A 118041-nucleotide genomic window follows, 5' to 3' on the forward strand; every position below is an offset into this window, starting at 1 on the left:
TTGTAAACTAAATACCTTTTTGGTTTTTGGACTGTTGGTCGGACATAACAAGACATTTGAAGACATTTTGACATTTTAATGGTAAAAAAAAAAGAATCGATGAAACAAAAATAATCTCAGATGCAGCTCTAAACAAAATAAGTGCTATAGTATTAAAATTGGTTAATGCTTTCTCTATGTAATGAAAGTTTCTCCTTATTCTGTGCAACAGGAAACATAAACACAGCATCCCCTGCCTCTGTCTGCACACCTTCTCTACCTGAACATTTGGCCTTACAGCCTTTTTGGAGCCTCCCACCCACCGTACTTAGTTGCATTCCTTCCTCATCACGTGTCGTACCAGCCTCTCAACCCGGGTGTCCCTGCTCTGTCTCCTCACTGCACTTTACTTTTACTCCAACAGGGACGATGGCGTTCAGGAAGGCTCTGAAACGGACAGCGATCATCGGGTGGGGGCGGTCGCCACAGTTTTTGGCCTATCACAGCTGATCGAGTACAGGAAGACGCAGGTAAGCTGATGCACCTGTCAGTTTGTGTGCTGTTGGGGATCCTCCGCCAAGTGTTTGCTGTTGCATGTTTACATGTTGCAAGAATTGCAGTTTTGCGGAATTTGACTGAAGACAAATGTGTTTAGGCTTCATTGTCACTATTGTATATGCTGCTTCACATTTTTACATCCTGACAGATGTAAAATTAAAGGACAAACCTTGAATACGTCAGTTTTGGGCATGACAACAGTACAATATTGAGAATATTCTTTCTTTTGGCCTGAAACAAAACGACCAAGCAGGGTGGGACTGCCTTTCGAAGGGCATGTCCGTTCTAGATGTTGGAATGTGCTTGCTGTCGTATCCAAGGTATTTTTTCTTTTAGTTTTATTGGATGTTTTCCAGCTGTTGAGCAGGAGGCATCAGTTCACTTGCAAGCATGCCGGTACTCGATCTTGATAGGTTAATTAGTTTTCTTACTCAGCCTTAGATGAGAATTTATACACTTAATATAAAGCCATATTAGAATATAGTGTGGAACCAGTTTCTGGGAAGCCAGTGTAGACTCCAGGTCCCAGCCAAGAAAAACTATGGCCCATAACCCCCAGGAAAACAGCAAATAGTTGCTTTTACACTTTACAGTTTTGTTCAGACAATAAATGAGACCTAGCATGTTAATTAGTGAGCTCTAGAGGTGCTGGTAGGCAGACTTTAGTTAGTTTTACACAGAGCCATGCTAGCTGTTTCCAGTTTTTGTAGGCAAATGATGTCAAGTCAAGTTGACGGTTGCATTAGCAACACAGCTGTACATCACCTAGCTGCGAGCTTAATTCATTTGTTGTTAACGCCGAACATGCCACACCTCGTGTTAAAAAAACTGATTATTGTGCTTTTTAAAAAAAACGTTTACAGTGAATTAAGATTTTAGACGCATTTATTTAATTCATTTGAAACATGAATTTGTGTTATGACACTTAAATCCCCCAAACTCTCTCTCAATCCTAAAAAAAAAACAGTTCGCCGCTTGACAGTGTAAACACACACATACATTTGAGGAATGAAGACACCTTGAAAAGATGCCAGTTTGTTGTCTTAATGTCAAGCCTTAAAACTCAGCCAATGATCGTCTCACACACACACACACACACACACACACACACACACACATACACATACATGGCTTCATTTCAGACGGACAAGCAGCTGTGTGACCTCTGACCTGACGTAGGCCTATTTCAGGCATGCCACACAACTACATACCAGACTTTATGTGACTGTGCAACCTAATGTGAACTTTGTTTTGTGCCCTGGCGCGATAATGTCTTCTCTTGCCCATCGTCGTCCTCTCAACCAAGCATGGATTGGTAAGCAAGAAGTCGACCCTGATGAAATATAATTATTTTTCACAATAGTTTGTAATCATGCATGCCTCTAATCCCAGTAATTGCAATGCTGATGAGCTGAATGTCCGTCTTGTCTCCTTTACAAGGGCATATGGCTTGGATAGGTTTTCAAGATAGCGGCCGATTGGCTATTAGCATGGGCCTTGCTGTGCCATTCACTGACTTAACTTGATTACTGGGGGCACGCTGGCACTTAATTCTGTGGAGGTGTTTGTCTGTATGCATCATCAAAAATAGACAATGATTATATCATCGTCTCGCTTGTGGTTGCAGACCTAAATTACAAACGCCTGCTACTATTTGCAAGTCAAATGCCGCGTTTCCTTCAAAGCAGCTTGATGCAATCATTTAGCTTGAACTGCTAAATAGAAAAATTTATAAATATTTCATTAGCAATGAATCCCTCATATCAGAGCAGAGTTGTGTTTTTTGTTTCATCGTTGTGATTATTTCTTTAAATTCATTATTTTGCTAATCAAAGAATGGATACAAATAATGTTCTTTTATTTTGTGAGGTTTGCAAAGTTGAGCAGCATGTTGCATGATCGTAACCTTCAGCAAACTCTGCTTGCTGTGCTTTACTGGGCTTTTTTAGCAACACTTCACTTGGAAACGAAAGGTGAAAATGAGACATTGTGAGCGCATTATAATCTCCCTTTCACTACCAAGAACAGCTTGGATTTCAGCTTGGATGAAAATCTCATTCTTGGATTTGTTGAAAATGCATTCCAACTACATTTATGCTGTGATTACTTAAGCAAAAGTAGCAATACTATCAAGTAAAAATATTCTTCTACAAGTAAAAGTCCAGCATCCAAACTCGTACATAAGTAAAAGTTTGTAACAACTATCAGCAAAATATACTATAGTATCAAAACTATATTTATTTTAATAAGCTGGTCTTATTTCTAGAGCTAGACTGATAAGTTAGCTTATAGCACATACTATAATAATGGGAACCACCAAAGTAACAGTAGCTCAGCTGTCGCTATCTAACAAAGGCCAAAAAATTAAAATACAAAGAAAATCTTACAAAACGCACAAATGTACAGGGTTAGTTTGTTTTTGTTATCTATTAATGTAAAATAAGGTTTTTCAAACTCCGTAATTGTTAACTTGTAACTTAAAAAAATCAGCATCGGTCGGGCTATATTCAACTTTGTTAATCATAATCACAGTAATAGATGCACTTCTAGCCTTCTGTACATACATTATACTCTATCCATTTCAACAGAATAATGCATATGATAAGCACAGTACAGTAATCTCATTACACAGTCAAATCCATAATGTATTAAAGTGATTGCAAGTCATTATGCATTATATCACATTGAATATTATGACGTGATTATAATGCAAGAATAATGCGTGAACATATAACACTGGGGATGCTTGCAGTGTGCTGACAGTGTTTCAGAATAAACCTCAAGAAAAGTGTTGCTATTTTTGTATGACATTTGTAGCGTTTAACATAGAGTGTAAATAGAAATTAACATTGGAACTTGTAGGTTTGCACAATTTAGAGAATCTTTAGGTCGTGGAAAGTATTCTTCTCATTGTATGTGTGTTGCTGTGTGTACCTGTGTCACACCCAGGCTCGGTTAGCCCACGTGGCAGCAGAAGCAGAGCTGAGGGTTCCCTTTGCGGATGATTTCCCCGCTCGGCAGGCCCAGCTCGCGGCGCTGCAAAACACAGAGGAGTTTGATGTCCTGGTTGTCGGTGGAGGGGCCACGGGTGCAGGATGTGCCTTAGATGCTGTCACGCGCAGTGAGTAAGCCTATCTGCTTTCAAGTGCTTCACTCTCCTGGGATGTAACAGGTGTCGAGCTCTAAAAGTGTCCTTATTGCGTCCCCGACTGAAGGAGGAAGACGCCTTGTAGGCTGGTACGGGAGTTTATAATGGTCTCGCTTCAGTATGTCAGCTGTTATTCTGGCCACAAAGGCTTAAGTGTAATTTACTGTAAATACACCTAATGAACATATATCAGTGCTGTGGTAAGTTAACATACAGTAGATAAATAGTAGATATTTATGCAGCATTATAGGGCTGGGACGATATGCGTTTGTCCCGATTTATTTTTGATTGCATGGGTGTCGATTTGATTTGTATTGCGATTTTCTTTTCCTTTAACAAAAACAAAAGTTGAATAATACATTTCTAGAGAGGAATGTACATCACATGTCAGTCAGTCAGACATTTATTTACTTTGGGGGATGACATGCAGCAAAGGGCCGCAGGTTGGAGTCGAACCCTGGCCCACTGCATCTAGGAGTAAACCTCTATATATGGGTGCCCACTCTACCAACTGAGCTACCCGGGCACCAAGAATATATCCTTTTTATGACTGACCAATCCTAGCACTGAAAATGCAGATACACTATAAATCTAGGTTGCCTTGGTGAACAGTAGCAAGCTAACATGTCATTTTAAACTAGACACATGGATCGATTTTTGGATTATTAAAGCATGTTGTATTTTTTATATTTCTATTTTGTGTGTTTCAGGGTTAAAGACATAAATAGAGCCAGCTTTCTGCAGCATTTTCTCAGCTTTTAAGACATATTAGTATCAAACTGTACAGGTATATTCACTTCTTCTTTGTCATTTCTTCCCAGACCTCAAAACTGCTCTCGTAGAGAGAAGCGATTTCTCTTCGGGGACCAGCAGCCGGAGTACCAAGCTAATCCACGGTGGAGTCCGCTACCTCCAGAAGGCCATCATGCAGTTAGACTACGAACAGGTTCCTCTTCCTCCTCTTATTTTTAATTTCATCTTGTTTTGTTGCTCTTCTTTGTCATCACCCTACTTTTTCTTTTCTCGGAACAGTACATGATGGTGAAAGAGGCGCTCCACGAGCGAGCCAACCTCCTGGAGATTGCCCCTCACCTGTCTGCGCCGCTACCCATCATGCTTCCTGTTTACAAGTAAGTGTCAGGACTCGTACAATATAGAAAATGCACAAGATGTGCTAAAAATAGCACAATCCAGCAGGTGATAATTAGGATATTCTGTTAGCGTGATGCTTTTAAGTTAAGAAAGTTGTTATTTTGTATGGATGGAAAATTAACACCAGCTCCGGAACATTTGTTGAGGCCATTGATGACGTCAAATGAATCCAAGAATGCACTTCTATCCAACTATCTAACTTTAATCACTGTTTATTTCCAAGATGGTGGCAGTTGCCTTACTACTGGGCAGGGATCAAGATGTACGACTTGGTGGCTGGGATCCAGTGCCTGAAGAGCAGCTACATCCTCAGTAAGACCAAAGCCTTGGAGCTTTTCCCCATGTTGAAGAAGGACAAGCTGGTGGGAGCCATCGTCTACTATGACGGTAAGTCAAAGCTCCAAAGTGCTTCCTTTCATGCCCGCAGAGGCTTCTATGCCTTGGCTTTAAATTGGATATTTCCACATAGACACTGGTATGTGTGGACACTAATCTCAAAGGCACGCTTGGTTCGTTGGTTCATTACTCACCTTTTTATTTTCTGTAAACACGTACAGCAGCTGAGTCAGTCTTGTTGCCCTTTTCCACTGTTTTCCTTTGTACTTCCTTTCCAATGGTAATGAATTGTATAAAATAACACCATGATTTGAAACCTGAAAGTAAACAGGCTTCTGTGCCGAGTAACTGTTTACATCATGAGATGTAAACAACCCAACCTGTGGCTCTGGGCCCTTTAACGGGGCTATGTCCTGAGACATAGCGGAGGGGTTAGGAGATGATTAATGGGAAAGACGAGAATGGAATACATATTATTTCTTGTGGCTTTTCTGTAATTATTCTTTTTTCCCCCTGTGAAATCCATTTTTTGGCTTCTAAAACGTGATTAAATGTAACAATTTCAGAAGGGAAATTCACTTTGCTTTATTAAAGGTTTTAGTCTGGTAGCTCTAGTGCAAATGCAAATACGAAAAATTATTTTCTAGTTCTGGATCAATTGTAATATTGTAGAAATTGTGTAGAAACCGCACGATCGAGCCAAACAGAAGATTAAAATAGACCTCAGATGTTAATTTTGCCCCGTGGCCTTCACATGTCCACTGGTGCCGAACAAAACGTGTTGACAGGCTGGTTGGATGCCCTCTCTCCCCGCGGCAGGAAAAAGCTGCACGCTCTCTGGACGGGCGCGGAGGAGAACCAAACCTATTGACTACCAGCTCGTCATGTCGAATGCCAAACGGCCAGCTGTAACAATTCCAAATTGTACTATACAATTAATTGTACAAGAAATAATCGCGATTAACAATATAATCGTCTCTTTCAGTAAAATTTTATATATGTAAATATATGTACGACCTTTTTCATAGAAATACAGTTTTTAATGAATCCCAGGATAAATCTTTTGGTTCTATCCCTGTCATGTGACCCAGATGATGTAATAACACAAGTACACAGCCTATGAAGTTAGCCATGCTTAAAGAGGCTTTTATTGTTTCTTATTCATGGTATTCAACAGTTGGACAGCATTAAATATTCATCCAAATCTGTGCGATTAGTAGCAAAAATAAAAGGAAAGATGTTGCAAAATAAAAATACCTGCAGTTTTAGTAATGTGACTCCTGGTTAAATATTTGTTGTTTTTATGACAGAAGAATTCATCAAATTCAATGTTTTGGTCTCGTTAGCTATCTTGAGAGCTTAATTTACATGCTTTTATTAATGCTGTATAGATGCTACACACTAAATATGAACATTGTTTGTTGTGTGTGTATTTAATAATACCAAAACAATCAGGATTTTTACTCTTTAAATGTAAAATATAAGAGATAACTGGATTTGTGCAGGCTGGAAAAAGGGAAGAGCATTTTCTTGGTGTAAAGCAGCATATGTTTGATTTTTTCCACCCCCGCCGCCATCATCTGCTCTGAGGGGGGACAGGGCCGGGATGGTGGAGGGGTGGGCGTCTTTTCTCCAATTATGCCGCCTGGAACAATCATGCCGGTGACATTTGGAAATCTGACCTTCTCTCCCGGCGGTGTAGAGCGCAAAGGAGCGTCTTAGACGGTCGGCTGCCGCCAACTACAGCAGACGCTCTTATATTCTGCAGAAAATGTGGAGGCATAATGCTCTTATTTTGAATTGGCTGCATGGTATACTTGTTTATACGTCCTGGATGCTCAGGAAAATGAAACTACAGTATGTTAATGCTGCTCTAGGTACAACAGACATGTCGCTTCTGACAGTGCCTCACTGTCAGTGCTATCAAAACCACTAATAATGCACAGAAGCCTACAGACAAAACAGAGCATTTAGGGTCAGGGATGCAGGGATTGGTAAGTGTTTGATGGTAATAATATTAAAAGTATGAATATCACAACCTTTACCTTTTTAATTTACATTTGAGACAGAGAAATCTACAACATTTTCATGTAACTGAATGTCTGGTTCTATAGTAAAATGAGTTGTAGAGACTATGAGCCTCTGTGGTAAATATTTTGACGTTGATATGGCAACTTGCATCAACTGTGGTGAACTGTGCACCAAGAAATCCACAGGAAACAGTCAGTGATAATATACAGAGAAAAATCAGGGGAGCCATTGAATGCAGAAACATGAGAACACATAGATGACATAAAACTGTAAATACAATACAATAATAGGCCACTTACATTATCTATAAAGCATGTTAAGGATGTGATCCTCCTAACATAATGATGACATATTTAACAGAACAACAATATTTGTTATGTGGATGTGCAGAGACATAATCTGGAGATAGCCCACTGATTAATCCAATAATTAAGATAATATAGACTTTATTGATCCCACAATGGGGAAATTCACTTGTCACAGCAGCTCAATGCAGCACAACAAATAACAAAAATGCACATTAAATATGAATAGGATAGAAAAATACACAAGAAAAAAATAAGAAGAGAGTAATAACGGTAATATGTACACTATAAACACTTCTTGTATTTACAGGTTATATATATATATATATATATATATATATATATATATATATATATATATGTGTGTATATATATGTATATATATATGTGTATATATATGTATATGTGTGTATATATATGTATATGTGTATATATATATATATATATATATATATATCTATATATGTGTGTATATATGTATATGTGTGTATATATATGTATATGTGTGTATATATATATATATATGTATGTATGTATGTGTGTATATATATATATATATATATATATATATATGTATGTGTATATGTATATAGATGAAAAAGGCATATTGTACAGGTCATTATTTACATGTGGGGAGAATATATATACTGACATACAGATGCACAGGTCACAGTAAGATGTACAGAGTAATAAATAAATAACTATAAATAGTGCAGAATATTTTGAAGTGTTGGCTCATGTTATTGTGTTATCAGAGAGTACCAATAAAAAAATGAAAATACAATATACAAAACTATGTATTACAAGTGAGGTTAAGATGAAACAAACCTTTGTGCCAAAACAGCAGCTGATTTCATGATGTAAAACAGGGCTGGATTATGATTTTGATATACTGTAATTTCATCATCACCGGGACTTCTTGATTCATATTTATATATCTTTTTTGCATGGACATACTCAGCCTCTTTTAGCTTGCATTGTGTCACCGTCAGTTTACACATTGAAAGAGGCATCCGACTCTTAAATGTCAAATACATACAGTGTACATGACAAAAAGTGTATTACTAATTCTGCCTAAACCCTCCCCCTCTTTCTCCTTCAGGGCAGCACAATGACGCCCGTATGAACCTGGCCATCGCCCTCACTTCAGCCCGCTACGGCGCTGCCGTCGCCAACTACACCGAGGTGGTCCACCTGCTGAAGACAAACGACCCCCAGACCGGCAAGGAGAAAGTGTGCGGCGCTCGCTGCAGGGACGTCATCACAGGTGAGGCATGCAGGTTTCAAAGGCAGGGTTCCCCCCAGTGTACTGCAAGCCCCCACCAGGCCTAAGCCACTGGGGGAAAAAATGTGAATGTATTTTTACCTATTTTTACTTACTACTGTAGTTACAGAGGGGCAGCTCGGTTGGACATATTTTCAAATCTCCAGTTAGCTTTTAGCACTGACTTAATGTACAGCCCTATAAAACCTGTGTTATAGCTTTTTTAAATTCTCAATTTCGCGATTCCGTCCATGATTCTGTTATCACAGAAACTATTGGGCTCTACATGAATGCTGCTGTCAGTCTGTGACTGGCCCCAGGCGGGCCCTCATCAAAAAAAGACCCTTGCCACAGGGCCTAACAACTTTTCTGGGGGAAACCCTGAGGGGGCTTGTATAACATTTCCTGCTGTAGCTCTAACAGTCTATCTTTGTGGTGTTTTAATGTCAACTTTATATTGATTTAAAAGTTATGTGATATTGTCATATTGTAAGATGTAGAGGTCAGTGTGAGGTACAGTTTTGGAATAAAATCAGTCAAATCATTTGACCAAAATGTCTGTTTCAAGTTCTTTGTCTTAATTTAAATTAAAGTAGTAAAAGTCCTCACACTGTCCTCTGCCCTTACACTGTTGCTGTGCACAACAAGACTAACAGGCATCACATTATTCATGTACATATGTCAAAGCACAGTATGCAGATTCCACTTTTTACAATAATACAGCATTTTCTTCTCCATTTACTCAAGTTAACGTAGTTACTTTTACACTCCTTCCTCCCACTTTCTTTCATTCTCCAACCTGTATCAAAAACAACAACAAAGGCTGTTAAGTTATCTTCCGTCTTTTAAATACCGCGGCTGTTTCCCCGTCTTTCTTTCCCTCACAGGACGGGAGTTTGACGTGAAGGCCAAGTGTGTGATCAACGCCACCGGGCCGTTCACAGACTCCCTGAGGAAGATGGACAACCAGGACACCAAAAACATCTGCCAACCCAGCGCTGGTGTTCACATCGTCATCCCCGGTTACTACAGGTACCACATATCACACATTTCACACATACAGCCAAACACGCTCACAGTATATCCTTTTTAAAGGTTCATTTTTTATTTAAGTTGTATGTTTGTTTTTTTTGTATTTCAAAGGTATAAACTTGTATATATGTAATCCTGAGTGTTTTTTCATTCTTAAGTGTAAATACTAAACTATTATCTGACCTATACTTACACGCGCAGGACAATCTTTTCTGGTTAAAATACAGCAGAGCAATAGAGTGGTTTTAAAGTTCAGCGAAGCTTATTGAGCCAAACCCGAGGGAGCGCAAGCCCTTTGAACAGTGCCAGAAATGCCAACCACCTAATTCTCTTCCTCTCTTTCTCTCATCTTCCTCCTGCCGCTATCTGCGCCCTCTCCACCTTTTCTTCCTCCCCCATATCTGTGTTTCTCCATTTGTCTCTTATCTCCTCAATTTATCCTTCTCTTCTTCTCATTACCACATTTTTTTTTTGTAGCTTTTTTTTTCTCTTTCTTATCCTCTCCTCAACACTCCTTCCGCATACTTTGCCACAAACTTCAGACAGTAAAGAGACCAGATTAAACCTAATAACTATGCTATTACTCCGGCTACTTCTACTACTCGCACTTGTAATGATAATAATAATAATAATAATAATAATAATCCTACTTCCTGTATTTCCTGTCCCACAGCCCTGACAACATGGGTCTGCTCGATCCGGCGACAAGTGACGGACGTGTCATCTTCTTCCTGCCCTGGGAGAAGATGACCATCGCCGGGACGACCGACTCACCCACCAGCGTGACGGCCCACCCCGTCCCAGGGGAGGATGACATCAACTTCATCCTGAATGAAGTCCGCAACTACCTCAGCCCCGACGTAGAAGGTGAGGGTAGTCCTCCCTTTCCATGTTAACGGAGCATGCAGTTATGTATAGGCTTTTCTTTGATATTATTTTGTTGCTAAGTGCCCACTGCTTTGGTGTTCCTAGACTGCACTTCACAGGGTATGGATATGTGTCCAAATATGGAAAGTAAACACCAGGAAAGAAATGCTGAATGAGAGATTGCATAGAGTTACACAGGCTAGAGTGGAGCAGAGGCTGGACAGGAAGTGATGACAGGAAGTCAATGCAACAACAACTGCCGCAATATACATGAACACGCGAAAAAGGCTGCGACATATCGCAAAAGACAATCAGAGATTTATTGTGTTAGTTGAAAGAAAATATCAGTACTTTAAAATGTAACTGTCATTCATTTTTTTAGCGGTGCCTTTTATATTCAATTCAATGTTCAATTTGTTTAATTAAAGATTGTTGGTAATGATTTGTTTTAAATTTAACAAGCATATTGTTGTATTTTAGCAGAATACTGAAAGCAGCAGAAATACAGAACTGGGTACACTGTAATATCTGTTTATGTATCGCAAGTTATATCATTTTGGCCATATTCGACAACATTATCGCATTTTTCTCTGATATCGTGCAGCCCTAATGCTAAAACAAAAAATGCTTTTTCTTGCACCATATGTGTTTTTTAACCCAAGGCAGAGTATGTGGAACAGCGAGTCTAAAAGCAAACACAAACTGGAGTGAAATGAAGTTTATTTGTATAGCTTAATATCAACACATATCACAATGGACCAAAAACCACAGCAGACTAAACTCATCAGAAACAAAAGATTACCTGGAAGAGTTCCCAGATATGCATGACCCCATACTGGAAATGTGTCTTGTGTCGTCTGCAGTGCGCAGAGGAGACGTGTTGGCAGCGTGGAGCGGCATCCGTCCGCTGGTGACCGACCCCAACTCCAAAGACACTCAGTCCATCTGTAGAAACCACATCGTCAGCATCAGTGACAGCGGACTGGTCACCATCGCTGGTCAGTTTTTGGATTATTTTGTGACATTACTGCACAGATACTGCTGCATGTAAAGCTTAACTGTGTGGTTCTGGAAGTGAAAATCCCGTTCATTTTCTCCATAAGAATTTTGATTATTAGCCATAATGTCTAGATCTTCAGCAGTCACAGCAGCTGTATTGTATCTGTATTAAACAAATTATTGTTTAATACATTTTTTAATGTGTTTTTCCCCAAAAATTTAAATATGCCTAAAAATATACATTAACATGAATACAACCTATTATTAGAAAAGAAAAATGGGCCTATTCATAAAAAACAACAACATCAACAACATGGCCTGTAGGTAAGGGAGCCACTATAGCCATCCACAGATACAGTTAAGCTTGTGGATTCACTGTGCTTTCCACATGTATGTTTGACATTAAAACATGATATTTGAATATGTAAATAGAAGCTTAGTATTGTAGGGCACCATAAAAAGGTATGTATAAAGGCTTTAGGCCGCCTTACACGGCCCAGTTTATTATGCAATTTAATTTTATACAATATATGTAGTAGGGGGTTCCTGTTCGTCTCTCTTTCAGGTTAGGGGTCCTTGGCTTAAAAAATGTTGAAGACTCCTGATTTAAACCATCCGAGGTAGACTGACCAGGAGCTGGGCGGTTGTGAAACCAAAGTTTCTGCAGCTGTAGAAGCTAGAAGTCCGTATGAAATCAAGCTTGTTTTTTATTTCCAGTTTTATGGAGAAATACTACACTACCCACAAGTACAGTTTCTGTACACAGGCTTGTGCCTTTGCCTTTTTTTGCCGTTTTCAAAATGTTATTTTGCGCCCGGATCAAATGTTTAATGGTCCACGATTCCTCTCAGAGCTGGTTGGCTCGGCTCCAGGCTTAAAACTCTTTATATCAGCATTTATTGAAATGTCAATGGAGATATTGAACGGGGAAAATCACTTCCTAAACCAGAGCCGTTAAAAAAACTGTTGACATTGTTGAGCCCTATTAAGGCTGCATATTTTGTGTCCAGGTGGGAAGTGGACTACCTACAGATCGATGGCCGAAGAGACTCTGGACGCAGCCATCAAAGCCCACAGCCTCTCAGCAGAGCCCTGCAAGACCGTGGGCCTGATGCTGGAGGGAGCCAAAGGCTGGACGCCCACGCTCTACATCCGCCTGGTGCAGGACTACGGACTGGAGAATGAGGTAAGACTCATTTGCATGTTATAAACAGCATGCGGTCGCATTAGCGTGCAGACCTGTGTTTCCTAAAGTCATTTTAAGTAGTATAAATATTTCTCAGTTGCTATGAAGGCACAAATGTTTTCACTAGTTGAGTTAAACCTCAGTGGATAGAGCAAGAGAAGCACCGTTTTTCTAGTTAAGTAACATCAGATTGTCAAAGTAGAAAACAGCTTTATTTTAAGTTTCAGTCAGTCTTTTGGATAGTTTCAGTGCCTGTCCCTCTTTAAATCAACAACAGTTTGTTGTTTGTATGTCTGAACGTTCACCCTAAACTTTATTGTTTCATATCAAACCTTACCAGATTTTTAAATCCAACAGATATCTTATCCCTGCTTACAATAATGTCAAACCTGTTCTATAGTTACAACCTTCCCTTTTGCAAAGAACAAATAAATTCAAGTCATCTCGGGGCAATCTCCTAAATTTCATGGTCAAACCAGCCCTGACACGATAGCATCTTTACATACTTTTATTCATATGTTTCGCATCAATTTCTTCTTTACCTTTCAAGCTTATCAATAAACTAATTTGCATTTGTAAATTGATATTTCTTCTTTGAAGGAACAGTTCAACATTTTAGAAAATATGCTTACCGTAGTTGCTTTCTTTCCGAGAGTGAAGTGAGAAGATCTAAATTATCAAAGTAAAAAACAGCAGTGTATATATATTATATTGACCAATAACATCAAATCTGCCCAGCATTTCTATACAGTTTTCTGTGGGAATAGTGTGGATTACCAAATACTGTACGGTCCGCCAGCACAGGTTTAAAATATATGTCTCTGTACTTTTACTTAAGTGAAATTGTGAACTTTTACTTCTAACAGAGTAGTTTTACACTGTGTTTTTTCTACTTTTACTGAAGTAAATGTTTTGAATACTTCTTCCACCACAATAATTGTACCAAACTCAGTGTGGTGATAAGACTTCAGTATGCTAGTCTAGGACCACAAATTGTCATTTTTACATTTCTGTTAAAATGCAACATGTGAGGTGATTTTTAATGGTAAGAAATCAAAAAAACATATCTCCCCAAAATGTTGAACTATTTCTTAAAGCTCTGGCTCCAAGAACAGCTCGACTTATGTACTAAAACGCTTTCAGCATGGCGAGGCGTAGAAGAGAAGTAGACCTTTAACTACCTATGGATAAAAAACCAAGCTGTAAACGCTGACGCAGGCCCCTTCACTGTCCTCTTCTCCAGCAGCAGCGGAGCTGACATTAAAGCCGCCGCTGTAACAATGCTGACATTTCTAGGACACAAAAGACTGGACACGCGTCGAAATGCACTGTATTCTGCGATTTACCAATGGCATTAAGTAAGGGCACATTGATTTACATCAGCTACACGTCATATTTCCAATAATTAGGCTGTGCGTTTCATGAAACCCAATAGTACATGGTTTCATGAAGAAAAAGTACTCCTGCGCCGAGTGCCTACAGTACACTTACTCCTCATTAGAGGCATTCTGCACCGGCTCTGGTGATCTCTCCAATATTCCTAAAAGGTCACTGTTGATATTTGGACATGGTGTGCCCTTTCACATGATCGCCAAGCCAACGATCTGAATAGCAAATAGCCTTCTTGTGTTCTGTAAACATAAGACACCTCATTGACAAAGTGGCGCCAACACTTAGCGCTTAATTCGGAAGAGGTGAAATCGATCATGTGAAAACCAGGAGCTGTCACTGCCATCTACGCTGTTTAACCTGTGATTTTATATCGTGAGAGCAGCACAGTGAATAAAAATCACAATAACCCACAGCCAGGTCAAGGCCAAATAGCTCTGTCTTTGGATAAATACGCAGTTAGTAAAGGTTATACTGCAACCCATGTCACAATTTTTTTTATAATTTAGAGATGCACATACAGCAATTAAGTTTGAGTAAAAGCAGTCTGGCTAGTCCACACAGCATTCTGGGATGGGAGAGAAACATGCTCTGGTTTATGCTCTGGCATAATCACAATCGTCATGGGCCGTGCTAAGCACCGGACGGAGCCACGGTGCCTCTGCAAAATAGCCTCAGGAAGGAACTTGTTTTGGTGGAATGTGTACATTTAAAAGTAGTTTTAGTCGTGCAACAGAAAACTCAGATTGGACAGATAGTCTAGCTAGCTGTCTGGATTTACCCTGCAGAGATCTGAGGAGCAGTTAACTATAGTCCTCACAAATCCACCGGAGGTTAGAATTCTAACACAAAGAAAGACGAAGGTTATGGATATCCGCCCGAAAAGAGGGACATCTGGCGGAATTTCAGCGGCACCTGATCAATCCCGGAAGTGGAATGACGTGGATATAGACTAGAGTAACTGTTTCAGTTTAGTCGATCGGTGCAAATCTATCAATACTTTGAGTCCTTTTTAAAGCAAAAATGTCAAACGTTACTTAGTTCCAGCTTTCCAAAATGTTGTATGTGATATTGAAGTTAAATATGATTGGCTTTTGGACTATGGAATGAACTTGGAAACAAGCAATTTGAAGATTTCACAAAACTGTGAGGGACATTTTTCTCTCTTTTCCGACATTTTATCCACCAAATGACTAATACATTAATTGCGAAAATAATCGTTAGTTGCAGCCCTAGTTTACATTTGTACGCAGATATCGTCATGCATCTTGTCTCATGATCAATTCAGCTATATGATACCATATTATGTGAAATAGTGCCTCTGCTCTTTCTTCCTAAAGGTTAAAGTTTTGTTTCATAAAAAGTGTTTTCATTTTATTGATATTAGCGGAAAGAAAGCAGGCGAGAAACCCTGCTAATACTGTGTTTTTAAGAGCATATAATATGTTGGTTTTTATGGAAAAAATGGAGATTAAACCTTTTTTGCACATTGGTGGATAAGGAAAAAATTATCTTGTACAGTAAATATTGTATTTCTTAAGAACTATTTTAGATAATTGTAATGTTGTCTTGTATCTTTATCATTGACGATTGATTTATAGCAGTAAAAGTTGCAGAGTTCCTGTGTATTTTTGCTGTAGTACTATGAAGTAGTTTACTGAACTGACAACATAGAAGCCGCTGGTTGAAACTTACTGTACAGGGTTTTTTTCTGTGCGGGCGTTGCGAGTTGAATGCCTTTTTATTTTATTTTTAATATTATATTTATTCCTCTGTGCACAGGTCGCTCAGCACCTGGTCTCCACGTACGGAGGAAAGGCGTTCGACGTGGCCAAGATGGCTCAGGTCACCGGGCAAAGATGGCCAATCGTGGGGAAGAGATTGGTGTCTGAATTCCCCTACATCGAGGGCGAGGTAAAGTGGGATTTCATGCTTATTTTTTTGCCCCCAAAAGGCTCCCATACTCCAGCCTCATGTCAGTCTCCTTTCTCAGGTGCTGTATGCAATCAAGGAGTACGCCTGCACAGCCATTGACGTTATCGCCCGGCGAACACGCCTGGGCTTCTTGAACGTGCAGGCGGCTGATGAAGCCCTCCCACGCATCGTGCAGATCATGGGGAAAGAGCTGGACTGGAGCGAGGAGCGGAAGACGGTACGCTTCCACAACACATCGTTAAATGAGTGGGGGGAAAAGATCTGCCAAAATAGAAAGATGTAATGACACAAACTGAGGATTTAGTTTCAGTAGTATGTGTAATAGTCTTCCCTGCCCCAGAAAACCTGCTCTGTTTTACATAATGCTTTAATCCCTGGTGGGTTTCTAAAGTCCTGGCTCCTTTGTCGATCAGTACACAATAGAAAAGGTCCGCACCCTGTATCCCTTTAGAAGAGGAAGCTCTGTCTCTGTGTGTGTATGAAAGAGATGACGTGATATTGTTGAATGAAAACTGAACTCTCAGCTATTTTGAGCCGGTATAGTCACAGCACAGGGAAGCCACATGTCTTACACTGTAACGTTAACAAGACATCTGTATGGAGAATAGTTTATTCAAGATTTTAAAACAGTAATTGTGTATGCAGGGGGACAGGTTCAGTGGACGTATTTTATGTACTGTATGCTTTCCAGTCTTGTACAAAGTACTTGGAAGCAATACTTGAGGAAAAGTACAAGTATCTTACCAGAAAATGACTTTGGTAGAAGTTAAAGTCCCTTTTTAGAATATTACTTGAGTAGAAGTCTTAAAGTATCTGATATTTACTGTACTTAAGTATCAAAAGTAATGTTATGATATTAAATGTACTTAACTATTAGAAGTAAAAGTAAAAAATGTAAAACTTTGATTATGAACTTTATTGCGGCTTCCTTATAGTGTAGCATAATTCCACACTTTCTTAAACATCAAGTCTGTCATCAAGAAAGAGAAAAACAGAAATAGAATTGAATTTGTTTTGTAAGAAAGAATCTTTCACTCCAACGTACGAAAACATTTCTTGCAAGAAACGAGTAACGAAGATGCTGAGGGGAAATGTAGTGGAGTTAAAGTATACTTTTTCTTTAGGATATGTAGTGAAGTAAAAGTCAAAGTTTCCAAAGATATAAATAACAAAGTAAAGTACAGATACGTGAAAATTCTGCTTAAGCACAGTAACAAAGTATTTGGACTTTGTTAGACTACAACACTGATGCTTTCCTTAAAGAAGTATTTTTACACCAAACGTTGGGGGGGTTATGTTGGTGCTGCCATCTAACAACCGAAGTCTTGGTATATTTAATGTGGATGGATGGAGAAGAGATGGAGGGATGCAGTATCACTACAAGCTGTTTTCTGACTCCTCTTTTCTCTCTGCTGATGTGGAATCCAGGCCGAGCTGGACGCAGCCAGGAAGTTTTTGTACCTGGAGATGGGCTACAGGTCTCGCTCTGAACAGCTGACCAAGACATCTGAGATCAATCTGGACAACCAGGAAGTAGCCAGGTCATTATTACACTTCTCTCTCTTTTTAAAGGTGCTCTAGGCGATGTTGGGTGACGTTACTTCTTGTTGACGTTCAAAGTATTTTCAAACAAAATGGAGACTAGCTCACTCCTCCCTCCTCCTCATCCCGTCCCCTCCCCCTGCCTTCTGTGCTTCAGCGCACTAACCCCCCACCCCAAATCCTTCTTGTCCATTATTGGCTGAACGCTGGAACATGGTTTGTGTATATTTATATGGTCCAGGTTGGACCACTTTGTTTTTGTTGGCGTGTGTGGACCCTGGGCTGTCTACAGAGACCGCGGTTTTTTACAGTGTATTTAGGGGACCGGCAGCTCGCGGATAGTGAGGAGATGTTTGCTGTATGTGACAAAAAATGTTGTAGCCTAAAAAATGCGTGACATCGCTTAGAGTACCTTTAAAAAAAAAAAACATGGTAACGTTTGTGTTTTCTGATGAAATTTGAGTTTCTGTAGGTGAGCTGGTGATTACATCAGTCACCCCCAGTTTTTACTTTTTTTAAATCCAATGGATTGTTGTTTGTCATGATTCACCATCTCTAGGGAGCATTCCTTTTAAAAGAATATGATAATTAATTTTGTTTGTGCTGCACATACTCAGATGTGAACATATACATCCCAGTGCCCAAAAAGTGTCCTGGTGTTAACTTGAGTTGCGCGAAATGCACTGCTGTTCTCTTAAAAAAAGCCCTGTGACTCATGTTTTTAGTTGTATTTTGATTTGGTGCAAGTGTGTAGCCTGCTGTCATATTTTTCTGTATAGACTCAATGAAAGAAAACTTTAACGAGCTCAAGAATATGCTTATATTCATCATGACTTAAACTAAAAGGACTGTTATAGGCATTTGTTCCATTAAAATAGTTCTGTTTATCCTCATTATGAAGACAGACATCGATCACTGGTTACTATTAAGTCTAAGTTTTGTCAAAAGCTGTAGAATCAAATGTAAAGAAGTGATTAAAGTAAATACTTTGAAAACTCTAACACTCTAATATCTGTGTGACAGGTACAAGAAGCGTTTCCATAAGTTTGACAAAGAGAGCAAAGGATTCATCACGACTGTTGATGTCCAGCAAGTTTTAGAAGTGAGTTATCTTTTCTTCTTTCCTTTTTTTCTCTCTGTCCTGCCTCTCATCTTTACACACTTGTCTCCATTACACGTTACTGATCCCTGGTCCTGTTTTTCTGTCTCTGCAGAGCATCAATGTCCACATTGATGAAAATGCGCTCCATGAAATCCTTAATGAGGTGGACCTGAACAAGAACGGACAAGTGGAAATTGATGAATTCATGCAGGTATGCAACACGCAGCTCAGCGAGAATGCATCTGATAACACATCATTTCCCATATTTGTTCAGTCAGGAACACTCTCGTCATAGATGTAACCATTTATTCCAACAAAGGGAAATACAGTTATGCTTGGCGCTGATTGCTCTGCTCTTGATAATGCTCCCTGGACCAGCCAAGCCGCATGCTAAGCTGAGGCTGGGAGCACCATGCAGAAACCCCTCCTGGGTTAAAAAAGAGTGAGCCAAAGGAAAGACATTGAAAACCATGGTATACTTTGACTCATGTTAGGAGGGGGTGGAAAAAAAAGGGGGGAAGGGGGGGTTGAAAAGGAAGAGGGGGAGGGGGGAAAAAAAAGGAAAAAGGGGGGGTGGTAAAAAAAGGGAGGGGGGGGGAGAAAAAAAAAAGAAAAAGAGGGGAAAAAAAAAAAAGAAAGAGGTGAAGTAAAAAAAAAAAAGAAGAGAGGGTGTGATTTTTAAAAAAAAGAATTTTTAAAAAAAAAAGATGTGAAATTTATCTAGGAAGGTGGAGACTGGGTGAACTAGGAAGGTGGAGGCTGGGTGAGACTGTGTGAACTAGGAAGGTGGAGACTGGGTGAACTAGGAAGGTGGAGGCTGGGTGAGACTGGGTGAACTAGGAAGGTGGAGACTGTGTGAACTAGGAAGGTGGAGGCTGGGTGAACTAGGAAGGTGGAGGCTGGGTGAACTAGGAAGGTGGAGGCTGGGTGAGACTGGGTGAACTAGGAAGGTGGAGACTGGGTGAACTAGGAAGGTGGAGACTGGGTGAACTAGGAAGGTGGAGACTGGGTGAGACTGTGTGAACTAGGAAGGTGGAGACTGGGTGAACTAGGAAGGTGGAGGCTGGGTGAACTAGGAAGGTGGAGACTGTGTGAACTAGGAAGGTGGAGGCTGGGTGAACTAGGAAGGTGGAGACTGTGTGAACTAGGAAGGTGGAGGCTGGGTGAACTAGGAAGGTGGAGGCTGGGTGAACTAGGAAGGTGGAGGCTGGGTGAACTAGGAAGGTGGAGACTGGGGTGGTGGAGGCAAAGCGTTGCCAGCAGCAGCAGCAGTAGGGTTGGGTACCGACACCCGGTGCTAACACGACACCGGTGCCTTAACGACCGGTATCTATCGGACCGAATAACAACACAGATTTTGGTGCCACTTAAATACCTGCCTGCTCTATGATGCTCCGAAACAGAGGAGGCAACAGAAGCATCGCTGCATTGTCGTTTATACCAGCAATTTACTGGTGAAATAAGTTATTGTTAGAATTTATTGTTATTACATTTTTAATGAATCATTTATATTTGACCATATGGCCTTAGCGATAAACAAGTTGCAGTCGCTGACTGTTGTTTTGTGCTCCTTTCTTTTTAAATCTTTTTAATTTTTTAAAGCAACACTATGTAACTTTTAGCCCTACAGGTTGTCTCACTGAAACTACAGCTGCAGCTAAAAGTTACATAGTGTTGCTTTAAAGGTTTTTTAAAAGTATCGGTTCAGGCACCATTTAGGCACCGTATTAAAAGCATTGTTTTAGCATCGGTATCGGTAAAAATCCAAATGATACCCATCCCTAAGCAGCAGTGAGTAAAGCAGCGTCAGTGTAGCAGGGACCAGTGAGGAGGGAGTCCCATTTAAAGGACCGCCTTGATGTGAGAATGGCTCTGATTGGTGCGTGTCTGATAGGAATGATACTGCAATCAGCGGGCGTATGACTTCCGCTAAGCTTCATTTTCAGCAGATATTTCCCTTTTTACTGCTATACGCTGCAGTAAACTGTGACGCTCCGTGCATATTATCACAGTTCAAGTGAATTATACAGGAACAGTTTTTATCAAGTATCTTATTTTTTTTCACATTTTCTTTTAAAGCTTACTCGTGAAATGTGATATTACATTATCTCTAAAAAGTGATACTGTGTTGCTCCATCCTTTAACACTGCAGAGAATATCCAGCTACTCTTTCTAAATGAATCAGTCAGGGCAAAATAATCTAAAAATATATATAATTTGCACTCTGTTGAAAGTAAGTCCTAAAACCAAATTTTCTTTAAAAACAAGGGGAAATATGGAACCAATATGAATTAATTTGTTTCAAGAAAAAGCAGGTTGCTGCAGAAGAAGATAAAATAAAATCTAATTTGATTTTAGAAAAGCTTGAAACATGTTGATTTGTGCTGGAAATGGACAGTCATTCTTACTGCCCTGGAAAATTCTTTCACTTGTTATTGGAAAAAAGGATTGAAAATATTGAATTTAAAACCAACTGAAAATGCAAGTAAAAATGACGAGTGCACATAAGCACTGTGGTGTGATGAGAGGAGCCATTAATGCCTAACACCTCTGTCAGTATCAGCGGAACCAACAGGAAATAATATAAGGGGAATGCAAAAAATGTCCTTTCCATTTTTTTGTGTGTGGCCATATTCCTTTAATCCGTTTCAATCGCCTGCCTCGTTATGCTTCGGAAGACTGTTATGAAATTTGGCTTTTAATATACATGTTTCCTCCCTGAAATATATATCAGTACATCCAGTTGAAAGCAGGTATTTGTAGGTCTATACATCCTTATAGATACCTGTTTTATATTGTATACATTAATTTACAGTAGCAGGGAGAGCACATTTCTCTTGTTTGTCGTCTTGAGTATTATCAGCCAGATACAGACAACATATTCCTCCTTCTTTATGCTATAATGTCACCAACGCTGCAACACATATTACCCTATCGTTAAAAAAAGAGGCCGTTGTCCACCTGAGATGTGAGAACGATGAACTTCCTGCAAAACAGAAACAGGTGTGAAGTCCGACTAGATGGAGCTAATTAAAAAGGCTCTGTCAGTGACTTGTGTAATGAGGCCTGAAGTGTCCGTCCGCCGCTAAATAAATTACTTTCTCACTTGACAACGAAGTCCAGAAAAAGAGTCATTATAGGAGAGCTCGATGGCAGTCAGTGATTTAGTCGTCATTAGTGTGCCGGCGTCTCCGCTGGCCGAGGAGACGAGCCGATGGATAAATCTACCAAGAGTCAAAATATCTTTTAACTAGAAGCCTTTTCTGTCCCCCTCTGTGACAAGTAAAACAGGACAGAGTTGAGTATTTAATCATGCATGCCATGTATGTTATGATTCTGAATCTCTGTTTCTGCTTGTGTGGATGCCTGCCCTGCACGTGGACCACTTAGGGACAACAAACAGGTAGTGTACATGTTGGCACTGATGGGAAAACCAATACTGGAACCCTCGGGAGCCCTACAAGGCTGACGTGAAACTCATTATTAACCATAAAGTTACTTTATTAACTTTGGTGTCTGAAAGGGAAAAAATATGTGTTAAAGCTGCACTAGGAAACCTCATACATCGGTGACTGAAAGGATAAGTCTGGTGATATTATGTTTTCATTATTGTCAACAAATCCCATTTAAAGACCAAAATCATACCATTTATTTTATTCTTCTGTGCCATAGAGCACATAGAGATAAAAAACACATCAGTGAGCCACACTGTTGCATATAGTAGGCCATTAAAGTAAGCAAGAAAGAAAGCATACGTAAAACACGGACGTGCCGAAACACAAAAATACTGCTGAGAAATTTCTTCAAATGTATTAGTAGCAATCATGCATGGAGTAATTATTTTTTTCTTACAAATCAGAACACATTAAACAGAGGGTTGGATTAGTCAAGTATCTTAGCATTTAGGCTTTCACTAAACAGTACAAACACATTTGATATGATTCTAATTTGAAGGAGTCCTTAGTGGTTGTTTCTTTGTAACTTAGTGAGAGTTTGTACAGTCAGTTGTGGCAGTTTATGCACTACAAAGCATGGAGACTAGTGATTTAACAGTGTATTAATCTGCAGCTGAAAATTGTCCCCCAACAAATTCACTATTTGCTTATTGTTGTAATTACTGAGCCTTTATTCTTTTTTTTAGAAATGATTTATTCAGAGACCTAGCCAAAATGGCAGCATAAATACTACAAAATCAGACAACAAATAAAACATTGCTAAAAGCCCTAATGGTTTTAAAATACGGCTAAGAACAGAGACAATTAAAGGATTAGGTATGCTTTAAACAGCGCCCGAAACCTACAATTTTTGTTACTTTCCCAAACTAACAATCTTTTATTTATAACATGACTTATAAATATCAGTTTAACCGAGTGCAACACCATGACTGCCTTCAGGAAAGGGCCTCCTCCTGCCTGCTTACTGCCCACTGACCCCTCAATGACCTGATGGAAATCTTCAGTAAGGGTTAGTATAGGTTTGGGGCTTGTAACTCATTGTTGGTTTTGGTCTTAATGGAATGTGTTAACAATAAGAAAAATATAGAATAATATCTTCCTCATCCTTTTTAAAAACTCTAAAATAAAAACGCAGAAATTCTGAACACGCTGCGTAGACCACCTGCTGAAGAGTGAATCCTGCATGTTTAACCCTCGTGGTGTCTTCCCGTCCACCATCAACTTGTTGTCCTTCCGGGTCAAAAATGGAAATTAACTTCTTTTTTTTTTTTTTTTAAGGTTTTTCAACGCTTTTATAAATTCATGCTAAATACACCTAATTTATATAACATTATAGCTAATTTTTGAGTTTTAAAAAGCAGAAATTATGAATAACTTTGACTGGTTGATTGATCACAGACTGGTATATGTCAAAGTTTAGCCAGGATACTGTTTTGTAACATTTAAAAAAAAATATATATATATATATATTCAATGCTATAAAATTGAATAAAACACCCACAATTCAAAATGTAATGAATGTAATCATTAATGTTACCTGCTAAGATTGTTTTAACTCCTGCATCAGTGTTATTTTGGGGCAATTTGCTTAAAAGAAACCCATATTTCTGATATAAAAAACTTAGAAAATGGGTCAAATTGGACCCGAGGACAACACAAGGGTACAAATAGTCTCTCTTTAAAAGGAAGGCAGGAAGGAAGGAAGGAAGGAAGGAAGGAAGGAAGGAAGGGGATGCAGCTCTTTTTTGCAGAACCAGCCCCTCTTAAAATGGCTTCTTTTTCCACCTGGTGCAGCTTTAACACATAAACAAGACAGCCGGTGCCGGGTTTATGGTTCTACTTGTTGAAGTCTGGGATATGTGAAGGTGGCCGAGCGGTGATCTCGTTGTCCCGTACCGATAATTCTAATAGTTAACCTTTTCCCCCGCTGTTCTCTGCCGTTTCCTGTGCAGCTGATGAGCGCGGTGAAGAAAGGACAGGTGTCTGACAGCCGTCTGGCCATACTGATGAAAACGGCGGAGGAAACGTTGGAAAAAAGAGGGCCAGTGACGGTGGACCGAAGCGGGGGCGGAGTCTGAGTCCGAGGATGCCAAGAAGAACTAAATCTGCTACTGGTCCTTTAAAAGGTGGTGACGACGAAAGGGGCAAACGGTGCCATTTGAAAAACAATAATGCAATCAAGCACGCAGCGGGATGAATTTAGCCAAATCAAGAGTGTGTTTTTGAGTGGACTGGTACCTAATGATTGAGGCTTGTGTTTCCTGACCAGTTGATCCGTCTCTTTTTCTCAACATCTGGTGCCTCTGATGTTACGCAGCACATCTGTTTTATACTGTCTTTTGATATTTCAATCATTCACATTATCTTTGTAATTTCTCCAACGCTGCTTTTTCAACTTAATTTATTTTGTAACATTACCGACACTGATTGTTGGTAAGACGCTGTCCTCAATGCGATGCAGCTTTTTCACGTGGCAACTGAGCATTTGGTTCTGCTTTATTTTACGGGTCCATTATTAATTATCCTAATAATTCCCTGTAAGAAATATGTAACCTGCTACCAATTATCGGGAAAATTGAGACATATTTTGACAAGCATAGAGCTTAACATAAATGAAGAATAAAGTTTCCATTAATTAATGACTAATAATGAATATTTACTTGGCTTAAATGGACCCTGTTTTTCCTGTAATCAGTAAAATGGAGCCAATTATTTCCAGGAAACTTCCGAGAAGTAATTATGGACCCCTAAAATAAAGCCTTGGTGAGATTTTCAGTTGTTTCTGATCTTATGATGTAACGAGCACTAGTCAGGTAATATTTCATGATTCCTAAAGCACTCTGACATGTTTCTGAAGTACTTGGACTGATTTGGATTAAGTGTGGGACTAATCTGGCATCTTCTTGCCCACTGTGTTTTTCCATGTATTGCACTACTGACAACTACTGATAACTACTACGGATACTAAGGTTTACATTGCAAGGTTCCAGCTTTGGCGTTTTTAAACCTTTCTTTCCATCTACTGTATATTTTTATTATTTATTCTTTTTTCTCATGTTACTGCAGGCATTTATAGACAAATACAGTTAGATGTTTTAATATGTTGCATGAGATAATCTGGATTTTTTTATTTGCATGCTACCCTTTTACTCAATTTTTTATTTTTTTATTTTCACAAAATAAAAAAATAAGTTCATTCTTTTATTTCTTGTGGTGAAAGCAGAGAGAAAGTATATATTCCTGCTGACATCGTTTATGTGACACAAATGGGACATTTGTAATCCAGCGTTGATGTCATGTCAGAGCATGTTTGTGATTTTTAGGAAACGAAAAGTATATGTGCCTTGATGTGCCTAAGATATGACTCTCTTTTTCACAGCACACTCCATGTTAAACCAATACAGGAAATGATGTTAAAGAATGTAAAGATATTTAAATAATAGTTGTTATATAAAGAATAGTATTTAAACTGCATTGTATGTTTTTTGTTTAGAACAGAGGTCTTATTGGAAGGGGCATGCTGCCATGTTGGAGGGGTGAACCCGAGTCTAACCCGGGTTCTTTTTAGTGTGGTCATTGGACCTGCACAAGTCAATCGGGACAATAAGTGTTTAACAGGGCACAGGGATTGTTTACGTATTTGAGTAAGGCATATTTAGTTATGAATTCTGATGTTGCAGAGAAGAGCTTAAGATGAAACCAAGATTTTAGGGTTTTAGGAGCTTGAAAAAGATTGTTTAGTAGTAGAACTAAAGATTACATTCAGACTGACTTTAGCCTTCTGGCGAGAAAGTTAAACCTCGACTTGAAACCTAACACATTGAGTATTTATGCTCAAAATAGTTCCTTTTCCAGAGGTGTAAAATCCTGTCCTAAAGTATTGTGCAGTGTTTCATCTGAAAAGCCTTCAAACTCTTAGATCTGCTGCTCAAACTCACTTGCATTTAATTTCCATCTAAACGGCCGCTATTTAAGCTATCAAATAAGTAAAAAAAAAAAATTGTGCATTGTGTAGAAGCAATACCGGAGTTTTTGGCCCTGAATTGTATGCATCAGAACCAGTCTCAAAGCATGAAGAAAAGCCCGTACTCAGCACTTGTATTTGTGTTCACTCCTCTGAAACAACATTCACACCAAATAATAAATTATGGAATTTTAGGTGGTCAGCGAAAACAGAAAAATAGAAAACAGTTTGTTTTCATTCCTCCAACATGGCAATACGTCCATCCTCACTCTTCCTCTTTACAGACCTCCTGCAGACGGTTTTATATTGTGAAAGAAATGTGTGTGTGCTTCCTTATTGCCTTCATATTATGATTTATAATTGTATCACTTACATGAGATTTTCTATGGTCTTATTCATATGCAGTAAACAAGGTTTCCTCACTGGAACTGTTACTGAAGTGTGTGTGTGTGTGTTTGTATGTCTGTGTGTGAGGGGGGGGTCACTGGGGGGCTTTGGCTACAATACATCCACACTGAGGACCCTTCAAACTGCCGACTGCCAGTCAACAATATAGCTCATGGGCAGCACAGTGTTAAACCCCATCCTGATGTTTGATTGTCTCCTGTGGATGAAATTACAGCTTTATCTATGCTCAAAGAGAATCATATTCCATCTACTGTAAGAATGCTGTGAGCAGGTCTTCAGGTAAAAATAAACCCCAATTATGTATTTAAATGTATCTGGTTGCTTGCTGAGCTTTGTTCCGTTTTGTGTTTCTTGTGTGAGCATCATTCGTAGCTGGTGTCATACCAGCGGAGAGAGGGGATGTAACGGGACAGAAAAGATGTGATTATGACAAGGTCTTTTTCTTTATTATTTTTTTATTTTAAAATTGTGAAATTACTGAAAAAAATAAGCTTGGAATCAAGGGGATAAATAAACAGCTACTCAATGGACTTTGCAGTGAGATCTTTCTCTCAAATATGACTTAAATTTGACTTCAACTTAAACCTAATTTGAATATATCTTCTGTCTCACTGCTGACCTATATTGTTTAGAGTGCAAATCAAAAACAGCTACTCTGAACCAAACTAGTGAGGTAAGAGTTTATGATTGAAATATAATGATGCAGGTGGAGTCCAAAAGCAGTTAGTGTCCTATTATCTGTTGGGTGGGGTTGCGCCTGGTAAAAATAGCCTCACTCAGGTTGGTTTTCACAAGGATAGAAGTACACACACACACACACTAAACTCCATCAGTCTGCTTCCTGCAAACTGGGTGAAAAACAGCCTTTTTTCCCCCGAAAGGTCACAGTGAGATTTGAATGACAGCTTTAAGTCCTTGGCTCATATTACAATCTGCAGCGGAGGAGACGTCCGCAGTGTGCTGCCTTCCTGGGAAAGGCCGGGAGTATGGGGAAGCAATTAATTGTAATGAATAATGGGACAAATGTGGTTGGCATATGACCACTAATGCTCCTTTTCTTTCTCAGGAGGATTTAGGACAGTGATGCGTGCCCCGCTGAGGCGTCTGCCTGCACACTAATTGAAAAGTGTGAGGATGCTGGCACTGTCTCCCTCCATTTCTTGTTTTTATTCTTTCAAAGGGAATTCCTGATCCATTAAAATCTAATTTGAACTAATTACCAAATTACTCCAAACATCTGTACCCCCAGAGGAAATATTCAATTGGCAAATTTATTCATTATGTTCAGTTCCTATGTATTTCCTGTCATTGTTTTCTCCCTATACAATGCTGTTTTAAAAGCATGTTTGCATGTGAGGAAATACAATTTTTGGGAGTAAAAAATTAAAGAATTTAGCATGAAGGAATATCTAAATCAGCCTCAAAGTGTAACTTTGTTGTTTGATACAAGTCTTACTATCAAACCTTTAATTGGATGACAAATTCTGCAGTTCACAGTGACACAGGGTCAGATATTCCACTTGAAGTTTGCAGTGATTTTGAAAACTATCTAGATATTTTGGGGGAGCCAGAATTTAAAATGTATGTAATTTGTGTGGGGTTTGTTGGGGGGGCCCAGGGTCCATTTTAGCCTTTGAGAGGAGCAAAGAGTAACGAAATGCTTGGTGGCCCTGAGAAATCTCCACTTTATGGGGTGAAATAATAGCTCCCACCTTTTTGAACCTCCTCTGGTGGAACAAAAAGCCATTTTGCACAGTGTCCTGACATTTCCCTGGGTCATTCACAGGCTTCGTGTCTGTCCGAGTGTGCACAGGAAGCTCTTTGAGATGCATTTCAATGCACACCTGCCAATCAGCGCAAGCCACGAGAGAATCTTAGGTCCTCCAATCCAAGAAGAAGAGGAATATTAACATCCAAGATTCCTCTTGTCATGTAAAACTAGAGCCGTTTTGTCTCAAAATGTGTCCAACTGGTGCACATTTTATAATATATATTTTACATATTTTTGTACTCTGCATATTTGACTTCTTCATTTTGGTATTAAACCTCCAACTGGACTGCAGCTCGTAAAGGTTCAAACTCCCAACCAGTGTGGTCTTATTTATTGATACGTTTTTTTTGTTTTCCATATTTAAGAAGTGTTAAACTGCAGGAGAAGCTCTGAAGGATGTGCAGCTGGATAATTGTGCAAAGGCTAATATCCAACAAGTTGTAGCCACGTACCAGGATTGTAGCGGGTGACCACCAGCAGAATCTAATGTAATAATGATAGACAAGAAAGAAATAAGTCTGCAAATAATCACTCCCAACTGCAGCTGCACAAATGGATAGAGTAATAGAGTAGTGGGTCAAGCCTGAAAGGTATTTGTGCTCCTAACTTGTACAGGTTGAGAGGACAACTAAAAGCATCCTGTGATTTTGATCAGTGATATGAACAGAGTTAATCTTGAGTGTGTTAGTGAAGTTTGAGGTCCAGCACCAGAAGCTGGGTTTTGCTGCTCAATGTGTTCACCTAATTTGAAAGAAACTCGTATTTGTAGCCTAATTGTTTATCAAAAACATATTTTCAAACTATGGTATGCCTCTGTAAATAATCAAGACCGATGATGATGATGATGAATGAGAGGTATCTGATGATGACCCTCATGTGGCACTGACTCTCCAGACTCCGCCCCCCCCCCACCGGCCGACTTCAGACTGACCCGAAGACTCTGAGACCTCTGAACGTAGCAACTTGAGCGGATGAATTTATGGATTATGAATCATCTTCATAAAGGTGAATGGAGGACGTTATCAAGTCAGTCAGAGGCTGGACGGTAAGTCCCTTCTTATATACTGTCTATGGGAAGTCCCACACAGCAGTCTCCTTCCTTCGGGTTAGGCAATAATCATCCGGGGAACTGTCCACTCGCCGTAGCCGGATACACAAACACACACACGGTTCCTGTGTCCCGTTGCTAACTTACAGCTAGCTTATGCTAACGTCTGTACTGTTGCTACTTTGGCTGTTCGGGGGCGAATAAACAAACGACCCCGCGGTCACATTCACCGGAATGATGCTAGGAGAAAAGTAGGCATCGCTGTGAGAAGGAATATGGCGTTTGGTATCGGTTTTGTTTGTGTTTCTGCAAATAGACGGTTGCAGGTGGACTGGTGTTTACATGGTCCGTGGGAGCTGGAAGTCCGCAGGTTGGTCTTTGCCATTGTATTCATGAACATTTCCACATTCCAGTGCTAATGCAAACTATAAATATAACTATACATTACATAACCGTTGATTATCGTTGTATGCTTTTGACTTTGACTGTCAGCTGTGTGGCGGCTGCAGTGATTTTATGTGTCTCCTAGCTGCAGACCTGCAGCCTCAATGGATGTCATCTGGGAAGAAGAAGAGGAGCCTTGTAGAGACCAGCTGAAGGAACATCTTCTCTGAGCTGAAGCTCTGAGGTAGGACATGCTTTCTCTCCGGATTAACAGCTGCTGGCTGTAATGTTGACGGATTGAGTTGATTTGAAAGGGTCAGGTCACACAGAGTCCAGAATCTCAACAACATTGTCCACAGTAAGGATTCTAACATATATACCTGGAGGAACTGAGACACTGTTTGGAAATGTCCTCAAACTAAATGTTAATGAGAAAAGACCTGATGGCTCACATGCTTGTGTTGTTAGGTCAGTGGTTAAGTGTTTGCATGTTTGGTTGAATTCCTGCTTGTGGTAGAGATATTTCCAGTGGCAGAACTGTTACCTTCTGTATGTTAGAGCCAGGCTGTGTTGGGTTGTTTCTGCTGAAGAAGTCTAATCAGTCTATGTAGTGATGGAGCAGAGTGTAAACTGCTGTCCTCCCTGTGTTCCATCTTCTAAAACCCGCTGGTCGGGTGGCTGCCTCGGTGTTGAGAAGGTTGGAGTTTGAAGCCCTCGGCAGGTCTGCTGGCTTTGGAAGGAGTAAACACACAAAGCAGTGTGTGAAATGTTTGAGAGAACGTGTGCTGAAGCTGAATGTTGTGTCAGCTCATGACAACGACGGCAGCGTTAGTTTGAGAGTTGTCGGTAAGCTGTCAGAGAGGCGTGGTGTCGTGCTGGGTCTTGGTGGTGTAGTGCTGTTGTTGGTTCTCATCGATCTCTGACAACGTTTAGCCGGCTCCATCTTCTCCACTCAGATGGGTTTAGAGTTTGACGTTTTGTAGACAAAACACCGAAAATAATGCAGCCGAGTGTGAAAGTAGATTTATGTTCTTTCTGGTACTTGTAACCCCAACCTTCATCGCTTAATATTGTTCTCCTCCCGCCCTCAGCTTCACGCATCCCTGAACACACACGTTGCATTTTTTGTGTAAGTTCCACAGAATGGTTAGTGAAGGTTGACAGATTTTTTAAAACCCACACCACTTTGCTGGTTATTTGTCAGCCAACCACAAAACAGTTTGAGAATTGACCGGTGCAGATGACATCATTTGTGTGGTTTGGTCATCAAAACATTAAATACTGGATCATTAAATCAAACGCACCCTTCCAAGCGCTGTGTGTGTTTAGTAAGTAAAGAAGAGCGGTTCGCCCACCATTATTACGCCAGAGTTCCAGAATAGCGTAGCTTGTTGGACCTGCCGTCCGTGGTGTAGGAATAAACCGAAGATCAGGAAACATCACAACTTATTTATCAGTCATTTTATTTGGGAGATTTTTCCCGCAAAACGACCCACAGCACTGAATATCAGGCAGTCAGCTGTAGGAGAAGTAGACGTTAACCAGCAGTAACTAAACAGCTTTGGACAGGCGGTTCCTCCAGCATGGATTAAAACCCACAGGTCAACCACTGACCCTGGAACGATTTAGAAGCAGTTGATAAGAAAACTACCTGTTGTTTATGTCAGCAGATGTCTTTTCTTGTTGGAAGTGTGGCGGCGACGGGTTGTTGTATGTGGGTTTTGGCAGGCGGCTGCTGTTCCCACTTCCTGCGTGCCGGACTGAATCGTTTAGCGGTTACGGGTATCGGGGCCCTTTCCCCGGTTGCGGCCCTAATATTAATATGTATCACAGCTTTCGTTTGTTCCGGTCTTTGTGTCAGCTGGATTGACCTTAGGGTGCAGCTCAGACACTAAATGATGTTAACAAGACAGGGCCCGGTCCTCTGCTTGGGGGCTACAGTTCTCAGCACTAGTAGCTCTACCTTGTGTCTCGGTGTCTTTTATTCCTCCTTAAGGAAAAGAAATGGACCCAGATGTATTGAAGCAGAACAATCCAATAAACTCTTCTTTCTCTTGTTTTCTCCCCAGATGAGTGCAGAGTTTCCGGACCACAACGGAGAAGTTCCTTCACTCCATTCATGCCTTCTTCTCTCCGTACTCACTGTATAGTCACAGTATTGTATGTCATGAAATAATTTAATAAAAAAGTAAGTAGGCTAATAGTACGTATTATGTCAAAAAAAGCTCAGAAAAGTCATACATAATGTCAAAAAGTGTTATTACATAGTTATTACATTGTTATAAGATGTATTATGACCAAAATCTATCAAAAAGTAAAACAAAAAGTGTTATTACATAGTTATTACATTGTTATAACATGTATTAATGACAAAAAAATCTATCAAAAAGTTAAAAAAAATGTCAAAAAGTGTTATTACACAGTTGTACACAGTACATGCCATAAAAGTGGGTGTAAATTATTGTTTCGTCCATGAAAAAAAAATTCAAATTTTTTTTTCTGAATTTAGGATGTTCTCTTCCTTTGTCCTACTCTGGTCTCTCCCTTTCTCTGAGGTGTCCTACTCTTGTCTCTCCCTTTCTCTGCGGTGTCCTACTCTTCTCTGAGTTGTCCTACTCTTCTCTGAGTTGTCCTACTCTGGTCTTTCCCTTTCTCGGAGGTGTCCTACTCTTCTCTGAGTTGTCCTACTCTGGTCTCTCCCTTTCTCTGAGGTGTTCTACTCTTCTCTGAGTTGTCCTACTCTGGTCTTTCCCTTTCTCTGAGTTGTCCTACTCTGGTCTCTCCCTTTCTCTGAGGTGTCCTACTCTGGTCTCTCCCTTTCTCTAAGGTGTCCTACTCTGGTCTCTCCCTTTCTCTGAGGTGTCCTACTCTTGTCTCTCCCTTTCTCTGCGGTGTCCTACTCTTCTCTGAGTTGTCCTACTCTGGTCTCTCCCTTTTTCTGAGTTTTCCTACTCTGGTCTCTGCCTGTCCTTGTCTTAATACTCTCCTACTCTCTCCTTGCCTGCACTTCCTTTCCTAGCCTCTCTTTCCTATCTGGGGGGCCTATCTAAGTGCACATACGCTGATACCGAGCTGGTCTTGAACCCGTCACTGGCGCCTTTAGTGGCGAGGACAAACCAACCGCGCCACCAGCGCACGTACGCATGCAGCTGTTCTCCGGGTGTATTTGTCTTTGTCATTCTGTGTGTAAAGCTCAAAATAAATTGACTGTTCTTGTGTTGGAACCCATAACCTTTGTGTCTCTTAACCAGCGTTCCATCACTCTGAGCTATCAGATCTGATCACTAAGCTTATTGTTAGTTGTGTATTTGTCTTTGTCATTCTGGGTGTAAAACTCAAAATAAATTGTTTATTCCTGTATTGGAACCCATAACCTTTGTGTCTTCCAACCAGCATCTCATCACACCGAGCTATCAGAACTGTCAACAGTTGGCATGTGTTTAGTTGTGTATTTCACTACTTCATTTTGGGTGTTGGACCTTAAAATATAGTTTGCCATAAAGGAGTTGAACCCACAACCTTCTAAACATATCATGTGGGTATTATCATGCTGAGCTATCTATGATACTGGGACCTTTTGGGTTGGAGGTTGTATTTAACGTTCACATCACTGAGGTGAGAAATGAAAAAATGATTCTGACACAACCGGGATTCGATCCCTCAACCTCACATTATCACGTCACTGTCTTATCCTGGTGAGCTATTCCTCAGGTTGAACATTTTTTTCCGTTCTGTTATTTGTTCTTCACACTACCGGGGACAATCCTTGGACATCTTTAAACAGACAGGGGGGCCGGGGTGGGGATTTGATCTGATGCTAGATCAGATCCACTAGACGTGTCCATGTCAAAGGACGTGCCTGGTGGCCTGTCTTATATTGCCTCTGATTACCTTGTCACGCAGTGGTTGTGAGGTCCTTTGTTACCAGCCAAACAAGGCCTTTTCACTGGTAAAAAAACTTTGCCTCCACAGGATGGTTTCTTCAATACTTTATTTCAAATCCCACTGGTCCCTTCTGCACAGCAATACAAAAAAACATGACTAAAAAAAGACTAAAAAACACAACTCTCTTGCAACAGGTCACAGCCCCGACTTGTCTTTCTTGGTCCTCCTGTTTGTCTACCCACACACCTGTTTCCCGTCCACCTTTAACAACCACATCGTTAGATCCTGTGGCCAATCATGAGCTGTGGGGGGCAGTCACAGCTGCTCCCAGTCTAGGGGTAGATGCTAGATCAGATGCACTAGACGTGTCCATGTCAAAGGACGTGCCTGGTGGCCTGTCTTATATTGCCTCTGATTGGCTTGCCCTGTTATCCTTACCCTAAACCTCAGCACGTCAACACGTCTAGTGGATGTGATCTAGCATTTACCGGGAGGCATCAGCCTGTCTTGCTGAGCCACTTCTCTCTCTATAATGAACATTAAAAGCACCATGTAAGTGCCAATTCTGACCATGGGGTCAGAGCTTGGTAATAAGCAGCTGAATGCTGTGTGGGACAAAAGGATGTGTAGCTTCTTTTAGTCCCCCGGGGGCAATAAAGGTTTCATTCACTCATTAAGTCATTCATGTGCCCTCCCACTCCTGAAAGTTTTCATTATGAGAGACGTGCCTCTGATTTGGCCCGAACCTAACGACGGCAACACGTCTAGTGGATGTGATCTAGCATTTACCGGGAGGCATCAAATCACATCCACTAGATGTGTTGACGTCGTTAGGTTCGGGCCAAATCAGAGGCAATATAAGGCAGGCCACCAGGCACATCCTTTGACATGGACACATCTAGTGGATCTGATCTAGCATCAGCTGCTTATTACCAAGCTCTGACCCCATGGTCAGAATTGGCACTTACATGGTGCTTTTAATGTTCATTATAGAGAGAGAAGTGGCTCAGCAAGACAGGCTGATGCCTCCCGGTAAATGCTAGATCACATCCACTAGACGTGTTGACGTGCTGAGGTTTAGGGTAAGGATAACAGGGCAAGCCAATCAGAGGCAATATAAGACAGGCCACCAGGCACGTCCTTTGACATGGACACGTCTAGTGCATCTGATCTAGCATCTACCCCCTAGACTGGGAGCAGCGCCGTGCCGCCCCCCACAGCTCATGATTGGCCACAGGATCTAACGAGTGGTTGTTAAAGGTGGACGGGAAACGAGGTGTGTTGGTAGAACAGGAAGAGCCAAGAACAAGTCGGGGCTGTGACCTGTTGCAAGAGACGGTGTTTTTTAGTCTTTTTTAGTCATGTTTTTTGTATTGCTGTGCAGAAGGGACCAGTGGGATTTGAAATAAAGTATTGAAGAAACCATCCGTGTGGGCGCAAGTTTTTACCAGTGAAAAGGCGTTGTTTGCTGGTAACAAAGGACCTCACAACCACTGCGTGACAAGGTAATCAGAGGCAATAAAACGAGGCCACCAGGCATCCTGTTACATGGATACGTCTAGTGGATCTGATCTAGCATCAGATCAAATCCCCCACCCGCCCCCTGTCTGTTTAAAGATGTCCAAGGATTGTCCCGGCGAAGAACAAATAATAGAACGGGAAAAATGTCCAACCTGAGGAATAGCTCACCAGGATAAGACGGTGACGTGATAATGTGAGGTTCGGGATCTGCAGAGATCCCTTTTTCATATTCTTATTTTACCTCAGTGATGTGAACACGAAATACAACCTCCAACCCAAAAGGTCCCAGTATCATAGATAGTTCAGCATGATAATACCCACATGATATGTTTAGAAGGTTGTGGGTTCAACTCCTTTATGGCAAACTATATTTTAAGGTCCAACACCCAAAAGAAGTAGTGAAGTAACACAACTAAACACATGCCAACTGTTGACAGTTCAGATAGCTTCGGTGTATGATGATGCTGGTTGGAGGATACCAAGGTTATGGGTTCCAATACAGGAATAAACAATTTATTTTGTATTTTTTGATTATTAAACACCCAGAATGACACAAAAAAAACAACTAACCATGAGCTTGGTGATCATATGTGATAGCTCAGAGTGAGGGAGCTGGTTAAGAGACACAAAGGTTATGGGTACTAAGGGAAGGGCCAAAACAAGAAATCATTTTATTTGAGCTTTACACACAGAATGCCAAGACAAATACACCCGAGAACAGTTGTATACGCGTCGGCGCTGGGGGCGCGGTGGTTGGTTTGTCCTCGCCCACTCGCGCGCCAGTGACGGGTTCAAGACCAGCTCGGTATCAGCGTATGTGCACTTAGATAGGCCCCCCAGATAGGAAAGAGAGGCTAGGAAAGGAAGTGCAGGCAAGGAGAGAGTAGGAGAGTATTAAGACAAGGACAGGCAGAGACCAGAGTAGGAAAACTCAGAGAAAGGGAGAGACCAGAGTAGGACAACTCAGAGAAGAGTAGGACACCGCAGAGAAAGGGAGAGACAAGAGTAGGACACCTCAGAGAAGAGTAGGACACCTCAGAGAAAGGGAGAGACCAGAGTAGGACAACTCCGAGAAGAGTAGGACACCTCCGAGAAAGGGAGAGACCAGAGTAGGACAACTCAGAGAAAGGGAGAGACCAGAGTAGGACACCTCAGAGAAAGGGAGAGACCAGAGTAGGACACCTCAGAGAAGAGTAGGACACGTCCGAGAAAGGGAGAGACCAGAGTAGGACACGTCCGAGAAAGGGAGAGACCAGAGTAGGACACGTCCGAGAAAGGGAGAGACCAGAGTAGGACAACTCAGAGAAAGGGAGAGACCAGAGTAGGAAAACTCAGAGAAGAGTAGGACAACTCAGAGAAAGGGAGAGACCAGAGTAGGACAACTCAGAGAAAGGGAGAGACCAGAGTAGGACAACTCAGAGAAGAGTAGGACACCTCAGAGAAAGGGAGAGACCAGAGTAGGACACCTCAGAGAAAGGGAGAGACCAGAGTAGGACAACTCAGAGAAGAGTAGGACACCTCAGAGAAAGGGAGAGACCAGAGTAGGACACCTCAGAGAAAGGGAGAGACCAGAGTAGGACAAAGGAAGAGAACATCCTAATTTAAGAAAAAAAGTGATTTTTTTTTTTTGAATTTTTTTTCATGGACGAAAAAATAATTTACACCCACTTTTATGGCATGTACTGTGTACAACTGTGTAATAACACTTTTTGACATTTTTTTTAACTTTTTGATAGATTTTTGTCATAATACATGTTATAACAATGTAATAACTATGTAATAACACTTTTTGTGACTTTTTGATAGATTTTTGTCATAATACATCTTATAACAATGTAATAACTATGTAATAACACTTTTTGACATTATGTATGACTTTTCTGAGCTTTTTTTTGACATAATACGTACTATTAGCCTACTTACTTTTTTATTAAATTATTTCATGACATACAATACTGTGACTATACAGTGAGTACGAAGAGAAGAAGGCATGAATGGAGTGAAGGAACTTCTCCGTTGTGGTCCGGAAACTCTGCACTCATCTGGGGAGAAAACAAGAGAAAGAAGAGTTTATTGGATTGTTCTGCTTCAATACATCTGGGTCCATTTCTTTTCCTTAAGGAGGAATAAAAGTCACCGAGACACAAGGTAGAGCTACTAGTGCTGAGAACTGTAGCTCCCAAGCAGAGGACGGGCCCTGTCTTGTTAACATCATTTAGTGTCTGAGCTGCACCCTAAGGTGTGGTTTTCTGATGACCAAACCACACAAATGATGTCATCTGCACCAGGCAAGAACAAACTGTAAATATTTCCATTTTGAAAGTATTGTCAACATTCACAAACTATTCTGTGTTACTTATGCCATTTAAATAAAAATATTTTTCATACATGTTTCTAACTTCTTTCTACACCAAACAGGTGTTAAAAAATGTAACGTGTGTGTTCAGGGACGCATTAAGCTGAGGGCCGGAGGAGACCAATATGAGATGTGACGACAGCGCTACATCACCAGGCCTACCACACTCACAAGTCTTCTCCGACCTTAGCAACAACTCTAAAACACAAACAGGGGTCAATCATCCACTGTAGAAAGTTACTTTCAGTACGTCCAAAAATATTTAAATCCCTGAGTAAACTGATTTGCCATCAGTCTGTTTTATCCACATCCTAAAATGAGATAACTCTGCTCAACAATAACATATGTGCTGCCATTGGATAAATTCATATCCAATATGAGCGCAGTGATCTTTGTGCAGTGCGCTCACCGCCTTGTGCTGCAGCTCCTGGGTCAGCTGGTCGTCCACCTCTGGGCTCTTGTGGTCCTTGTGATCTGCTCGGAGTCACGCCGCTGACTCATCATCCTGGAGAAATATTAATAATGGAAATGAAGTCAGTAATATGGAAGAGTTTTAAAGCAACTACTAGTTCAATCATTTTGAGTGAACAAAATGATTGAACTAGTAGCACAATTGACGTGTGCACAATAAAAATGTTGGTGGGTGGTAGGTCATAAGTCTTTGGTGATTAGACCCCATCAACACGTCATCAGATTCCCATTGTGATGTCATCACATTTAAAAGGTGCAGTAAGCGATGCTGGCCAAAGATTGTTGATATTTGTACTCAACTGCCAAACAAATACAACCCTCCCGCGATTCACTGACAGATAACTACTGGCCGGCCGGCACATTCCCCCCGACGCGAAAATACATGCTATAATGAGAGCTGACAAACATTTACAAATTGACAGCAAGAATGTGATTGGCTGATAGAGATTGTGGCTTAACCTGGTTGGTTTAACCTAAAGAGTAAACACGCCCTAATCAGCTGATTATGAGAAGCAGGTGGAGAGGCAGAGGGAGGTGAAGAAGAATGGGTGAGTAACATAAGATAGTCTTCATTAGACGTGCACACTCCTGAATTTATACAAAATATATGCCGTGTGTACACTGAACTGCGGCAGTATATGTGCTCTGTTGGTGGTATTACAGACTTGGCTTTGGACACTAATGTCTGTTATGTCATTCTTTTAGAGTTACACGTTTGAAGCATGCTCCCATCCCTGTTACCTCCAAGTCAGAGGGTAGACTGTCAAACAGGAAGTGGAAGAACCCAATTTGATTGATAGAAAGCGGGACCCAGACTGTAGGCTACTAAGTGGGGTCAGAGTACAGAGGGGGTATTTAGTTCCCCAACTTTCATATTAATACAGCAGGCAGAATGTTTTACCATTGTTGTTTTGAATGGAAATATTGTATGACGTTATTAAAAGACAGCTTCTGAGACTTTTCTTAGAGGATTTAACCCACAACGACATGCTCTTCTAGGTTCAGAGGGTTGACTCTCACATTTTGAGACATGGGTTTAAACTATGTTGAACTATCACCATCATTATGAGGAGCTTTTGAATCTTGAGATGATGCATGAATTCCCATATTAACTTTCATAGAAATCCACGCTATAGATATCATAGATATGATATGAAGGATGAGTGAAATATCAAATCAAAAAAAACACTTGAGTCCAATATTTAGGTCCCTTTTGTGAATTATAACACTTCTGGTGTGACTCAAGGCTGCAGGGTCCCTTTCACATTGTCTAAAATGTCACATTACTGTACAGTACTTAGAGTAAAAGTGTGCACCAAACTACCATGTTGCTGTCCAGAACATTCAGAGAAAGAGCAGAGACACTATTTCCCAGCCTGCTCCTTAAACCCTCTTTCTCACCCATCACCACTTAATGACTTCTTTAAATGTCACCGTGGAGGGTGCTGTTATAAATACGTCGGATTAAAATCTCATTATCTCTGAATGAGGTCCTCCACCGGTTCCTTACACTCCCTTCAAAGAAAAGAATCGGACGGTGAAAGCAGCATTAAAGCAGAGGATGTACCCACAGCCAATCCATCTCGTACCCCTGACTTGTCAGAAAGTCCCTGGCAGCATCAGAGACGGTGACGAGCCCCGGGCAAGCTGTGGTATTTCAGTCTGCCGGCCGGCGAGGGGGCGACCTGCCCTTTCCTTCACCTCCCTGCTGAGGATTCCTCCACTCCTCCATCCTGCCTTTTGTTTTCCTCCTGAAAGAGGGAATGGAAGAAAAAGACTGAGGCTAAAAACAAAAGACACAGTACAGCAGAAACATATTTGACTTTCTGTCCCTGCAGGGTCTGCTGTGGCGGTCCTTCCTGTGATCTCTGACCCAGGAAGCCCTACAGCTGCAGCTCATGCTCACTGTGGGGTGAACGGTGACATTTTCCTCTGTTCAAATCAACCTGAAATGCATGCATTCCTTTTAAACAAATATGCACACCTCATCCACTTCTAACGCCATTGTTGTTTCCAGGGGAGACGTGTGCTCTTTCATTGTCAACATATGCAAATACAGCATATTCAATCAGTTAAAGATGATGGATATTATTTACATTATCTACATGTCTTCTTTTTTTTAAAGAGATATTGCTTTATCTTCTTCAACAGTATTTTTTGGTCTAAAAACAATCAAATATAAAAAAAAATATTTGATGTAAAAAAACACCAGAATCATCTTGCTAAATCCAGTGTTTAATGTGTGCACTTATAGTCTTCTGTGTGTGTGTGTGTGTGTGTGTGTGTGTGTGTGTGTGTGTGTGTGTGTGTGTGTGTGTGTGTGTGTTTTGTCTTGTGTTTTTCCTTAGCTTAGCATAACAACTGTAAACAGGAGAGCAGTTAATTAGAGGTGATGGTAGGGAGGGGTTGTTTCTGTTTACACTACACTCTTCTGCTAAAACTGTTGGCTCTCACTGATATTGTGCTTGATTTTCTACTTAACACTTAATCAAATCTGACATGTTACACATATGTTTAGTTTCATTGTGACTTACTCTTCCTCAGAATAGCATTATCTTCCATGTCCATCGCAATTAAACGTCCGTAAATCCGCAAAGATATCACAGGGGGAAAAGACGATCCTTAAAACTCTCGAACTTGCATTAAAATCATCACGTTTTTAAGTTGAAAGAAAAAGTATCCCAGTGTTGCTTGTCCGTAAATCCATGGCTACATGCAATAATGAACTACTAATAACTAATTCGGCATACTTTATAGGGTGCCAATCTTTCAAAAATGTGAACAATCATCGCAAAACGTGGCTCAAGTTGTAGCCCACAGCTGACTCGCTACCACAGCAACATTACACTTCCTGTTGACATCCCCGAAGGTCCCTAAATTCCGGGAACTGTAGTTCCCAAACCTTCAACATGTCAAACTATTCCTTCAAGAATTCAACCATCTGTACTTAGGACATTTTTGTATAACTCTATTTATATTTTTAATCTATTTGTTTATCTATTATTTATACTTATAGATAAATAATGATCGATATATTCTTGTAGCTTGCAGGACACAACGTTCGTCTGCTAGACTCTACCGCCCTCTGTTGGCCACATATCCACATATCCAAAGAATTTCTAATATAGACCGTAGACCGGCTTTGACATATCTAATGTCACATGTCAATAGTTGTTCATTTTTGCACAGATATTGCAGTTATATGACCCTAAAAATAACAGCTCAGGTTTTATAACTCACGCTGAGGACAGGAAAATTACTTTTCTGTCATAATTCCTTTCAATGTTAGTGGTTGTTTGTGGATCCTAATATCACCTACTGATGGAATTATCCACCTTATAAATATGTTGTAAATTCACTGAATAAATGCTTCAAATCTCAGTGTTTGTCCTCATTGAAATGTTATTCCAGAAAAATATCTCTTCGTATGTGCACACAGATATTGACTCAAAACCAATCAAGAATATTGTCTACCCGCACGTGCACACGGGCTATTGATTAACTGTATATGTTAATCATCCTGCATGTGCAGATGAAATGCTGAGTGTGCGCATGTGCTACTACCACAGCATTTCTTTCATTTGTTTTTATTGAAACTGGAGAATACAGAGTCAGACATTTCTAATCAGACACTTGATTCACAAACTTAATATTCAAGTTACCGCCATGTAATATGGAGCAACACGGATAATAAAACAAATGACATTTAAAAACAGATATTTTTCACATAATAATGGTGAAAAACTCTTGACGTCTTTGGAGTTTGATTATGACATTGGAGATGAGATAATATATTGTCATTTCCAGATTCCCTGGTTTCATTGTACATTCAAGAAAGAGCTGTCAGTGATAATATCCTCACCATGACCCAGACGTCCTATCATTGTGTGAGCAAACTGCTCCATCTTAAGGCCAAGATTTCTTCTACATCCCATTCATTTACCAAAAAGGGGGGCGAGATGCATTTGCTTCCTGTTGCAAATCAAACATGGCTGATCTTTGCAAGTCTACCGGGGTTGAGGGGGGCGAACATGACGTCTCATTCAAGAAGCATTGATTGTTGCAGTTTTAGGATTTCCTTATGTGTATAATAACTGTATGTTGAAAGACGTCAAGCAGCAGAGTAGGAGATATGCTTCTAGTCTCTTTCTGGCCATAATGTAAAGGATAATTCCAGTTTTTCATACTTTTTTACAACTTGAATTTTTGTGGCCAGAGATCTTGCAGCAACATTGTTAAACAGGATAAGATCCACTACGTAGACGTGTGGCATATAAAGAACGGAAGATGGATCTTTTGTGTTGTAGCCCCAATTTTTGTTTAATGTTAATAAATGTTGCCTCATTGCATCTGGATGTGATTCTAATTATACATTTACATCTGTATTTTATGTAATTTGCAAGTTCAACCAATATTGAAATTATATATATATATATATATATATATATATATATATATATATATATATATATATATATATATATATATATATATAGTGGCTTGATTTGCAGCTGTTGCATTCTGGTAACTATGCTAATAGGTGAATAATGTTTCTAAACAACTTCATTTCATGAGTTTCATGATCATTAGTCATATTTTTAAGACTTGTGATAACAATATAGAGTACACATAGAAACATATCTGATCACATTAATTAAATGGCAAAATTATGACTTGATTTTATCAAAACCTACTATACTTACTACTTACTTTGACCTATATACATATTCTAATTACTGTGCATATAATACACTATTTCTGATGTTACTGTACATCAAATTACTGATTAGGAGATGAAAAATACAGATGAGGGGAAGTTATATGTAGAAATTGCACATGTAAACACAAACACACACACACTCTTGCATTCATATCTTCAACAAGAAGTTGTCTCAGATTTGACACAGACCTTTTTTTGAATTAATTTGAGGCCGACATGCTGGCGAATATTTACAATCAGTCTTTGAAATCAGAGACACGACATTATAGAAATAAAGCATTTTTTGTACAACAGGAAATGAGTTTGGCTGCAGGTCAGAATGTGTCCTCTTGCACTGAACTGCTCTTGGGAAAAGCTCTAAAAAAAGCTGCAGTGGTGAAGTATGTCTTAATGCTGCCGTCTGCCACTAGAGAGCAGTAGTCATCCATTTCCTCCACAGTTTCAATTGCATGGAGTGCTACTTACTTTCTCCATATTTTACAATAAATCAGACTCTCAGTCAGGTCTATAAATTCTCCACTTTTGGTGATAATCCCACTGAAGTTCCTTGGGCGTCACCACTGACTCCAGCCGTCCTGCTCTGCACAGTAAGTTGAGTCTCACAACCAAACGTCCAAACTCAGACCCTAATGATGCTGATGGAGGAGGAGGCTCTGTGGAGCTGAAACAGAGAGAGGGAAGAGTGAGAGGGAGCTGTATTCAGAAACACATGAGTCATATACAGAGAGGTTCACATATATGAACATGACTCATACACCTCAGAGTGTGGGATATATTCACATGCACCGCCATGTGCCTTCATGCACTTTATATATATATAATGTCTGTTGCACTTTATACATAATGTCTGTTAGAGATTTATTCACTAATTAATGGCCTGTGCATTGATCCTCGACCTTTAAGACACACTCAGATGAAGTTCTCACTTCATTGAGTTCATGTTTTGGCTGAAAAAAAGATGTAATTCGGACTGTGGGGAGGATGAGGAGAAACTCCATGTTATCGTGGCACCCAGACATTAAATAAATCACATTTGGCACATCTTGTTTTGCTCGTGTTTCTCTGCCCTGAGGCACCATGTGTAAAAGCAAGACATTTTTAATGTATTCCGCCTCTAAATCTGACATCTTTCTTCTTTAACATGCATCCTCACCACACAGTTTAAGCATATATACCATTTTAATGTAATTGTTCATAATCCAATTTGACATTTAACCTTGTAAATTATTATAAACTCATGCTATGCAGCCAAACTTTATTCAAATTTTACTTGTACTCTGTTATAAAGAGAATAAGGTGATTTTTCCAATTTTACAGATACTTTGGGGGGGAAATATAAGGACATTAAAGGATTAATGATCTCCTGTGAAGTGCTGAAGTGATAAGAGGACTAATTGGACAGCAATATTTTTAATGAGTGATTCATCGTTTAACAATTGATAAACAAATCTCTACATAATCATATATATGGTTATTAAATCCAATATTCAGTGTGGGTACATTTCCACAGTCACGGTCTCACTGAAAGAACATATTTCCAAGATTGCTACCAAAATAAATCCACAATATTCAAATTAAGACTATGCACTATCAATGCAAGTAGAATCAATTTGCATCTGCAAACATATAACATCATGGACAATGGTCCTTCTCTTTGAGCTTCATGATTTAGGTGTGATCTGACCTTGGTTGTAAGGATTATAAAATACATTTTGATGTTAATGTTGCAGCTCCTCAGCACCTTCCATTCCCCACTCATTGATTTCTCATCATCTTAAGAGAACTGAGAGATTACTGTGAACACGAGTGCTGCAGTGGCAGCCGAGACTGACTGATCCGACTCGAGTTTATCGTCTCATGTTTGGAGACAGAGCTCCATCGGCAGACTGCATGCAAAGCAAACTAACAAGCTCTCTCTGTTTCCAGCCTGGTTGTTTTATATTTAGCCACAATGGCAGCGGCTCTGGTTGCTAGGAGATCTCGGATGCAACTACAAAGGCTCTCTACAGAGACTAAACAAAATACTCCTGGCAGCCAAGAATGATCATGCATTATAGAGAGGGGCTGCAACCAAACGAAAGCGATGGAGAAGAAAAGTTTGGAAAGATGGAAGAGTTTGTTAATGAAGTGTAGGGAGATAGAGATGAGTCACCCTGCTGCTGTGCAGGGCTCCATTGTGGTAGATGGGGGAGCTGCCGGCTGAAGCGTTGTAGTAGGGGGGAGCTGCTCGGACCAGCGGCCTCTTGCTTTTGTCTTTGCTGCTGTTGGAGTCGTTGTCCTTGATGATGTCATACTGCCGGCAGAAGAGGGCGATGACAGCTGGGGAGGGAGGTGACCCGAAACAACGTCAAAAACACATCAACAGTCAGCAAATACTCCCAGTATACTGTATCTGTCTACGCCAATGATGGAGCACTCAAGTCCTGGACTCGCACTCGAGTCCTGGACTCGCACTCGAGTCCGACTCTAGGACTCGGAAGTTGGATGAAGTTTATGACTACTTTTATGTGTAACAGGCAGTGATGAAGTACTCAAGTCCGACTCGAGACGCTATTTTCTGGACTCGTGACTCGACTCGGACTCAGGTAATGGTGACTCGACTCTGACTCTTCTTTGGTGACTCAGACTTGGACTCTGACTAACACTGGGGACTCGAGACTCAACTCGGACTCGACAGTTGGTGACTCGACTACAACGTTGGTCTACGCTACAACATTTTACTAACAAAACATATCAGACGTGCTCACAGACACACGTTAGACTTATCACGCCACGCATCGACTGTAAGTTAGGAAAAAGTGCTTTTAACTTTTACGCTCCTGACAGATGGGACTGGCTTCAGGATTCTCTCAAATTAGAACAACTGGTTTCCATTGGGACGTTCAAGATGATGCTTGAAAATGTGTTACACAGGGACTGCTCTTGATTTTAATTGCCCTCTTATTCGCCTACATCAGTGATTCTCATTTGTTTTTATTGTTTATATGTACTGTCATTTTTAGATTGTTCCTTCATTATTATTTTTTTTTTACATATTGTAATTTGGGTATTGTTTTATTGTCAGATTATTTTTATGATCATATTATTTGTACTGTAATTTTTGAGAATTGTTAATATTTCTTTTTATTTGTGCTGTCATCAGGGCATCATTGGAAAAGAGAGCTTGCTCTCAGTGGCCCTCCCGGAATAAAGAAAGGTTACAAATACAAATCCTTATCTACGCACGAGAAAACACATCCATACATTTAAAAGTCTTTTCATTTTATTTTGGGTAATCTGAAGGGGTGGGGGAAAAAAAATCTAAAAAGCCTAGTATCGCAATATTTTCCGTGGGAATACTGTATCGATACACAGACGCAGAGTATGGATCTATTATTATATACGTGTTGGTCAGTTCGTCTGCTTGATAATCTCATTTTGCAGCCATAAAAGTGAAGTGAGATGAACAAACAGGGAAATTTATCGTTTTAGATAAAACAGATGTTGACAAAGTTTCCTTTTGGGAACCTAATTTGAAATTGGGAAAATGTTGAAGTTGGAAAAAAGGTCGTGAGGCCTCTGGTGATTCCCACCCCTAGTAATCTGTGACGGCATTTCTCCCTGTTTTCAGAATATTTACAAACCAAACAATCTATTGATTAACGGAGAAAATAATCAGCAGATTAATCCATAATGAAAAATAATCATTCAAAATGAGCTCCAGCTCAAGCAACTGCAACAGTAAAACCTTGCTTTTACATTAATGCATGAGTCATAATAATCTAATGATAGAATATATAATAGTATAACAGTCACAGAGGACATTTTTATTCTTTTAACAATTTAACTACATTTTCCTGATTATTCTTACATACTTTTATTCAACATGTTTAATACTTTGCCCACACCTGCCCACAGCAGCAGCACAGTGGTGATAATGAGCAGCTCTCCTGTCTGTAAGTGAGGAGTCATGCCCAAGCCCTCCATCGCCGGTTCATCTAAAGAGAAATACAGAAAACAAAGTCACAAGATGAACATTTACATGTGTACAATGATGGCTTCATTAATCCCCAGAAGGGAAACTACTTTGGTCGCCAATGCACAAAAAAAGCGCCAAGCTAGCTGTTTCGCCCTATTTCCAGGCTTTATGCTACGCTAAGCTAACCAGCTGCTGGCTGTAGCTACAAACTGTACAGACACGAGAGTGGTATTGATCTCATCTAATCCTCAACGAGACAAGCAATCAGCGTTGAGCGATTACTTTTGTAAACTTTGTTGGCAAGGTTAAGCGTACAATTCTGTTTCTCAAATTAAGACGGGGAAAGGTGTAGGTCTTGGTGGTTTAACTTGCACATACAAATGTTTGTTTTATTTTGACTTTTTCCTTTTAAAAATGCACATTTTTAGTGATAAACTGCAAGCCATGGTGTTAGGAAATTGAAATAAGTAAGTTAAAGAGTACAATATATGTAATATATACGTGTGTGTGTGTGTGTGTGTGTGTGTGTGTGTGTGTGTGTGTGTGTGTGTGTGTTTTTACGGTGGTCCAGTACTCCGGCTGGATAATGGTCACTCCTCTCCAGAGTCCTGAAGTGGATGGCACGGCTAGGTTGGCTGTCACCATGTGGCCCAACAGACTGCACCTAAACACCCCCCCCCCCCAGAAAGGAGTGTTTCTTTAGGTGAAAGCATGAAGCACTCCTTGTATATTTAAGGAAGAGAGGTTGGACTTCTTTACAGCGGATCACGGGGTACATTCCCAGCTGACATTAATGGAGGACGACATTATGTAACAATGACAGGAAACTGGCCTGCGAGGGTATATTTAGCGAGTGAATGGTGCTTTGGTTTTTTGGCCGTGATCCTGAATGATCACTGGAGGACGAGCAGGACTGTAAATGCAGAAGCAGACTGGAAGCTTGGAAGACAAAAAAGAAAATATAGATTTCAGATAAAGACCCACTTAGGGACAGCTAACCGAGGAAAGTGAGAATCCATCCAAAACATGATTTGATTGTGAGTTTGCACTCAAACAGAACATTGAGATCGCAGCTGAGTTTGATAGCAGAAAATATTAAGTTTGACAATTATACAGTTAGAGAAATCCATCACAGAGGAACATTAAGATACACAAGAGGTCTAACTGTGCCTCCGCCTACACATTACAACCAAAGGATAGCCATTCTAGGAAAATTACTAACCATGGCAGAAGTGGGTGCAAAACAAAAGTTATCTACAACACTTCATCACAAAAAAAGTCCCTCAATTTCCAAAAATACTTTTTTTAATTGGAAAGTTGCAAGTTTAAGCTCTGCAAACCATCCTTGAGCAAAAAAGGCCCACAATGACAAGTCCTTCACCAAACTCCACAGAGAAATTCTCTTTTTTTACCGTCCTCTCATCTCCAATAAGGTCAGAGTTGAATGGTTCAAATCTCCAGCTCCTGGTGCTGGCTAGCCTTCAGTGCTTTGCTCAATGACACTTCTGCAGGACTCTGGCTTGCTGACGAGCACATTCTACGAGTTCTCCATCTGAAGGACAATTTGTATCAGTCTATTAAGTCTATAATGGATTATAAAAAGTTGAATAGAGTCATGATAATGGAGTCACATTAGAGTGTCCTCCATCAGAGAGTAGCTGTAGCTTGTGCTGCTGTTTGATTAAAAAAAAAAACAACAACTTTAATTACACACTGAGAGGAAGTTAATATGAATGTCCTTCTATGTGGTTTATCTGGTGGTTACAGCTGCACCGCAGACATCTGTAGAAAGCCTCTCATTGGCTGCAGCTGTCATGAATTTGTGGTTTTAACTTTTACACACTACAAAAGAATATCGACTCAAATCCATTTGCTGGCTTTTCCCAGAGCTTTCATTGATATATTGGTAGTTAATAGGGTAGCGAGAAGTCCAAGACTATTTATTAATGCCAACTTTTAGAATTTATAAACCATGAAGTTACATCTGAGAATTTAAAACTTATAAACCTGCTTCATGGTAATCTATCATCAACATATCAGGTATTTATTGTCAGATGTACCCTAATATTTTCTATTAGACGTCTATGTGTGTGTGTGTGTGTGTGTGTGTGTGTGTGTGTGTGTGTGTGTGTGTGTGTGTGTGTGTGTGTGTGTGTGTGTGCATGCGTGTGTGTGCAGCTCACCTGGACGCTGTAGTGTGTGTCCTCGTCCAGGTCCCACAGCACACACCAGCGGCTGGACGTGTTCACCTCTCGGATGGAGCGCTGCATCAGGCCGTCCTGCCTCTGGAGACGAGCAGAAACAAGGACATGTAATACCCTGCCTCTGGGAGACACGTTCAAACACAAAGACATGTCGTAAAAACCCCACTGCACCATCGTGCCTAATTTAACATTGTTATTTCACAATTTCCAGACGGACATAATAAAATCCCCCGCTGTTACAAGCAGCTTCACTTCACTCGTATAAATTCGGCTCAAACACCTACCTAACCCACTGGGGGGGAATTAGGTCTGCAGGCAAGGTTTGGAAGAAACAGAAGAAACACATGTACACAGGCAGAGATGCTACAAATATCACCATCCTGTAGTTCGCAGATAAACAGATTTTGACCTGGGGGAAATACATCTTTAAATAATCAGGTTCACTCAGAAGGATTTGGGCTTAGCTTAAATGCTTACTACTTACAGTAGGACTCTGGCAAAACAATGACACTGTATTCTCATTTAGACATCATACCATTAAGGGAAAACAGTGAGTCAAATCCACTTATTATCACCTTTCCAGTAAATAAGATCAGTAAAAAGTTGCTGATTTTACACATCCAGCAGTTACGTTTTCATTCATTTGGAGTTGTGCTTCAGTCCACTTCATGAATATAAGTCCAAGGTTCTTTCTCTTTAAGCTCTGTTTTGGGGAAACATTTGTCCTTTGGCAGGACGCTCAAGGCTCTCCAGATGTCTGAATCATCTGAGTGGTGTCCTCTGCTCCTCTGGCAGCTCTGGGATGGCCAGTGAGGAAGCTTTTATTGTCCCAAAGCACTAAAGAACCATCATATATAAAATATCCTTATGGAGGTTAAAAGTTAATCAATACCAGTGACTCAGCTGTAAGATTCTCTGATTCTCTGAGGATTAAAAGACTGTAAAGTCTCCTCGCTTCTGCTCTTTAAGAAGCGAACGCCCGGTAATATTTAAATTTCCGCCTCCGTTTCATTTGTATTTTTGTTCATAAATGCCACACTTTTTCTTTGCACTTCTGCCAGCTGAACCTGCGTCTTTAACATTCCCTTTAAAGTTTCTCCAGTGCCACGCAACATTAAATCAAACTGAAGGTTTTGCAGGGTCTTTAAATCCTGTGGCTGTACAAGTGATCGTGGCACTTTCCAAAAAGAAACAATCAGTATGGTGTGACATGAAAAAAACTAACTTTTAGCTGGGTTGGTTAGAGTTTAATTGAGACAAGCTGCCCCAGAGGCTTTTTAAAAGCTCGGTAAAATGTGTCTTCACTGAGGACTCTGACCCCGAAATCAGGGGAAGACAAAGTTTGGTTACAAAGCTATTTTTAGGTAAGGAAAGAAGTCAGCAGCTTAATGTATTCCAGCAGTGAAGTGCAGCAGATAAACAAACCTCTTTCTGTCACAGGCTGACAGTTTTCTTCTTGCAGCAGGTAAAGAAACACGCCTACAGTTCAAACACACCTATCTGCACCTGCAGCATGGATTTATTTGATCAAGGTCCACCCACATATACACATGAATCATCAATTAACCCTGTGATAGTTTGGGATTTATGAATCAGAATGAGGATTATTGTGCATCTCAGACACACAATCTCAAATTGGGTTCCTTCCTTTCTCGGGTTACTTGCGTGTATGAAAGTGCTGTTGCATAATGTGTGAATCTCAGCAGCCGGAGCTTCTGGGATATGTAACAACTTCAGATGAGTGAAGCAACTCGTTGTCTGAGCACATTCACTCGTCCTGCTTCTCCTTCACTAACAGAAGGCTCAGCTTGTTACTGAAAGGAAAGCGGATATGAAATAATCTCCTAAAGAAAGCTGGTATACACTGGTGGGATGTAACTAAGTACATTTACTCAAGTACTGTACTTACTGTAAGTACAAATGTTGAGTCTTTTTCTTTTCATGCCACTTTCTACTTCTACTCCGCTACATTTCACAGAGAAATATTTTACTTTTTACTCCGCTACATTCATCTGACATCTTTAGTTACTAGTTACTTTACAAATTAAGATGTTTGCACACAAAACACACGCACGTGTTAATAAAATAGGATGTTTTATTATAAATTAAACTAGCCGACAATATGACGGCCTACAAGTCCAGCTGAGATGATTAGACCATTAAACACACAACTGGTTGGATCCTTTACCTTTTCTACAATGGGAGTATTTTTCTACATTGAGAACTTTTACTTTTAATACTTTAAGTACATTTTCCTGATGATACTTACATACTTTTACTTAGTAACCTTTTCAATGCAGGGTTTTTACTTGTAACAGAGTATTTTACAGAGTGGTATTAGTACTTTACATAAGTCCACTAGCAGGTATATGTGTGTCCAAACCAAGCCTAAAGCCTGACATGGGATCATTGGTGCTTTTACACCATAAAAGCAGAAACAGTCCTGAAGACATGCATGATTGACTGCAGCTTTTTATATAACTGCATCCTGTGAAGTCTTTTGTACATTTCACCCTCAGCCAGAGCACCTTTTGATGACTAACAGAAGAAAAAAAGGAGCTCAGTAGATAAAACTGCATTCATATCCTCTACCTGCTCCAATCATCCCTATTAATATTAGAGTATGGTTCTTGCATAAGAGCTTTCTAAGGTCGTGGCAGGAGATGTTTTACATCCTCATCCTCTGTTATCTCGCAAATGCCAAGAGGCTGATGGATTCTGAGTCAGACGTGAGACGACTTTAAAAAAAACATAAAAACCACAAGAGTTGTCTGGCATGGCCGCCGCTGTGGATGCTCCTCCTGTGATACGAGTCCCGGCCAAATCATTTCCACTAATGGAGACAACTCCTTCTCACAGCTCAGCTAGTGTCGGATTGTCCTGTTGCCAAACTGTGGGTGGTAAAAACTGATTAGAATGAAGCAAGATGAGTTAGCAGCTTGGCTTCAAGAGGGAAACCAAATGAGGTGATATATGAGCAGAATGTGTCTAGAGATTCCTAACACGGTGTATTTGTACCGCAAGGGGGGGGGGGGGCTTCTGTAATGGAGCGAGTGTGAAAACACGGTAGTTTTGCAACTAACTTGAAAAAATAGTTTAATTTGAATAAAACACCCACATACTGAGTCAGCTGTGACACTTGAACACTATGTGCTGCTATTGAGATGAAAAGTTGAAATAGTAAGCTAAAGGCAACATGATGACAAGATGATGGTTGTAATAGCTGTTAGTAATGGATACATTGTGAGGAAATGTGTCTAAAAGTAATGGATTCATGGATAAAATAGACAAAGTGAAGGATATGCAGTGAAATAGCTGTACAAATCGTTTCAATCGAGAGATAAATAGACAGGTTTACAGTTTAAACAATGAGCTATTTGTAATTTGGTTCATATATTGCTTTTTGATATTTGAGTAAGTATCATATGTGAATAATGTGAAAAACCTAAATAAAAACTATGTTAAAGAAAAAATAAAATTAGTTGAAATAGTTAGCTGTAAGTATTAGACAGTTGAATTTGGTGGTGGATTAATTGTTCTAATCAAAGTGTTTTACGTAATTCATAGCGGCAATTACATCCAAAGTTAAGCTAAAAGCTATTGGTCTATTAGTCGGTTTCCACTTATTAACCACATTTCTATTACCAATATTTGTCTGTTGCTTCTTTGTCTTCTTTTGGCTGGAAACGTTTGTAATCAGATCTGTTTTTTAAAGTACCTGCATCAACCGGCAGCCAGCCTTGGCATTACAAGTTTATTATTTATGAGTGAGTTCCTCTGACATTTCCAAACTTTTAAAAGGAGACTAGAAGTTCCTGGCCCTGTGAATGATGCAGCGTTTTGAAAACCTCATTTGAAAAGAATGAAGTCCTCAAGAGATAAACAAAAAAATATATATACATAATTCATCTAAGGGAAAGCTGTCTTCCAGCCCTGCGCATGGCAGCGATCCAAGTTTTCTGAACGATTCATAATTAATACCCCTTCCATTTGTATCCCTGCTAAATTAACTGGCCGTCAACCAAATGAGAGTACAGAGAGGACAAAGGGTTCGATCAGGGCGAGTTTGACGTGATACAGATAGACTAATTATTTTCCAAGCTTTTTGAGGATTAGAGCAATTAAGAAAAATCAATCTTTCAGCTGAGCATATAGCAAATATTCTCACATACACACACACACACACACACAAAGAGTGATGATACTATTTTACTGTACCTGCTGCGAGATGGAATATCCAATGACAGTGTCTCCCTGAGGAACGTTCCAGGTCACCATGGCCGAGTGCGCCCTCAGCTGGGTCACCGATATGTTCACCGGGGCTGCTGGCACAGCTGTTGAAACACACACACACACACACACACACACACACACACACACACACACACACACACACACATTACTTCTTAGGGACGGTCAGTAACACACTTTAGATTCTACACGTCTAGTTTGCAGAGGCATTCGTGTCCTGCTGCAGCAAAGACAACTCAAACTCTGCTGCAGTTCCTAGAAATACACTACATGGCCGAAAAGTATGTGAACATGCCAACATTATACCCATATGCGCATTAATCTGCTGCTATAACAGCCCCCCCCCACCCCCCACTCCTCTGGTTCCAGGCTTTTCACCAAATGTTGATCTGCTAACAAGAAAGTGAATAAGCATACTGTATTTCCCAAAATGTCAAACTAACAATCCACAAAAGATTAAAGCTTCTTTGATTACAGCTGGTGTTCCCTGACTAATGTACAATTCTCCCTTAGTGCTTTCAGTGTGCTGAACACAGAAAACAAACCGCCACACTGATACTCCGTCATAACCCGGTGTGTTTTTGCCAGTGTTTCCATTCCTGTCCAAGGGTCCTTGAGCAAGGCACGTGTATTTGGTCTGGATTAAAGTGTCTGTTAAATGGCTGGAATGTAAATGTATGATCATGTGCAAAAGAAGAGATTCTCTCTCACACACACACACACACACACACACACACACACACACACACACACACACACACACACACACACTGTACTTACACACTTGAAGGCTCATACTAATGATCCTCTGGGGGCAGGTTAAAACTGATGGGAAATCTGAAGTGTTCAGCTAAGAGAGTGAGAGAGATTTTTTATATTGTTAAAAGCTATGACCTCCACTGAGAGGAGGGACACAGAAGGTAAATAACTATTAAATAATAAAGTATTACTGTACTTATTTATTTATTTTTACAGCTGGTAGTTAGGAGGGAAGAAGGGAAGTGAAAAAGAGAATAAATAAAGGGTTATAGAAACAGAGAAAAAGGCTGGAAGACAAATGTTTTCCTCAAAAGCTAAACAATCAGAAAGAAACAGTCTGAAAAAGAGAAAAATGAAGGGATACAGACAAAAAATGTGAGAAAAGAAAGACTGAAAAAAACACAAGCAAGAAAGAAAATGGAAGAAAAAGAAAGTGATAGACAAGGCAAAAAGACATGAAAACAAGAAGATGAAACATGAAAGAAAAACAAGAAAGAAAGAAAAGAGAGAAAGACAGACAGAAACAAGACAGAAGGAAACTCAAAAAAGAGACAAAGACTAAATGAGACAAAAAGACAGAAATAAACAAGAGAAATACAAAAAAGAGAGAAAAGGAGGCAGCAAGAAAGACATAAAGGGAAGACAAGATGAGACATAAAACCCAGAGAGAAATGATGAGCAGACATCCCTCTTCCCTCTGGGTGATGATTTAAGATGTGATGGAATCAATAACTGGATATATAGGAGCTATAGATGACTTCACTTTATCCAATCCAACTTCTTCTTTTAGTGCAGGAGGACAGGAATAGCAACTCCACATTTCTCATCCATTTATCTGGCTGCAGAAAGCAATTCATATATGCCTGTGTGTTTCCGTGTGTGTGTGTGTGTGTGTGGTTTAAAACACACACACACACACACACATCAGAATGGAAAAGGTGCCGGCACAGCAGCCAATTAAGGCGTCAAGGCTGAAGAGGGACATTCAAATGCTGAGGTTTTGCATTATGGCAAATTAACGTCCAACTGAAATCTGAATTCTCTTCACGTTCCGTGTTAGAAAATAGAAACAATGATGATACAGCAGCTGCTGTGCATGTGTTATCAAAAGAGGACGAAACAAAGAAGCACGGCAGATTTCGAGAACACATGCAAATGGGGAAAACACAACCAAAAACAGGAACGCTCTGCAAGTAAAACATGATGCACACGGCTGGGACAACGCTTGTCGTTGCCATGGTTTTGGGCTCATGGAGTTATTGGGGTCGGCTTTCTGTCAGTGGTTGTTGGAAAATCAGATGGAGTTATAAACATTGTGATCTCACGATTGAGATATTATTGCAAAGCTGATTGTGTCATGTAAAGTCTGCCTCCATTATAACTCAGGTGTTAGTCTTGTATTTAGTCTCTTTACAGAGAATAGACAGTCACTGAAATATTAATCATGTATTCTTATTAATACATCTTTTCCAATCCAATTCCACTTCTAAGGTGTGCATTAGTGGCTATCGCAAATTTATTCCATAAATATATTTAAGTTTTAATTTGGATTACTAGTATCTTAAATTTGTTATGCTTTGCAGATGTTAGTTGTTAATGGTGAAACAAGTTGCACCAACTATATACTTTCTTATATTACTTCTTTCTTTATGTTTTCAAATTAAATTAGCTTCTCTTCATCTTTCATTGATGTTTCTTTATCCTAATGATGTAATTATTATTTTATTTCATTATATTCATTGTGTTGTTTTTGGTCTGATGCGCTTCCAGATACTACATAAACACGACTGCAGTGGTGGAAGAAGTATTCAGACCTTTTACTTAAGTAAAGTACAGTAAGTAAAGTACTAATCTCACACTGTAAATATACTCCCTGCATTGGAAATGTTACTTTAGGAAAATGTAATGTATGTAAGTGTCATCAGGACAATTTACTTGAAGTATTAAACTTAAAAGTAAAAGTTCTCAATGCAGAAACATCCTCCCATTTTAAAGTGTAAAGGATCCAACCAGTTGTGTGTTTAATGGTCTAATCATCTCTGCTGGACTTGTAGGCTGTTACATTGTTTGGTTTGGTAGTTTCATTTATAATAAAACATCAGATTTTATAAACACATACATGTGTTTTGTGTGCAAAAAGTTTCATTTGTAAAGTAACTAACGCTGTAACAGATGAATAGTGGAGTAAAAAGTACAATATTTCTCTCTGAAATGTAGCGCAGTAGAAGTAGAAAGTGGCATGAAAAGAAAAGACTCAAGTAAAGTACAAGTACCTCAACATTTGTACTTAAGTACAATACTTGACTAAATGTACTTAGTTACATTCCACCATTGCAGAAATGTCCGCAGCATCGCCTCCTTTTTGCTGTAAAAACAGATGAAAGTGCTCAATCCCAGGCTGCTGGACACCAACTGCACTGACACCAACTCTCCAACCAAGCATTCGGCGGCAGACAGACTAAAAAAGTACCAAACCGAAAGCATCCAGTCGGGCTCCTTGGTGCACGACCATGAATGTCAAACTCTATCTCGGGCTAACAAGCTAACGGCAGTTCATTATGCAAGCCAGCCGTGCTCTGCTCCCTGCTCAGTCATTCAAATTAACATCAACATGCTTCCTTTTAAACGGTCATACAAAATAATCAATAATATGTGATAGAGTGCATCAAGTTCCTTCAATCTGTCTGTGTTTTCCCAACATTTCTCAGAATGCCCTTTGACAGTCCACAGGGAAGGCTTATGAACCTGTCGCACTCAGCGTGTGTAGGTGGAGTGAGCAAGAACAAAAAAAAGTGGGAGGCTTGTTTTTTCACTTGAAAAAACGCAACCTGCCCTGTGGCTGCAATGCATTCTGGTCTATTTCCTGATACTGTGGGCGTAGAATCTGGCCACTGTGCTGATTAATTCCTCTCTGTATAATTATTGAATGTCTGAGCTAAATGGATGCTGCAGAAAATGCTCTTTGATTTGGAGAAACTGACTGGAAACCTCATGTTTAATGCAGAATTTCTCCATTTTCCATCATTCTCTGAGATTAAATGCTGCACAATATAGCCAAAAGTAAGCGAACACCCAAACATCACCTTATTCTAAAAATTTTCTGCAAGATTTCGGAGCCTGGCTGCAGGGATTTGCTTCCATTCAGCAAGCAAAATTTAGTGGCTCAATTGTTGCAAGTGAACACAAACAAACACATTCACTTTAGGCTGCCCAAAGTGAGGTGAAACGTGCAACACGTATTGTGGGCTTTAGGACTCAAATTCTACAGAAGAATCAGGTCGGTGCACATTTGCTTGCTAACATCTATACAGTGTGTTGGCAAATAAACAGACTTTTGCTGCAACTGAATACAATATCATTCAGTAAATGCATGCAAACGTACATTCTTCATACTTTGTGATGTGTTTTTCTACCATTTACCTGGTGTTGTTGAAACTGATAACTTTTAAGAGTTGTAAAATCCTTGAATGCCATTTTAAACTCCTGCCCAACATTCAGACATCTACAGTAATAAGCCTTCTGATTCAAAAATCTGTCACTCAAAATGGACTTGTATTTTATGTCAAGTGAATTTTATATATATATATATATATATATATATATATATATATATATATATATATATATATACATAGCCCAGTATCACAAATCACAAACCATCCCTCTGTCCATAGACCCTCAATTCGCATAAGAAAAAGCCCTTTAACAGGGAAAGAATGAAAGAAACCTCAGGAAGAATGAGAATCAGAAAAGGATTTATTGTCAACACTTACAAGGACTTTGCCTTGGTGGTTGGTGGGTACATAAACAAACATATTAAACAGAGCTACAGAGGAGGGATCGTCTCCCTGGACACCTCACCAAACATGCTTCCACCAACGGTCTCCTGCATCTTTTCAATCAGCGCTGTTTACGGTCTAAACACCTAGTAACGCAATGCAAAACATTGCTTCACTGTCCGAATACATCTTTCCTGAGTTCAGCAACTGATGTTGGACGATAAGGACCGGCTCATAGTTGGAACAGAACTTATTAAGTTCATGTCAGGTCAAGTTCTTCTACACCATTCTGGGGAAAAAAAAACATCTCTTTATGGAGCTGGCTTTGTGCACAGGGAATGGTCAAGTTTAAAGAGGAAATGGTCTCCTCCAAACCGTTGCTACAAAGTTGGAAGCACAATATTGTTTAAAATATCACCCACATATGCATGTCCACATACTTTTGGTAACATAGTGCATCTATTCACAGAAGGACCTTTTAGGAGGATTTTTGCTTTACAGAGAGAATAAAGGACATACAAACCAAATCTCATCCTCCACCTACAGTACACACACACACACACACACACACACACACACACACACACACGCACACACACACTGCACGCACACACGCACACACACACGCACACACACACACACACACACACACACACACACACACACACACACACACACACACACACACGCACACACACGCACACACACACACGTTCCCTTGTCTCTGCCAATGACAAGATCCCCCTCAAACTCCCATCATGTTACACGCTAAGAAATCCCAACGGCTCTTATCTGCCAGGGCTGCAATCAAGTGCACACACACAGCGAATAGACCTTTGCAAATACATTATACAAACTGGGGGAGGGGATGAGAGGGGAGGCTTAGATGGAGTCAGGAAGACAGAGGAAAAGAGATGGAGATGAGAGAGAGAGGACGACAGAAAGAGGAAGAGGAGGATGAAAGATGACAGGAATATGACAGAACAATGGATGAATGAGTCAGAGGGGGAAAAGGGGGAAAAGACAGCAATTATCTCGGGCAGATATCAAGAGATGGCAAGGGAATTTTCAATCTTCTGGTTTTGAGTTAAAAGGCAGACGAAGGGCAAAGTGAGATGGATGGACAGGGGGGAGAAAACGAGATCAATGATGAAGGGAGTGGTAAAAGATGGAGAGAGGGTGGAGAGAAAACCAGGAGAATGAGAATATGGTATATTGATTCACTTGTGAAATATAGCAGTTCAGATGGACTTAAGTGCACGTGCACACACACACACACACACACACACACACACACACACACACACACACACACACACACACACACACACACACACACACACACACACACACACACACACACACACACACACACGTCCTTGTGTGTCCTTCATGTTTTCGGCTAGTTTGCCCACATTATTTATTTATACAGATCATTTTTTAAACATTGCATTTAGCCACCTTTCCAGCCTAGAATTCTTCTTTATTAAGATGAATTAGGGATTCTAAAATTGTGTTTTTCTCTCAAATCTATTAATATAAAATATATCGTATCGCCATTCACAAAATGTAACATAACAGATTACATCCAACCCCTACCCTCTTAATAGAAGAAAAACTGTTAAAAAACAGAAGTTAAACCATAAAAGAGCTTTGCTACTCCACAACTTAAATTATATTAACCCATGCTGATCAAGGATTTATTTTACATTAATAATTATTTTAGTGTGAATGAATGAACAAGTCTTTTTTTTTTATAGTTCCAAAAAGTGTCTATTTAGGTGTTATCCTGCAGCAAACAGCAGTTTTTCCCATCACCAAGCAATAAAAAAAAGTATAGTTATAATTATAGTCAGGACTTCTGTTTTATTCCATTCAATCTCAACATTTCACAAGAAATTACAGTGGAAGCTTACGGTTACGTCTTAAATGCATCACCTATGGCCTGGAAATGTTAAGGAGTTCGTGACATCATTCGTAGGAGATAACATTGGTTCTTCTACAGTACACCAGACTGGGAGATCTGCTTCACAAAGCTTTTGGTAAGATTTAAACCGAAGACTCCATATTTCGTATAAATCTTATTTTGTTTGCGCTTAAAAGAAAGTCACCATTTTCTCTGCCTCCAGGAAACGTTCCAAAAATGAATAATTTTAGGGACAGAGGCATTTATGACAAAGACATTCAATACATTTTGCCAAAATCTCTGAATTTCTGCACATTCAAAATACAAAAGGAATAGGTACCCTTTCATCTTTTAGTTAAAGTTCAAATGGCTAGTCTATTTCCTGAAAATGCCCTCTTAGATAGATGATGCATGCTTCCATAAAAGTACTCCAAAAAAAAAAAAAGATACCTCTTAAAACATACAAAATAAAACATGTCAAGCTGTTTGAGGTCATGACCTGTTCTTAATAAATATTACAAACATTTATTTAAGAATATTTTGCTATCATTATTGCAACAAGTGGACTCATATAGCTAAAGTGGCAAAATGAAAACACTGTGCAAAAGAGAGGAACAGTTTACTTTTGAGGATCCCCCTCATCTTTCTGCACTTATTTGGGTCCTAAGAAGGATAGAAAAACACACGCACCCACACACCCGGTGGTTTTGATCTTTCCAAACAATGTTCTATTTATTTATTGTACTACGAGACGGACAAAAGCTTCTGCCAAACGTACATTTTCTTGTCTGATCCAGCATGGCGTTTCTCTGCAGCTCCAAGCGACACAACAATGACTGCGTCTCCACCAGCGACAAAAACCACAACATGCCTCGTGACAGCTGTTGTTTACATCACTTCTCCTGGAGTAGAGTGACTGTGACGTATGACTCGGAGTGTAAATCAAAGCCAAGTCACAGTTTGCTGATAGACTCAGACAGTCTAATCTGGCTAATGGCTCCCTACCCTCTCTGGGACGGATGGCTGCTCTGTGTGTGTGTGTGTGTGTGCGTGCGCGTGCGTGCGTGTGTGTGTGTTTGAGATACAGAAACAACCTGTGCATGCTGATTAAGTATACAGTATGATCATGGGCGTGGGGCACGGGACTACGAAGACCTGACGACTGAGAGAGACACAAAACACAACACTTGTTATAATGCAAAATGAGCATTTTGTCTCTCTGTGTTCACTTTGCATCTTTTTGCGTCCGTTTTAAGTCTACGTAGTTGTTTTGTCTCTCTTTATGGTCATTTTGAGTCTCTTTGCAGCTTTACTTGTCTTTGCAGCTGTTTTGTCTTTCTTTGCGGCCACTTGTTTACCTTTTTGTGGTAATTTTGTGACTCTTTGTTGGAATTCTGCATCTTTTTGTGGTTATTTTATGTCTTTGTGGCAGTTTTGCATCTTTTTTTGTGGTCATTCTCTCTCTTTGTAGTCGTTTTCTGTCTCTCGCTTGATTGACTCTCAAACAACAGCAGTAAACAGTCGCTCCATACAGAGGCACAGACACAGGGGGCCCCTGATCCCTCAGGCCCTGGGGCCTGTTATCGGTAGGCCCACTCAGTAATCTTCCATGACTATGATTATATAACCGTAAGACATGACGTGATAAGACTTTAAATTCTTTTTTAACTTTTCTGCAAGTCAACTGAAAGTTGCTAATCATTGTCTGATTAATTATGGAACAACAGCTTTGATCTTGACCCAAATGTCAGCAATTACCTGAGAATTTTAATTTACCCTCAGGCGGTCGAGTTTAGTCACGTTTCACCAAAACCCATCAAAGTGATGCTGCAAAAGTGAAACAACTCGGGTAGAAGAACCCCCAAAGGAGACCATGGGATCATTGAAATCATCAGGATTCCAGAGAAGATCAGAGTGAGCAAAGACAATAAATAACCACAATCAACGATGAGAGGAGCAGTGATGTGAAGCAGAAAGAAAGCCCTCCCTGTATGAATAAAGAAGCTCTTTGCCCTGCTTCTGTTCAATAACAACCTCCCGTGCTCCCAGTGGGTGCATTTGTATGTTCCCCTTTGCACTGCTTCTGTGCAGCTTCTGTCTTTAAGCTCCTTTTCCAAAATACATTGAAGAATTTTAGGTCTGAAAACGAACGGCAGCTATGGTATGGTAGCTGTCAGGGGATTGTGGCGATGCAGGACAATGTGAGGAAATTGCTGCCTTTCTGGAGAGTTGGTGGGGATTCCATGCCCACCATGAACTACAACATAACATGTTTGAATCCGACCAGGGGCCGGGCCTCGTTTCCTGTCATCTCTCCACTATTGCTATCAAATGATGGCATAAAATAACCCCAAAATACTACAAAATACATCACTGAAACACATGAAACATCACAGATTCCTAAGCATACAAGTACTTCTTGTACATGTTAAACTTTCATGACAACTGAGGGAACTCAACTGGAAGCTCCAGAACAGCTACTAAATGGCAGTGTTACTAGTACTTGAGATCGGTCTCTGTCTCGAGACCACTTTTCGAAGGTCTCGGTCTCGACCACATGTTTACTCCGTCTCGTCTCGGTCTCAGATAAAGAGGAGTCAGGCCTTTTATTTCAGGACCGGTTATTTTATCAAAGAATTTCTCATGATACTCTTCTGCCAATAAAAGAGGTGAATGAAGAAGAATCTGGTCTTGGTCTTGTCTCTGTCTCAACCCCTCAAAGTCTTGGTCTTGTTTCAGTCTCGATACACTCTGGTCTGGATGATGACTCAGTGTGGATTTAGGTGGCCTTGACTACAGCACTGTTAAATGGACCTCAAGGTCCACTGCTCTTTTCACAGTCAAGAATGATTTTTGACTTTTTAAGATATCTTAAAAGAGTCGTGCAGTATATACCTATGTAAATAACAATGTATATAACAATGTTTCCACGTAAGATATAAGATAGATTTCAGATATTTCTCCTAAAACCTTGTGTGAATAAAACTGTTTGCCCTGCCTTCCGTAACATTTTCTAGTGATTTATGTTTAAAGCCAATACTGAACAAGAAAAGGCTTTTCGTCATTTAACCTAGGGCAAAGAGCAGCAGGATGCTGAGCTCCTGTTATTATGGGATGTTTCTGTCATGAAAGCCACGTGGGGAAATATACAAGGCACACTTCATTGGCTAAATTAATACAGAGCCTCGTAAAAGCAGATTAGTCGCCTGTTGGTAATCAGCCAAGGAGACGCACGTTGATTTTTGCTAAAGGTTGCTCTTCATAAAACCTTTTATAAAGATAGAGAGAGCAGAAATCTCACCAGTGATTTGGATGATTTAAGTGCATTGCTGCTACCGCTAATTAAACAGGCCAGAGAGTGAGAGAGAGACCTTTAAAACCCTAATCCCGTGATAGACATTCAATTACGGTTTTGACAGTTTTACAACAGCTGTTTGTCTTGTTGAAATGTACGGCGTAAATACAGTACAGCAACCCCCCACTCAACCCAAATCACACATTTAGTCACATGTGAATGTAATGCTGTGCATCCTGTTTACCCTTTTTGTTCCACCTTTAGTAGCTTTAAGTGTATTAGGATGATGTTATTCCACACTGCCTCATGTTTACAGAGTGAAATGTGTTTTCATGGCTGTTTTTTGTGTGATTTTATACAGATTTCTCCAAAATGTAGCCCAACATATCTATTGCTGTCTTTAGAAACATTTGGATCCCCGCTAACATTTTAAATGAAGTGATCTGGGTTTAAGCAATGTTTTGCCTGCACAGCATGAGGTTATATTGACTGGAGCACCAGCGGGTTAAAGATGAATCAATGCAGAGACAAAGATGCATTTAAGAGATGTTTGCACTGAGAACAAAGGAAAACAACCATCATTTTGTCCAAAATACTGCGTGAATATGGTCATCTTTTCATGTCACCACGAACACAGAATGTCAGAACATGATGAAAAAGACCAAACAGCTTGCACTGTGAACACTGGAAATTAGATTAATTTCCTTCCTTTTTTTTGTCCAAAATCCAGCATGAAGATTAACATTTTAAAAAGTCCCTTTTGTTTACAGACAAAACATCTCCCAAAGACTTAAAGGCATGCCTCAATAAGTGACCTCAGAAACAACTGAATTATCCACTTAACCGATCAGCATCTCTTACAGTCATAATGGTATTTATTGATGTTAAAAATGTTATTTCTGTAAACACATAGAAATCATCATTCCACTTTCACAAATCAGCTTAATATTGGTTCTTTTATGAGAGATGTGGTTGGAGAGACAAACAAAAACACATGATGTGTTTAAGCAAATGTGTTGGATGACAATGGTCTGCTTCTAATACATTCTTTGCATGTAAGCACATTTAAAACACACATCATACCCCTGGTACAAAAATCTCCTCATTAACGGAATTCTGCCAGATTTTTGCACCTGGACTTCACTTTGACGATGACTATTATATTGAAAATGAGAAACCAAACAGAGACTCACTTGCTCCGACCATCCCCGGTGTTTGCCAGCAGGCCAGCAACAGCAGCAGCCCGAGGTGTAGGTGAAGAGACGCGGTCATAACCTTCTCCGTCTCCGCAACACGCACGGACGCACGAACACACACCTCTGGCTCTTCAGCACGCCTTCTCCTCTTCCCTCCTCTAACTCTCCTGCGTTTCACTGGAACTTTCCCCACAGGGTTACTACTGTTCCTACATCATCTCCATCTCTTACAACCAGAGCATGCACTGCTTCCTCTTCTTGCGTCGGTTTTACTCCCAACTTGCGCAAAGTAGGTCAGCAGGTATGCAACTGCGATTTCAAATACGCTGAATGAATATGAAACGACACTTCTCAGTCGCGTCGCGCAGCAGAGGCAGCATAATCCCGCAGCCCGGGGAAGCTAACAGGTAGTTGGACCCTCGTCGCCTCTGCATGTATAGAGCGGGCACGATTTTGCGTCAAACGTCAGATGGAGACGCAGAAATATGTGCCACTGTCCGCGGCAGCCAGGTGGAAGGTCGCGGGGAGTTTCAACACCGCAGACAGCGCTCAGGCAGGGCGGCTGGCATTTCAGCGAAGGAGAAAGAAAACATCGGCGTTGTTTGGAGGATTTCAATAAATAAAAGAGAAGAAGATAATAGTGGGGCTCACGGGAAGAGGGTGGCGCGTCTCATCCAGGTTTAATCTGACAGATTATGGGAAGCCTGGAGGAGCAGAAAATGTCTGTCTGCAGGAGGCTTCGGCGCAAACTCCTCCAGCAAACCACACACACACACACACACACACACACACACACACACACACACACACACACACACACACACACACACACACACACACACACACACACAAACACACACACACACACACACACACACAAAAAACACACAGAGTTAGAAATCCTGTCACTACACTGGGGATGGAGGAAGGAGGAGGGAGGGAGAGAATGGTGCATTTCATCACTCGGAATTCCAGCACTTGTGTGTTGTGATCAACACGGGGGCGGAACTGTTGATTATGTAATCAGATTACATTTGACATATGCCTTTACAGTACTGGATTAAAACAATCCTATATTCATTTGTACATTAACTCAAAGTACAAAAAAAAATGTTGTATGCTATTGTATTACATTTCAGATGAGAATAGTGTAATTTTCTTTTACTCCACTACATTTGACAGATATAGTTGCTTTAAAGATTACGGTTTGACATAAAAAAATGTGATAAGCTTGTTAAACACACCAAATCCCAACCTTTTGGCTTATACAAAAAGCCCCTTTTCACTTTTCTAATGTTTAGCAGTTCTACTAAAAATACAATTACCCATTCATTGCAAAGAACTGTTTGAGGCCTCAAGAGATAAAATTTTATATTTAATTTTTTAAAGATTGGAGAAAAGTCCAAACATTAACTTTGACCTCTCAGATTTATCTTGTGAGTCTTTAAAAAAAAAGCATGATCCCTAGATTGAGATCACCACAGCACAGTACTTTTATAAAAACAAAACCCTCAAAATGTAGATAAAAGTCAAAAGAAATAATTTAAATGTATATTGTTAGCTCTTGAAGGGGTCTAGGCCTTCAGGTTGGGAACATAAAAGATCCTATTGACGCCACTATAATATCACTTTAAATCCATGTAGCATTATTGAAATGAAGTATTAAAAACCAGGTAAACACTGTAAATGGAGAAAAATAAATTCCCTATAGTAACATTACGAGGTAGGGTTATATATATATTATAGCAGAAGAGAGCACACTATTTTCTGTTCGTTATATTCTCATAATAACTTCAGGTGTGGCAGCCATGTGTCCATAAAATGGAGCATTTGACCTTGCTCGTAAAATCGAGTCCATAAACAAAGACATGCTCCCGACCTCTTGTGAGGCCTTTTCTATGGTGTAAACTGGCATTTGTCCCAGATTTGGTGTCAAAAATAAATACCTGTTTAATAAAGTCCTTTAAAAGCTGCGGGCGGCAATTACTCAGTGACCGTATTCACACATCATTAATCTTCAGGTTGAAGCCTTTCGACATGATTTATTTGACTTATTTTCACGGCAAAGTCATACAGTTGGACATATCTGACATTTGATATTGATTCAAGATCAAGGCAGGGTTTTAACTCTTGGTTTCCTGGGCTCGAACAGCACCGTAATTATTTAACAATCCTCTGATGCACAGCAGATTCTTCATCATGGTCAAATGAAAGTTGGAGGTCTACAGTATGGACTTCATCAGGAAATGTTACATTGCTCCATTTGGAGAAACACCTCTCCAGTTATGGATGAATCTCTCCAGACTATTAGGGTGTGATAATTTGCAGTTTACCAATGAAAAATAATACATAGTTGTATATGTGTATTAAGTAAAAAGATCCACAAAGTCAGAAAACCAATAAAAACAACCTGCAACTGCATTTAAAAGTCAGTTTAATTGAAGTACAGCATCATTTTCTGTGAGTTTTAAACAGCATGGTATACAGAAAACAGCATACTGCCAGGATCAGTACTTGTTAGGTTACATTTAGTACGTAGTATGGCAATGAAGTAACTCTTCTGCCACATGGTGTCGCCATTTAGTGCAACTAAGAGTGCTGCGCACCAATCCCCTACAAAAAAACATGAACTTATAAAACATGACATCATGTTTTCTACGTTAAATCTTAGTCTGCAAAGTTACTAAAGCTGTAATGTATTGCAGTAAAAAAGTACTATATTTCCCTCTGAGATGAAGTGGGGTAGAAGTATAAAGGAGAATACGGTAAAGTGGAAAAACTCAAATAAAGTACCTCAAATGTGTGACTAAGTATAGAACTTGAGTTAATGTACTTAGTCACATCGCAGCACTGCAGATACTAGTTGTATGCAGTGTCTCAGATTTCCTACTGTTTCCACAGCTTGTGTACAAGAAATCCACATACTCAGATTTAGTACAGTAAGAATTTGATGAGAATGTTACACTGCAACTTTGGAACATATCAATTAAACACACACACACACACACACACACAAAAAAGTTGAATCTTGGCTTTCTTTTTTCTTTTTGTTGACTATAATCTCTCTCAGCTGTCTCCCCATCCATAATCAGTGTTAACCGTTTGCAGCTGCAGTGTCACCATCAACAGCACACTCAAAAATCACACGCTTGTTAGTATTCATGGAGACTTTGAGTGTTTGCATAATGTTTCATTGTGTTTTGCACAAGCTGTACGGCTTAAAACCTGTTCAGAAGTTTTCATGTTTTTATTTCTTAAAACATTGAATTAAATGTATATTTAAACGTGGCTTTTTTGACTATTGGCTTATTTTATTTTTTTCTGTTTATTTGTGTCAAAAGAGCCGCACTGAACCTACTTTGGTTCAATGTTGTAGAACAATAAAACATGAAAACTTCCAAGTGGGGGTGAATACACTCTAATAGGCAATGTAAGGACAGTGGAGAAACGTTATAGCTTTGTGTGAAAGTCTATGGGGTCACAGATCTGTGAAATAAATTATCCATACACAGAACCAGTATTTTCCTTTGTTGACAGCTGATTTCAGACATCTGCTCAGGACGCCTCCCTGTGGCTGTTTTATAACTGGGAAGAGGATTAAGAACATGCCGGAGGGTTTAAATACCCCATCTGGTCTGGGAACGCCTCGGGATCCCCCAGAAAAAGCAGAATCATCTGCAGGAAAGAAAGGACTTTTGCTCCACAAAGGCAGAGAGATGCATCTATAGAAGCGGTGAAGTTTAGAAAAGTTTTCAAGCTGGCCAGAAAACTGCAGAACAGATACAAAGGCTGTAATACGTTCATCTTATGTCTTTGTAGCTGATTATTTTCTATATAATCTATATCTTGCAGATGCAGTGACATCCTTTAAATAACCGGTCAACTTTTAGATTATTGGTTATTTTCTTCCTTTTGTCCAATATGATTTGCCTTATTGCAGTCCTGAAATGTTTTGGTTTAACCATGTAAAGCTCCAGGTAACTGTTTTCAAAATAAAGTTTATCATCTGTATTTTTATTATTGTTATTTGCACTCCATAGTTCAATGGGATTAAATGTAGGCCTATTTCTGTTTTGTTGTGTGTCCCTCTACTATTATTATTCATATTGAAGTTAAAATAATACATTATTTTACAATAACATCCATGTAAATATGTGACTCAAATATAACTAAACCATATTGGAATTGAGTCAAAAGCTGAGACGCCAGTTAAAGAGATTTGGCTGGGTTTGTTTTCTCGATTAGCTCTCGTCTCAAAAAAATCTCAGCGTAATGTCCTTTACCATCGACTGACAACCCAAAAGATTTCCAGCCCGGATGTTATACATTGTGCTCATATGAAAAACTTGTCACCAAAGTTAAACCACTGAAACGTCACAGTTAATTGCAGTCACAGTTGCTTTATTGTTAAAGTTCCACTTTACGGCTTTCTGTGCCTGCTCCCTGGAGGACTTGTTGGCAAAAATCAAGTTCTATTCCCTTGTTTATTGCAATATGCTAATGCATTTCTGCTGTGTAAAGCTCAGAAAGAAAAAAGCCCTCAAGTCAAAAGGATTAAAGTTTGCTTCTGCTTTGAATAAGACTCAAAGCAGGAGAAATTATGATGTGACATTTGGATATTTGAGTGTTTCTGGAGTTTATTTTGAGCTGATCATTTGCATGTTTTATTAACCGTAAATGAACTGTAAATGTGACACCAGATTAAATCAATGCTCCTGCTAACCACTGCATCTCCACATCCTAATGGAAACATGCACCAGAAACAGGTTACAGCAGAGGAATCCTGTTTACTCCAGTGTACCGACTCTCTCCACCAAGGGGAGCTAGCAGCCTGCAGAACATTGTTTTGTCCTTTGGCAATACCAAGATTATGAGTCAACCAACTTCAGATCACGTCTTCCTCCAGCCGAGCACACACATATCCAGAACAGGCCCAGTGAAACGAGGCCACACCACATCACTGTGTAGATGTACAGTATGATTAGTCTGGGCTTTCAACTGTAAAACATCAGCAATCGACACAAAGGGATTGTGCTGCATCAGACGTGTTAACTGAAACCGTGAAAAGCACCAAATATTCACAAGAATATATCAGACAACATAATACTACATTAAATAACTAAGAAAATGTCTTCATTTATGGAAAACATTTACAATTTTGCAATCTCCTGTCTTGTATTAAACCCCACACTATGTTCTTATAACCAGAGTTTACTCATTTTTTTATAAGACCAATTATCAACCAACATTTGGTTTTAAAGGCTGTTACTGATAAATCTATGCAAAGTATTTATCATATCTTGGCAAACAGACAATAACCAACACAATCAAATCATACATGCATGTCACTCTTTTATGTGCATCAGCTGTTCCTAAAACAGCGTCCAACCCCTCACAACACAAGATGTATTCAATGAGAGGGGAAACCGCAGGACGTTACAGCCTCTGCATCAATAAAATGCACAGGGTGTAAGAACAAGAGTTGTGCTAAATGCTAATGCTACCATGTAGTGAGCAGGTATAATGTTTACCATCTGAGGCATGATAGCATTTGCTAATTAGCACATAAAGCTGGTACAGCTGAAACTGATGGGAATTAGTTTTCCAGGTATTTGGTCATAAACCAAAGTATGTTTGACCTGCAGATAGCATGAGAGGAACAGTTAATGGATCACCAAAGTTATTACATTTCATCCCGACTGGGACGTGTGTGTGTGTGTGTGTGTGTGTGTGTGTGTGTGTGTGTGTGTGTGTGTGTGTGTGTGTGTGTGTGTGTGTGTGTGTGTGTGTGTGTGTGTGTGTGTGTGTGTGTGTATATATATACAGTGCCTTGTGAAAGTATTCGGCCCCCTTGAACTTTTCGACCTTTTGCCACATTTCAGGCCTCAAACATAAAGATATAAAACTGTAATTTTTGTGAAGAATCAACAACAAGTGGGACACAATCATGAAGTGGAACGGAATTTATTGGATATTTCAAACCTTTTAAACAAATAAAAACTGAAATATTGGGCAAAATTATTCAGCCCCCTTAAGTTAATACTTTGTAGCCCACCTTTGCTGCGATTACAGCTGTTAGTCGCTGGGGTATGTCTCTATCAGTTTTACACATCGGAGACTGACATTTTTGCCCATTCCTCCTTGCAAAACAGCTCGAGCTCAGTGAGGTTGGATGGAGAGCGTTTGTGAACAGCAGTTTTCAGTTCTTTCCACAGATTCTCGATTGATTCAGGTCTGGACTTTGACTTGGCCATTCTAACACCTGGATATGTTTATTTGTGAACCATTCCATTGTAGATTTTGGCTTTATGTTTTGGATCATTTTCTTGTTGGAAGACAAATCTCCGTCCCAGTCTCAGGTCTTTGCAGACTCCATCAGGTTTTCTTCCAGAATGGTCCTGTATTTGGCTCCATCCATCTTCCCATCAATTTTAACCATCTTCCCTGTCCCTGCTGAAGAAAAGCAGGCCCAAACCATGATGCTGCCACCACCATGTTTGACAGTGGGGATGGTGTGTCTAGGTGATGAGCTGTGTTGCTTTTACGCCAAACATAACGTTTTGCATTGTTGCCAAAAGTTTGATTTTGGTTTCATCTGACCACAGCACCTTCTTCCACATGTTTGGTGTGTCTCCCAGGTGGCTTTTGGCAAACTTTAAACCAACTTTTATGGATATCTTTAAGAAATGGCTTTCTTCTTGCCACTCTTCCATAAAGGCCAGATTTGTGCAGTATACGACTGATTGTTGTCCTATGGACAGAGTCTCCCCCCTCAGCTGTAGATCTCTGCAGTTCATCCAGAGTGATCATGGGCCTCTTGGCTGCATCTCTGATCAGTCTTCTCATTGTATGAGCTGAAAGTTTAGAGGGACGGCCGGTTTTAGGATTTGTAGTGGTCTGATACTCCTTCCATTTCAATATTATCGCTTTCACAGTGCTCCTTGGGATGTTTAAAGCTTGGGAAATCTTTTGTATCCAAATCCGGCTTTAAACTTTCCACAACAGTATCTCGGACCTGCCTGGTGTGTTCCTTGTTCTTCATGATGCTCTCTGCGCTTTACACGGACCTCTGAGACTATCACAGAGCAGGTGCATTTATACAGGAACTTGATTACACACAGCTAGATTTCTATTTATCATCATTAGTCATTTAGGTCAACATTGGATCATTCAGAGATCCTCACTGAACTTCTGGAGAGAGTTTGCTGCACTGAAAGTAAAGGGGCTGAATAATTTTGCACTCCCACTTTTTCAGTTTTTTATTTGTTAAAAAAGTTTGAAATAGCCAATGAATTTCGTTCCACTTCATAATTGGGACCCACTTGTTGTTGATTCTTCACAAAAAATTACAGTTTTATATCTTTATGTTTGAGGCCTGAAATGTGGCAAAAGGTCGAAACGTTCAAGGGGGCCGAATACTTTCGCAAGGCACTGTATATGCTCCTAATTTTATGGCAATCCATTTCATATTTGCCAAGAAATTTCTCTCAAAATCACAAATGTGAACAAATGTTAAGACAAAAGCTGCTGTTATTTCTCAAACTAATACAGTATATTAACTTGTGTTCACATTTGTTCCTAAAATATTCCCGAAACCAACTTTATTTAACAAACTCGTGAGCCATTCTGAAACAGTACTTTAAAAAACAAATGAATGAAAATATGCCTCTGTTATAAAAAGCACTGAGCTGCAGGGTTCTTTCCAATCTTCCACAGCTGAGTGGTTCATGCTACTTTACAGTATCCCTCAGAGACGAGAATGCAAATTACAACACAATGATGATGATGGCGGCAAGAACTACAGATCACAAAAGCTCCCTGCTGAGGTGTGACAATTTAATTTATGAGGTTTTAATTCAAACACTGTCCTGACATGACTTCTCGATCTGCATTGGATCTTTACTTGAGGGGGGATGAAAAATGCTTGAAATTGCAAGGGCTAATTAAGTTTTTTTTTTTAACAATGTCTTTGCTAATTATGAAAGCCAGCCATGCATAGGCTAAGTGAGCAGCTCCACATATGGTGCTGCAGCCAAGAGGAATGTCTGTGTGGCCACGGCACACTAAACTTTTACATAAAAAGGGTTGGTAGTTTGACGCCTGACAAAAAGGAAGAGGCTTTAATAAATCAGACACTGTCCAGAAGGTCATGTCGGCAGATACTGTAGAAACAAGTGAGGCTTTTGTCTCAATGCTCAGCTTTTTATTAATACATGGAGCAGCCCATTATAATTTCATGCAGACCTGAGCACTAAATGGCTCAGCCTCGTACGGCTCCGTCTCAGCCACATCTCATCTGGTTTCTTGTGTGTTATCTGATTTGAGACACGTTTTACACATTTAGTTGGTTTGGATCTTTATTTAGAGTCAGTTAAAGTAGAAATATGTTTGATTTGATCCCTGACTAAATAATACAGAATATATACCCACACAGCATTCCAATAAATATTGTTCATTTATGCAGTAAATTATACTTTTTTTTTTTAATTGCTCCAGAGTGCGATTTGTGGATGGGTTACAGAGCCTCTGTTTGAAGGTACTGTTAACTGAAGGTACTGTGGATGACACAAAATGACTAGAAAAAGATGCTAACCGACCAAAGAGAGCAGCTACTAAGAGCAGATCTGTGCAACACCAGCCTGATAATACAGCAAAAGGATAAAACAGACACAGAGCACTTTTTAGCAGTGTTTGCCTCTGAACTTCATCTTCATTAAGCTAAACTACTTCACTCAAGTGACTCAGGAGCTCTATCTTGCCAGGCACTTAACTGTACTGTACACGTTGTCTGTTTGCTACTCCTCATATATCAGAATATTCCCAAATCTGTTGAAATCTGTGTTTAACACCTCAACCTGGGATTCTCTCTATCGGTTTTGGTCATATAGATTTTGATCAAAAATCCTTAAATCTGCCTGAACATGCTGTTGTATTCCCATTCGACCATGACAAAAAGAGCTTCATATTATCTTTTACACACATTCAATTTTACCTTAACCCTACATTTACCATTTAACTAACCCTAGCCTTTCTATGCTTGTGAGCACATTTTGTCCTCACAAGTACAGTAGAGAATAAGAAGCCCACGCAGGACCTTTGGATACACTATACAGACACTCAAGCACGTACCAGCATGCAAACAGTGACACTTATATTCAGGGCATCAAAGCTTCAGTCCTACTGACACCTAGGGGAACTTGTGTCCTTTGTCAAAGCAACTGGTTCTGCCACACTGGCAGCTTCCGCTAGAAGGCAGTCTGCGCGCGCGTGTGTGTGTGTGTGTGTGTGTGTGTGTGTGTGTGTGTGTGTGTGTGTGTGTGTGTGTGTGTGTGACAGTAAGTAGAGAGAGAGAGAGAGAGAGAGAGAGAGAGAGAGAGAGAGAGAAATCCCTGTATATGCTGCTCTGTATGATCACTAAACCCAGCGGGTGGCCATGCTGCAGCAACAACTAAAAAAACTCGACTTACAGTCACCCAATCTGTTTGATTGACAGGTGATCACTAGCAACGGCATGGCTACGAGTGCTTAGCAACAAGGACAGGGACAAGATGTATCAGCTCTTAATCTGTCATCTTGACAAAAAGGCGGATTTTCCCAGCAGCCAACAAATGATCGCTTTATGTTTGAAACTTCCAAATTGAATTATAAAAACCCAATGGACAATAGTAGACAGCTTCTTAAAATTATCTTACCTAGGCTTTTATTATTATTTTCACATATTATATCTTTCAGATCGTAAGAGATTCTTTGTTTTTTGAGGATGGGAGTCACTACTGGGCAATAATTGTTGCAGTTTCCTTTTTGGTATACTTGTTCAATATCTATACATTTTCCTAAGACAATTTTATGACTTCCAAATATGGACAAAGCATTACACATGACACAATATACATGGGCACCATAGAAGAGCAGGAAAGAGGGGCAGGTACATTAATAAACTGTGGCTGCACAAGTTTCTATTAAAGGGTTTGAAACAAACAGCTGATCTCTGCATGTTTAATAGATCAAGATAGTCCTCAAACCAGCTCTTCTTTTGCAAACCAAGATGATTTACACTCGCTCCAGATCAGAATTATCACTTCGAAAAGGGTTGGTATATAACAAGAGCACAGTTTCACACCAGCACACCAGTACGTGATAACAGATAGAAATAGTCACAATAAATATATTTTAAAATGTATTCTTGATTACATATATAGTTCTGATTCTCAGTGAGATGTATATATTATTAAAGCTATAGTGCATAGTTTCTGTCTCCCCCATGAGGAATTCTAAGTAATGATACAATCCTTCCGTGATTGTGCACAAAATGTCTATATATGCCCAACAAAATAAAATAATCCATTTTCTGTACTACATTTTTCCTATTCAGGTTCTATGGTGACCTAAGAAGCTTAATTATTTATGGCTGATAAACACTATTTACCGCATGCATTTACAGTATATCTGCAACTTTGGAATATTTAATAAATGCAGTCAGGCTGTTCCAGTCGACTCCACTTCTACTTGAGGCCCCCGAGGTCGTCTCGAGTATTTGTGTGTTAAGGGGCCCTCTAACTTCGCTAGCGTCAAAAACTGTCCTTCTGAGGTTTGGTGATGTTCCTCCATGTGTGTGCGAGTGTGTCTCGTCTCCAGCCTCTGGCATGGTCAGCTCCCATTTCTATCAATGCACTCTTTGGACGGGCTAAGAAAATGGTTTGCTCTGCCGCTGCAATGCACCAGTCATCCATGAGTTTATGTAGCTTCCCGTTCATTCATTTTATGCATCCATCTGTCCATCAATTAATCCATCATCAGACCTTTGTTTAGTAAATCATCTCCATTCCAGATGTGTATTCCTGCACTGTCTGCCCTGCGGTTACCCTACCAATAATCCCCTGGCGCATGTCTCTGTAGTTCAGCACATGGTTGCCCTGCTCATAATCATCCTCATCTGATTTCACAGCTGTATGTGCCCAACATCTTAACATGTCAGATTTCATCGGATGGTACAAGTCTAAATCCTATCGGGATTGTTCCAGGGGAATTGATTAAAATAGATTTCCGTTGTGCAGAATTTGTTATGACTCGATAGCAATGTTCCGTCCTGTATTACCGCCAAGGTAATCCTGGGATTGAAGCGTCACCCTGAGAAAGACTGTGTCACTTTTAACACCTCTGTGTCTCTACGTGGGGGCAAAACATACTGGAAATGTAAGCAACAACACTGATCCACATCATATCAGCAAAATGGGGCTGTAAATGCAAAAAAGAAAAAACAAATCCATGCCAATTGTTTGAGGAGATTCAACTTGATTTTCCCACAAGAAATGACCAATCTAAAATAAAATGGGAGGAGGTTTGGTGGGAGCCGTGACACTGAGCCACAGAATCTGGTTGTGGGCCAAAAGGACCAAAATAAAAAGCTTACCAATGTCTAAAAGCCACGTAAAGATGCATGGCTGGGTGCAATTACCTTCGCCGAGGAGGTTACGTTTTTAGAGGGGCTGGTCTGTTTGTCTGTCGCCATGATTACAGAATACTACTGGCCAATTTTCAACGTAGCATAGGCCAAGAGAGAACCAATTAGATTTTGGAGCCGATCCAAATGTCTGGGTGGATACACCATTTATTAATTGTTGTTACCATTGTGAGCTAGGCCGAGGTCGCACTGAGTAATCACTTTATGTAGGTTTAAAGTCCAAAGATAAAACTAAGGACCCTATTTAGAAAAGTGAGGTCAAAGGTACAGGCAGCGGTCGTAAACACCACTACAACAGGAAAGCATTGGTTATCATGCTGTGTTTGTTTTGATAGAAAATACAGCCTGATGTTAGAGATTTTGACAATACATTTAGATGATTAGAAAAAATTAGGATCAACAAAAATGGGCGAGGATTTCGTTAGTTTACCTCCATTTTCATTTGACGTTTTGGAAAGGTTCTTTTAAGTACCTGCACTTCATTCCCCTCTGATTTTATTTGTCTCTCAATTTTAAGACTGAACTAAATCAATGGTGGTTGCCCATCAAGAGTTGACCTAATAACTGCAAGAAAAGGGCCAGAACATGGAAATAGACCATGATCTGCAGCATCAGGGTCAAGAAAAGGCTGTTTTATAGTGGTACAAAAGTTGGAACTAATATCTCCCCTTTCAAAATGTTCTTCCCATAACTTTATCTGTACTAACTAGTGTTTATTTTCAAAACCTTTACAGAAAATTAAGGTTAATATTTCATGTATCCCCCCTTCAGAAGACAGCTTGTTGGATTAACATGGGAAATACAGCATGACTCAGTGTTGTCTGCGCATCAATGTGTAATAGGTTGCCCCTTGTGTTTGCTGTGTTCTCTTTGGTGGCACTGCAAAACTAAACTTCCTCACAAATAAATATCTTGCATCTGCATGGTACAGTATGTTGTTCCTTTGTATAGCAACAAAGCAAGAACACAGTGTTTGAGCCCAGAGGAGTCAGACACAGTCACAGTTCCTCACCAAACAGAAGTCTATTCATCATCGGTTTTTGCCAGGAGGCAATGTGGAGCCATTACTGGCTATATTGACCACATCAGCGGAGAGGGTCAGGCAATATTTTCCATTAGGAACATGGAGTTGCTTTGTGTGGAGCAGCTTTAGAGTTCTGGACAAGGGCTTTTAGAGCACGCTGAACACTTATGGGAGGTTTATTGTTCCTATGACACAAGAGTGCTGCAGTTATGGCTTGGGGATAAACTCAACATCAAAAGAAGATGGTAAGACATTATCAAACAGAAAAGGGTTCAAAGGGGCGTCTATATTTCTTTTTAGATTACATTCATTTGTGTGTAAGTAAAGCTTCCTTTCTGCGTGTTTATTGTCTTACATTCATACTCCACAAGAATATCTGAATACTCTTATGCATAGCCTTATGGCATTTTTCATTTTAATGTGTTTTGAAAAATATATTGAATTTCATTTAAGGCAGCAGAGGTCATTCACTTTAAGAAAAGTTCAAAAGACCTAAAATATGCCGACAAAGAGTTTAGAGTACACCTTAAAGCTCCCTCCAAGAAATATTAATGATTATGGTTCATCACCATGATCCAGAAGGACATATCTCAGCACAACTATTGGAGGGGTTGCCATGAAATGTTGGACAGAGATTCATGGTGCCCAGAGGATGAATTCTAATGACATGAGTGATTCTCCCCCCCCCCCCACCCCTCGACTTTTCCTCTCACACCACCATGAGGTTCACATTTACTTTGTATGGGCCAATGTAAAAAATCAGCTTTTACATAATTAATAAATACCATCCTTTTACAGATTCAAGTAGTCAGGCTGCAGGAACAAGACGATAAAAGATTAAAACTGATATTTTCAACAAAACACAAACTTGTATGCTGTCTTATCTCGTCTGTCACTGATCTTATTTCTCTGCCTGCTCTTTCTAATCATTTGTTCAATCCGTTATTTGTTGAAAATGAAATGATGAGCAGTGATAACAGAAGCCTGTGCCAAAACCATTCAGGGTTTGAATCCTAGATGAAACAATGGAACTATGACACAATATGATTAAGTGCAGCGCTGAACGCATATGTTGACGCTTTTGAAATCTTTACTGGGTAAAAGAAGGAAAGGGAGTTACACATACAATGTATTACTGTTCAAACAAAATCTCAGGCTTTTTTTAATACGTTTCCAGAGGGAAAAAATAATTCTCAGTCTGAATGCCTACGTCAAAGTTTACACAGAAATTTAGGCAAAATGCTTCATGTTTTATGTGTAACAGTTCTTGGCGCCCTGCTCATAAAGAGGACGGCTGCAAAGGTCTAAGTCAAGTATATAATAAACAGCCCTTAATCACAGTTAAAGCCCCAAATGACACCAAAGAAAGCCATATTATTAACCAAACAATAACCGAAAGGACCGAAATATGTTAGAGATCAGTGCCTCAAATATCTATGTATATTTCAAGACTATATAAGTGAGGATCCTCATTTTCCAAAGCTGCAGGTTGATTAGTCATATCAGTGATGGGGACAAAACAGTAACTAGGATATCGCTGATCTCGTCTATGATATAAGCCCAATCAAAGCAATTTATAGGAATTATTTTTGGACCGATACCCATTACGTTGGCTGGCTCTGGTCTAGTCTCTGACCTTCAATGATTACATGCTGTTGGTTACTAATGGAAAATCAGCATTGATTGTAGAGGGAAGTCTGACAGAAATCGTTTAAAGCCAATATAACCAGTCACGTCACTCTTCTACTATCTTTTACACACATCACTTTCTATTCATAAATTGTAGAGTTTCTCTGACTGTTTTCTTTATCTTAGTTGTAATCTTACTTTCCTAGCTTTTACAGTTACACATTAAAAGGACAAATGTATGAAACTTTTAACTTATTACGGTAAAATGACCCATTGGTGAAATGTTCCAATTTTACTTGACTTTGTCCAGAAGACTTTTGCTCAATGGAATACACCACTTAAAAATGTAATGAAATTCCAGAAACAGTGGACATTTTCATTAATTTTCACACTACATTGGTACAAATGAGGTCAAGTCAGCCCCCTTTTGTTCGCCCCTCTCCTGCATCCAACAATCATTTGGATTGGCAGTCACTGATCTACCTCGCGCTCTCCTTCACGCCCGTCTGCCTCCATTAGGACCCTGGCACCCTGATAGGACACATGAGTGGCTGTGATGACATTCTCTAGTAGGGGTGGTAATGGGGGGGGGGGGGGTCTGTGCAGTTCATCACCTTGCTGGAGGCCATGGGCGGGGGGGTTAGTCCACTTATAGGACCCTGGGAGCTGCCCCAGCCCTTAGTGTGCCCACAATCTGCCATCTTGGTCCTAAACTCCCAGACTGCACCTCCTCTCTCCTGATAAGGAGCTTCCCCACATCTTAACCGGTAAGCAGTTTGACCTTTGACCTATAGACGTGCTTTGTTAAAAAGGGCCTGACCGAGAATGCTTTGCCATCAAACCATTTTATTTGTAAGGTTTAATCCTCATATAGAAATCTTCAGCTCCCAAATACAATTAATTCAGTGGATAATTACTTATTATTTTAGTTTTTTTTGTATTTAGTTGACTTATTATGGCCCTCTAAACCAATAATACTGCTCCATCCAACAACATTTGACAGACAGAGCGCATTTAGCACTAACAAATATTAGATTTTACTCAATTATAATACAATACAATAAACTAGTGTTCTTTCCCCAGTGCTGCCACCAGTCTTGGTATTAGGTTGGAAGGTGAGAAACATTGTCATTCGAATACAAAGCAGCTTTCCCCTGACGCAGCGCGCTTTTTTTTAAAGATTCTTTTTTGGGCATTTCCACCTTTAATGGATAGGACAGCTAGATTTGAAAGGGAAGAGAGAGGGGGAAGACATGCAGGAAATTGTCACAGGTTGGACTTGAACCCTCGACCTTCTGCATCAAGGAATAAACCTCTATTTATGTGCGCCTGCTCTAACTGAGCTAACCCAGCCACACACAGCGCTCTTTTTTACCACACTCGTGCGCTGCCTCTTACGATTCAATGTGGAGCAAATTTAATGCTCTATTTGTAGTTTATCCCATGGGCCATTTTACAGTCGGGAGGGTAGGTAAAGGCATGTTACCATGTTGTTGTATAGGTACAAATAATTAAGAGCAGATGAATAGTGGGAGCCTCATTACAGAGCCTTTAGTCTGATATAGGACTGGATTTTGCATGGAGAGCATCTGTGCTATATGAAAACACTTGACAGTGAATGTCGAGGTGAAACACGTTGTCGTTCATTGTCTGCATCCAGATCCTAATCCAGACAGCATAACCCCACTGTTTGCTTTCCCCTGGCAGCTCCCTTAAACGTTCTGCTGTCATCCAACCCTAATAATGTCAGATTAAGCCCTGCACACAACCGTCCATCTGACATGAGGGCTGGATTTGTGCTGGATTGGAAAATCTGGATGAGATGCCTCCAAAGCTCTGTAATTCTGTACACACACACTCACAGATAGAAGCAGATTAAAAAGCAGAGGACCAAAGAGGCTGCAGAGGATATGCATGCCACGGTAACGTGTTTGTGCACTGTGTCTAAGTGTTTGTGCGTTTGCTTTGACCTCTACTTTTTTGAGGTGTTTGGTTGCATCAAAAAGTTCCTCAACTGTCCTGAGTGAGGCTGCACATAAATAACTTTTAGCAGCAATACTACTGTTTTTTAAATCTAAGATATTTGAACATAGCTGGGTTATTTTTGTGTCGATTGTTATCTAGAAAGACAAGAACGATAGCTTGGTGAATTTCAGGGGTGCTCGAAGCTCCCCTTTGATAGACGAGTGTCCCGGAGGCAATACTTTGGATTCAGACCACCTCATCCCCAGACGTGGCCCCACAATGCCCACGTGCCTCACTGGGCATGCCCCCCTTTTGTTGCAGCTGAGGGAAGGGGGGCAGCCGACAGGGAGGTGGGTGATGGTCACCCAGATTACTCCTCATCATTCGGCCTATTTACACTTGACACGAAACAGTTCGGAAAACAGTATCGCAACGCAGCAACTAAAAGTGTGCTCTTTGAGGATGCCAGTCGGTTTCGTTTCATCATATAATTTCGAGAAGTGTCACGTGGTCCTCTGGTCGCTCATGTGACCCTGCTTTACGAACCAATAGGGTGGCACCGTTTGTCGTGGGCAGAGCGAAGAGGAGAAAAAAAAAATATTTTCCCTTTGCAATTTTTGATCTTGCAACGCCAAAAGTGGACGTCATCTACTGTATCCTGTGCTACATAAAGGTAAACTCTCTTTTTATGGCTCTATTGAGAATCATTGGGTAAATCCTACGTCAACGTGTGCATTATCTCCTAGGATGCTAGTATTAAAATGGGTAATTTTAATTTTTCTTTTTTTTGTAGAAAACATTGTTTCCGGACTTCCAAAAGCATTAAACTGTTGAAAACTTGCATTGAATACAGGTCCATGCTGAGCCGGGTAATGTCGTTCAATAATTAACTTGATAACTTACCCACCGCCAAGAATAATTATCATCCTGATAATGAGCTGTGACAGTATGACTTATTGACTCGCTATCTAATTTGGTTATTTGAAGTAAATCGAGTTAACATTTTCCGAAGTTATCCGCGCGCCAAAATAAGCAGACTGCATACAGTGTGGAAATATTTGGGTTTCCCCAGAGAATAGCCAATTTTATGGGCAGTCGATTTTGCTTTCGGGGGTCTCTTGATTATCATTGTTTGGGTGTTCATTGTCTTCGCTTAGATTCAAGCATGAGCGATTGTATTGTTGAAGAATTTTCCCCAAACAAGGAACATGAAACAAATGGATAAACTGGAAGAACTGCTGTTTATCAACTGCAAACTATGAAGCTGGACTGACCTTTTTCACTGTGGAATTGATAACATGATGGTCAGTGGAATTGCTACATCAGCGCCCCCCCCACCCCCAGACCATTATTCCAATTATCGTCACACTGATAATAGCGCTGCTGATGGCCTTATTCTCGGCTAGTTATGGACCAAAAATGTCATTCGTCATGACCTCAAACGCTGTGTTCGACTTGTAATATGCCGATATATAACTCCTTTGTCTGGGTAAAGAGCAGTGAAAGTCTGGGGTGCTCACAAATCTCTGCTCCTGATGTAGGTGACAATACTAAAATAGAGCAATGACTGAACGGTGTCTGGTGAGAAACCAAAGAAAAGGGGACGTGCTTTGGACCCGTTCTGCGTGACTGCTCGGCGAAAGCTTTGCGTATGGAAGCCATGACTTTGTGACAAGCAGTGATCTCACATTACAAATTGTGGCAAATCTAAAATGGCCGACTTAACGCTCAGCTCTTAGCGCCGCATTCCCAGCACAACATGGTGTGCCTGCATCGTAAAGCCCTTTACACTGTGCCACTGCCAGCACCGACTCACTGGAAACCCCCTCCCCACCCCTGGACTATTTCAAGCCGACACGTAGTACTCCGAGGTACTTTTAAAGCTACTTGGTGATAGTTGGTCCCCGTGTCTTATTTGCCCTTTTCTTGCTCTGATTTGACTGGTTGCGGTGAGGATGTGGGGGCCACAGTTTTGATTGTGATTTAGGCTGAGCTATCAGGATGCTGGGCAGCTGATGTGGGCTGACAGCTCTTGAGAGCACTGTCATAGTGGCGTATAGGAAGGCCGATGGGGGTAGACGCCCCCCCCCACCCACTTCGCCGCACAACACCGCACCACATACAACAAAAGCCTGCGCCAGACGAGACGAGGGCTGCTCATATACCAGTAAACTGAGGGCCAAATCCTAAGGACTCAGTGGAACTCTTCTCCTCCATCTGCCTACAGTTACTATTTCTGACAGGTCACCAGAAATTATTTATCCTTCACCCTTTGCTCCTCCTGCTCCTCAGATGTCCTCATCCCTGTTGCTTTCCCGGTCATAAACTTGGTCTCTAAAGAGGTTTTCTCACTGTCAAAAACAAGTTAAAAGAGGCCTGAAAGTGAGAAGTTCCTTCATGCAGAACTGAGATGCTTTGAACAGATTGTGTGAAAACATATGGATTAACGAGGTCACTCTCTGTGCTCCCCCTCTGCTGCCCTACATGCACGCTAATTTTCCTTTTGTTCACCCTTAATTGGAGCACAAACATGTACGTTAGGAGATCTCCTCGGCCGTGGGTCAAACTCATTGGCTACATTACAAGTAAACCTTTATTGGAGGTCCAGTTCACTTACTATGACTGTTTAAATCGCAGTACAATAAAATAAATGTACTACCATACAGTATGTAAGCATTGGACAGCATGGATAATATACTGTACTTAATCCCATAGGTTTTCTTTGTTTAGAAAGGTTTTGAAAGGGGCTTGTATTTTGCAGAGAAATAGTCAGGATCAACGACAATTCCTTTACTGGATAATCACCGGAGCATCAGTCGCCACCAGATCTTTCTCAGATGTCCCTCGCCTTGCAAAACTGTTGGTTTTGGGGAAACAACAAACTTCGAGCTAGCAAGTTATTAGCTGAAAAATGTCAAGTTAAGAAAATGTGGATCGTTTAACAATGCAGGCCTGTTTGGTTCTGTCAGGGAGTGATTGTAAGTAATATAAGTTTTACAAAGAATATGTTTAGGGCATCTCCTCTCTAACTGGGACGTTTTGGGACTGATTGGTGGGATTGCTGTGGACCAAATACACACAGAGATACAAGGATAAGAGCAAATGAGGTTTAACCATGCATCCAGCTAATTTAAACAGCTCACATTACTCTATTGTGTCAACAGTTAACTTCATTTAATATTATATGTGGCGTTTTCTTTTGCGGGGTGCAAATGTTCCACCAAAACAAAGTTCCTTCCAGAAACTATTTAGCAGAGCCACCGTGGCTGCGTCCGGAGTTTAGCGCCGCCCAAGAATATTGTGATTAGTTTAAAAAAATGCAAACAACCCAGAGCATTTATTTCTCCCATCCAGGAGTGTATGTGTGGAGGGGTCAGACTTTACTCCGCAGCACTGTGAAGATAGACTAGCAGAGAAATAGGGATTAAGATTAAAAAAAGCTTTCTAACAAAGTCTATGCTATAGTCAGAACCATATCTGTAGACAGTTTAATTCAAATTAAACTTGCCTCGCTCTGCATTTAACTGGAATTTTCTGACTCTCCATCCGTCACAGACAAGCCGTTTGTCAAACTGAAACTTGAACTCTAAAAGAAACGGCTGCTTCCATAAATGTTATTCTCAAATTTACAGCGTCACTTTAAATGATTGTGAATGCTTGAATGGATCCTTAAAAAAAGTTGTAAACTGTAAAAAGGTCACGGAGCTCAGAGTTGGACACCTCATTCAGTACAGATTAACTTAGTTTGGGATGTATTGGGACTATTTTTAAGGACGAGTCTGCTCAGCAGTATGACAGACTGAAACCTCACACAAAAACTTTAACCATGAAGAACGACATTAAAATAACACATTTAGTGAGTTTACTGAAAGGAAAGCTCCCCGAGACTTTGCATTAAAATGCAGTATGTCACATTTTCTAATTGAAGAAACAAAGAACCGCACATAATAAAATATACTGAACAAGACTCTCACTTTAAATCTATTGTTCAATATTTCTACGCATGAAAAATGTTGCTCTTCAACAGCAGATTAATTTAGTGAAACCTCGGCCTCGCAGCTTGGGCCCAGGCTCCGGTGGACAGTCATGGAGGGTTTTATATCAAAACATCATAATGACATATCTGTAGATACGTGGATTAGGATGGAACAGATGACAGCGGCTTTGGCCTAGATTAGACTGCCGGCCGTCCATTTAATGATTTTCCTTACTGGATTTCAGATGTCAGCTATTCTGTTATCACTGGAACTGATTGTCTGGCAACATAATTAATCTTATTTTAAAATGATCTTACATGCCACATTCTTTTCATACGACTACATAAAACAGTTAAAAACCTGCATGGGAATTTAAATTCATTCATTTCTTTTTCTTATCTTTCAATTTTCTATTTTTTAAAGTTGCTTTTTGGGGTTTCAGCTGATAGTTTTAGTGTTATATGATCATCAAAATTTACCCTGATGAGGATCTGATGGAATCGCTGAATCTTAATTAAAAAAATGATCATTATTTGCATTAAGTATCCAATATTTGCAGCAAATACTAAAATTGTATGCATAGCTTGAGCAGTAAACCTATTCACAAATGTCACAAAATGTAAATTAATGAAACAAAATACACAAGTCATGCACACGGTGGAGGTTGGAGCAGTTTCTCCATCCATCATATAAATCTTGAAAGGCAAACGGCAACAGCTTTTGAATCGATTAATCCACATTTTATACCTTTATGTGAGGCACTAGATTTGTTTCCTGTCCACATACGCATCTAAAAAGACTGAATGAATATATTGGGCATTTATTTTTTTCAAAAATGACAAATGAAGGTGTCATGATATAAGAAAAACACATCTTGAACTTTGTTCTTATTCTTGAGATTTTGAAATACATGCTGCCAGTTTTTTCATGCTTTAAAACACTTTCCGAACTCACACGACACTAGACGAGTGAAGTGGATCGTGTCAAAAGGGGCCAAAGCGAGTTGACTGTCTCTCAGCTGTGCAGCTTCTCTCGGCCTGGAGTGCGGGGCACAGTAACAGTTTTTATATGCAGTGGAGTGCTGTAATGAGATGCCTCCATATCTGTATCCTGTGCCCTACCTTCTTTCTGTCAAAGCCAAGAGAACAATGAGGCAGATAATCCTCAATATTTTACAAATAATGCACATTTTTATGTCTTTTAAACACCGTTATACTCAGAATAGCATCAGTGTTCAGTATTGATCAATAACCCGAGCCCTTTCCAGCTTTCCTGCTCACCAAAGCATCTTCAAAATGCACTTTCACATGCCAAACATCGTCCCTCAACTTCACTTTGAGTGTTTTTGCATCACTTACACCCCAATGGCTCTGCACAAGGGCAGCATCTCCTCATTGTTAGGGAGTATACACAAAGATAAAAAGAGACGAGACCTCAGACTCAAGTTCTTCAAGAGCAATGCACAAGTCTTTTTCTGTGGCGAGCGCCGAGCAGACGCAGGGAGAGACGGGAGGCGAGGGGAGGGGGGAGCCATTTTGTGCACTGCGTTGTCCAGCCGAGCGTAAAGCGTGATTAATTCAATAGCCGCCATAGAGGAGGAGGCTAGCAGCACTGCAACACCGAGCATGACCCACTTTCCCCATCAGATGTCATGAAAAATTCCCTGCCGTCCCTCTGTGTTCCTCATTTCCCCCTCCAACTTCCTGCCTGATTAACAGAGACACAGGGAGGACAATTACAAAATCAATGCATAGGAAATGGGTTTGAAATGATCAGAAGTGGCCACAGAGCATGACGTTTAGTAAAAATATAAGCTTTTAGGTGGATGGCTAGTAGCTTTTAAAATGCAGCCAGAAATTCATGCCTTAAAATAAAAAATAAAAACTGCCGATTAGCTGGAAGGTTTTAACCCATTGGGGCAAATGATTCATGGGGCCTTGACCTAATTCTATTATGCTACAGGATGTATGAGCAAAATAGCAGTCTGGGAGGACAACTATTCAAACGCAACTCCTAACGCTGACCTCGTTGATCTCAAAGGTGCCAACAGACTCGTTTTTGTTGAACCCAAATCTACAGTCGAGTTTCTCTGTTTTAATCACAGAAAAGGAGGCTCTTTTAAGACCTGTTTATTCATTACTGTGAAAGCGAGAGAATAAGAAAAGGTTTTATTGCCTCAATAGGTACACTTATGTGGAATATGCCTTGGTGAAAGGTGCATACATAAACAAACAAACATATTAAACATTAATATGTAATACACAATAAATACAGAAAAACTAAAACAGCTGTTGCGTGAGAAAAAAAGAGAGGCTGAATGGGTTGAGTGCAGAATTTGCAAAGAATACAGTATATAGTATATGCAATGGGCAAATGGAAATCCAGGATGTAGGTTAGTGCTAGTGTAATGACTAGGAATGGGGGGTGGGGGAGTTAGGAGTCAGAGGAAGTAGGAACGGGCATCAGTGTTTCTAAAATAGAAATGAGAAAGCACGTACGAATGTTATTTAGTTAAAGATATTTTGGAGTGAACGTCTGTTCTTTAAGCACTTCTAAAACCTCAATTTGTAGCATTAAAAGGGGGATGAATACTGTGCCATCTATCATCAGCGTGAGCTTGAATCCTGTCGTCAATCTTGGAGTTTTTTTTTTTTTTATGTTTACTGTCCTCCCTTCTGCCCCTGGAGAGGACCTGCACCGCTGGCCTGGCTCTTAAACCCGGATTAAGGCTTTTTATGTAATCTGGTCTCCTCTGGGAGATTGGAGAGACAGCTGGCAACAGAATCCCTGTCCTTATCTCTGGAACCTCCGCTGGCCTCCAACCAACACATCCCTCCGCTCTCAGCTCCGCATGCAGCGCAGATTAGAGGAGGAATCATTTCTGGAGCCAGTGGTTAATGGAACAGCCATGCTCTTGCAAACAAAAATGCCTTTTTTTTTTTTTTTTAAACTCGCAATATGTTATAAGAAAATAGCAACTATTTGATTACCTGGTCAGTCATCTGGATTCCATTGTCATTTTAACAGACTTTCACACTTTATTTAGCCCCTTTCTGCCCCGAGTCCCAATTTATGGTTTTATTTTTTTTTAGCACAAACTCAGATGAAAATCCAATTTATCATTTTGTCAGGACAAAAGAAAACATTTAAAAGACGTCGTCTCGGGCTTTAGGAATTTATGATCCCTATTTTTCTGACCAAGTATAAATTCGCCAGGAAGCAAAAAAAAACACTATTAAAACGTACAAATCTTTTGTAATAATTCCTTAAAATATAATTATAGTACGGTTCAAGGCTGTAAAACTATTTTAATATTTATACACAGCTACAGCAGAAACATGTTAACAATTAAACTATAATAGAGTCCATATAACACAACATAATATATGAAAAGTGATTTTAGCTCAGTGAAAGCAAGTTCTTTTGTGCCACTGTCAATGATTGAAAACATCAAAGTTTACAGGCATAAGTGTTACTCTCTGCCTTTACAAAGTTATGCAACGATACAAAGTGCTCAGTAATTTCATTGATACTGCCTCTTAAATATTGTTTTCAGCCGCTCAAATATGAATTTGGGGTGTGTTTTTTAGCCGTCTAGGACAGTGAACTAGATATCTTTGGGCTTTGGACAGTCAGTCGGACAAAAGAAAACATTTAAAAGACGTCGTCTCGGGCTTTAGGAATTTATCATCCCTATTTTTCTGACGTTTTAAAAACAAAACCAATCAGGAAAATAAAAAGTTGCCGACAGACATTTCTTTAAGGAATTTTTTTTTTTTTTGCATCTGGATTTATCTGCAATTTAGTACCACCATGCTTTCATATGATGAAAAATGTAAATCCTCCCTAAAATTTCTCAGGTGTTTGGAGTCCACCTACTTTACTTTACCTTGAATCAGAATCTATTTTAATAATGGATTCATTCTTTCAGGTTACTTATGACACAAAACCACAAATCATTCTCTGGCTTCTTTAATGTGAGGATTTGCTGCCTTTCTGTTCCATAACTGGCTGATTGATTGATGAAGATAGCCGTTAGTTGCAGCTGCTTTTACATTAAAGTAAAACTTGGTTATGCTTTTCCTGCATGGTTCATGACACTAACAAGAGAATACAACATGACATCCTTGATGAAAAAAAGAAAATATTCCTTAAATTATGTCATGTTTTGTCCTTTAAAGCATTGAAATAACATTCAGTGGCTTAACATGTTAGGCATCTTGTTTCATCCATCCATCTTTGTCCGCTTAACTGGGGTCAGGTCGCGGGGGGAGCAGCTCCAGCAGGCGACTCCAAACTTCCCTTTCCCGAGCCACATTAACCAGCTCCGACTGGGGGACCCCGAGGCGTTCCCAGGCCAGGGTGGAGATAGAATCCCTCCACCTAGTGTTTCATACATTATAAAAGCATTTCCTGCCATGTAATGTAGCAGCAGTATCGTCACCTGTCTCATAGACCGACACCGTGCTGAGCCAACACTGTATGTAATACAGTTGTGTGGCCAACCTGAGCACCATTCAGTTAAGCTGTTAAATCAGGCTCATTGTGTGGGTGATCAAGTTTGTCCCATCGGTCCAATCGTTTCATGGATTTTGTGTGAATAATTTCATGAGACTATGAGTGTGGATTCAGCTAGTTAGTGATCACACGAGGGAGGGAGGGAAGAAAAGAAAAAAAAAAAGGAGGGATATTTCCATTTCCACATAGCAACAATGCGTCCGATTGGCAGATGGTGACTTTAGCTGTCTCTTCAGTCAAGTCAGCCACATCAGGAGCTTTTCATTTACACATCGTCTTTTAGTCGGCCGTTAAAAAAAAAGATTTTTGATTAAACTTACATTTAATGCTGCAGATCCCTCCACGTTTTAGAAGTCTATCAAACTCAAACCGTAGCAAACTGTGGCGTTAGATGTGAAGGTTTATGGTGTGCAATGCAAAATGTGTCTGCATCTCTATTTTGTTGGGACAGAACAAAAATAGGAAATACCTAATAGTAATTCATTTTAATTCACATTTTAAAAGCTATCTTCTAACTCCTGATGGTTATCTCCTTGTAAGCTCTCTTTACACACAGAATCTGCCTGGTAGGATTAATCGTATTCCTTAATCAAATCTTCATTTATAGTAATTTTCTTTATCATTGAGAAGTTAAAATCATCATCTACAACCATTTTGTAAGACATAATAAAAATAATTTATTCAAATTTAGTAGCACTCATTTAAATACTGTTATTTTAGTCATCATTTGGAGCCATTAACTAACAATGGGTTAACTGCAACTCTCAGTTTGAAGACATTTCTGACCAATTTATTTCCAAAAACAAAGTTGCACATGTGGCCTGGAATGTGTCCTAGATTAAAATCAGCCAGTCCTGATCCAGTGGCAGGACAGCGGCGCCCTCGTGTGGCCGCGCCCCTGAATTGAATTCTTGTTTGAGTCATTACATCACTTGTCATCCAGAATTAGACGGGTTCCAGCTGAAATGGGCTTGATAAAAATAAATATGGCGCTCATCATTGGATGGCTCATCTCGTGACTGAAGAGACATATGCTGACCTACATTTCAATGGATTTTACTGCAAACTGTTGTGGACGGCATCGGGCTTTGTGGACAGAGACACGTCACTTGGTTGTAACCAAGATTGTTGGAGCATATACTTCCTACAAAAGAATTTTATCATCTTGTGATTTCTGGGCCCTTAACACCTTTTCCTCACTTTTTCTATGCTATTGCTTACAAATGCTACCAGGTTTGCTGTGTTATAATTTGATTAACAACACTATAATATGCAACATAAGCACAACATTGAAATAATAAAGTCCCTAATACTATATTTGATGACCCTCTTTTAGACAGGGAATACAGGTCAATGAAACAAGACCAAACATAAAGGATATGTTTGGTCATATTCTGTATATTTCTTAAGAAAAGACCCAAACCAACAGTAAATGTATCCACTAACAAGTGTTGTGTGTGTGTGTGTATCACAGCCTGATAAATCATCGTCCTCTGTGCCGTAGAGCTCTATTGTTGTACAAAAACTATTAAAAACCCATCAGCGAGCCACTGGGTGACATGTTCCTTCGTTACCATGAAAACACACACACACACACACACACACACACACACACACACACACACCCTGCTGTTAGAAATACCCATCACACCACCAAATGTTTTTTAATCCGCAGCTGAAAATAGTCACAGATAAATTCCCTTTTTAGTACGGTTCGCTAAAAACTAAAGATTTACATCTACCGTAGGAACCAATAGCGACAGAGGAGAGAAGTCAGAAAGTACTGAGAGACAGACTAACACATTGTGGGTTTTTTCATGGGATAGGTTGACAATAAAATATAGAATATAACCATAATTATTCCTTTCCTTTATGTAAAATGATATTTAAAAAAGGTACACAGTAAACCAGGAGCCTTCAAGGGCCCCAGTCCCCAGTTGGTAATCTTCCGTTTGTAAAACAAGAAGCTCTTCAGTCACACTTTATTCAAGTTGTCCTCGTTATGGAGCGACAAGCTTCAAGTGGCGGTAGAAAGTGTGAAAGAATTAGTGTTAGGGTCAGGGTTTTCTCTGCCTTTAAAAGGTTAAGGTGCAGAACCCGAGCCGTTTAGGGCAGCCCCTAAGCAGAACGAATGTAACTTAAAGACTTTTCCCAGATCTAATGATTGTAGATGGACTTTTTTGGCTTTAGGTTTTGTCCTTACGCTTTTTGAGTGTTATTTACTGCTCTAGCTTTTCCAACATTTTGACACATATGGTGATAACGGTCCAAAATGATGTGAAAAAGAGGCAAAACTACTGCAAAGAGACACAAACTGACGCCAAACAACCACAGAGAACAAAACAACCCCAAAGAAAACAAAAATGACCAAAAACACAAAATCCCACAAAGAGACATAACATGTATGGGGAAATTGCGTTTTCTTTTAATAAAAAATGCACAACCCCTGCCAAATCTATATAAAATATGCGCACCCAAGTCTTCTTCAAAGCTAGGGTAAACAGAGTATCCTGCAAATAAAGTCCCACACTATATTTTCATTGTTAACCATCTTATATTGAAGATTAAAAGCAGCCTAATCTCAGCCTGTGTGTGTCTTTATCTTTCTTATCATCTGGCAGGTGACCGGTTGGCTGACTCCCACCATCACACTCGCGTTGACCCTTGAACTCCTCTCTCACGTGACCACGCCCCTTCCTTCACATCCAATCCCAACATGGAGCCCATTAAGGTCCAATCAGAAGGTGGACTGAATGTGACCCTCACCATCAGGCTGCTGATGCACGGCAAGGTACCAAAACACACAAAAACAAGGTTTCTCAGCTCCTGATACTTTTTTTTTTGCTTTTGCTTTTATTTCCTTCCGTCAAAAGACAATAAATCATCACAATGCCCCCTGTGGCTAAAAAAACACCTAATTTTGTTTGTCTGTGTTTCCTGCAGGAGGTTGGAAGCATCATAGGAAAGGTATTTATCACAGACACAACAAGCAGACCATGTAAAGCATCCTAACGCCTGTGGGAAATACAGATTAATGTTTTTCTTTACTTCCAGAAAGGAGAAACGGTGAAGAAAATGCGAGAAGACGTAAGTAGAAGTTTACTGCAAATAGTGTAATATTGTTAAAACTCCTAATATGTGTTTTGGGTCTCATAATCATGTTTTCTTGCCCTACAGAGTGGTGCCCGTATCAACATCTCAGAGGGGAATTGCCCTGAACGGATAGTCACAATCACCGGGCCAACAGATGCTATTTTCAAGGCCTTTGCCATGATAGCCTACAAATTCGAGGAGGTATAACATTCATCATTTATACACTACATATTAGATCCTTTAAGTAAAATTACTAATACCACACTGTGAAAATATACTTAAAATGTATTAAAAGTACTCTTTGCTGAGAGATGTCCGACGGTTTGCTAAAAACTAAAGATTTACATCTACCGTAGGAACCAATAGCGACAAAGGAGAGAAGTCAGACAGTACTGAGAGACAGACTAACACATTGTGTTTTTTTCATGGGATTTGTTGACAATAAAATATAACCATAATTATCCTTTCCTTTATGTAAGCTGATATTGAACTTTAGAGGTACACAGTAAACCAGGAGCCTTATGGAGTAACCTGCTGATTTTTTTCTCCATTAAATTGATTCGTCTGATCAAATTTCTGAATATATTGATACCTTCACAATGTTTGTTTTGTCCAACTAATAGTCCCAACTTCAAAATTATTAAAAATGAATTAAAAAAGCAGCAAATCTTCATATTTGAGAAGCTGAAACCATGAAATGTTTTGCATTTTTACATGAAAGTAGAAGTGTATAAAGTATATAGGACGTATAAAGTAGCATGAACACAAATACTCAAGGACAGTACAAGTACTTTAAATTTGATCTTAAGTGCAGGACTTCAGTACTTAGTTACATCCCACCACTGGTATGATTTAGTGTAGTCTCTAAATGGAATACAAAGCAGGCTTGGCACCGTTATGTAGGACAGAAATGTGCTGTTCTAACCTTGCAGCACCCTTTGAAAGTGGGCCAGTACTGGGTTTTGATTTGGGTGCCGTATCAGGGCGTGTCCAGCCGGTCCAAACCAAAGAGTCTCCCAAACACTACACATGAACCTGTGCAAGGGATGAGTGTGTATATGCCAGTTTGGAGGGGAAAAAAAGAAGTAATTTCCAGATTTACTCTACTTAACCCCTCATTTATAATTTCAAAGCAGTATATAAACATATGACAATGATGTCCAATATGTTCAGATACATTTTATACATTTAAAACGTGATATATTTTGTCCTACATTGTTTATACATCAGCATCCAGTTAGACGCTTCACAGGAATAAGTTGACAGCTACATAAATGAAGACTTTATATCTACCATAGAGTGTTATAAACAATGTTTTGTTAATTTAAATACTTATAAATAAATGTAACTTTAAGATATTACAGATTATTATATGATTACTGAAAACAGTTTTTTTACCAAGGTGACAGCCATTCATTGCAGCAGTAAAAATGCCAGATCAGTATAAAAAAATAAATAGACTTTAAACAATTGATTTAAAAACTTAAAGCATTGATAACTGACATGTATGCACTTAAAAGTATTTATCCAAAGCTGAAAGAGTAAATGACAAAATATAAAAATAATCAGAACCTTTACCTTGGTAAAAGTAGCAAAACTACGCTGTACAAAACATCCAAGACTGAGTTTTCTACACTTTCTTCTGACGGATGAAGGTTGATTTCTCCAAGGCCATAACTACACAACCAACCGCTGATGCATTTGTCGGATAACACTTGGCCTTTCCTCCCCCCTCAGGATATAATCAACTCTATGAGCAACAGTCCAGCCACAAGTAAACCCCCTGTAACCCTGAGGCTCGTTGTCCCGGCCAGCCAGTGTGGCTCCCTCATTGGCAAGGGAGGATCCAAAATCAAAGAAATGAGAGAGGTAAAGCCTTCATCTATTCTAATGATCGCTATAAATACCATACAAGTTAAGATATTACCAGATAGAGCTGGGCGATATGGAGAAAATCAAATATCACGATATTTTTGACCAAATACATCAATGTCGATATTGTAGGGTTGACTATTGGTGCTTTCACAACATTTTAACACAATAAGAGTTTTGATAAATCCTCACCAATAATGTGGAAACAATGACTACGTGGGTAAAAGCAAATAATGGTAATGGTAAGTTCAGAAAATGACATCACATACTGTAATGCAGCCTTTAAACAAGGAAAAGATTACACTTGTGTCATATTATATTACGATATCCAAAATGAAAGATGATATATATAGCCTCATATATCAATGTCGATAGAATACACTTATATATTGCCCAACCCTATTACCAGATTTTAGAGGCAAGTTTTGGAGGGAGTTCACCAACCAGAATACTTTTAATTTTTTTTATTTATTTTTTTATTAATGGTGCAGCCATGAGTCATTGCAAATCTCCTATTTATCATTCACATAGTGTACATTTAAGATTTAAATCCTGCATAATCTCATATGTACGGTGGCCGAGACGGTTCAACAGAAATGCAAACGTTACAACACAAATACAAAAACTACAAGACTAATGCATTTGTGTTGTAGCGTCTGTATTCGTGTTGAACCGTCTCGGCCACTGTACATATGCTTTATTTATATTTCCCCATTTAATAAACAAACATTCTCACCTTTAGTCCACAGGTGCTCAGGTCCAGGTTGCGGGTGACATGCTCCCCAACTCCACCGAGAGAGCAGTGACGATCTCAGGGGCCCCCGAAGCCATCATCCAGTGTGTCAAACAGATATGTGTGGTGATGCTTGAGGTACAGTATGGACTGGGAGGGAGGGGTACATGAAGGAAACTTTTATTTACACTGAACATATGTTTGTATGGAAGATACAGTAGTCTGTCTACAGTTATAATACTTTCAGCCTAACAAACACATGATATTTAGTACAATCATAAGACATAATGCATATTGGTAAAATGGGACACCCTGGTAAGCTTTCTGAAGCTTGTGTATAGGGGCCCAGACACTAGCAAATAATACACATTATAAATACTATCATACCGTTTATTTTTTTACAGACACTAACATTACAGCTGGGTTTGACATTTTGAAGATTTTAAGGATTACAGCTAAAACTTTGATGAATCAAGGGCTCTCTGATTATAGAATACCAATTTCTGTTTTATCTTCTGTGAATATAATTTAATAACTGATGCATTTGGGATTTTTTTTTTTATGTTTTAATGTCTTGGTTTGTAAATCACCAAACCATGATTCCCCAGCTATCTACGGTAACAAATAAAGCAGACACTAGGTACATGTCAAACAATTAGGATTCTATTTTGCAGGGTAATATAAAGCCTAAACCCAACTGTTCGTTACCTCAGCTGACTCTCCTTAACATGCAAGTCATCATGCTTTGAATCAAAGCGCTACACACTTTGTAGTTGTCTCTTTTTCTTTCACCATTAATTTTAACTATCTGCGCAGCCAGTTCTCCATTGGGCCTTCATGATGGCACCAGCCATGGATTCTAGGAGATATGTGACATGACTGTAAGTCTCTCGAAAGTGGACTTCAAAAAATGTAAAACACAGTATGTAGAGTCATCATTATCCAGTTGAAAGTGATGTTCCAGGTAAATCCAAGTTTAGTTGGGCACTGAACCACGATTTGGACGTTTATGTCAGCATGAACACACAGCGAAGAGCACTTTTGTGTGGGTGTCACAGGTTGTCTTCCCTAAGGCACTGTCCCTCTTGGTTTCACTTTATGCAACTTCTTTTCTTTCTATCTGTTTCTTTCTGTTCTAACACTCTCTCCACATCTCACCCTTTCTTCTTCTTCCCCCCCACTCTCTCCTCCTTTGCTCTCTCAGTCCCCACCGAAAGGTGCCACCATCCCCTACCGCCCCAAGCCTGCCTCCACCCCTGTCATTTTTTCAGGTGGCCAGGTAAGAGCAGACCCACTGGGGGCGTCAACAGCCAACCTCAGCCTCTTACTGCAGCACCAGCCACTGCCTGTTAGTGTTGCACCAGGTTTTTTCACTTTTCCTCCCTTCCTCACTGCCCCCTTACTAGCATGAAACCATCACTGCTGTTTACTGTGCCCTCACTGTCACCCATCACCTGCAGCCACTCCAACCAGAACTGGGATAAACTGCATTAGTCATTAACCGAGAATGGGGAAATTGGCCAACTTACCTAATAATTGATGAGAACAAGGGTAACGTAAACATCCTTGTTTTCCTCTTTGCTGGGACTCCATGATATTCCCAAATGGCCAAAAAAAACAACTTACTTTTAGGAACAAGTCAAAATGAAGAAAAGCACTAAAACCTGTCTAAACAGACCGCTGAAATAAAGTTACTTGTGAATGGCTTTCTATTTATTTATTTATTTATTTATTCATAACATTGGAATTCATGATATTGGTCTGCCATCAGGCTAGCTCACTTACTAAGACAAAAATAACCAGGATTTTGGAAGAATACCTGAACCAACACATCTGTTCAACTTAATCCTGGGTCCAAAAACAGACATGACATCCTGAGGTAAATTGATTTACACAAGATTATGAAAACTGAGCCAGGCAGTAGAGCAACAGGTGAACACATGGCAGCAGAGGCTAAAGGGAAGCAGGTGTGCAAACATAAGGCTAGAAGGGGATCTGCAAAGGAAGGAAAACTCAGGAGGGGCAACTAGTGGACTGGATGTGAATGACAGGGGATCCACTGAGGCTAAAGTGCAGAGGAGATAGAGACAGTTATACATTTAACCCCACCATTAAAGAACAGTGACTCACATCCACTCCAAGCCTTGTCCTCATCCTAATATTTGACTACATTGCAGCTGCAAAATAGTTTTTTTTACCATCAATTATTATGCTCATTAATTAATTAATTAATTAATCTAGTGGTCTATGGTTAGTCAGTATAAAGAAATGCCCATCACAATTTTGTAAATGCTCGTTTGACCAACAGAACAAAACAAAGTTTAAGATCTTACGGTCATGTAAAACTAAGAAATTCAGCTATATTCCCATTTGAAAAGCTGGAACCAATGAATCGACTAATCGCTTCATCTCTTAACGAATCCGCTGCGTTTCAGACAAATTCTTACCCAATAACATTCACGCTTCCCCTAAGTAGCTTTAAAGTTTGAAAAAATCACTTTTAAAACATGCTAAAACCCCCAAAAATATTCCGCTTACTGTCACATAAGTGAAAGGAAATCAGCTGGAAAAAGAATCTTGGCATTGTGGTTCATATATGACTTTATAATCAACAAATTCATTATAAAATTGGGTGATTATTTGCTTCAGCTCTATATTTGAGTACCATTAGCATGCTCCTTGTTACCTTATACAGTAGCGCTAGGATTATCCATTTACCAAGAATATATGAGTAATAACAAGTAAACTAGTATTCGCATCAATAACCAGGAAAGCTGTGGGTTAGCCAAAACAGTTTTACTTTTACTCATTTGTATTGAAATTCTACATGGGACATTATTGAGGGAGCAAACAATACCTAAATCTGGAACTCTGTTATTAGTTTTCACTTAAAAATGTCTACATGTCTAAATTTCCGCTCTGCTGCCCTCCTCCAGAGACATGACATGTTACAGTCTAGCTCTGGTTTCCGTCTTGGCTGATAGTGAAATTTAACTCAGTTCTGACCGCTGTGCCCCCTATAACCCACACACCCAATAGGTCAAGTCGTATTACTCCTCTCAGGGCCGCTCCTCTGTTTTCCCCCACACCCTCCCCACTGTCTGAGTTGTCCCTTATTGCTTTAGTTCAACTGGATCTGATTGATGAATAGTAGGAGGACATGACGGAGTCTGTAGTGCATGATGTTCCTGTTGTGTCATGTCTGTAGAGCGCTTGTGTTGTAGAAATAAATCAAGTTTTAGTCCAATTTTGTTGTAGAGTGAATAGTTCTACCTCATCAAAAATGTGTTTAATACAGTATATGTTCTGTTTTATGTAATTACATGAGTATTTTGGTTGGCTTGTTCCAATGATGTAACGAGATAACGACCCACTCTTCTCATGTTTGCAGGCCTATACCATTCAAGGACAGTACGCCATCCCACATCCAGACGTGAGTGCCAACCCAGTCAACACTGCACTCTCCATCATTCTGTCTCTCTCTGAATCGCAGGCTCTTTACTCTTTCCACCCATATTAATATTAATTGTTAATATTAATACAGCTTTTTTTTCTGATATGCAATTCCTGTATCTTCTAACTTTTTTGACTCTTGCCTCCCTGTCCTGTGTTTGGCATTAAACCTCATGGGGCTTGGCCTGGTGGCTGGTGGCTTCACTTTATTTTAATATGATATAACTATCAATTGGAACCTGCTTGAAAAAGATACTCTATCAGAACATTTTATTTCTATGGTTACAGCCTTATAGTAATGCAGATGGAATTGTTGGAGTTTTAAAATGCATTCTGACATTCAAGACTTTAAATGTCAGTTGACTAAAAGCATTTCATTCAAAATCAGAAGCAGAAGACAAACTGGAATAAAACAATGACTGAAGTAGTAAAAAGCTGCTTTGGTGCGGATTTAAGATGAGTTGACGTTTATAGGGGGGAGTTTTTAGAAAGTTCTCTCCTTCACAATGTCACAATGTTACTTTAACTAAATAAACTGCTACACAATCACATCTTCACTGTGATGTATTAGCTTATAAAAGGAAGTTTTCTGTCTTCAAACTACACAAAGTGAATAAAAGCTGACAGCAATAAAGCAATGATCGCATTCATATATCCCAAACCAATCAATATGCTCACATGACCAATTGACCAATCACAGCTTAGCAACCATAATTGGGCATGGCAAGCCGGTCTCGTTTCAGATTTCTTCACATTGCAGTGAGAGTGATACTTGGCACTTAAAGATTTTGGAAAACCTAAAACACAAGAGCAGAAATAGATCTGCTCCAAAATGAGCTGCAATTGTTAGCCTGGCTAATGGAATTAATTTACCTCAAATTAAAAGCCAGATAAAAAAAGATGATCTTTAGTTTCTTCTTCTTTTCTTTTCTAAAAATACAGAGAGAGCTTTCCATTCGAATATCCAAAAAGGTAAGGAGTTCCCAGTTTAGGGGCGTAAAAACAGAATGCACTTTCACTGGTACATTCTATCCACCAACATCACTCCATCGCTTCAGTCTCAGGCCAAGTCCTCTATGAGCTTCTTCTCTTTTTTCTTTCTCTCTCATGGTCTTTGTCCTTCACCTGTCTGTGCTGTTACTTCTCCTCAGATCCTCTCTCTACTTTTGTAATATTTTGGACAGACCTGTGTGCGTGTCTGTGTGTGTGCGTGCGTGCGCTCGCAAGGTTGGTTTTTAACGATGACCTCATAGCTCTGCTGTCCTCCTCCTCCCCCCCTCAGCAGTTGAGCAAGCTCCACCAGTTGGCTATGCAGCAAACCCCCTTTACCCCCCTCGGACAGACCACCCCTGCCTTCCCCGGTACGTACCCACCTACACGACGACCCTCTTTACCAAAGCTCCTTCTTTCGTTTTTACCTGTAGAGACAAACACATTCTCTACCTCCTTTTTTCTCTCTCTCTTCTTTTCCTGTCTCTGTCCTTACTCTTTTTCTTCTTCTTGTCGTACTCCTCCTAATGGTCTCTGTGGTGCACTGCCATTGACATGGCCTGCTGGTGGTCTGCTCTTGTTGATGTTGAGGTTTCTTTTGTTCTTTGGTGTTCCCTTAGTAGCCTATCCTTTTTTTAATGATGCAATTGCCTCAGACCATAGAGCAGAATTCAACTTGTCAGGTGATAGGAGTTGTATAGAGTGTAGGTTCTGCTCAGGGCTGAGCCAGACTTCCCAATGAATCAGAAATGCTACTGGTCAATAAGCCAGGGAATGAAAACACTCCAGAACTTCAGGTCATCAATGCTGTTCACTTCCTCAATGTGCCAAACTCTATTTTATGTCCTCTTCCTTCCCTCCTCTTCCTGTCTGCGCCCTGTGTCCAGCAGCAGGTCTGGATGCCAGTAACCAGGCCAGTACTCATGAACTCACCATTCCCAATGATGTGAGTACATTTGTCATGTCTAAAATGTCTGCTTGTGAGTGCTTTTTGCTGTCAGGTTTCATTTTCCCTGGCAAGCATTCAATCTAAACAAAACTGCAAACACCTTTATCCAAAATGAAAGCTGTGTCGTTCAAAAACTGAGAGGGCGTCCTTTTTTTAAATAACAGGCTTCATTTTGCCTCCAGCAAACCACAAGTATTCAAAGAGAACATTGTCGACACTATTGCAGATAAACTGGCACACGCGTTCAGCACTTTGTGCCAATTTCTCTCTGCCACTGGCAATATAATGGGACGGAAAGTAAAACACTTCTTTCAAAACATTAGGATATCAAACTTGTCAGAAAATCCATAAAGGTCAATGGGACATTGCAATCACATAATCTACAAACGCCTTCTTGAATATTTAAGTCTATTCATAGAGAGATTAGAATGATGAATTCTTAAATGATTGGTTAAATTATAAAATAATTCCCAAAATAGTTGCATGGAACAGAAAAGAAGCACAACACTAACTTCTATCGAAGCATAAACTCACAAGTGTTGGACCACAATGTCAAAAACTCTGGTTGATTATCTTTAAACATGGCTTCCTGTTGAAGCTTCCACAATACAATCTGACAGCAGATCAGCTGCAACGATTGTGATCTTCTACACAGCAGGGAAAAAGTACAGCCAAAGGCAGTTGGCTTTGTAAAGTGAATGTCCTTAATGGGAAAGACTTGTTGGACCAAAGTCAGGAGTATTAAAGATAAAGTTGAATGGCTGACAATGACTGGCCCGTACTCGCATGCATCATAGCGAGTCCAGTCGAATATAGCGTCAGATCAAAATGTGTGTCTTCCATATATTCTGGCCATCCTAAGTCCCGTCCCCATTTTCTTCCCAGCTAATAGGCTGCATAATCGGACGCCAGGGAACCAAAATCAACGAGATCCGTCAGATGTCTGGGGCGCAGATCAAAATTGCTAACGCTATGGAAGGGTCATCGGAGCGCCAGATCACCATCACAGGGACCCCCGCCAACATCAGCCTGGCCCAGTACCTCATCAATGCAAGGTCAGAGCTTAATGACTGTTGAGGTAAAACTGTCAAATGGAAACAAGGGAAACCTTGTAAAGATGTAGTCTATATCCACGATATTCCATTTCCGGGAATGCTCCGTTGTTGCCAGCTAGCTAGACTATCTGTCCAATCTGAGTTTTCTGTTGCACGACTAAAACTACTTTTGAACTTACACACGTTCCACCAAAAGTTCCTTTCCGAGGTTATTTTGCAGAGGCACCGTGGCTCCGTCCGGCGCTTTGCACCGCCTATGACGATTGTGATTGGTTTAATGCCAATAAACTAGAGCACGTTTTTCACCCATCCCATAATGCTGTGTGGACTAGCCAGACCCTCCTCCGCAGCGCTGTGGTGGAAGGTCTGGCAATCCGAGACAAGTACAGATGTAGATATGCACCTGCATGATAATACAGAAAACTGAAGGAAACGATACAAAAATCACTTTACGCTTGCCCCAGTTTGTGGTGAAATGCAGGCTGCTTGTAGGAAAAAGAGAAATGATTGCTTACTTTCCAATGATCCCCGTTCAGGTTCAGAGACGTGGCGGCCATGTGGAATGACCCATCTTCCATGACCACATCCTGAGATCCCTGACTGGCTCCTCCGTTTGGCCCTTTCCAATGACTGACTACCGCAGACAACCCTGATGAAGCCCTTCGGACTCTGGCTCTGGCTCTCCGAAAACCCTGACCGCCTTCCTGCCCTGGTTCAAAGTTGTTTATACGTCAGGGATGGTTGGGCGCTCATTTTTATTTCAGAGAGCCAAATTAAGATAACAAAAAAAAGGAATTACAAAAAATAAATTCTCTGTTGATTAGGTTTTTTAGAGAACTGTTGAAGCATGTTGAATGTTTATTAGGAACAACTTGTGTTAATATTTCTTCTTTTTCTCTCTATTGCTTTCTCTCTGTCAGTGCTGCGTCATAGAACATCATATAAAAGTATAAAAAAGTACTTGTAAAAGGTCGAGAATTTTTGTAGAACATAGTTATTTGCATATTACAGCTGCGCAGTGATGCTATCGGCAGAGTGTGTGGTGGGATGTAGCCAAATTATCAAATTTTGATAATATATATTTTGAAAAGAAAAAAAAATTGGACCGTTCTGCTTTTGTCCTAATTTGCATCTTTGTCCACTTACAAATCCAATCTCTACCCATGACTCTCTGCTGCATCACATGACCCTTTTAAGCCAATGGTATCACTCCTAGAGCCTCCCTTCTCGTGTTAACTTCCAATATTTACATTATTGCTTATATTGCATGTGTTCAATGTCGTATCGTTGTGCATTTGAGTAAAACCTGTTCAGTGTGTTCAACGTTATTATATCTTCGTGCTCCCGTTCTTTTCCACAAACTTTTTCAGCATTTTTGGCCATTCACGTCTAGTCCTAATCCCCGCCCAAATGAAAAACTTTCCGACATAGCCTCCTTCCATCAACACCGATTATTAGTATAAAGATGCATGAATGGGAATTAGTGAATAACAGTGGCTAAAACACTAACTGAAAATTGAAATGATTGTTTACTAAGTTATTATTATACTGTATTTGTTTTGTACAAGGAGTATTGTGATTTAGCACAATAGTCGACTACGCGGCGCTCATGCAATAGACTATTCAACACTTTACTCTGGACTGCCTCTGAAATGGGAGGAATTAGTTGGACTTGAAAGCCAAGTGTTGCGTCCAAACCTTTCGGCTTCCTTCCCTCGTCTCAGAGACGTTTTTGGGTGCTCGTGAAAGCTTTTAGAGTGAGCAAAAAAATGAGGAAAAGAAGCCGAGTCTTCGCGGCAAAGAGGCCTAAACGTTTGGACAATGCCGAATGGTATTTTTTGGGCCAAGGAATGTTCAGGGGTTCATGGGGGGGGACCCATGGGGCCTGGGCGGACGTGACCACTCAGTCTCTTTTTCAAGATTGTTCATCTTGTCTTTTTGTTGTCATACGGTTGATTTGACGCTTTGGGTTTGAATGTCTTTTTATTGTCACGACTATGTCAGCAACTTAATTGTTTTCATTAGGAAAAAAAAAAGGACAGGTTGGATGACAATTTCTGCGTCACTGGTTTTCAGTAGAGCCAGCATGTATGTATGTATTTATGGTGTGGTGATGCACATATGACTTTTTCTTTGTTGACCATGAAACTTAAGCTAAGTTAGTTTTGTCGTATTGTATTTAATTTGAGAGGGAGGTGTGGAGGATATTTGGTATAATTCAGTATTTCAACCATCCCTCGCGTGTTCTACTAAGAGGATGCTAAATACTATTGGACAGTTTGAGTCTTCTCATTTCCGATCAGCTCAGCTCAGTTAAGTTTTGACATAATACAAACAGCTGTTGAATGTTATTGTCAAATCACATTATATACTGTCCAACTCTGCAACATTCTGCATTTTCTGCAGCGTCTCAATTTCTTCATACATACATACCACTACTTTTGTTTAATTTCCAGTAGCCTATGCTGTGTGTATGAGTGTATTCTTAAAGGAAAAAGTTTGACATTTTGGTAAATATGCTTATTTGCTTTCTTGTCAAGAAGATCAGTAAGTGATACCACTTTCATATTTGTATGCTAAATATGACGCGACCACCAGCAGCTGGTTAGCTTATAGCTTAGCATAAAGACTGGAAACTGCAGGAAACCGCTACCTGGCTCTCAGTTTACCAGCACCTGAAGCTTACTCATTAACATGTTTGTTTGTTTAATGACAAGAGGCAGGCTAGCAGTTTCCCCTTGTTTTCAGTCTTTATGCTAAGCTAAGTTAAGCTAACAGTCCCCTGGCTGTAGCTTTATATTTAACGGGGAGCTGACTCTTGGTAAGAAAGCAAATTAAACTGAGTGCTCAAAAACCCTAACCTAATAAACCAGGCCTATATTTATTTGGTCCGGACCAGTTGCCAAGAAACCAGCAGAGACTCTACTAAGTTAGTGGTCTCGGCCAGGAAATCATTTGGCACATAACAGCACGTCAATTGTTAATTAGTGAGCTTTAGAAGTTTTAATAGGCATATTTTGTTACCTAACAGAGCCACGATTTCCAGTCATTTGTGCTAAGCTGAGTTAGCCGGCCACTAGCAGTAGCTTCACATTTAGCAGTCTAGAGATGAGAGTGGTAAGAGTGGTATCAATCTACTAGTTTTACTATCTGCAAGTCTTATTTGCCAATACGTCAAATTTGTCCTGTAACTTTGGCTCTTAAGCGCTTTCATGACATTAATTTCATTATGTAAATGGACTAATGCTGTATCACTACTATACTGAACCATGCATAGTCAATGATTACTCTGCAATAATTCTTACATTTTGATGTGAACTCAAGTAGTAGTGCTAGCATTGAAATTACGAATTTGTGTTTATATTTTATTTTGAGTTGTCATAGCTTGTACTTCAATGGGAATGTTTGTCAAATGATTAAAATGAAATTATGTTTTTTGGGCAAACTTGCTTTTTTAGAACAGTTGGCTAATACCTAAGAGGGCATTCTTTCCCAACAGTACTGTACCAGTAAAGAACATCCTCAAGGGTATTATGGCTTTTATAGAACTGTTAACCTGTGCATGTGTACACATGTGTGAGCATTTTACGTAGAAAAAAAGGATTGCTAATGCTTATTAGCACAGTTGGTGCGTGCATTTGACAAAGATCTTATATAATATTAATTTGATCGCTATGGCAGTGTGATTTCAATAATATTCATGTGTTACTCAGTGTTTGAAAACTGTATTTACATTTGTGTATATGCCTGAGTATACTGCGACTTTGAAACAAACTGCAACTAATGCAATAATAGGGTGCAATGTGCAATTATTTATTCAGTTATTATAAACATAGAAACAGGAGAGCTGTGTAGCTTGTTTAAAAACGCTTTTTTTCACTTTCCATGTGGCAGCAGGAAAAAAAGAATGACTAGACAGGTTTTCTTTTGTTTTTCAGCTTTTGTTTGTGTGTATTGCAGTTTGGGGAAAAAAGTGATAGAACTTGGTAACTATTTTCGATTGATTTATTTGCTATGTGCAGATCTATATTAGTTGTGAGTAAATACATAGGTTTTAATTTCAAAGTGTTGGTAAGTTTAAAAACAAATAAAGTTTCATTTTTTCCTTTCTGTGACTTGTTTTTCTCTGGTTTCTCTCAGCTGATTCTTACAGAAAACGAAGGACTTTAGATCTTATCTTCATGATCCCTGTGCACACATCAAGGCCTGATGAGCAATCAGCTGACAGGGGCCTCTGTAGAGCCAAAAACACCCCTGGGAAATTTGAGGTTAATATAGGAATCTTATCTACGCTTTTTTTTTAAAGTGCGATATTGCTGGAACAAACATTTTTAATCAGATTTAAAACAAAGGCAATTAAATATTACCAGTGATACAATTAAGAGCTGCTTATAGTTTAGAGCATTTGTTGTCAAAGGAGGGTTCGTGGACCTTATGAGGTCTTGTTTCATAAAAGGTCTGCAGCAAAATGAGGAATAACTATAATTTCATACAATTAACCATTATCTTCAATTTCATTGTAATTTGTACCAATTGGAGAATGATTAAGGATGACTATTCCAATCATAGGTTGATCTCCCACCACTTTTTATTTTATTAGCTGCAGTAGAGACAGTTGGATGATTTATTAATAAACCAATGACACTCATAAGGGTCCCCTGGGATGATATCTTATCAAACAGGGCTGCTTGCCAATCCTGGATTAAACTTTTGTTTTGAAATTTTATAATGGAGGTATGTCAAACTTATTTTATGCTCTGTTGATCAACTCTGACGACTCGTTCTTAAATAGATGACAAATAACCATTGACGCCCAACATGTATTCTCTATTTTAGAATTAAAAAGAACTGCAGGGAGGCAGCAGACACTCCTGGTGGTTGAAGTTTGAAACTGAAGAAGTGGAAACTGTACGGAGGGACAAATGACCTGAGCTCATTTCCCAAACCTTCAATCGATCAGTGTAATTCCCTCTATTTCTATATAATCGCTCCTAAATTATTTAACACATTTGTTCCTTTTCATTCTTTTCTCAATAAACCAATCATACTTTTGACACTTCAAACCAGCTTGTATCTTCCCTGTCACATTTCCAAAGCCGTGCACACACACACACATGCATGGAAGTCATGTGCCACTGTAAATGAGACAGCTAGAAGGTAAGAACCAAAGATTTCTCCCTTCTGCAGTGAAAGACTAATTTCAACATCTTGATATGAGGCTGGCTCAGCTTTGCTAGAGTGGAGGTCAAACATCCAGACAGCTCCCACGCAGCTCTCCCAGGGCCTGTAATACACCATCCTCTGTACTCTAATGTCAAATTATGCACCTACTGTATGTAGGGACTTTGCTTGGATTAGGCAGAACAACAGCTACAACTTTCACTTTCTTTAGCTCTGCTAAGACTGTGGGCCAAGTGGTTTTGTGAGCTTTAAACAGGTGAAAAGACAGCACTGGATTTTCCGATGGATAAGTTGTTCTGTGTCTGGATGTGTCTGGATTTTTTTCTAAGGCGGAGAAGCTCCTTAAGGGCAGAAAGCTAGCCTTATTGTACGGTGTGTGGCTGAGCAGTGAAACCATGTGCGATGGCCAGAATACCGCTGAGTTTATCTCAAGAGAACTCTGACGGCTTAAGACAGAGCACAAGACAACGCTAGGAAATATGTGTTTAAAGCTTCTGAGATGGGGACGCCCACAGTCTCAGGTGGGATAATAGCTTCTGTACTTCAAAGCTGGATCAAGAATTTTGGTGAGAGCTAAAAAGCTGTCTCAGAAGTAGATAGGTAGGCCATAATCATTGGCAAAGATCCAGTGCAGAATTTTACAGTGTATATCAGAGTCTAGCAGGCCGCCGCTGGCCGTGAGCCCGAAGATACAAGTCCTGCCATACAGGTCATGACAATGTTTTCACATTGTACAATTAAACAGAATGGTAGAGAGCACTTTGCTAAGCAAGGGTATTCATTTATAGCAAAAACAAAATACCTGTCAGCACTTCCACATGGGATTTAACAGCGAAACTAAAGGAGGTGGTGAACTAGCTTTCGAAGCAGCTATATAGAAAGTGCTGCTGATTAAAAAAAAAAAAAAAAGGAGGTCTGTAAAACTCAAATGTCATGTTGTCCTCTAGGTATTATGATTTTTTTAAACCAGGAAGGTTTCATATTTGCTCATTTTTAGAAAATGGATTGCATGTGCAGTGGGCTGTACGAAGTACAAACAAACCAGGAAGAGAGTTGCATACATTTAACAGCCAGAATCTGAAGGCCAACTGAATTAAACTGCTGAATGGTTCATCAGGTTTCTACAAAGTGTATCTTTAGCTTTAACTTGCCATTAGTGGTAAATGGGACACAATTCTATGCTAAATGATTGGATGTTTCTTGCCAACATGTGCCTTGGGCCACCATATCGCCAGACAAGCACATTGCTTTCTAAAGTATCCGTGCATGGCTGTGGTCAAGTTTAGAGAGAGACCATAACCGGGGGGGGGTCTGTCTGTGGGTCCTTCCCCAAAACCTTTTGAGCGTCCAACACTTCATATACTGACAGATTTTGGAGAAATGCAACATTAAGAAGGATATATACATGTTTTAAGCCCCCTGAACGTTTATTTTTACTTCTTAGGGAGTGGGTTGTCTTTCATATTTTTTGAGGGGGGGACAAATCTCCCTCTTCTAAATATTGGGGAGGGGGGGGGGTTGGGTACAAATACCCTGCATCCCCTCTGAAATGTATTCATATGGTTGCGCTTATCAAAAAAAAAAAAAAAAAAAAAAAAGAGCCTTTTCTATCCTTTGCTATGGTCACAAAGCCAGATATTCTATTCTAAAAATGTAACCCAGAACGCTCCGAAGCTCGAGCTAAAACAAAAAAAAGGACATTAGTAAATCAATGGCCAATGCATTGTGCATCCAACTTTGTTCCCCTCAGTCAATTTACCTTAAATACCGATTCATTAAAGGCTTTGTCTGACTGGGCTCGTCCCAATCGTAGCCCCTGTGCAGGCTTGGCATCCAAGTTGGAGTGGGTCCATGCTCTCACTCAGCACTGCTGTAAGCTACAGACAACCTTCTCTATAATGCAAAAGGACTCACTCTGAAGCATTAAGGGAGACAACATACAAATGTACAAGTCAAATGTCTTAAAGTGTGGGGACATCCCCTGCTTTTTCCTCTTGCACTCTGACTTTGGACGTGGGGGTCACAGTGCTTCAAACATGCTGCGTCCTCCCTCCTGAGCAAAAGCAAAGTCCAATGTCAGATAGTCTCTGCAGCGGGAAAGCATTTTATCAAATGTACTGAGAGGGGCTCTGAAGAGGTCAACATAAACTGGAGGGCACAGAGTGACTTAACAATGTCATCTGTAACAAAGCAGGCAGGGAGTGCAGATGGGACACAATGATGTTGGGAATATGGCTTTGCTCAGAGGAAATGGACTGTTGATGATAAATAGATCTCAAGAATTGCATTGCGACGGTCTATAATGCTTCCCCGACTTTCCCTAAACTGGCTCAGCTCCATATCGTATTGTGATCCTGGGAAGGAGTAGGATTTTATTGAAGATGGGTTACCAGGCAGGGAGTCTGCCAGGAGTCCAACAAGATGAGGAAGAGTTTTAAACAAATGGCTTGGCAAGTTTCACGTATCTTAAACATCCGAGAAGTGAAGCTCTTACCCTGGAGCAACAAAATCACGTTTACATGCTTTGGGATTTTTGACACTACAAAGGATACACGCTACAATGCTTCAGTAGTCAATATAGTCAATGTTTCTGCCTTTCAGCTAAATTGACAGGGCTAAACTCTTAGAACATCACCATTTAATCATGCAGATGCTTTGCTAAGAGCTGGCTGCTTTCAGGTGGCCTTTGCCTCGCCGCCAGACAACTGGGAGTACCTTCAAGAGGTGGGTTGTTGCTGTGGGTGTGCAGGGCTCTGTATTGAAGTCCTCCTTCAGGGCAGGACAATTGTAATCAATGTTTATGAAGAATGATGGCGAGGGACACGAGGGACAGGCAATCAATCACAGACACAACATGAGGAGGCGGGGGCGGCAGTTACCTAAATGGGACTCAGGAACCTATGGGGGGGCTAGGACGTGCTCCAGTGGGTTGTTATGATTTCAGAGGATTCATCAAACTCTTTTCTGTTATCTACCTCACTTATATCATATTAGTGACTGTACCCTAATGTGCATTATCTAAATCAATTTACTTTGTCTAAGTGCTCATTGGTGGGTTTGTTTGCCCTAGTTTATTTTAATCAAGTGCGTAAAGCAGAGCAGGCAGGAGACCTCCAAACATGAAGAAGAGCTTTAGGTTTCATTCAAAAATGTAAGTGAGCATTACATTTAAATTTGCTACATCAGTGGTTGCAGCGGGATGAGTAGATACTGTAGGTGATAGAGAAGACTGTACAATAGAGCAGTGGCAAAAATTCATTTTAAATTCAATCAAATGTTTTCAAGAAATCAGCCAATCATTTAGTCTAGTAAACGTCAGAAATGAGTGTCCTTCAGAAGTTACTGAAGTTCTCTCACAAGTTGTCTCACGTATCCTGTTCAGCAAAAAGGTTTACAATAGCAAAAAGCAAACTAATGTCAGCATTCCTTTACAACGGAGCTAAACAATACGTTGATTACAGTCGTGGAGAACATATTCAAATGATTTGCTTATGCTTATTCCTGGTGGAGAGTTGCATGAGTTAGCTTAGCATACAGACTGGAAACAGGGAAACCGCTAGCCTGGCTCTGTCTAATTTAACCCACCAGCACCTCTAAAGATCACTAATCACATGTTACCATGTTACAACAGGTTATCTCTTGTTAGTTTAATCTGGGCAAATTGCTGCAGCAGTATAGCCTTCTGTAGGATTATAATACAAAAAGGTATTAATGGTGGTAACAATGAACGTAACTAAATACATCTACTCAAGTACATTTAACTTTTTCTCCACTACATTTCAGAGGCAAATATTGTACTTTACTCCACTACATTTACTTATTAATTTAGATAATTAATAAATCAATAAGGATACATGATGTGTTAAAGGTTAAGCTACCCAGCACTAACTACTGCAGCATTAAAGGGATTAATTCATTAATGCATCAATAATTATAATATATATATATATATATATATATATATATATATATATATATATATATATATATATATATATATATATATATATATACACACACACACACACACACACACACTACTGGTATGTTTAAGTATATTTGGATGCAAATACTTTTTGACTTAAGTACACTGTGGTATTTCTAGATACTTTGACATGACTTTTCCACCACTGGGGCAAATTAAATAGGATGATAGACTCATCGGACTTTCACCCAGGAAACCAGGGTTCGTGTTCCGCGTGTCACAAAACGCAATAATAGTCCCGACCAAGCGCGTCGTCCGGTCCAAGACCGGCTCGCTGCAAGCCCATGGGCAAACACTTAGATAGGAAACAAGGTTAGGAACTTAAGTGCAGGCAAGACGAGATTAGGCAAGAGAGAAGAGTACTGTGGAGGGAAGCGCAGCGAAAACTATAGTATATAGGGGGGTGCAACTGCTGCGCCTCTGCGCACATCCGCACGCACACATCCGCACACACACACACCGACAGACGCACAGCTGCTACAAACCTGCACTGACAGGAGGATGGAAACTGCGATCAAACAGTTGGACCCGGACTCTTAAGAGGCGCTATGCACTGGGATTATTGCCGTTTACTGCACGTGCGTTTATTTGCAAAGGGTTGATTTAGGATTGTCGCCGGTGTGTTTATTTCTTCCTGGCTGTCTCAAAGAAAAGAATCCCCGCGACTGCACGGTGATGTGAACCGGCAGAGTGAAGCTATCAGGTACAATCTAAACTCACTTTTAACACTGTTCTTTCTGCAGCGGTGGAGGTTTGCAGTCTGGCATACATTTATAAATACATAAATAAGTGATAGAATTAATATGCAAGTAATATAAATATGTAAAGCCCAAGTTAGCAAATTGATTTGTTTCTAGCGGTGGTTGTTCATTTAAAGATTAGTTTGTCACCACCAACTGGACTCATAATTTATATAATTATTGATTTACCACTGCAAAACATGCTCTAAGAGATTTTTATAGCGTAATATTCTGAAGTGAACTTTAGGAAACTCTTCAGTGTTTTAGGGCTGCAACTTCCATTAATCTGCTGAATATTTTCTGGATTGATTTATCAGTTCATTACACTTGGGTTTTCCCAGAGCTCAAAGTGACATCTTCAAATGTCCAAAAAACAATATTGATGTGTTATCATAGAAAACTAAGAACACCAGCAAATTGAAGCAGAATTAATCTTATGTATAGTCAATAAAACTTGACCAATTCTTTCACCTCTGTTCTGCTTTTATCTCCCTAACATAGGTTTACAATTGCAATGCGCTTTCCTCCAATCCTTCTGCACCTTCAATAATATTTCTGGAATATGTAAACGGTGACAAGGTTTACTGAGACATTTAGCTTATTATTCTAGGACTCCTGCAGAAATCAGAACCTGTTTGTCACATTCATCATCTTGATCAAAAAGCTGTCTGCTTCTTATCAGCTGTATTGTTATCTTCAATTGTGTCATTTTATTTTGCATCTGCTCTCACATGCATCCCATCTTACAGACAGTCCATTTAATCACAAGCCGATTCAAAGTTCATCTGCTGCATAGTGATGAGCCATCACCTTGTTTATTGGCATTTTCTTAAGAGACAGAAATCCTGGGCTAAGAGACCCAACTACAGAAACATGCTATTATTATGATAATGGTGAACTTTACCTACGCCTGCGAGGAGGAAAGCATCTGAAAAGGGGAGAGGATGTTGAAAGTTCAATGAATATGTGCTGTAAGAGCATATGGCCAGAAAATGTACATATCAAAAGCATGCAGGAAGTTCATCATCACAAAATTCATCTCACATGTTTTAACAGTTTTTTTTTTTTTAGACTTAAAGCAGCAAAATACAAAACAAATTCCTGAATTTGAATATTCAGTAGGGACTTTTTCTCTTTCTCACCTTTTGTCTTTCCATCTTTCTCACTTTCTATCACAGGGGTCATCCAGTCAGAAGAAGAAGACGAGAAAAACGGTGGGCTGATTTCGGTCCGCTAATGGGGGCCTCTCACAGGTGCAGGCCATCCATAAAACCTTCCTGCGCTTCTCTTTGGTCTGCGGGAACATTGTGGCTTCTGTCTGCGATTATGAGTGCGTATGCTTGTCCTAACATCTGTCACTGCGCGGACAGGAACGGTGTGGTGGTGCAGTGCACCTCGAGCAACTTGGAGAACATCCCATCCAACTTGCCCAGGGACACTGTCGTTCTCTTGCTTTCGTCAAACCGGATCAAACACATCCCAAAGGAGACCTTCACAGACCTCTACCGCCTCAGGGAACTGGACTTGTCTCACAACGCCATTGACAGCGTGGAGGTCGGCGCCTTTCAAGGGATCTCCGGGAGTCTGCGGACCTTGGATCTTTCTAACAACCACCTCAGCAGCCTGCCCAAAGACACCTTGGCCAAGCTGCATGCCCGCGTCCGATTATCCCACAACCCTTGGCACTGTGACTGCTCTCTGCAGGAGGTGCTGCGGGAGCTGAAGCTCGACCCCGAGACGGTGAACGAGGTCAGCTGCTACACGGCCGTGCAGGAGGAGTACGTGGGACAACCGGTGATCCAAGTCCTGGACTCGGGGATCAACTTTTGCAATTTCCACCACAAGACGACAGACGTGGCCATGTTTGTGGCCATGTTCTGCTGGTTCTCCATGGTGACGGCTTACATCATTTACTACATCAAACACAACCAGGAGGACGCCAGGAGGCACATGGCGTACCTCAGGTCCCTGCCCAGCACTTCTCACATTAGCAAGGACTACGACACAGCCAGCAGTGGGTTCTAGTCTCCAAAAAGATGCACCGGTGAATACAGATGAAGTGTACCAAGGACTAGGTTTATGGCACATATAGGAAACATTGATAAGTGCTGGATGATATACACTGCACAAGGCACAAAGACATTAGAAAAAGGTTTAACTCGAGTCTTTAAAAGCTACAAAATAAAACTAACCTCAGACTTGGGACGAGCAGGCAAAACAGTCTTGATTTGTTTTCCTTCCATGATAACAAAAAGGTGGATAATTACTTTTTTCACTCAATGTTATGTATAATGCATAAAGCCTCTCTAAAGGTCAACTTCGCCAAAACCCCCAAACCGTTTAGCAGATTATGTGGTTTAAGAGTTTGCAGTGGATTTGGTGAACCTGAGAGCCACTTTTGTGTCAGAGTTCAGTGAACTTACTTTAAAAAAATAATCCCCACAGCTTCACAGCGGAATACTTGTAGAATATCACTTTTAAAATGTTTTCGTGAGAGTATAAAGTTTTATGATTTATATAATAAAAAAAAGAAGAAAAGAAGACTTTTGGGCGAGTAGCAGAAAAAGAGGGAAAAGTTAATATTTTGACGTATTATGTGTTAAACTCCCTATCAAGACAAGTGTATGCTTTTATCTTAATGAGAGATTTGGTGGCACTCCTACACCTTACGTTTTTCTACAACTTAAATGTAAGTTGAAACTGCAACCAGAAATTAAATTTGCCACTTGCTGCACTTCACTTAATTTAATGTTTTGCTTCAAAATGTAATAACTGTCACTGAGTGAAAATAAAACTCAGCTGCAGGTTTTTATAAATTACACTTTCATAGCTTTTCTCAAGTTCAAGGCAGCAGAAAGTTTTGTGAAATTCCTACATGCAGTTTTAGGATTGTGGAAGATCACACAACAGTCAAATTCAAGTTCTGCATTTATTTTCTTCGTTGGACAATAAAATAAAACTTGGCATTAAATCAGAATCCTGCTCCTTCTTCCCCTCGGGAAAAATAGAAATGGTCTGCATCAGCGAAATGAGTCTGTTTGTTTGATGGAGAAAAGAGATTTGAATTCTGCATTATATTCTGTGTTTTTTATGGTCATTGTTGTCACACCACTTTAAAACCTCTCACACAATCCTCTCAGCTCATCCGCTGCCATAACACATTCCTCCCAATGAAATCCTGTTATTTATCCGTTGCTATAAAAAAATATCCGGAGCTCCAAATATGGAACTCGTATATCTTCATCTGCATAGATCTGCATTAGGCAGAATATTAATACATGTCCTGCAACCCAGAAATAGTGTCATCCCACTAACAGTTTAAATCCATTAATCTAATGAGCCTTTGTGGAAGCACTTACGATCTCACTACAGTATCCATTTATAACAGGGATGTCCAGTCTTTATTTATTTATCCATTTAATTTTTTTTAAAAGGCGGCCAAATTAGATATTGTGACATGAAGGCCGACTGCACCTTCCGTCAATACTTTTGACCATAACAAAGTCACGTAGAAATGCATTACATGTGCTTGTTTTTAGCCAACTATGAACTTTCACAGGCTAGCAGTTCTTTTGACACACACACACACACACACACACACACACACACACACACACACACACACACACACACACACACACACACACACACACACACACACACACACACACACACACACCCCTACCTAACGACTACATGTAAGTAAGAGCATTTTAATGATGTAGTTCATCGATGTGGAGCCAGTTTTAGATATATATATAACATATTAGGCTACTGCTACATCATATCTTGTTTATGTAAAAAGTAACTATAAGTGTCAAATAAATGTAGTGGAGTAGCCAAAAATGAAAATACCCAAGTATAGTACCTCAAAACAATACTTAATTGCAGTACTTGAGTACATGTACTTAAGTATTTTCCACCACTGATTGTGACAAATTGTGCAGCTTTAATAAAAAGGTATCTCTGTATGAATGTAATTATAGATAATGAGTTTGTGTGTATTAGCTTGGTTTGGGTTTGTCCATTTATTCACATTTAAATTTTGCTCGTCCAGAAATGCAGTAATTAGGCTCCATTAAAAGAAAATATTCTGGACCTCACTAATGTCTAAACCCTGCAAACAAGCTCAGTATTTTCTTTGCAAAGGTTAGCATTTCTGGGAGCCCGTCTTTGTCCTGCTGCCGGTTAAAGTTCACAAGAGAGCTGCTGATGCTGGCTGCGCAACTCGCACTGCAGCACAATGAGCTCCAGCTGCAGCTGATGATGGACAACATCTGGAGCAGGGAGAGCATAAAGGAAAACTCTTTTTGATAGCAGCAAAATCTCAAAAGCGTCTGATGAACTGTGCTCAATATTGTCCAGTAGAAAACTGCTCCTGATCTCACACAACACAAATGTGAGGGGCTTTGTTGAACACTAAATTGAGGTCTTTCTTCTAACTTTTATCTTTCGGCCCACACATAGCACCTAAAATATTTTGTTTAATATCTAATGATGGCCTTGTAGTCTCTAAAGCTCAACCTATCCGGTCACAACATTAATTACAGTCCACATTACTTTGTCTAACAATTCCCAAGGGCTGTGGCATACATGCTAATGAATTGAATATTATTTTTTAGCTGGTTACAGTGGAAGTCACTGTGTCTTTAAGTTCACTTTCAGAGAAACGAGAGGCACTTCATTAGCGGTACATAAGCCCCGAGAGAAATAGCTTGCATCTATATAACAGCTCTCAACACTTGCTCCACTCCAAGTCATCTAAGGTTAAGCTATGGCATCAGCTCCCACAGTGGGAACATACTACACAGTGGATGTGGTAGACGTGAACAGGGCTTTATTTTAACGTAACCTTTAGCTCCACAAAATAACGAGTGTAAAATGAAGTCACAAGCCTAAATTCTAACAAAAAGGTCAGCAGTGCTCCATCTAAACTTTCTTTGGTTATAAAGAAAGTCCCATCTTTCCTAATCATTCACATCGTCCCCTGATGCGACTTAATTCCCTGCTTGCTTTTAATAAGGCGAAGAAAAAAAACATTTGCTACGTTTTCTCTGTGCTCCCAGGTGTTCACTCTTGAATTATGAGGGTTATTCTAGTCAGGGGTGTGGGACTGGGTGTGGAAAGGGGACCCAGGGCCCTCAGGTGAGGAGTGCCCAAAAAGATGCTAGAATGAATAGCTGTGGGGGGAGGGGCCCATTGAGAAAGCCTTTCTACAGGGCCCAGAATGTTGTGCTACGCCCCTGATTCTAGTTGTAGTGCAAAACTGGCATTGCACATGCAGAGTGATATTTATCTGATGGAGTTGAGGTGTGATCATACTTGCTGCCTAAGAGAGTATCAATCGCAATGAACACCACTTGCGCCAAGAGACATGTGAAATTGCAAAAAAAAAAAAAAATAATACTCCTGCTGCCTCTTACATTTGAGTGCCAGTTGTGATAACATCCGAAGCAGCTGTCACATCATTTAAACTTCATTTAGGAGCATACAGTGTAGGATATGATCAGTCCACTGATTAAACTGCAAGCTTCCAACACTGGAACATCTGTTCAGCAGTGACTGGACAGACTGTGACTGAAGGAATAGATGTGAAGTAGAATAATGTGCAGTAGTTTTTATTTTTTATTTTATTTATTTATGATATAGTGCAATATACTCCTTTTACTGTATTCTATTTATTGATGTGTTGGATATGTAGCGCTGTGGATGTCTGGTTCAATGTTTGTGTTGTGGATTATGTGTCAATATGCCTGTACTGTACAACAAATTGCCTCTCGGGGACATTAAAGTTTTCTAAGTCTGTGGCAAAGTCTAAAACATTATTTCTTATTTGGGAAGATAAACGTCAAGTAGGAGGTTAATTTAAAACACAGTCATGTCCAAACTCAAATTACAGGTGAAAGCAGAAAATCTTCTTCTCCTAGCTCTAAACACGTGGCTTTCTGTCATGCCGACTTCTTACAATGCTCATCCACAGCTCACCTTTACCGGTCAGAGCTGATGTGTGACGCAGCACCTTCACGGATCACTGTTCAAGGTTCAAATATCTGCTGAAGAGACAGCGAATCAGAAGGATATTTATATTGAGGTGCCCTTACATCCTGACCCGCCTGTCTCTTTCACAATCTGTCTTTTTTTTCTTTTCTTTTTTTTTCTCTTTTTTTAAATATACTGTATATCTTTCAGTACTTTTTCATTTAGGGTTAACTTTGTATTACCTTTTAGACTGGATATTTAGAGCAGTTGAAAGTTGAAAAAAATAGCTGAATATATAAACTAACTACAGTTTTATTGCTGGTGATATCACTCTAACTCAGTGATCTTCAACATGGGGTCCTCAGAGTCACTGCAGGGGGGGGCATCCAAAATAGTAAATTTTTTAAAGTTAGTAAAATGTCTTAACATGACTCCAACATATTATTAGCAAATATAAATCCCCACTGATGATAGGTTTACTGGCCTATAGCTAAGCCACATGTATGTTTAACAATAAAACATGATTTATAAAATCATGCCAACAATTATGAGGCTATTTTAAAAGTGTAGTATTCTATGCAAAAAGGCCACCCTACATGTAATGTAATCCCAATTTATAATGCAACTTCATTTTATACAATATATGTAGTAGGGGGTCCCTGCTCTGTCTCTCTTTCAGTTAAGGGGTCCTTGGCTTAAAAAAAACATTGGAGACCCCTGGGCCCTGGGATAGAGCAGCACAGCTACCATGTTTCCTCTCCAAAGAAGAATTTCATTTTATCCTCTCAGAAGGGGGAATAATGTGATTTTCTGGTACATTAATCCATGTAAATTAATGTGATTGATCTAGGGAATATTTTAGTATATAGAATATATTTAGTTTTTCAGCAGGTACAGTATGAAAGAAAGAACAGAAGAAAAAAAAATACTGTTAGGCTCCCTTTCTTCACTTTATGTGTCACATTGAACATTAGCATGTAGCATTAAAAGAACTCCTGTGGTATTTACATCAGTTATAAACTGTGCACAAAAGTAAAAATTAAACTCACCATTTGCAGTAGATTTAAAGCTGAGTCAGTTTTTATTCGCTTACTAAGCTAACAGGCTGTAAGCTACGGTGTGTGATGCTCAATGTTAAACTGTCAGCTACAGTGTGTGATGCTCAATGCTAAGCTAACATGTACGGTTTATTTTTGTGGCGGTCCTCTCATCTTTGGGTGGTTACGGTGACTTCCAGAGACATTTTTAAGCCTGACAGAGTGTTTCCCGGTGGAGGCCTCC

At 40.0% G+C, this 118041-nt stretch overlaps 4 protein-coding genes and 2 long non-coding RNA genes across 19 annotated transcripts; 4 read left to right on the forward strand and 2 right to left on the reverse strand.

The window, feature by feature from the left end:
- Positions 1-408: 408 nt before the first annotated feature.
- gpd2 (glycerol-3-phosphate dehydrogenase 2 (mitochondrial)) lies at positions 409-26678 on the forward strand. The gene is given in 17 exon segments (XM_039793288.1): positions 409-448; positions 451-509; positions 3487-3658; positions 4507-4631; positions 4718-4815; positions 5061-5224; positions 8612-8776; positions 9661-9805; positions 10479-10672; positions 11536-11670; positions 12682-12857; positions 16029-16160; positions 16240-16398; positions 17610-17722; positions 18747-18825; positions 18938-19036; positions 24233-26678. Coding segments are annotated over 17 exon segments (2181 nt in total). The 3' UTR covers positions 24359-26678.
- Positions 26679-29357: 2679 nt separating this feature from the next.
- On the forward strand, positions 29358-33228 carry LOC120554414. 6 transcript variants are annotated; one of them, XR_005638413.1, is made up of 4 exons: positions 29358-29841; positions 29964-30099; positions 31925-32442; positions 32515-33228. It is a non-coding gene; the product is annotated as an uncharacterized LOC120554414 (long non-coding RNA). The 6 variants fall into 6 exon arrangements; XR_005638414.1 differs by having other exon boundaries at positions 31925-32410; positions 32535-33228; XR_005638410.1 differs by having other exon boundaries at positions 29359-29841; positions 31925-32410; positions 32483-33228.
- Positions 33229-36043: 2815 nt separating this feature from the next.
- LOC120554418 lies at positions 36044-40936 on the reverse strand. Of its 2 annotated transcripts, none has more exons than XR_005638419.1 (5): positions 40623-40936; positions 39678-39839; positions 38027-38122; positions 36348-37303; positions 36044-36275 (listed from the first exon to the last, which is right to left on the reverse strand). It is a non-coding gene; the product is annotated as an uncharacterized LOC120554418 (long non-coding RNA). The 2 variants fall into 2 exon arrangements; XR_005638420.1 differs by having other exon boundaries at positions 39660-39839.
- A 1627-nt stretch (positions 40937-42563) lies between these two features.
- Positions 42564-64942, reverse strand: LOC120554412 (fibronectin type III domain-containing protein 4-like). Of its 2 annotated transcripts, XM_039793311.1 has the most exons (8): positions 64154-64942; positions 54002-54071; positions 53189-53304; positions 48950-49051; positions 47328-47430; positions 46696-46785; positions 44961-45127; positions 42564-43469 (listed from the first exon to the last, which is right to left on the reverse strand). In XM_039793311.1, exons 2-8 carry the CDS (start codon positions 54015-54017, stop codon positions 43428-43430), a joined length of 636 nt encoding a protein of 211 aa, XP_039649245.1. In that variant the 5' UTR covers positions 54018-54071; positions 64154-64942; the 3' UTR covers positions 42564-43427. The 2 variants fall into 2 exon arrangements, with proteins under 2 accessions (XP_039649245.1, XP_039649244.1); XM_039793310.1 differs by lacking the exon at positions 54002-54071 and having other exon boundaries at positions 64154-64941.
- Positions 64943-78941: 13999 nt separating this feature from the next.
- Positions 78942-104983, forward strand: LOC120554407 (poly(rC)-binding protein 3-like). 7 transcript variants are annotated; one of them, XM_039793301.1, is made up of 13 exons: positions 78942-79037; positions 91352-91521; positions 91674-91697; positions 91785-91817; positions 91908-92024; positions 93561-93692; positions 94438-94566; positions 95633-95776; positions 97820-97861; positions 99164-99242; positions 99759-99817; positions 100706-100875; positions 101412-104983. In XM_039793301.1, exons 2-13 carry the CDS (start codon positions 91447-91449, stop codon positions 101464-101466), a joined length of 1059 nt encoding a protein of 352 aa, XP_039649235.1. In that variant the 5' UTR covers positions 78942-79037; positions 91352-91446; the 3' UTR covers positions 101467-104983. The 7 variants fall into 7 exon arrangements, with proteins under 7 accessions (XP_039649235.1, XP_039649239.1, XP_039649240.1 ...); XM_039793300.1 differs by lacking the exon at positions 78942-79037 and adding an exon at positions 80657-80908 and having other exon boundaries at positions 101412-104982; XM_039793303.1 differs by lacking the exon at positions 78942-79037 and adding an exon at positions 80657-80908 and having other exon boundaries at positions 99167-99242; positions 101412-104982.
- Positions 104984-110492: 5509 nt separating this feature from the next.
- On the forward strand, positions 110493-113740 carry LOC120554411 (leucine-rich repeat-containing protein 3-like). Its single transcript, XM_039793309.1, has 2 exons — positions 110493-110744; positions 111960-113740. The coding sequence occupies exon 2, from the start codon at positions 112018-112020 to the stop codon at positions 112804-112806; it is 789 nt and encodes a 262-aa protein (XP_039649243.1). The 5' UTR covers positions 110493-110744; positions 111960-112017; the 3' UTR covers positions 112807-113740.
- Positions 113741-118041: the final 4301 nt, after the last annotated feature.

This window comes from Perca fluviatilis, chromosome 24, assembly GCF_010015445.1.
Source record: "Perca fluviatilis chromosome 24, GENO_Pfluv_1.0, whole genome shotgun sequence".
In the NCBI taxonomy this organism is placed as follows: Eukaryota; Metazoa; Chordata; class Actinopteri; order Perciformes; family Percidae; genus Perca; species Perca fluviatilis.

Excerpts from the sequence above, each read along its gene's own strand:
- LOC120554412 (XM_039793310.1), bottom strand. The coding sequence starts at position 64,232 with ATGACCGCGTCTCTTCACCTACACCTCGGGCTGCTGCTGTTGCTGGCC. Across the intron at positions 53,305-64,153 it reads ACCGGGGATGGTCGGAGCAA|CTGTGCCAGCAGCCCCGGTG; the intron begins GTGAGTCTCTGT and ends GTGTTTCAACAG. Across the intron at positions 46,786-47,327 it reads AGCCGGAGTACTGGACCACC|ATGAACCGGCGATGGAGGGC; the intron begins GTAAAAACACAC and ends ATTTCTCTTTAG.
- LOC120554407 (XM_039793301.1), top strand. The coding sequence starts at position 91,447 with ATGGAGCCCATTAAGGTCCAATCAGAAGGTGGACTGAATGTGACCCTC. Across the intron at positions 93,693-94,437 it reads AAATCAAAGAAATGAGAGAG|TCCACAGGTGCTCAGGTCCA; the intron begins GTAAAGCCTTCA and ends TCTCACCTTTAG. Across the intron at positions 100,876-101,411 it reads CAGTACCTCATCAATGCAAG|GTTCAGAGACGTGGCGGCCA; the intron begins GTCAGAGCTTAA and ends ATCCCCGTTCAG.
- LOC120554411 (XM_039793309.1), top strand. The coding sequence starts at position 112,018 with ATGGGGGCCTCTCACAGGTGCAGGCCATCCATAAAACCTTCCTGCGCT.